General features: G+C 42.7%; 5 protein-coding genes and 1 pseudogene across 11 annotated transcripts; 2 read left to right on the top strand and 4 right to left on the bottom strand.

Annotated features, from left to right (window-relative positions):
* Window positions 1–6,069: 6,069 nt before the first annotated feature.
* On the bottom strand, window positions 6,070–45,508 carry LOC115179353 (dehydrogenase/reductase SDR family member on chromosome X-like). 2 transcript variants are annotated; one of them, XM_029740786.1, is made up of 7 exons: window positions 45,127–45,508; window positions 26,700–26,807; window positions 26,155–26,223; window positions 14,382–14,483; window positions 12,732–12,939; window positions 11,474–11,681; window positions 6,070–8,599 (listed from the first exon to the last, which is right to left on the bottom strand). In XM_029740786.1, exons 2-7 carry the CDS (start codon window positions 26,770–26,772, stop codon window positions 8,417–8,419), a joined length of 843 nt encoding a protein of 280 aa, XP_029596646.1. In that variant the 5' UTR covers window positions 26,773–26,807; window positions 45,127–45,508; the 3' UTR covers window positions 6,070–8,416. The 2 variants fall into 2 exon arrangements, with proteins under 2 accessions (XP_029596646.1, XP_029596647.1); XM_029740787.1 differs by lacking the exon at window positions 45,127–45,508 and adding an exon at window positions 31,724–31,886.
* On the bottom strand, window positions 27,569–30,388 carry LOC115179352 (zinc finger BED domain-containing protein 1-like; annotated as a pseudogene).
* A 771-nt stretch (window positions 45,509–46,279) lies between the features above and the next one.
* cd99 (CD99 molecule) lies at window positions 46,280–65,480 on the top strand. 6 transcript variants are annotated; one of them, XM_029741239.1, is made up of 15 exons: window positions 46,281–46,573; window positions 53,941–53,970; window positions 54,388–54,447; window positions 54,829–54,867; window positions 55,379–55,423; window positions 55,639–55,674; window positions 56,698–56,736; window positions 57,543–57,593; window positions 57,752–57,841; window positions 58,607–58,642; window positions 58,799–58,831; window positions 63,286–63,408; window positions 63,610–63,663; window positions 63,965–63,992; window positions 64,091–65,480. In XM_029741239.1, the coding sequence occupies exons 1-14, from the start codon at window positions 46,513–46,515 to the stop codon at window positions 63,967–63,969; spliced, it is 702 nt and encodes a 233-aa protein (XP_029597099.1). In that variant the 5' UTR covers window positions 46,281–46,512; the 3' UTR covers window positions 63,970–63,992; window positions 64,091–65,480. The 6 variants fall into 6 exon arrangements, with proteins under 6 accessions (XP_029597098.1, XP_029597099.1, XP_029597097.1 ...); XM_029741238.1 differs by lacking the exon at window positions 63,965–63,992 and having other exon boundaries at window positions 46,280–46,573; window positions 58,802–58,831; XM_029741237.1 differs by lacking the exon at window positions 63,965–63,992 and having other exon boundaries at window positions 46,283–46,573.
* Window positions 65,481–65,909: 429 nt separating this feature from the next.
* On the top strand, window positions 65,910–71,351 carry gyg2 (glycogenin 2). The gene is made up of 9 exons (XM_029740647.1): window positions 65,910–66,156; window positions 66,422–66,560; window positions 66,851–67,025; window positions 67,638–67,800; window positions 68,096–68,222; window positions 68,377–68,590; window positions 68,846–69,382; window positions 69,932–70,078; window positions 71,046–71,351. The coding sequence occupies exons 1-9, from the start codon at window positions 66,150–66,152 to the stop codon at window positions 71,172–71,174; spliced, it is 1,638 nt and encodes a 545-aa protein (XP_029596507.1). The 5' UTR covers window positions 65,910–66,149; the 3' UTR covers window positions 71,175–71,351.
* Window positions 71,352–73,320: 1,969 nt separating this feature from the next.
* c39h10orf53 (chromosome 39 C10orf53 homolog) lies at window positions 73,321–77,183 on the bottom strand. Its single transcript, XM_029741243.1, has 3 exons — window positions 77,032–77,183; window positions 76,743–76,862; window positions 73,321–73,532 (listed from the first exon to the last, which is right to left on the bottom strand). The coding sequence occupies exons 1-3, from the start codon at window positions 77,123–77,125 to the stop codon at window positions 73,468–73,470; spliced, it is 279 nt and encodes a 92-aa protein (XP_029597103.1). The 5' UTR covers window positions 77,126–77,183; the 3' UTR covers window positions 73,321–73,467.
* Window positions 77,184–88,770: 11,587 nt separating this feature from the next.
* On the bottom strand, window positions 88,771–105,593 carry mxra5a (matrix-remodelling associated 5a). Its single transcript, XM_029740709.1, has 11 exons — window positions 105,159–105,593; window positions 104,738–104,960; window positions 104,041–104,170; window positions 102,137–102,375; window positions 101,678–101,829; window positions 100,980–101,463; window positions 94,753–98,615; window positions 93,542–94,499; window positions 91,681–91,867; window positions 91,289–91,431; window positions 88,771–91,119 (listed from the first exon to the last, which is right to left on the bottom strand). Exons 2-11 carry the CDS (start codon window positions 104,929–104,931, stop codon window positions 89,526–89,528), a joined length of 7,944 nt encoding a protein of 2,647 aa, XP_029596569.1. The 5' UTR covers window positions 104,932–104,960; window positions 105,159–105,593; the 3' UTR covers window positions 88,771–89,525.
* Window positions 105,594–112,727: the final 7,134 nt, after the last annotated feature.

The raw sequence follows: 112,727 nt of genomic DNA, 5'->3' as shown, positions 1-112,727 counted from the left end.
TCGCTGGAGACGTGAAACCAGTCATATGGCAGCAAACTGAAGCATATCAACAACAAAAAATCTTTGTCCAGTTCCAGGTGAATAATCGCTGTTCTGACACCCAGAAGCTCTTTTCGGTCATAAGAGACAGTAGCAGTAACATTATGTATAAAATAAGTTACAATGCAAAAAAACGAACAAAATAGCACAGTTGGTTAGGAGCCTGTAAAACGGCAGCCATCCCCGCCGGCGCCATTGTGATATTAGCTACTATCAGTGTCAACTGTCAGTAGGCCTAATAACCAAACATATTCAACTGCCAATTTACTGTTAGTTCCCTTCAGTTGGTATAGCCTACATTCATTTTCTTCCTCTGTAAACGCTGTCACTGCCAGTGTGATTGTTGATGAGGATCATTAGTAAAAAGTTAATAGTATAAAACAAACAAAAAACATGTAGGCTTATGAAAATGAAGCCAAGCAATACTTGGCGGTGTCATCACACAGTTCCATGGTTAGTGCAGGCAATAGATGAGGGTATATTCTTGCTATTATAATTCTATCTATGTACACTAATCTTCCAACATTACCGTGGGTTGAAGAATTGAATGTGCCAATTTTCTGAATGAATCAATCCAACTTTTTCTTTATTTTGTGTGTAAAGGATCTTCTAACTTTTTTATGATTCTTAATTACTTTCCTAAACCTAAATAATATACATAAGAGTATTTTTTTTATCTACCAATTGGTGCTAAAACAGAGACGAATATGCATATATTTAGATGGATTTCTTTCATTGATCCCTAATTTTCGAAACCCATTCTCTCGATATATTCTAGTGAGTCTGTCAACAAAAATCTAGCTAAAAGCTACACCATATTTAAAGGGATGGCTTTGGATAAATGCACTGAAACCACTATTCAATGAAATCTGGAAAATCTGGAAAATCCTCCCAGAGTGCTAAGAGCCTTGGCGTGACCCTGGACAACACCCTGTCGTTCTCCGCTAACATCAAGGCGGTGACCCGATCCTGTAGGTTCATGCTCTACAACATTCGCAGAGTACGACCCTGCTTCCCACAGGAAGCGGCGCAGGTCCTAATCCAGGCACTTGTCATCTCCCGTCTGGATTACTGCAACTCGCTGTTGGCGGGGCTCCCTGCCTGTGCCATCAAACCCCTACAACTCATCCAGAACGCTGCAGCCCGTCTGGTGTTCAACCTTCCCAAGTTCTCTCACGTCACCCCGCTCCTCCGCACACTCCACTGGCTTCCAGTTGAAGCTCGCATCTGCTACAAGACCATGGTGCTTGCCTACGGAGCTGTGAGGGGAACGGCACCTCCGTACCTTCAGGCTCTGATCAGTCCCTACACCCAAAGAAGGGCACTGCGTTCATCCACCTCTGGCCTGCTCGCCTCCCTACCTCTGCGGAAGCACAGTTCCCGCTCAGCCCAGTCAAAACTGTTCTCTGCTCTGGCACCCCAATGGTGGAACAAGCTCCCTCACGACGCCAGGACAGCGGACTCAATCACCACCTTCCGGAGACACCTGAAACCCCACCTCTTTAAGGAATACCTGGAATAGGATAAAGTAATCCTTCTAACCCCCCCCACCCCAAAAATATATAGATGTACTATTGTAAAGTGGTTGTTCCACTGGATATCATAAGGTGAATGCACCAATTTGTAAGTCGCTCTGGATAAGAGTGTCTGCTAAATTACGTAAATGTAAATGTAAATGTTTTCAGCAGTTGAATTAAAATTATTCAGAGCACAAGGTAGCCACACCTGCAGAGCGTGTTACGTGGCTGAATACGGTAAGTCTGAATACCAAATACTGAGAAGGGCGTAGGAAAGGCGTACATTTCCTATATCTGAATTGCCCCTCTAGTGACAGACTGTTGGCAATTGGAAACAGGTCACTCATCATCACTGTCTATTAGCATTTGATCTGAGCTCCTCTCCCTCTTTTTTACAGAGAGGAGACAGCAAGAGAAGGAAAGAGAGAAAACGAGAGAGAGGACATGGAGGGGGGGGGAGCCCACCGTACAGACCACTCTATTGGTGGAATGAGATGAGATTAGATGAGATTAGTAATTGTTGCAATACTTTCTGATTGACCTTGAAAAGCCTTGTTGGATGTCATTGTCAACACCAGCGGGGAACATTATGGATGATAAACATTTTGAGGTCAGGGCTAAATTGTATGGCCTTGAAAATGTCATAAGGCCTACAAAGGTATATATATATATATATATATATATATATATATATATATATATATATATATATATACATACACCTACCTACCTACCTACCTACCTACCTACCTACCTACCTACCTACCGAAACAGCATTTGTCAACATCTAATAGACCACAGGGAGGAAGAGGGTTTTGGTACACTTCAGCTTCATGATTGTGGAATTCAGTATTCACAGCTTGTTCAAAAGGGCCTGTATTCTGTTCCCATGACTCTCCAACACAAGGATGTACTCAGTTGCCCTTTTTAAAAGGGAATTAATCGTAATATAGATAAATTAAAGGTTCAGTCCTCAATTGATTGTACCCGTGACTCACACTACGGGCCGGAATCAATCTGTATCGCGGAAGTAATGCGGAAGATCCGCATTACAATGTAAAGGTCATCTCCGATGCAACGTTTACTGTGCAGCATTTACCGTGAATGCAGTCCCCACTAACGCGGGATCATTGCCTTTAAATTTCAATCGAGCGATACTGATTGAATCCAGCCGTAAAACAAGTTAGGGTACTGCCAGCGATGCAGCTAGCAGATTGTGCATTCTCTTTTTAAATGATGGTTATTTGATTTGGTGTTTTTCCATGACAGAAAATAGAATCATTGAAGCTTTTAGCACGAGCTCGTTTGAATAATAATAACGGTAAGGTAGCTTCAAAACCCACAGGGATCTTTGTCCCAACTCTGCTTCATTTTAATCTCACTCTTGCACAAATATGAGGAACGAATCAATAAAATGCCTGAACGAATAACACAGGGTTTAATCAGCCCTATGCTCTCACTAGGGCTAAAATCCAGCCTTGCTCTTGCTGTTTTGTAATTAACAATGCTAATTGGAGCAAATCGCCAACATGGCAACATCCACTCATACACAACAGCCATATTAATAATCATTAAACCAACAGCCACACAATACATCAGTGTCCCTTTCCTGCAGTCAAATGATCTAGGGGCCTCATGGGTGGAATGTTTATATTTTTCATAATTTGATAATTAATAAACATTATAAAAAAATTAAAAAATTGCCAAAATCCTGTGTTTCTATGTCAAATGGTTTAATTATATTTCAGTCTTCTATGATGTGCATAAAGTGTAATATTGGGATGCAAACTCAAAATTAAATACCTTTCAATTCTATATCTGACATGACAACAGTGTCTTCTTTTATTAAAGCCCATAACCATGTGTGTGAGGTGTATACTTCTGTTTCACAGTAGATTTGTTTAAGACTACCAATAATCACTCTGTGACCCTGATTTACCCCACTGCAGTGAAAGGTTAACAGGTTGAGCAACTCATGATAAAGTCACTACACTCTTTGCAGGTAAATTCAACTTAAACCTTAACCCAACCCCAAATCTATCCCTTACCCTAATCTAGCCAAAGGATGAACAATGCATCTGGACTTTCCTTGAGCAAGAAACCTCACGGTTGAAGCACAGGGAAATGGAATCCCTCTCCTAACCTAACCCTATTCCTAGCTTCATGTCCACATCTTGGTTCAACCCTAACCCTAGCTTCATGTCCACATCCCGGTTCAACCCTAGCCCTAGCCTCAACCACAACACTAACCCTAGCTTCATGCCCACATCTTGGTTCAACCCTAACCCTAGCTTCATGTCCACATCCTGGTTCAACCCTAACCCTAGCCTCAACCACAACACTAACCCTAGCTTCATGCCCACATCTTGGTTCAACCCTAACCCTAGCTTCATGTCCACATCCTGGTTCAACCCTAACCCTAGCCTCAACCACAACACTAACCCTAGCTTCATGCCCACATCTTGGTTCAACCCTAACCCTAGCTTCATGTCCACATCCTGGTTCAACCCTAGCCCTAAACCTAGCTTCATGTCCACATCTTGGTTCAACCCTAACCCTAGCTTCATGTCCATGTCCATGTTCTGGTTCAACCCTAAACCTAGCTTCATGTCCACATCTCGGCTCAACCCTAACCCTAACCCTAGCTTCATGTCCACATCCTGGTTCAACCCTAACCCTAGCTTCATGTCCACATCTTGGTTCAACCCTAACCCTAGCTTCATGTCCACATCTTGGTTCAACCCTAACCCTAGCTTCATGTCCACATCCTGGTTCAAACCTAGCCCTAAACCTAGCTTCATGTCCACATCTCGGCTCAACCCTAACCCTAACCCTAGCTTCATGTCCACATCCTGGTTCAACCCTAACTCTAGCTTCATGTCCACATCCTGGTTCAACCCTAACCCTAGCTTCATGTCCACATCCCAGTTCAACCCTAACCCTAGCTTCATGTCCACATCCTGGTTCAACCCTAGCCCTAGCTTCATGTCCACATCTTGGTTCAACCCTAACCCTAGCTTCATGTCCACATCCTGGTTCAACCCTAACCCTAGCTTCATGTCCACATCCCAGTTCAACCCTAACCCTAGCTTCATGTCCACATCCTGGTTCAACCCTAACCCTAGCTTCATGTCCACATTTCGGTTTAACCCTAACCCTCAACCTTAACTCTAGCCCTACACCAAAAGTGAAATAAGAAAATAAGGACATTCTTAATAAGACATCCGTCTTTCCCCCGCATGATACTCTGGAGTTGGCAGCTATTTCAACCATGCTGTATGAGTGAAGCTGACAGAGCCAGATGTGCTTCCCTGTGGCTCCGGCTACATCGACTTGAACCCACAACCTTTGCGTTGCTAACGCCACACTCTAACTGAGCCCCGCGGGACCACATGGAGCTATTACCTAGCTGAGGTGCCCCAGGACCCGGTCTTATCTACGCTGACTAACAGGTCTGCTGGAACGACCGCAGGGAACAAGGCGATAAGTGCTAGTCTACAGCTCCCCTGCACCACCCTGTGACAGAACAAGAGGATGTCTTTTACATATATAATTAGAGATGGCTGACTTCCCCCAAAATCACTACAGTCAAGGAAATACTATTCAGTACTCACTATATATCACACAGCACCCATAAACATAGACACACATCTGAACACGGGGTTTGTGATCTTGTGTCTCTAAATCTTTAGCTACCTGTTTGAGACTGTAATACATTGTATTGATGCAAAATAAAAGCGATGGGAAAAGACGCAACCTGATGCAGAGGTAAGGTTCGAAGCGTTGTCTCCGTAACACATGCATGGGATCACAATGACTTCCTTTTTGCTCAGACCTGATGCAATTCTTTCTTCTTAAAAATAAAGAGAGGAAGAAAAAGACAAACACGAAGACCAAATAATGGACTCTTTATCCCCTGGCCATTGAGACATGGCTGTGCTGCTGAGGCCGGCCCAGGATAGTTTATAGATTCACACTGATATAAGACTCTCCTCTCTCAGCATGGATTTATAGAAGAGCCTTACCCAATCTCAGGAATAATATGGAAACAGAGACATGGTAAAAATGCTTGTGTAACTCGTGAATAAAACATTGGATTCCCCAATGTGTGTGTGTGTGTGTGGCCTACTCTAGTCATGGTGCCTGAAGAGCACAGTGTTCTAAGCCGTCCTCTTTGACACACATTAGGTATGACGCGCTAGCCTGAAGAATGACAGATTGGTTTGTCAGATGCTTCGAAAAGACTGATGCCCTGCTTGCAAGCTGTAGAGGTATTACTTCCACACAGTAACATAATAAATGTCATGGGGGGTGTGCGTGGTTATGAGAGTAACTGGATCCTTCTTACTTACCTAAACGTCTACACACAGAATGAATGTCCTTGAATGAATCAACTCCCATCATTCTGACAGTGACTGTGTTTGACTTGAGCAAGACCCCCCCCCCCCCACACACACACACACCCACACACACTATTGTCAATATGTTGAAAATGAAAAAGCTGGGATAGCAATTAATTTACAATAGGTTTTTATTTAGATTTGTGTCCAATGTGGACATCCTTCTCTATGCTATGAGGACAACACAGTCACATCTATGAATCACTCAATGACTTGAAACTCAAATGAATAACTACTTCATTAATTAGTACAGTACAGCTAAAGAAAACTTGGAAAACAAGGCATCGTTCACAGTGATTGTGGTAATATAATGAATAACCTACTTACTTCAGATGAAAATGTCCTACTGAAATGTTTACATCTTGGATGTATTATATCTAGTGTTTAGAGTGTTTATTATTTGTTATTCTACTCTTACTTTTTTGGTTTGTTGGTATTTTCTTAAAACTGCATTGTTGGTTAAGGGCTTGTAAGTAAGAATTTCACTGTAAGGTCCTGTTGTATTCGGCGCATGTGACAAATACAATTTGATTTGATTTTTATTTGGTGTCTCTTATGTCTGCCTTTATCCAGAATTCTACTCATAACACATTTTGTATTATAACAACAGCAGATGGAAGCTTGGAGGAGAGTCCTCTTCACTTCAACCTTCCTCATTAGTATTCTAAAGAGCATGTAAGTATTGGCACTGTTGTTATTGAATAACTGTCGTCTTAGGCATGCATACACATACAGTACTCTAACACAAAACACTTAAGACAAAACATTGACGATATCCTGTATGAGAATTTCGACACGCGTACTTAAACTGGACTGTAGACACCTAGAAGAAGGAGTTAGATCATGAAGATGTGCAGTCCCTATTAACCATCTTAATTAAAAAGATGTCACAGCAAGTGTTTGTAATTCAAGCAGCCATCGAACACGAGCACAAATTACAGGCAGCGCCCAAGTTAGAACTCTCCACACTAGAAACCTCTTATCATGAGAACCACTTACAGTAATTGAAAGATTCAGAATCTTCTAGTAAGACTGAAAATGGCGTGTCTGAAAATATGATCCACCAACCATTAACATGTTATTACTGTTTCTGAACATTTAAAGATAAGCATCATTTTGTTATCACAGTATGGCACAGAGACATCAAAAATCACGACAACATTTCACATCAGTCACAGTGAAGTGGAGATAGCAGGGCAGAACATCCCCTCTGGGCACAGTAAGTCAAACAAGGCAAAGGCATCTACTGTACTATGAGGAAGCTCGTTGTCAGTTTTTTTCCTGGATGACGACAACAACAAGGATTGGACACACGCATTAAATGAGGCAAGTGCAAATTAAGCGGGAATAAGGCTAACCAAGTTTGAGTCTCATGGTTGTCATTGTTAGCCCTTCACCAAAGCATATTTGATATGATATTTTTGATCACAGCTATGAGGCGGTACATCTACAGATATTTGGTCCAGTCCTTGATGGGACTAAGACCAGAAATGGCCTCTGGCATTATTCTAACACAACAGACATTTTCTTTCCTTTTCCTTGAGGCCCCCATTATTAGCCAGATAATGATAATTTTGTAAAAAAAAAAAGAAAAAAAAAAAGAGTTACACACTAGGATAAAAATGGACCAGCCCATCTGGCATTTATCCGAAATGCCAGATGGCCAGTCCGCCCCTGATGGGAGTCCAAGTACGAGAAAAAGAATGGGTCCAATTTTAGACAGAAAAAAAGATGGAGCTGTTTCGAAGAGATATTAGTAGCTCCGAGGCACTACTAGCGCCGATGTTGTTCCTTGTGTTCTTTAATGTTTTGTTATCTGCGATTCCAGAAGAGGGAGCTACAGTACACTTAACACATTTTGCAGCAGAACTTGTATTGCAAGATAAAAAACATCAATTCCATCACTCAATGTGCAGTTCAGCATGTGTTTAATAGAGCTTGTCGCATGGCAGAATGGATGTCTTCAGAACTGTCTTTGCGGAGGAGGAGATATGTTAGAAGATATTAAATGCTGAAGAGTCGATTCCATTGCTGATGTGTTACGCAGTACTATGAGGACAGAGGTCAAGAGAGGACAGTTACTGTAGAGGCAACAACCAAGGTTTGTGCTGTAGCTAGATGTTGCTAAGTAATCAGGAAGCCTAAGTCCACAGGCTGTCGCTGTATATAGTGCTGGCTGGGGCTGACTTGGGCTGGATCCCGATACTACTAAAATATGCACTTGTGCTCTCCTCCCCATGAATTTAAAAGCATTGGATTGGTGTCAGCCTAGGCTAGAGGGAGTTGCTACCATATTTCCTATATCAGTGCTTTTAAATCCATGAAGGGAACAAGTGCACACTTAGGGCCGAAGGGAAGGCTTGAGAATTGGGACGCAGCTTGGTTGTTGTTGACGCTGGAGGGAGGTGTCACGCCAATGATCGTGGCATACTTCTAAGATCATGGTTCCTGGTTCCTCCTCTAGGCCTCCCGAAGACCAACCAGCGCACAGCTCTGTTTCCACCGCTCAGCCCTCACGTTGTGATCGTAAGTAATGTCAGCGGATTCAGTTCTCTCCCCGTTATAGAAGTAGCAGCCTCCGACCCCCTCCAGCTGAGACGCAGTGGCAGCCAGGATAGCTGTGGACGCTCCCTCGGCTGGGATCTGGAGATGACACAGAAATAACACTTTAAAAAAAGAATGGACAGGCAGGGACAGGCATGCTCTTCAGAAACATAGTGGTCCTGTGTTCCATTTTCAAAATTGTAAACCGAAGCCCAGTTCTATCAATCATTCGAACCGGCAACATCAACGCTTTCATAAACAGGATGTAGTCCTCTGTTCCATTTTCAAAATGCAAAATACATTTCACAACTGAATTGCTAAGCAGCTTCAGTTAGTTACACCTTGTCGCCAGGCTCAATTGCTAGAGAGGCGGCTGGGCGGACGAGATAAGAATTAAGCTATTTAGATACATGACAAACAGTTGTTACAGCAATCTAAGGCGTCTGTGAGCTCTCAGGTGAACTAACACGTCTGTCTGGCAGCAGCAGCCTGTGGTAAGTGATGTGCAGCAGGCCGGGCAGCAGCAGGCAGGTTAAGTGGAAGAGGTTAGAGAGGAGGAAGCAGAGCTAGACTGATCTATTGCAGGCCATGCCTACTGCTCTGGAAAGCCTGGAGCTTATATAAGGCACATATGGCGGCTCCTAAATGGGCCCACTGCACTGGAGGAGAAACAAACGCCAACACAGAGCATTTAAACACTACACTCGCTGCCCGTGGGAATCTGAATTCACGTCCCTCGTTTAAACACACAAACACAATCAACAACACATAGAGTGTGAATGTCTTGCTGATGGGGACTTCGAAGAGTTAAGAAGAATTTGCTCCCCACAATATATTTGGACTAGAGGTGAGGTTTTCGTAATCCAAATTGTTGTATGGCCAAAAACAGAGTCAATCGGATGAACACTGAGGATGTTCCTTGAATGGAAAATGTGAATGAAGACACTGGCAGACAGGCCGGCTTGATTTCCAAACAGCAGATGTGAAATAGCCCCTAATGAAATCCGTCGACAGATGGGCCACAAGACAAGACCGCCAGTCCAGAAATGTGTATACACGTCTTAGACAGCACACGTACATGTCTCACTTATAAAATAAATACTTGTAGAGAAAGGAAAAGTGACGAACGTTGAACAAAACAATATTTCATGCAGGTCCATATTTCTTAGGGTGATCATCACTTGTAATATGGACAAAGGCTTGAGCAACCATCTGTGGCCAGTGGGCATCACATAGCTGCCCTCCATACTGCAGTTAGTTGGCAAAACAAGTGCTGCAATACAAATTGCTGCAAAACAAATGCTGCAATACTTGGCAATCCAAACCTCAGTGGATATGAGACATCTTTCCAAACACACAAAACCCGAACAATCAGACAGATAATGAAATACGAGTCAGCGCTAGACCCCAGTTCCAAGATAAAAGCCTCCAAAAGGAAATTATGACGGAGATAAATATCAATATCTGACGATATCAACTCACTATCTTTGTGGAATATGAGTATTGAGGAAATGAAATCCAGATGTTTTTCAGGCTATCTTTATATTGCCACCCTTGAAATACTGTATCATTTTTTTTAACTCTTAAAGCCCAACTAGGTAAGGCTTAATTTCCCAGCACATTTCTCTGTGTTAAAAAGGACAGTCATCTAAAACTACTCAGGCAAACAAGAAAATTGGCTACACTGTCAATGCCATAATACAGAATGAATCTGTGACCATGTAATGTGACGTTTTAGATGCAGATTCAAGGGTGATTGAAATAATTAAGAAATAAACAAATGTACCATTACTGCCACATGCATTTTGCGTGCAGCTAAATTGTTGTTTGCCGCTAAATTCTATAAGCAGGTTGACGTTTATTGGGACGAGTCTTGTCTTAAAAGGCAGAACTGAGCAATCTCCGTAAGATGGGCCAGTTGCAAAGCCAAAATTGGCTTTATTGTAAAAATTCATGAAAACAAAAAGTACATTTTGGTTCTTAATTTAAGGTTAGAGTTAGTCATTAGGTTTAGCAGTGTGGTTAAGGTTAGGCACTAGGTTTTAAATGATTTGATGATTTTGTGCCAGCCAGTGACCACCCTGCAGAGATGCTTCCAGAACAAGATTCATGCCAAAAAATGCTAACCTGCTAATTATAATGGGGATTATTTGCACAGGTTTCTCACAAATTGTGATGTAGTTTTCATGAATACACACACCCTCTAACCAGTGGAGGCTGCTGAGGGGGGGACAGCTCATAATAATGGCTGGAACAGAGTGAATGGAATGGCATCAAACACATGGCATTAAAAACACCCGGAAACCATGTTTGATGCATTTGATTACCATTCCACCTCTTCCGCTACCTACAGTCATTACCGCGAGCCCGTCCTCCTCAGTTACGGCGCCACCAACCTCCTGTGCCTCTCACTCACCTGTGGTTCTGAATAAATTGACCACCCCATTTAACACACCCTTTGATGCGACTATAATTCACATGCTTTTACTATCTCAGAACCCCAAGAATGCAATTATAATCCTTTTTAAAACACAGGGATTCCACGGCAATATGATCAACAGAAAAACTCATTATGAAGCCTGAAACAGTAAGAGGCTGGACGTTTCCACATGTGTTGCACCTTATTAGTATTCTCATCAATCACCGCTGTTAAGCTGTGGTCAAGCGTAGAAGCTTCACCTATTACCATATCTATCTTTGGTGCATTTTTTCCTCAAGTATGCCAAATTCCTAAGTAATTGTAAAGGTCATTTACCGTACCCTGAACAGTCTTACAGAACTGTCAGCATAGTTTAAGTTATCCTATAGTGAAGTACAAGACTGTTAGGTGAAATACTATGACACTATTGTTAGTTTTGAGAAGGAATGTGGCCCATATCTACAGTGTATTTGATGCATTTTTGTCTCAGGTTCCTAACCCTAAGGTGGCCTTTAAATATTCTAATGGTCATCTAGATTAAGATTCTACTTCACCCTAAACAGCATTTTGGCAACAGGTTTCTTGGCTGCCGGGGCTGGAATGCAGAGCTTGTTGTACAGGTCAGTGTCCACCATGACTGGGTCTACTGCTTTGGATGTTACTGGGAACCCTCCTGCTGTTAGCTTCTCCTGCAGATGGTATGTGAAGAGAACCACAGACAGTTTACTCTGAGAGTAGGCACCAAGCTCACTGTAGCAGGACCTGGAGGGAGGAAGAGAGAGAGATGGGGAAAGAGGGAGAGGACAAGAGAGACCGTTTAACTCGGGTTAAGCCATGCTTTATAATACGATAATTTGGCAGTTTAGTTTGTCCAAAAAAACCTAAGCTAATTAACATACATAACATACTTATTCAGTATGCTGTCTACAACCTTGTTGTTCCCAATCCAATGCCCCCTACTAAGCTATCTGCATGACTAAACCCAATGTCTATTATACAGTGTCTGTACTGTACTGAATAGATAGACTTATTGTTAACACCAGAAACACTGTCCAAAGCGAAGCAACTTTTCTGTACAAACGCACTGTGAAGGTCATAAGAGCATCAGACTGTGAAATACTCAATCTATAACGTGTCCCCCCCCCCCAGTTTCTTTTTCTTACAGCGTGAGATTGTTTCTAGGTGGCACCGTCGCAGCTAGCCCTTGTAGCCAGCAGCATTTCTCCCAGATGTGACGAAGCCATCTATCACATCTAAATTTGCAGGCGTGAAAGAGAGACACCGCTGTTCTGCCCTTGAGGCACGGAACCTCTCAATACAGACGGTATAATAATGGTTTATCACACAACACTATCTGTCATCAAAACTAATAATGTTGTCCTGGGAAGAACATTTTAGAAAATGTTAGTGTTTTTATTGAGGTAAAATATTTTACGAGTATCAAAAAAGGTTATGGGAAAAAAAGTTATGGGAATCAATAGGCTTTGTCGGTCAATGAGATTCATTGGATAAAGCTTGTATCTTGAATTGAGAATGACATTCACCCATAGCCAACAGATAAATACTACTACCACAGTGGTAATGGTTTTAAATGTGCTACTTGTTTGTCCATCAACCATGACTAATACCAAAGAGATGACAACACCACGTCGGGATTTTGATTTCAAGAGATTGATTCAATTTCAGCAATCAATTGGACACCTGAGAACAATGTTGGAAGCCACATACCAAATAATCTGGGTCTGTACTCATGAAGCATCTCAGGGTAGGAGTGCTGGGATCGTGAATACAGACGCAGGTCCTGGTCCCTACCTGCCATGTAGGTCTTCCATATTGAGTATTCCAACGTAGTGTGTGGCGGAGGACATGGTGACGACGCGGGAGCAGGCGTCGTGTCTCCCAGACCTCTTCAGTTTGTCCAGGAGGAGGTTTGTCAACAGGAAGTGTCCTAGATAGTTCAGACCAAAGTGCAGCTCGAAACTGTCCTCCGTCTTTCCCTCGGAAACCAGCATGATACAGGCTATGAAGGACAAGCAATATGACATTTCAATCAAAATGCTTTACAGATACCCAGCCTAAAACCCCAAAGAGCAAGCAATGCAGAGGCAGAAGCATAGCGGCTAGAAAAAAATACCCTAGAAATATTCCATCAATATGTCAACAAGATATAACAGCTGTCTATGCTGATATACAGTAACTGACACTTCTGTTGAGTGATTGTGAAAGGAGAAATACATGGTACTGCTAAGGTCGTGGGTTCGATTCTCGTAGAGATCACACTCGGTACACATGCTAAAAAAGTATGTACTCACTGTAAGACACAGTACAGGGAGTGCATACATTTTTTTATTTGTGTAGGCCTAAATTCCTCTGGATAGAACTGTCTGCTATGTGGCATATATTCTTATTAAGTTATTATTAAAAACACTCCCTCTATAGACACCTGACCTCTAGGTGTGCTATAACACTTACACACGATGGTCAACAAGACTTGTCTGCAGATCAGTCTATCAGTCTATGGTCTCTCAAGCACACACCTTCCCCTAATGCAGACTGAAACAGCTCATTACTCTAACTTAAACACCATTGACTACATGGTAATGGAGATTACAACGATTAGTTTGTCAATAACACTATTCGACATGCAATTAGATGTCTAAAGTGAAAGAGATACAAGGTGGCATTAGGCCTTGCTTAGCTTACTAAAGCATAGGGCATAGACAGAGAGAACTCACGGCGTGACGACAACTCTACCGACGGGGGGAATTCAGGGAAATCAGAATGCTATAGAGGCCTGCGTGCCAAACGGCACCCTATTCCGTATTTAGTGCAGAACTTTTGACCGGAGCCCTATGGGTCCTGGTCGAAAGTAGCACACTATATAGAGAATAGAGTGCCGTTTGGGACACATCCGGGGTCTGTGTAGCGATGACCTTTCCCTATCATTACTCTCTCAATGGGGTGGCACTAACGTCTGCACTACGTCCTTCCTTCGGCATCTACCATCCATTATCCATCAGCCGGGTGTGATAAGTGATGTTAGCTGCTGTTAGCATCTTGCAGACTGGTGAATTATTAATTCAGCCTGTTTGTGAGCAGAGAGTGGCTGACTGTTACCACAGCATGGGAGCCCCCCAAGCCAGACAGTACCGGAGTCTCCAAAGACCTTCTCTCAATAAAAGCTATTTTGTTCAAACAAACTGCCACAGAGGACTACACAACAGGGCTTCGCCTGAAATGGCACCATATTCCTATAGCATAGTGCTATGGTTAAAAGTAGTGCACTAAAGGGAATAGGGTGCCATTTCAGAGGCCTCCTAGGACCAGGAGGCACTGTATTTTCAAAGGTTGACGACAACCAGTGTTCGCTTGATTTTTCAGATGAAATAACTATGCTATGATTCTCTTTAAAGGTGAATACTGTGATATATTGAATAACGAGGTTGTTTGGTGTATAAGTACCATTGTTGACAGGGATGTGAAGTGTTAGAGCCCTGGCTTTAAACCTGTGGACAAACTGCCGTACCGACTTCAGAGAACACAGGCCAAGGAACAGAAACTCCACTGTGAACAGAACACAAAACATACAAACAACATTAACATTCTTCTATGCCTAAATACAGTTGAAGTCGGAAGATTACATACACTTAGGTTGGAGTCATTGAAACTCGTTTTTCAACAACTCCACAAATTTCTTGTTAACAAACTATAGTTTTGGCAAGTTGGTTAGGACATCTACTTTGTGCATGACACAAGTAATTTTTACAACAATTGTTTACAGACAGATTATTTCACTTATAATTCACTGTATCACAATTCCAGTGGGTCAGAAGTTTACATACACTAAGTTGACTGTGCCTTTAAACAGCTTGGAAAATTCCAGAAAATGATGTCATGGCTTCAGAAGCTTCTGATAGGTGAATTGACATCATTTGAGTCAATTGGAGGTGTACCTGTGGATGTATTTCAAGGCCTACCTTCAAACTCAGTGCCTCTTTGCTTGACATCATGGGAAAATCTAAAGAAATCAGTCAAGACCTCAGAAAAAGAATTGTAGACCTCCACAAGTCTGGTTCATCCTTGGGAGCAATTTCCAAACGCCTGAAGGTACCATGTTCATCTGTACCTACGCAAGAATAAACACCATGGTACGCAAGAATAAACACACCACGCAGCCGTCATACCGCTCTCCTAGAGATGAACGCGCTTTGGTGCGAAAAGTGCAAATCAATCCCAGAACAACAGCAAAGGACCTTGTCAGGATGCTGGAGGAAACAGGTACAAAGGTATCTATATCCACAGTAAAACAAGTCCTAAATTGACATAACCTGAAAGGCTGCTCAGCAAGGAAGAAGCCACAGCTACAAACGCGCCATAAAAAATCCAGACTACGGTTTGCAACTGCACATGGGGACAAAGATCGTACTTTTGGAGAAATGTCCTATGGTCTGATGAAACAAAAATAGAACTGTTTGGCCATAATGACCATCGTTATGTTTGGAGTAAAAAGGGGGAGGCTTGCAAGCCGAAGAACACCATCCCAACCGTGAAGCACAGGGGTGGCAGCATCATGTTGTGAGGGTGCTTTGCTGCAGGAGGGACTGGTGCACTTCACAAAATAGATGGCATCATGAGGATGGAAAATTATGTGGATGGAAAATTATGTGGATATATTGAAGCAACATCTCAAGACATCAGTTAGGAAGTTAAAGCTTGGTTGCAAATGGGTCTTCCAAATGGACAATGACCCCAAGCATACTTCCAAAGTTGTGGCAAAATGGCTTAAGGACAACAAAGTCAAGGTATTGGAGTGGCCATCACAAAGCCCTGACCTCAATCCTATAGAAATTTTGTGGGCAAAACTGAAAAAGCATGTGCGAGCAAGGAGGCCTACAAACCTGACTCAGTTTCACCAGCTCTGTCAGCAGGAACTGTCAGTGGGAAGCTTGTGGAAAGCTACCCAAAACATTTGACCCAAGTTAAACAATTTAAAGGCAATGCTACCAAATACTAATTGAGTGTATGTAAACTTCTGACCCACTGGGAATGTGATGAAATAAATAAAAGCTGAATTAAATTATTCTCTCTACTATTATTCTGACATTTCACATTGTTAAATAAAGTGGTGATCCTAACTGACCTAAGACAGGGAAATTTTTACAAGGATTAAATGTCAGGAATTGTGAAAAACTGAGTTTAAATGTATTTGGCTAAGGTGTATGTAAACTTCCGACTTCAACTGTATACAGGCATCAACAAATCACAAACAAACATTACACTTTTCCTATACTATAATACATTTAAAAATATATATATATTTCACCTTTATTTAACCAGGTAGGCCAGTCGAGAACAAGTTTTCATTTACAACTGCGACCTGGCCAGATAAAGCAAAGCAGTGAGACAAAAAACAACAACACAGAGTTACAGATGGGATAAACAATCGTACAGTCAATAACACAATAGAAAAATCTATATACAGTGTGTGCAAATGGAGTAAGGAGGTAAGGCAATAAATAGGCCAATAGTGGCGAACCAATTACAATTTAGCAATTAACACTGGAGTGATAGATGTGCAGATGATGATGTGCAAGTAGAAATACTGGTGTGCAAAAGAGCAAAAAAAGTAAACTAAAACAATATGGGGATGAGGTAGGTAGCTGGATGGGCTATTTACAGATGGGCTGTGTACAGCTGCAGCGATCGGTGAGCTGCTCAGATAGCTGATGTTTAAAGTTAGTGAGGGAGATACAACCCTAACCCTTTCCCCCCCCCCTTGTTTTTACCTTTATTTAACTAGGCAAGTCAGTTAAGAACAAATTCTTATTTCAATGACGGCCTAGGAACAGTGGGTTAACTGCCTTGTTCAGGGGCAGAATGACAGATTTTTACCTTGTCAGCTCAGGGATTCGATCTTAGAACCTTTCGGTTACTAGTCCAACGCTCTAACCACTATAGGCTACCTTCCACCCCAACCCTAACATAGATGTCTGCTTAGCTACAGTAGTACTAACACAGGTCAGGACAAGACATCGTCCTTTAATTTAGTTTTACATCAACCATTGACAGACAGTAAAGTGATCACACCAGTCCATAAAAGGCAAGACAGATTATTGCAAAGGCTTTCAATGAGTAGAAACTTCTAAGTAAATGTTATATGCATAAACTCCTCTCTCCTCATACGCATAAAGTCCCCTCCTTGCATTTAACATCTCAGGAATCCTAATTATGCAAATCCTAATCTTTTACTTCCTGTCCCCCTGAAGGATAAACAGCTGTATGATAAGCCATGGTCTCATTCAGTAGTACACTATATACCGTGAGACTAAAACTAAACACGAGGTAGATTACATTATGGCAATACACTCAGTGACCTGGCATGAATTAAACACGATCTCATCAGCAGCGTAATAAAAGAGCAGAAAGCACATGTAGATGTATATCTAATATTCCCTGGTATGGAAACTATAACCGACGAAACGTTACAAGAAAAGCTGGAGAGTTAATTGTGTATGCAGGAATCAATTCTTATGGGCCAAATGATAGCGCGTTTATTTCCATCACCACAGGAAGAGACAGAGTGGACAGAGTGCTTCACTGAACTTTACTCATCTGCATAACAGTGCAAGGCAAATAAATACAGTTTGTATCTTGATAACTGCTCCAACATAAAAAAAAGGGCCACATTCAATCCTAATTAAATGAAGTCAAAGCATTTTAAAAGTCAACGCTATAATGAGACAGGAACAACAACGTCATGACTGAAGCTCGCTCCGTGGCTAGGAATTCAGGGTTTTACACAATAGTATTGAGTAATGACATTAGCCCCACATACACGCACACACACACACGAATCAGAATGTCATATCTCTGAACCACTTGGTACAGCTTGTGGCGTCCCCGAACCAAGTGCTCAAGCACATAATTAAACAAATGATTGTCCCATAATTAGGTACATTACTCTGCATTACAATAATCCCGGGACTCTTCCCCACTGAGTGTAAAGAGTGAACAGTGTTTCAAGCATTGTTGAGCTGACGTATAAATGGCCCCATAATGTAAGAGTAGAGAAAGCTAGAGAAATCCACGATAAAAGTAGATGTTCTGTTGGGAATGAGTACTACAGATTAAAAGATATTCAGCAACTCTTGGTAGGAAAATGGAAGTTTGCTTCAAAAATCAACCTTTTATTGTTAAAACCTTTCTGTAAATGGCTTCATAAGGGTACTAGGAAAGACCCATAGGGGACGTGTGTGTGTGTATACTAACGACCCATAACTGTACTGAACAAATTTGTGTAAAGCGAGGGGTCAAAGAGGTCAATTGACAGCCATGTAGCTGTAGAGAGGAGGACAGAGGACATCTCTCTGTAATAATCAGTGAGTCACAGTGAGTCAACAAAGGCCTTGCTAGCTAACGATCTCGTATCTTAAGTGGGAGATAACAAAATATTCGCCCGGCTAATGGCTTGTATAAGGTCATCCCAAGAGACCGTGATTTACAAAGAGTAGAAATTGGAGAGAGGCTGTTCTTTGTCCCTTGTATGAGTAAGCTAACTATATGGCGGTTATACGGTTTACAAATCATTGCTGTGGAATTCATCTAATACCGTGCAAATAACCAAACGAACGCATAATTATTCTCTTTCTCCTCCTTCCTTTCTTCTTCTCCAACACTTAAACTCTCGTAAATATCAAGCTCTTAGGATTTTACTGGGCATTTATTCTCCAAAAATGAACATATCCATAAAAAAAAGTAATAACTCCACTGAGAATGTGTGATCCCCAATAAGCTCTCTCTATTCTAAATCACGGTCCAATATTGACCAATATTTACATAGATTACAATAATTAATTGGAAAAAATATCCACCCTGTAGTAAATATTCTTCCAGTTCATCTCTAGTGCCAGAGTTTTGTCACGGTGCCAGATCTGTCATGAAGGAATGAAGGGTATCCTCCAGACTAGTCACGGTGCCAAATAGCCAGCTGGAGGACACAGACTAGAAGGCGTCGTGCCATCTGGAAAATCAACAAAGATGTCTCATCCAAAGATGTGTTGAAATACTGAATTACATTCTCTCTCTGACCCGTTCTGACCGCTGCTGGACGTAGACAAACTGACCAGTTGCTGTCCAATAACAGGACAGAGGAAAGGCAACAGGCTGGCTGCTAGTTTGACCATCCAGCTGCAACTCGGATAAGACGTTGATCATCCACAATTTCTAGGAGCATTATAGGATAGATTGACGCTGCTCAGAAAAAGGAGAAGGCAGATTGGATGGCAAATCAGCAGGATGTCTATTGGCGTGAGATTCATCTCTCACTCTCCGTTGCAGAAAGGTGGTATGAAAGTCAGGAAGTCGTCAAAGGAGATGGATGCAGCCGCTGGTGTCGCAAACTAAAACGCTGGGCTTTCTGACACACAAAAAAAAGTCACCAACTTTAATTGCCGAGACACGGCAATTATCATAAAATACCAGCAGATGCTGTACGTTTCTAGATGACCGTAAATAACAGGTTGACTGTACAGTAGTACAGCGGTTGGGGTCCCACAGTACCACACCAAAATGTGTTGAATGGACAAAGGCTCAGACACGGCGACGACAAACAGCTAAAAGCAGCGGTGTCCGTCCAATCTTTTGGCCACGTCGCGGTGTGTTATAGCATTCACCTGCTGGGGTTTCAATGAGATTTGGCTGTTTTTGCTGTTTTGTAGAATCATCGGGGAATTGACTGTTGATATTCTGGTCAATGGCACGCGGCCGTCCATAGTTCTGGGCCCGGCTTCCCAAAACCATTTTGAGGTTAAATTCATCGTTAGAACTTTGTCGGATCATCGTTAAATCTCGGCACTGTTTTACAAAACCGTCGTCCCTACAGTTGCCCTTGAAAACGCTTGTTATTCAATGACTGCCTCAGACCATTCGCAGAACAGATAAGTACGTCGTTTTTTTGCCCATCCACGTCACTTTATAAACTGTTAGGGTTTGACCAACTATTTGTGTGCATATCCTATATAATATAACAATCTGTTTGCATAACCTATATAATATAACACAGATGCTATAATGATAAGTTTATTAACTATAAGATAATTGAATACTGCTATATGTTAGAGGAAGTGGCTCATGTGATGGTGGGTCATGTGGACAGAATGGTGATGCTTTAAAACAGGGTTTTGCAAGAGCTTTTCTGTAGAATAATAGCAATAACAGGATATGGGTGAAAGGTATATGCGGGGGGGTGTAAGGGTTTTAGAGAACTGTGCATTTTGCAGTCACAAGATGAGACATCCGCCAGAGACAACAGCTACGCCAGGAAACAGGAGTGCGTCTAGAGGTTGGGACCAACCTGCACGCCATCGATAGGCTGGAATAAGTCTAAACCATATTCTAGCCTCTACTATGACAGGCCCTCATGGAGAGGGAACTAAGTCTGTCCAGTATTTAAGGAAAAACATGTGATGTCATTACCAGTTCTCTGTCTGCCCTGCGAGGTGTTACAGAGAGCCACATATATATATATATATACGAGCCACATATTTACCATTCAAGTGTTTGCATTAATTAAAGTACAAAGAACTCAGAAGTTACTATGTGCTGATTGTTTTGTCCTGATACCAGATTCGAATTGACGCAACTTAACAAAACAGAAGATCTCAGCTAACACAAAATCAACTTGTTTATCTGTCTTTCTGTGACTGCAGATAACTTCAGAACCAATACAAAGTTGCCAATGTCTTTGCAATTGTTACAAACAAGCAAAGGATATTAAGATGCTTCAAATGAAAACCGAGATAACTGTATTACAATATCCATATAGTAGGCTATATATAGGCCTATATTAAAATGATATTGAACTTAATGTAATGTTCATTCAATTTAGTTTTATTTAGCTATTTGTAGGCTACGCTACTGTCTGTAATGTTTGCCTCAATATATTTACTAATGTGTAGCCTAACGTGTGCGCAATGATGTGCCAAATCTTGATTTAGTGTTATATTTAACTAGGCAAGTCAGTTAAGAACAAATTCGTATTTACAATGACGGCCTACCAAAAGGCAAAAGCCCTCCTGCGGGGACGGGAGCCTGCGTTTTAAAAGTACAAATAAATGAGATAAAAACAAAACACACATCACGACAAGAGAGACAACACTACATAAAGAGAGACCTAACACAACAACATAGCATGGCAGCAACACATGACAACACAGCATGGTAGCAAGACAACATGGTAGCAACACAACTTAGCAGCACAGCATGGTAGCAGCACAAAACAGGGTACAAACATTATTGGGCACAGACAACAGCACAAAGGGCAAGAAGGTAGAGACAACCATACATCACACAAAGCAGTCACAACTGTCAGTAAGAATGTCCATGATTGATTCTTTGAATTAAAAGATTGAGATATAACTGTCCAATTGAAGTGTTTGTTGCAACTCGTTCCAGTCAACAGCTGCAGGGAACTGAAAAGACGAGCGACCCAGGGATGTGTGTGCTTTGGGGACCTTGAACAGAATGTGACGGGGAGAACGGGTGTTGTATGTGGAGGATGAGGGCTGCAGTAGATAACTCAGATAGGGGGGAGTGAGGCCTAAGAGGGTTTTATGAATAAGCATCAACCAGTGGGTCTTGCGACGGGTACAGAGATGACCAGTTTACAGAGGAGCATAGAGTGCAGTGATGTGTCCAATAAGGAACATTGGCGGTAAATCTGATGGCCGAATGGTAAAGAACATCTTACCGCTCGAGAGCACCCTTACCTGCCGATCTATAAATTACGTCTCCGTAATCTAGCATGGGTAGGTAGGTCATCTGAATCAGGGTTTGGCAGCTGGGGTGAAAGAGGAGCGATTATGATAGAGGAAACCAAGTCTAGATTTAACCTTAGCCTGCAGCTGAGAGAAGGACAATGTAAAAACAATTTAAACTGAGCCATGTTGGTTTAAAAAGCTGACTCTTCCAAATGAAAAATGTATCATTAAAATTAAAATCCAGACGGAAAATATTTCCACAAGAAGCAACCTAATATCACACAGTCAAACTCTCATTTCATTTAGTAAGTTCAACATTCTGCCATTCTCACTGTTAAACATTGCACAGTGTTCAACACAACGGCTCTGTATGTCAATTAAAAAAAAAAAAAAGGTATTCTTCTCTATAGTACCTTCAAAAAAATACGAAACTTAACAAGAACAAAATCCTTATCTGTGATCAATTTTTCATTTGGAAGAGTCAGCTTTTTAAACCAACATGGCTCAGTTTAAATTGTTTTTACATTGTAGTAAAACAAAATCTCATTTGATATGCATTTTGACATACTCCCAAGTACTTGTATGAGGTGACTACCTCAAGCACTAAACCCTCAGAGGTAGTAATCACACCTGTGGGGAGAGCGGCATTCTTCCTACCAAACCACATGACCTTTGTTTTGGAGGTGTTAAGGGCAGAGATAGCTTTTTGAACAATAAGAAAGCTTTGATGTTGAACATTTAACACAAAATCCGGGGAGGGGCCAGCTGAGTATAAGACTATCATCTGCATATAAATGGATGAGAGAGCTTCCTACTGCCTGAGCTATGTTGTTGATGTAAATTGAGAAGAGCATGGGGCCTAGGATCGAGCCTTGGGCTACAGCCTTGGTGACAGGCAGTGGCTGAGACAGCAGATGTTCTGACTTTATACACTGCACTCTTTGAGAGAGGTAGTTAGCAAACCATGCCAAAGACCCCTCAGAGACATCAATACTCCTTAGCACACAAGAATGGAATAGTCTACCATATCAAAAGCTTTGGCCAAGTCAATGAAAATAGCAGCACAACATTGCTTAGAACCAAGGGCAATGGTGACATCATTGAGGACCTTTAAGGTTGCAGTGACACATCCATAACCTGAGCGGAAACCAGATTGCATACCAGAGAGAAAACTATAGACATCAAGAAAGCCAGTGAGATGATTATTGACAAGTTTTTCTAAGACTTTTGATAAACAGGGCAAAATAGAAATAGCCCTATAACAGTTAGGATCAGCTTGATATCCCCTTTAAATAAAGGACGAACCGTGGCTGCCTTCCAAGCAATGGGAACCTCCCCAGAGAGGAGAGACGGGTTAAAAAGGTCAGAGATAGGCTTGGCGATGATAGGGTCAGCAACTTTAAAGAAGAAAGGATCTAAACCATCTGACCCAGATGTTTTTTTTGTTTAAGTTTAAGGAGCTCTTTTAGCACCTTCAGACTCAATGATCGTCTGCAGGGAAACATTTTGCAGTGGGACAGGGGAAAAAGAGGGAGGAGCATCGGGGCTAGTCGCATTAGAAGGGGTGGAAGTTGAGGAAATGTTGGACGGTCAAGGATGCATGGTTGAGTCAAATAGGAATCCTGACTTAATGAAGTGGTGATTTAAAGAGCTCAGCTATGTGCTTCTTGTCAGTAACCACATCATCAACTTTAAGGGACACGGGCAGCTGTGAGGAAGAGTGTTTATTCTCCAGGTCTTTAACCGTTTTACAGAACTTCTTGGGGTTAGACCCACAGAGAGAGAACTGCCTCTTAAAGTAACTAACTTTGGCCCTCCGGATGGCCTGAGTGCACTTATTTCTCATTTGCCTGAACGAGAGGCAGTCAACCTGAGTATGCGTGTGCCGAGCCTTTCGCCAAATGCAATTCTTGAGGTGGAGTAACTCTGCATAGATTACATAGGGTAAGCATTAGAATAAGCCGGCTAAATATTTGTTGCTATAGGTCAGGGTTCAACTAGATTTTTTCTTGAGTGGATGGTCGTGGGCCAGAACATAATTACAAATAATTTGAAGGCTGCAAATTGACCACAAGAAGCCCAAACAGATATATTTGACTAAACATAATCATTTCAAACCTTGCTTACTGTCACGACTTCCGCCGAAGTCGGTCCCTCTCCTTGTTCGGGCGGCGTTCGGCGTTCGACGTCACCGGCCTTCTAGCCATCGCCGATCCACTTTTCATTTTCCATTTGTTTTGTCTTTGTCTTACACACCGGGTTTCAATTCCCCAATTACTTGTTCATTATTTAACCCTCTGTTCGCCCATGTTTGTTTGTGAGTAATTGTTTGTATGTTATACTGTTTGTTATGTGGGCTTGCTTTATTGTATTATATTTGTCTATTTGGAGTAAATTACGTTTATTTACTCATATCTGCTGTCCTGTGCCTGACTCCTCTACACAAGCTACACACAGACCACATTACACTTACATTTGTATACCATCATGTGTCTCTCTATTATGAATGGGAATACTTGGGAACAGATTTTCTAAATTAAAATCCCCTGGAGCTGATTTCCTGGTGTTTTTAGTCATTTATTTATTGGTTTGCTCAGAAAACTTGGGGTGCACAAATGAAAGCACCCTCTGTGCGAATGCCAGTTGGGGAACCCTGCTATAGGTTATATCTCATAGGCTGTGATCAATTGTCAGTATTGTAGAATAATTCTAAAGTTAAGGTAAGATTTGAAAGGGAGAAAGCTGATCCAAGAGCAGCGATGCCTTTCTTTGGATCCTATCATTATTGACCGTTCTCTCTGTGTGGGGTTTTGGGAAACGCATGTTACATCGAGTGGCGCAGCGGTCTAGGGCACTGCATCTCAGAGCTAGAGGCGTCACTACAGACACCCTGGTTTGAATCCAGGCTGTATCACAACCGGTCGTGATTGGGAGTCACATAGGGCGGCGCACAATTGGCCCAGCGTCGTCCAGGTTTGGCCGGGGTAGGCCGTCATTGTAAATAAGAATTTGTTCTTAACTGACTCGCCTAGTTAAATAAAAGTTAAATATGTTCCATCTGTATGGGAAACCAGGCCCTAGTGTGTTTCCCCTCTTATGTAGAGACGTCTCTAACGCGGACAGTCTTGAATAAGGAACAGGGTTAAACTGTGGAGGGGGGAAGAATGAATGAGGCTTAATAGGACCTGAAGCTACTGTCTCTAAGCATTGTCTTGCCTGGTTGGTGATTTAGCAAACACATTCTGACAACACACAAATCTGTTCTATTGTCTCCGTATGCTGCTGATGAAGCAAGGTTAGACATTCTAGCCCTACTAAGGTCAGAGGAGAATTCCTGGTGACATGCCACACAAACATTTCCTCAACCATCCAATCTTAGACCGCAAACAAACACAGTGATATGGAGTGATTATACGTTGGGTGACGAGGACAAACTCCGACATATAGAGCTAATACCAAACGTGCTCAGATATAGGAGAGGGCTTGAAATACACATACAAAAAATTTGCTCAGAAATGCATCTATGTGGCAGACATTGTTATTGGCTCTCAGGCCGACTAGTACACACTATATAAGACAACCAGATATCCCTGTTCATGTAGGAACTCTTATCGTTTTGCCTCCCACACAACTTGTTAGAGGCTTAATAAACACTGCTTGCCTGACAGTACATGCCAGGGCTGGGCGGAGAGGGGGAGAAGAGGGGGATTCCTGGCACCAGGGGGACATTTCTTGTTTTTAATACAAACAAACCCATTTCTCAATTCCACGTCTGTCATCATTACTCTGTGGGCACAGGGCGTACACGACAATGATGTTACCCTGGCTGACTGGAGCTGTGCTACGATCATTGTCATCTCAGCACCCGCGAGGAAGGGAAGAGAGAGAAGCTGCCCGCTTGGGATCAAAAGATGCCGTCTTCCCTTCTCCTTTCCAAACAGCCTCTTTAAATCACATCTGCATGACAATGAGACTGAGACTGGTTGGCAGCAGTTCGCTTTCCTCCTCGTACTCGTCAAACACAAGCACAGACAAACACATCTCCCTCGCCTTTCCCCTGCTCCCACTCGTGTGACACGGCTTTGCTTTTATCAAAATAAATGGAAAAAGTACATTTAAGGGAATTGTTAGAGAAAACCTGCAGCCTTTAGATAATTGCCTTTGGAATGGACTCTGGCGTCCAAGCCGCCTCTGACAAGGTGCAGGTGGACAGACATCCTCCCTCGGTTATAAAGCAGAAGACGTTTACTCTTACTAACATGCACCCACATTTTTACCCCGGGAAACACAGCTAAAAGCCAGGGCACTCATGTACATAGGCCTATGTCTGAATAGCTTTGCTGCCTGTGTATAGGAGCAAACCAATTTGAGAGGTAGCCTATTTATTCTGTAATGGCTGTGTGGAAACGATAGAGAGATAGAGGGAGAGAGACAGAGCGGGAGAGAGGCTATAAGGGAAATTGTTATGAGGAAATTACCTTTCCCCTCGCTGCCCTCTTCGTGGATCTTCTTCACAGCTTGCAGGCCTTCCTCTTCAGAGTTCCCAGCTGGAGGAGAGAGGAATGATGAGGGGGAAAAAAGAGGATGGATGGAGGGAGGGATGAATGAATGGGGGTACTCTGGAGCAGCAGGTATCCTCCCCTCATCGTAGAGACCAGGGAGAGCCAAGTGAAAGACTAAACCTACACTTCTGATTTGGGTTTCATTGATTAATTGAAGCAGTGACACTTACGTTAATAATGATTTCCTTGCAATACCCTATTAAATTTGATTGAAGAGTCAAATTTTATTAGGTTAGGAAATAACTGCCGTAGGCAGGGATGTGTTAGCAATGTATCAAATATTCCCTTAGATTCCCTCTGTACTGTAGTGAAAATCAGTGCAACAGCATTACTTAAGCTACAATTCAACAAAACATGAACCTAGGGATGTTAGCACACAGGCTTCAACTATGTTGGATTGGGCATTTTAGAATGATTTGGGAGATTACTGAGTCATGACCAAAAGGGTGTGTTTACAATACCTATAACCACATGCATGCCAAGGCTTGCCAGGTGTCTTGCAGTCTCGTAACCCATTCCTCGGGCACCCCCCATCACTATGGCAACCCTTCCATTTTGTGTGTGCAAAACTGCGTGAGGAAGAAAAAGAAAACTATGGTCCATAGGTTGCCATTACCTTGCAATACAATGGAAAATCTATGGGTTGATACAAACAGGCGTATTTATTCCATCCATCTGAGAACAACTCAATTACGAGCAATACAAAACATAATTCCGCTAACTGACTTCATTTTGTTTTGCCCATTATAAAAACACACAGTACTTCCATTCTGGGGCAATTTGTGTTGGGTCAGAGATTACATTGGGTTATAATCTGCAGTTGTTGAAGTGTACAGTGTGGAGTCGGACTGAAGTTGAGTGAGTCACAGGTAAATATGTCCGTAACGACCTCTAGTCCTGAAACACGCAGGGAGGTAGAGCCCTTCAATATCGATGCCAAATAGATCCATTTTGCTTGACAACAACAGTTCCTGCCCCTGAAGATAAAATGACCTTGCGCAACAAGCACACAAAGCACAGCCTGCAGCGGCCAGACAGTTTAGCATGACTAAAATTAGAGCCGCAGTGCGTATCTATGCACTGAGGGTAATCAGGATGGTTGAGATTTCAACTCTATTACATTTCTCCCCATCAGATTTGCATCACATTTTCAGTGGCGGCTGGTGGGTGGTTAAATGGGCAGTTCATTGCTGATTTCCTTTCCGAAACAACTGTAACACTGAGGAGAAGCCTATAAATGCAATTTGATACCTTAGTAGTCCCATCGGGACTCATCTGAGGAAATTGTATTGGACACATTGAACACAAAATGAACACGAGCAAGCAGAGATTCAAATTATATAGGATATACTTTATGTTCTTCTGAGAGTTCAGTACAGATAACAAAGCTTGGCACATCAAAGCTTATCTCAAACGTATTGTAAAGACATCTTAAACAGTCTAAGGACTTCAAAGAGCAAAGCAAACAATGACTCAGAAATGACTTGAACATTGAGACAATAAAAGACATTTAGCCCTACATCAAATAGTTAATCAAATAAAATTGCAGCATGATCAGAAATGGAAAATTCACCAGATGTTACACTCACATAAATCCTTTTTACTAGTAGATAACATAGGAATATATGCTGAGGACATTTAGTTAAGTATTTCCTTTAGGATTAGGGTATTGTAACTGTTTGGTAGTGGGCAGCGGCCTGCCCAGTTATTCCATGGCCTGACCCAGAGTCCTGCTCCTGTCCCAAGCCCCATTCCCCTGAGTCATCCTCAATAGGTTCAGCCTCATGGCAGCGCTGTGAGTTTTCATAGAGAAACACCTGTTGGTCTACATGTGCCGGGGTGAGGTAGTTCCTCTTACCACAGAAGAAAGTCCCTGAGGAGCTGAACAGTCTGTGGGAGGGGACACTAGCGGCGAGGACACACCAGTACTTCTGGAGCACCTTAGGGAGAGTAGGGAATAAGCCCATACGGTCCGACCACCAATGGAGAGGGTCTTCGTTGAGACGCAGGATCTTCTGGGATTTGAAGTTGCTCAGCTCTTCCACGACCTGAGCGTGTAGCTCCTCTTGGTTCTCGTCACTGCCTGACTGGCAAAATATCACAGCCAAAGGGTTGCCTGCATTGCTACATGAAGGAAACGGTTTGTCAAGAGTCTGTTTTTTGTTGGGTGGCTCATCAGAAAGAGGAGCCAATTCATCTGTGACCACATTCTCATTCCTCTGTTTCTCAAGAATGGCTTTGGCCTCCTCAATGATGTCACTCTCCACTTGGGAGCGGTCATGGGGGGACAGGAAAGGAAGCCTCTTGTAACGGGGATCCAGGAAAGTGGTGACGTTGCAATCTCAGACGTCTGCGTGTAGGTGCTGGACAACACCTTGGAGATTACCTCTTTGGCCATGCCAACCTCTTTTGTGGCCCCTTCTTTGGCCTTGAGGGTTGTGTTCAGCAGCATGTGAAGAACAGGCCTCACCATACTAATGGTCGAATATCTACAGTCTGTTATCATGTCAGCTACCAGTTTGAAAGGTTGCAGAACTCCAATCAAGCCCTCAACCATGTTCCATTCACTGTCATTGAAACTCAGCTGATGGTGATCACTGTCCTCCATGAGTACCACACTGACAATGGCCTGCAGCTCTTTCAAGCGCTGGAGCATTGTCAGCGTGGACACCCAGGATCGAACCCTGTCTCTGATGAGGACACACTGGGCTAGGCCTTGCTTCCTCTGCTTCTCTCGCAGCAGATACATAGCCATCACGGACTGTTGGAAATAATCAAAAAGTTAGCAGCAAAGTCCCAAAAAGCTGTCAACAGCTGAAAGGCCTCATCCATCCCTCGATTTATAGTGTGGCCAAAGCAAGGCATCTGCACGGATAGATCCAGAAGAGAGCAAGCTTTCACAATGTCCAATGAACCGTTAGTGGTGGCACCGTTGACTTTGTGAGTTATCCCCCATTCGACAAAGGTTTCGTACAATGCTCTGGTAATATTCTCAGCTGTATTGTCCTCTGGAACTTCAAATGTTTTCAGGCACCTGGAACTCATGGAGAAACCGGAACCTAGTCCGTTTTGTGCATGAACAGGGAGATGTAGGTCCTGTTCTGGGTTTGGCTTTGCCAAAGGTCAGTTGAGACACCGCAGTTCACCACCCCTGCCACCTCACCCAGCACTGCATCTCGGATCTGATTGTACCTCTGTGGTAGGGCCTTCATTGCCACGTCGATTCTGCTAGGGGGCAAGTACCTTGGATCTGCTGTCCTTAAAAGGGCCTGAAAGGTGGGTTCTTCCACCACAGACACAGGGTACATCCCTTCACAGACAAAGCTGATGATCGCAGACGTCAGATCATTATGCCGTCGGTTGATATATTCAAACGCTGGGCTCCACTTCCGGATGGCTCCCTGACATTGCTGCTGCATAGGTTCAGTTTTTATCTTGGAGTAGGCTGTTGCGACTGCCTCACGCATCTGCTCTGTGTTGCTCCTCACAAACTCAGCTGGGTGGTTCTTCTCCAGGTGGTACGAGAGATTGGGAGGTGTTGCCGGAATATGCTATTTGAGTCATACATATGCGACAGTAGATCCTCCTCCAGTGTAGTATACACCCGTCTGCATCGGTGTCAAAGCCAAAATACCTCCATACTTTACTTTTCGCCCTTGGATGTGCGACAAGGTGGAGATTAGATGAGGAAACACCTTTGGCCTCCATTTTGTTCCTTTGACAATTATCCTTTTAGGTGCCTTCACTAATTACTGAGTACCTAACAAAGGCAGTGAGATAAAGGTAGCGTGAGATAAAAGGTTAACAACCGGTTAACAATAGGAAAAGAAAATGTCAGACAGGGGCTTTTAACGCAGTAATTAATAGGCTATAACTACATTTTTTATTAGTTGTAATTCAACCTATTCTCTGAATAAAATATTCTAAGAGCCATTACAGAATGAGCTTGTCACGGTTGTCGTCGGTGAAGGAGGACCAATACGCAGCAGGTACGTGTATGCTCATTTTGACTTTTATTGACTATCAACAATGAACATACAAAAAAGAACAAAACCACGAGAACGAGCGAACAACCACAAACAGTCTGGCAAAGCCTAGGGCTGAACACAGAACAATCACCCACCAATCACAAACACACCCTTATATATGGGACTCTCAATCAAAGGCAGATAGACAACACCTGCCTTCAACTGAGAGTCCCAACCCCAATTAACCAACATAGAAACACACTCACCAGATTAGACATAGAAATACATAAACATAAACCAACACCCGGAATTACTAAAACAAACACCCTTTTAACAAAACACACCACCCTGAACCACATAAAACAAATACCCTCTGTCACGCCCTGACCAAACTACAAAACAATTAACCTTATATACTGGCCAAGACGTGACAGCTTGCCTCTCCCATGCTGTGGAGGACATTGTGTATAAATCTAGGGGACACAATGCAATCTGCTTTGAGTATTGACAATTGTGTTTATCCAATCATCTCTCTAATTACTAGCCGGTCTTATCTTGATTGGGATACCAAGAAATTGCCTGACCCTGTCTCTCACCATAAAGCATAGGGCCCAATTACACAAGCATATTTTGCCAAGGCTAAAACTAACTTCAGTACAGCTTAGGCTCTAAATGACGTCACTGAATTCTTTGCATGCTTAGGTATGTTTGAGGGGTGGAGGCTAACTGGTATTTTCTAGAACGAGACAGAATACAACACTGCTATTGTGTCAGCGCATAGGCTAGACTACAAGTTCACATGAGGATTTCGACATTCAGACGTGAGGTGAATAAGGGGAAATATGGGATAAAGGTAATTGATGAACCCCTATCCACCCAAAAGCACTATAGTTCACACAAGGCAATGAAGATATGTAGTGAGGTTATCATGACATGTGATTCACCTTACAGGGCATGGTATTATGGCATACTATGAATTCTGAAAATGTGCATAGGAATATATATTAAAAAAAAACATTCCCATTACAGACCTAGGCTGCTCTTTTTGTAGAATCAGTGAGCATACAAACACTATACTCAAATGTAGGGTTAAAGTAGCCTAGGTCTGGGTATGGGGTTGTGTGCATTTGTGAAATGGAATGCTGATAGTAATTCATATTTGTGCTTGAAAATACTGGTTATGGAAAACAGATCATATATCCTAACAACAACACAAATGCTATAGGTACAGTAGCAGTCAACTACCACATAACACTTGCAGCATGATTTAAGACAGCCCGTTATATTAATCCCTCGACAATTTGTTTAACAGTGGTTGCATTTGACATGAATTCGTTAGCTAGTCAATTTCTCAGTCAAATTGGCTATTGTTGTTGAAAGCCTTCATTAGCTAGCTATGTAGTTAACGTCAACAGGCAGCTCTAGCCAGCAGCTAACGTTATAGGCTAGGAGAAGTGATCACCACTCCTGCTGCATTCAATATCTTTAATGAATACGGGGATCAACAGAAGTCTAACCTGGTAACGTAAAAGACTTGTTGAACAGTTGATACAGAAGAACTTTAACTCCCACTACATACAACCTCAAAATTGGTCAAATGAAAGACAGTAGCCACATCTCTGTGCCAGGTCTCTCCGTGTTTCAGTCCTTGGATTCCGTGCTACTCTGCACACGTGTGCTTCGATAAGTTCCTCCTGCTCTGTGAGTGCGCCGAAGCGCGCTCCCCCTGAAATCTGTATCACGAGTAGGGCACGCAACTGGCTGGAGGCGTAGAGATGTGAGGAGAGAAAACAAAAAGGCCTAACGTTATCCTCATGAATCTCATCTCACCTCACGGTCTGTACAGTGCGTCAAATTATTATCCGTTTTTATTTACTAAGACTTCTTACTTCACAATTCCAGTTATAACATTTTAGCCAGATACATTTTATGAAATAATTTCAAATGAAGCATTGGCTTTGATTGTAAGGCTTTGACTAGTCGAAAATAGTTGAGGTTCACTTCTGTTATAGGGGAGAGTGGGGTAAGTTGAGCCAAAGGGGTAAGTTGAGCCACCCTTGTTTCTAGGAAACCATACACAACATTTATAATTTGACCAAATATTAAGGAAGAGGTCATCATTTCATAGAGTTTGCGAAGGAAGAAACCTCATTAAAAAAATATTTCCTCCAAGACAAATGAATGTATTGTGTTAGAGGTTTCATGATGCTTGTACTGTATCTAAACCAAATTAGATCATTTTAAAAGATTGTTCTATACATCAGGGGGTCTCTATAAGCTTCAATATGAGGTCCTAAACCTAGCATGAAAGTGCATCCTTGTAGCTGAGTGGGCTAATATATTCAAATTGAGCCAATGGTTGAGCCAATGGCAAGTTGAGCAAATTAAAGTGTTTTATTGTGAGGTAATAACAAGGCCTGGCCTAGGTTAAGTGTTTAAAAAAGTACAAAGTGTTTGTTAGGTGTTAAGCCAGTGTTAAAAAATTATTTAAATACTTAAAAGTTTAAAAAAGTGATTGTGATTGTGTTGAATTGTGTTTGGGAAATAAAGATAGACATGGTTTTAAAAAGGTAGTGGTAATATTTAATTCAGTAAAGAAATTTCTTTTTTTGTACAAGCTATGTTGTCAAAACTGTTGTGTTTACATGAATCCTGGTTATTTCCAGTGATACATAACATCCTGAAATATATGTAGATATTTTTATTGTTAGAAAGAATACTATATTTCCCTTGGCGGTGTGATGCTGATGTAACAGTTGTTAACCTCTCTAGGGTAGGGGGCAGTATTTGCACGGCCGGATAAAAAACGTACCCGATTTAATCTGGTTATTACTACTGCCCAGAAACTAGAATATGCATATAATTGGTAATTGGTTTGATTTGGATAGAAAACACCCTAAGGTTTCTAAAACTGTTTGAATGGTGTCTGTGAGTATAACAGAACTCATATGGCAGGCAAAAACCTGAGAAGATTCCTTACAGGAAGTGCCCTCTCTGACCATTTCTTGGCCTTCTACACTCTCTTTATTGAAAACTGAGGATCTCTGCTGTAACGTGACACTTCCTACGGCTCCCATAGGCTCTCAGAAGGCGGCAGAACGTGGAATGATGACTTTGCAGGCCATGGCTGAAAAACAGTAGCGCATTTTGTAAGTGGTCTATCAGAGAACAATGAGACTGGGGGCGCGTGCACGAGCCGACACCATGTTTTTATTTTTTCCTCTTTGAACGAAAACAACGACTCCCGGTCGGAATATTATCGTTTTTTTACGAGAAAAATCGCATAAAAATTGATTTTAAACAGCGGTTGACATGCTTCGAAGTACGGTAATGGAATATTTAGAAATGTTTTGTCATGAAACGCTTCGGGCGCGTAACCCTTCGTCACCCTTCGGATAGTGTCTTGAACGCACGAACAAAACAGAGGATATTTGAACATAACTATGGATTATTTTGAACCAAACCAACATTTGTTATTGAAGTAGAAGGCCTGGGAGTGCATTCTGACGAAGAACAGCAAAGGTAATCAAATTTTTCTAATAGTAAATCGGAGTTTGGTGAGGGCCAAACTTGGTGGGTGTCAAAATAGCTAGCCCGTGATGGCGAGCTATCTACTCAGAATATTGCAAAATGTGCTTTTGCTGAAAAGCTATTTTAAAATCGGACATAGCGATTGCATAAAGGAGTTCTGTATCTATAATTCTTCAAATAATTGTTGTGTTTTTTGTGAACGTTTATCGTGAGTAATTTAGTAAATTCACCGGAAGTTTGCGGTGGGTATGCTAGTTCTGAACATCACATGCTAATGTAAAAAGCTGGTTTTTGATATAAATATGAACTTGATTGGACAAAACATGCATGTATTGTATAACATAATGTCCTAGGAGTGTCATCTGAAGAAGATCATCAAAGGTTAGTGCTGCATTTAGCTGTGGTTTGGGTTTATGTGACATTATATGCTAGCTTGAAAAATGGGTGTCTGATTATTTCTGGCTGGGTACTTTGCTGACATAATTTAATGTTTTGCTTTCGTTGTAAAGCCTTTTTGAAATCGGACAGTGTCGTTAGATTAACGAGAGTCTTGTCTTTAAAATGGTGTAAAATAGTAATATGTTTGAGAAATTGAAGTAATAGCATTTCTAAGGTTTTTGAATATCGCGCCACGGGATTCCACTGGCTGTTGAGTAGGTGGGACGATTTCGTCCCACATACCCTAGAGAGGTTAAAGTACTATGTGAATTTCACCAGGTTCATATATTAATATGTCATGTTGATTTGTTATTATGCATGCCTACATCCTGGGAGTAGGGGGAGGTTTCATACTCTGATCAAACCCCTGTAAAGTGTGTAGGTGCAGGATGTTACCCCATGTTTTGCTCCACAAAAAATTTGGATGAAAGCCCTTCATCTAGTGTTAATCCAAATGCCCCTGTAGATGGTCTAGCTGAGCTGGTCACTCAGCTAGCCCGGGAAATAGGGAGCTCCATTAGGGAAGAACTACAGAGTGGCAGGTCCAGTACTTATGAGCCACCCGTAAGTACAGAGAAGATAAGTGATCATCATTCAGAGGATATGTCAGTAGGATATGTAGACCTCAGTAAAATTAAGTTCATCATGCAATCAGACATAAAGGAACCTCCTACATATAGAGGAGATGGTACAGATAAATGCTCCATTCATGAATGGGAGGAGTTGATGAGAATATACTTAAGGAGGAAGGGATGTCCTGTTGGGGAACAATCAGATGAGATGATTAGTCGATTATCTGGCAAAGCAAGAGACATGGTAAAGATAGATTTACGCAATGAGACAACTGTTGATCCTACAGAGAAGCCAGAGATTGTATTTGACATTCTGAAACAGAATTTCAGTGAATTGGTCTATTCATGCATGCCTTTGGCTGATTTTTACAATACTAAACCTGTACCCGGAGAGGCTGTTATGGAGTATTGGGTTCGATTGAACAAGGCCGTAGATGTCGCTGACGAGGGCCATAAGAGACAAGGTAAGAAGATTGACAGCTCCAACTCCGATGTCGTCAGGATGTTTGTAACATACTGCCCTGACCCCAAACTGGCAGCAGTATTCCAATACAAGTCTGCTGAGAAATGGACTGCGAGTGAAGTACAGGAGAGAATCTATGAACATGAACGCCGCAGGAAGGCCACCATGTGTCAATCTACCACTGTATCATCAAAGCAAATAACAGTACATCCCCAGTCAACTCCGTTTGAAGGCGGGGTAAATGCTGGTGCGTGCAGTGACACTTCTCTCACATCAAGCGCCAAACAAGATGGGCAGAGTGCAAGTATCGAGAGACTCATTCACCTGCTTGAACGTACCTTAGAGAAGAGCATCCCACCCGTTATGGTTTCACAGACACAGGCCAAGGCACCATCTTTCCCCGCCCAACCCTTCAGGCGTAGGGAATGCAGGGTTTGTGGCTCAACAGATCACTCCACTGTGATGCACTGTAGACATGAGAACCTGTGCCTCTGGTGCTTTTCCCCAGATCATTGGAAGTCAAATTGTCCAAAACAGGGGGAACGCTATGCCAATCCCGGTGGTGAGAGACACCCACCACAACAGCAGAGAAACTCACCACCACAGCAGCAACCGTTAAACTGACACGCCCACAGGTGAAGGGGGGATATGTGGGTGTTCCACTGTCTACCCCCAAGAAAGAATCTGATGATCTCGAGAAAACGTATGAGATTTTGTGCTCTGATGCGAAAGAAGGAAAGAAAATTGTTATGTTAGGTTCACAAGAGGTTGAGGATTTTTCAGATTTGTTTTACACCTCTGTGTCTGTACATGGGAAAGTGCAGCTTAAGGGCATGCTTGACACTAGGTCTATGGCCTGTACATTGAGTGAGCATGCGGAGCAGAGACTTTTGGAAGCAGGTGCCCTTCCTCAGCATTATCAGCCTCCTACAGAGTTAGTATTAGTGGGGTGTGGGGGGAAGCAGACCTCAACAAAGCATTTCTATGATTTGGAGATGCAAATCTACGGGATTGATGTTAAAGTGCCCACCCTAGTTGTTCCTGGACAGCGTGATGATCTTATCCTGGGATCGAATGTCATTAAGCATCTATTGCATGAGATGAAAGGCACTGACGAATACTGGAAGCTCGTCAACAACATGGATGGCAAGACCCACTCACCAGAGGGTGAGCAGTTTCTGCAGATGATGACAAGTGTCACAAGATGGAAGGGACAGCAAGTCGATGGCAAGATTGGGACAGTGAAGCTCACTCAAGCTGTGACTCTTTCGCCCAAGACTGAACACTTAGTTTGGGGTAAACTTCCTAAAAATTTGGCATTGTCTCCAGGCAGCACTGTAATAGTCGAGCCTGCGAGGTCAAAGGTCATGCCCAGAAACATACTCGTGGGTAGAGTTATTACACCCATGTGGGGAGATGGCTGGGTCCCTTTAAAGGTAGTAAACTGTTCTGACAAACATCTTACCCTAAGACGTAACATGAAGCTGGCCGATGTGTCTTCATGCTTGGCTGTTGAGGATGCAACAATCTTTCAGGGCCTTCATGAAGTGAGGAAAACCCCAATGGAACAGAAGCAGGATGACAATGGCTGCCACAATCTGAAACAAAGACTGTCTGATCTAGGATTAGTAGACATTGACATTGATGGATGCCAGGTAACTGACCAGTGGAAGGAGAAGCTTGTGAATACCATCACAAAATATGAAGACATCTTCTCAAGACATAATCTGGACTGCGGAGAAGCCAGGGGTTATGTTCACCGTATCCACCTGGTTGATGACAGACCCTTCCGGCTACCATACAGAAGAGTTCCGCCTGCTCATTACCTGAAGCTGAGGAAGGTATTGACAGATATGGAAGAAGTAGGTCTTATACGCAAGTCGGTTAGTGAGTATGCCTCCACTTTAGTCATGTTATGGAAGAAAGACGGGAGTCTGAGGTTATGCACTGACTTCAGGTGGATGAATGCACGAACGGTGAAGGACGCTCATCCCCTTCCTCATCAAGCAGATTGCATCGCAGCCCTTGGTGGCAGTGCATTTTTCAGCACCATGGACGTGACCTCAGGATTTTATAACATTCCAGTTCATGAAGAGGACAAGAAGTACACAGCCTTTACCACACCGATGGGACGTTATGAGTACAACTGCATGCCACAAGGTCTGTGTAACAGCCCGGCCCCTTTCATGAGAATGATGTTAAGTATATTTGGGGACCTAAATTTCTCAAATCTCCTTTGTTACCTAGATGACTTGTTGGTCTTTGCACCCACCGAGGAACAGGCTCTACTGCGACTTAAAGTTGTGTTTAGCCGCTAAGAGCTAACAATCTCAAACTAGCACCCAAGAAATGCCACTTCCTACGAAGAACAGTGAAATTCCTCGGACATATCATTAAAGAGGACGGTGTGTCAGTGGATCCTGAGAAGGTGGAGGCCATTACCAAGATGAGCCAAGCTCAGCTGATGGAGGCAGACAGATGCACTCCCTCTGCTCGGAGGCTGAAATCCTTCTTGGGTATGGTATTATATTACCAGCACTTCATTCCTGACTTTTCCGCCATAGCCAGACCTTTGTTTGCACTCACTGGGGGTCAAAAGAGAAGAGGAAGAGATGGGAAGAAGGGCAACAGTGGGAGTTTCCGGAAGCTGACGCTATCGGATTGGACTGAGGAGTGTGTCGTTGCATTCCAGAAGCTGGAGGATGCTCTTTTGAATTGTGTCGTGCTAGCTCACCCTGATTTCGAGAGGCCGTTCATTCTCGTCACTGACGCTTCCTTGGATGGTCTTGGGGCTGTGCTTTGGCAAGTGCCTGAAGGTTAAGATAAGGCAAGGCCCATAGCAATCCACAAACCCACACGTACATAATTCAAGACCGTTACGGCAGAGAGAAAGTGGTTCACAGGAATCTACTGCTGCAGGTGAATTTCCTGCCATTTGAAATTGATGATTCAGCGCACTTCAATGACAGTGATGCTGCAGGGCCTTCAATCAATGTAGATGCAGGAGAGGTCACCCACTCCGGCGATGGACTGGACAGGGAAGACATGGAGGACTCTGGGGAGGAAAGCGCATCTTGGCTGGCGGAGGATTCAAGCGATTACTCCGAGCTCTGGACATCGGATGGAAAGTCAGAACCAGAAGAACCTTGTTTGCTTGAGGAAAATGACCTGGGAAGCACCTCTGAGATCCTGGTGCTGATTCCTTCAAACCCTCCTCTGATCAATGATCTAAGGCCAGAGCCACTGTTAGTCACCATGGCCCCTAGCGCAGTGGCAGGTCGCACAAGGGCAGGAGACTCAAGAGAGTCAAGAGACTAATTGAGTCAATCCACCAGAAGGTGCAAGTAACATAGTACAGAGATATGATTTAGTACAAAATTACTGTTTTTTTAAGGCTAAGAAGGTAGGTATAGTGTAAGAGGCACTATGCATCTAGGGGCAGTTGAAGGCCTGACCAACTTTCACTTGCCCTGAACCCTATGGGTAGCTTTGAACTGAGTTCAGAATTATGCCTTGAGCTTGGTAGGTTATTTTGTTGTTTTACAAGGTTGGTGAAATTCAGGAGGGGTGAATGTAACAGTTGTTAAAGTACTATGTGAATTTCACCAGGTTCATATATTAATATGTCATGTTGATTTGTTATTATGCATGCCTGCATCCTGGGAGTAGGGGAGTGTGTACTTACGTTTTGCCCTGCGTGCTCGTGCTCAAATAATTTTGATGCACTATGAGAGGTAGGCACGCTTTTTCTGTCGTCTTCAGAAAAGTTTGATTCTTTTAAGCACAAAGTCATACGCACAGTGTTTTGTTCATGAATAATGTTGTATATTTAGAGGTTACTCATAAGTGGATGGTATTGTTAAGATGCACTTGTAATTGTACTTTTTAGGATGATGTCAACATTCTGAATTCAACATGTGGTTAATAGCTAACTAAGGTATTAGCAGGCTATTGTATGTGTGAACGATGGCTAGCTCCTCGAATGATCCCAGTCCCTTGTATTGTGCATCTGTTGTAGAAAGAGGCAACGATTCGCAGAACATATGTGCTCTTCAAATGTTTTATTTTCTTTTGGATGCAGGTATGTGGTTTTATCTATGTAAAATATGTTGATGCATAATAAGGAGAGGCTGTACTAATTTTTGTATTCTAAAATCATTTTGATGCACTACGAGAGAAAGAGGTGACGATTCGCAGAACATATGTGCTCTACAAATGTTTTCTTTTCTTTTGGATGCAGATGCAGGATGCAGAGAGCGAATTCTGCTTAATTAAAACTACCTGATCTCCAAAGTCCACATCTATAGTCTCAATCAACCACACACAACGCAGAGTTACAGCGGTGCAGTACAGCACCGGTTACACTGAGAAACAAAATTGCTGAACTTACTCACTATCATCTAAGGAAGGATGAATGTACATAATATTGCCTAAGGCCCAAGGGGTTGTGGCAACTCCAAGGTGTAGGCTTTCGCTCAGTGCAACAAAGTCTTGAGTGAAGCAAACGACCCGGACTGATAGACCCTGTCGGTTTGCCTACATTGGTGCCGTGATCACACAGGAGTCTATCAGTTTATCCCAGCTTTCCCAAACTAAGTGTCGCGACCTCATGTGGGGTTGCCTTATTTGAAAATGGGGTCGTGAGAGAAACTCTGAAATAAATGTTTTAAATATTGCGCATGGTTCATAGAACCGGGGTTACGTCAGTAACATCTGGTAGCCGTTAGATGCAGTTGTAATGAACAGAGCGGTTTCAGTTTTTTTGATACAAATGTGTCTCTATCTTATGTGTCTTCTGTTTCCCTCTACAATGCCCACAAGCCGAGCAGGACTCATTAGAACAGAGTGGACAAGACCAGGCACTAAATCAGACTGGGGGAAAAAGTACATTATCAATTAAAGCAGGAAGCACCAGTGACTCGGTCTATAAAAAAAGTGGTCAGATGAAGCAGATGCTAAACTACAGGACTGTTTTTCTAGCACAGACTGGAATATGTTCCGGGATTCTTCCGATGGCATTGAGGAGTACACCACATCAGTCACTGGCTTTATCAATAAGTGCATCGAGGACGTCATCTCCACAGTGACTGTACGTACATGCCCCAACCAGAAGCCATGGATTACAGGCAACATTCGCACTGAGCTAAAGGGTAGAGCTGCCGCTTTCAAGGAGCGGGACTCTAACCCGGAAGCTTATAAGAAATCCCGCTATGCCCTCTGACGAACAATCAAACAGGCAAAGCATCAATACAGGACTAAGATCGAATCGTACTACACCGACTCCGATGCTCGTTGGATGTGGCAGGGCTTGCAAACTATTACAGACTACAAAGGGAAGCACAGCTGAGAGCTGTCCAGTGACACGAGCCTACCGGATGAGCTAAATAACTTCTATGCTTGCTTTGAGGCAAGTAACACTGAAACATGAATGAGAGCATCAGCTGTTCCGGACGACGGTGTGATCACGCTCTCCGCAGCCAATGTAAGTAATAACTTTTAACAGGTCAACATTCACAAGGCCGCTGGGCCAGACGGATTACCAGGACGTGTACTCCGAGCATGCGCTCACCAACTGGCAAGTGTCTTCACTGACATTTTCAACCTCTCCCTGTCTGAGTCTGTAAAACCAACATGTTTCAAGCAGACCACCACAGTCCCTGTGCCCAGGAACACTAAGGTAACCTGCCTAAATGACTACCGACCCATAGCACTCATGTCTGTAGCCAGGAAATGCTTTGAAAGGCTGGTCATGGCTCACATCAACACCATTATCCCAGAAACCCTAGGCCCACACCAATTTGCATACCGTACCTACAGATCCACAGATGATGCTATCTCTATTGCACTCCACACTGCCCTTTCCCACCTGGACAAAAGGAACACCTATGTGAGAATGCTATTCATTGACAACAGCTCAGTGTTCAACACCAAAGTGCCCTCAAAGTTCATCACTAAGCTAAGGACCCTGGGACTAAACACCTCCCTCTGCAATTGGATTCTGGACTTCCTGACGGGCCGCCCACAGGTGGTAAGGGTAGGTAAGAACACATCCGCCATGCCCCTCAGGGGTGTGTGCTCAGTCCCCTCCTGTACTCCCTGTTCACTCATGACTGCACGGCCAGGCATGACTCCAACACCATCCTTAAGTTTGCTGATGACACAACAGTGGCAGGCCTGATCACCGACAACGATGAGACAGCCTATAGGGAGGAGGTCAGAAACCTGACCGTGTGGTGCAAGGACAACAACCTCTCCCTCAATGTGATCAAGACAAATGAGATGATTGTGGACTACAGGAAAAGGAGGACCGAGCACGCCCCCATTCTCATTGACGGGGCTGTAGTAGAGCAGGTTTAGAGCTTCAAGTTCCTTGGCGTCCACATCACCAACAAACTAACATGGTCCAAGCACACCAAGACATTCGTGAAGAGGGCACGACAAAACCTATTTCCCCTCTGGAGACTGAAAAGATTTGGCATGGGTCATCAGATCCTCAAAAGGTTGCATCACTGCCTGGTATGGCATCTGCTCGGCCTCCGACCGCAAGGCACTACAGAGGGTAGTGCGTACGGCCCAGTACATCACCGGGGCCAAGCTTCCTGCCATCCAGGACCTCTATACCAGGTGTTGTCAGAGGAAGGCCCTAAAAATCGTCAAATTATTCCAGCCACCCTAGGCAGTTAACCCACTGTTCCCCGGGCGCCATGGATGTTGATTATGGCAGCCCCCTGCACCTCTCTGATTCAGAGGAATTTGGTTAAATGCAGAAGACAGATTTCATTTGAATGCATTTTGTTGTACAGCTGACTAGGTATCCCCTTTTCCCAAATTGCATCCTATTCCCTACATAAAAACTCTGGTCAAAAGTAGTGCACTACATAGGGAATAGGGTGCCATTTCGGATGCTGTCAGTTCAGACTGCACTCTTAAAAATAAAGGTGCAACTTGGAACCAAATAAGGTCCTTGAGAGCGATGCCATAAGGAAAGCAGTTTAGGGTCTCTGAAGAACCATACATGAGATGGTTCTTTGAAAAGAAAATCGAAATGGCTTGACCCTCCAGGAACGGAATTGAATAGCCCTATTGTATGGTTTTAAGCCTGACCTGCATATTTCCCAGGGTGCCTTTCAAGTGATTCTTTTTGGCAAGTGACAGAGACAGAGGGATTGCATTCTTTCATATTAAGTCCTGTGGCCTTCATAAAGTGAAATCCTAAGTGAATATCTTGTCATTAAAATGAAATACTTTAAAGATGCGCAATGCAGAAATGGCCATTTCCTGATTGCTAAAATTCGAATAGGTTGCCTAATTTCAGTTTATGTGACAAAACAAGCAAGTATAGTGTAGAGAATCATTGTACCATCTGAATCGTTGTGAAATATATTTCCCACATCCAAAAATATTGTATTTTCAGCTGTTTGAAGCTGGTGTACAAAACCAAAAGTAAAATATGCAAAAACGAAACATAAATATGGGAAGCATAGAAATAGTGTACATAGAACAGATCAAACTGGAAGAACCATTTCAGTAACAGGTGTAATAAGTCCAAGTAACATATTAGAATAGTTTAGTGTATGTTATTTATATTTGAGTAGCATAAGAATAACTAGTTAATCAATGTACATGCAAGAACAGATATTGAAACAAAGAATTCTGAAACTCAACCAGCAATAGAGCATGCTGGGAAATACACTATATATGCAAAGTATGTTGACACCCCTTAAAATTAGTGAATTCGGCTATTTTAGCAACACCCGTTGCTGACACGTGTATAAAAATCGAGCACAAAGCCATGCGATCTCCATAGACAAACATTGGCAGTAGAACATCGTTGCTGAAGAGCTCAGTGACTTTCAAATTGGCACCATCAAAGGATGCCACCTTTTCAACAAGTCTGTTCGTCCAATTTCTGCACCACTAGAGCTACCCCAGTCAACTGTAAGTGCTGTTATTGTGACTTGGAAACATCTAGGAGCAACAACGGCTCAGCCACGAAGTGGTAGGCCACATAAACTCACAGAACGGGTCCGCCGAATGCAGAAGCGTGTAGCGTGCAAAAATCATCTGTCCTCGGTTGCAACACTGGAAGCAACGTCAGCACAATAACTGTTCGTCGCAAGCTTTATGAAATGGGTTTCTGTGGCCGAGCAGCCGCACACAAGCCTAAGATCACCATGCGCAATGTAAGTGGTGTAAAGCTTGCCACCATTGGACTCTGTGGCAGTGGAAAAGAGTTCTCTGGAGTGATGAATTACGTTTCACCATCTGGCAGTCCGACGGACAAATCTGGGTTTGGTGGATGCCAGGAGAACGCTACCTGCCCCAATGCATAGGGCCAACTGTAAAGTTTGGGGGAGGTGAAATAATGGTCTAGGCCCCTTAGTTCCAGTGAAATCGTAATGCTACAACATACATACATTCTCGGCGATACTGTGCTTCCAACTTTATGGCAACAGTTTGGGGAAGGCCCTTTCCTGTTTCAGCATAACAATGCCTCCGTGCATAAAGCGAGGTCCATACAGAAATGGTTTGTCGAGATCGACGTGGAAGAACTTGATTAGCTTGCACAGAGCCCTGACCTCCACCCAGTCGAACGCCTTTGGGATGAATTGGAATGCCAAGTGCAAGCCAGGCCTAATCGCCTAATGCTCTTGTGGCTGATTGGAAGCAAGCGTCCGCAGCAATGTTCCAACATCTAGTGGAAAGACTTCCCAGAAGAGTGGTGGCAGTTGTAGCAGCAAAGGGGGGGGGGGGCAACTCCATATTAATGCCCATGATTTTGGAATGAGATGTTCGACGAGAAGGTGTCCATATACTTTTGGTCCTGTAATGCATGGTTTTGGTTAAACTCGGGTTATTAACACCAACACTGGGGTTATTTTACACAACTGAGTGTTCATTTAACTCTTAATTTAAATGTATGCAGGCTTCCATTTATTTCAAGAAGCTTTTAGAATTCTGGAGAACAGTAGATCCACATCAAGAACCCCACACTTATGTCAATGTTTCTTTATCCAGGCAAGAGTTATCCAAGGAACCTTAAAAGCTGAGGAAGAACCATTTAAGAGCCTTATTCTTAAACGGTCCAGACTGAGTGGGATTGTTAAATAATCATTGTTATTTATTGTAGAATAGACTACTGGAGAAGTAGGCCTAAATTATAATCCAACAATATGAATAGGCTATATGCTGAGTGTCTGCATCAAAAAGCTTTCTCTTTGAGTTCAATTCAGATATTTATAGAGATGGTAGGATTTTGTTATAGCAATGTTATTACATCTAATGTTGAATACACAGGACACCGTATAAGGTCAAATAAACAAAAATATCAAATCAGAGCTGTTTTAAAAAGGTAAAAATGTACAGGAAATTCCGCAGAATTGAAATATTCATAGAATAAAATCAGTCCCAAAATCAGAATCAGAACCAGAATGATTCAATAGAATTTCAAATGTTATTGATGCTTCATCATGTCTCTGAATTGTCAACGGTGTTTTTTTGGATGACCAGTAACCGGACATTTGCGAGGGGTATAAGGGTGATACGGATGTTTCAAAAACGTGTAGCCTGAACCTCCTTCCCGCCTTTGTCACACTATAGCAGCTTTCCCATTAATATACGTTTTACTGAATTATAAAATATTATTATGACAATTGCCTGGAATGAATGCCAATAGAAATTAAGATAAACATTTATCCTGATTTGCAATAGCCTACCTCATGCTAACACGAATGTGGCGCAACACGTTGGAGATATAATTGAATAGGCTATTCAGCCTACACGATACACATAAAAGGAACTGCACATATTTTACTCAACATGAGCAACATACACAAACGAATCCCATGATACCGTTGGTTAAATGAAGCACCTTGAGCTCATGGTCAGAGCGGTCAAGACGCGCCGGTGGACTTACCAAAGGGTCACCCTGGCGCGTCTCCGTATAAACCAAAGTCAGGGTATCGTCTGCTTTTCTCACGACAAGCGTCAGATACCGTGGTCGCAATCCACGTCTCGGCATATATACCATAGTATTACATAAAGAATGAGTAAAATGGCAAAAATAAACAAAGCCACTAAGATCGCCTTGTTAAATGGAGACAAGAAAGACTGCATGTCAGCAGCGAAGCAAAAGAGGAGGAATAAGCGGGCTCTGTTGCTCCAGCTCTTATAAATGAAATGATGGACACGTTCTCTGCACTCTACAGCACCCGAACTAGTCCTCCTTGGCATCTGCATTGATGCGTGCCAACTTGAAGAGTCAGACTGGGTGGCATCCGCTGGCCTATACATTTGTCCTTAGAGACCTCAACATTCACTGAAGCAACACAAATATGATTATAGATCATTATAAATAGACTGCACTGTCCACGATTCCATTATCCTCAAAGGTCGATAAACAGAGACGATTTCAAATCACAGTTCATTTAAAAAAAATAATAAGGCAAAGATTATTTCAATATCGTGCTCTGTTATTCGATGTTGGTTATTTCCCTATTATAGACTATGCATGACATCGATTAGGCCATAGCCTACTATACACTCTTTTACAAGACGAGGGGTTGTAGTGTAGCTGCCAACTGCATTATTTCTCATGACCATTTTCACCATGGCCCAGCTGCCACATTTTCTTCGCTTTTACGCGCACCGCACAAAATGGAAAGGCACGTTACAAATTAAAGTGAAAACCATGACAACTCGCTAGATGGCACAATCGCCCAATTCAAATAGCCAACGTGTTATCGGAGTACCACACATTTAGATCTGCTGAGCAGTGTTTGGGAAATGATTAAACGTACGTGTGTGCAATTTTTTTTATTATATTACACCATAAACATGAAATTGATGCAAAATACTTTTGTGTAGCCTATTACGCATATGCTGATAAAATAACGATTTCCCTTGAATAGAGACCGTTCAGATAGCGATAATTACATTCATTTTCAATCAATTGGTGGGCGATAGGCAACAAGAGTAATGTAAATGTAGGCTTATGCCCCTCACTTCTCTCAGATTGTGACCTGATGCGCGGCCAGGGTTACGCCTTTGTTTTAGGACGTTACCACAGCACACCCACCCTGACTGCTCTTTCATTCTGTTGGAAAGTTGACTGCCAATCTGTAACTGGAGAACACTCGAGTGCTGGTAGGCAACGAGGGGACAGCACCGCACATTGACACACCCTAAAGTTACCGATTTATTTTGACAAAGAACTCCGAGCAAGGAATTAGTTAAAATAACCATATCGATCCAGCATCGGATAATTCAGGGAAACGGTTGTTTTCTTTCCTATTCAGCAGACATGAAATCTTGCTTATGGATTGCCTTGCTTGTAACTCTTGTTATAGGGACGAAAACACAAGGTAAGTTTTTTCCCCCACCAAAGATGCATAACTACGCCATTATTAGGCCTATTATGAATAGCTATTATGATAATGATGATCATTACTATTATTGTTGTTATTTACTTTTTTGTAACGTTTTTTTTTTTATATTGATGGCCTATTTAAAGTTATACGTCTTGCTTAGGCCTATCCTTTGGACAAGATACACACAAGATTGGCCTACAAGTTGTAGTAGATTTAGATAGATTTAGGCAAGAAAATAGACGGGGAAACTCCATGTCTGCGTCCCCCTCCCCCACGTTAAGAGTTATGTCTATTTGTGTTAGGGCACGTGCCTGTTGCATGCATTTGTTTTCCATCTCAGTCATTCGTGCAGTTTTTAGTTGCACAGTTGAGAATGATACGCAGTTACCTTAGCAGCAAGGCAGTATAACACTGTTACAAACTTGTAGGCTAATACAACACTTGTGTACTTCTTGTACAGTTTTATAATCACTGCTCTCAGAAGAGCTCTGACTCATCTTAGTGTGGTAGTATATGACTCAAGGGTGTGTCTAGTCTGCCCTTTATAATCAGGGTAGTGTCTTTGGCTCATAGGGAAGCACATGTGCATGCAATGCTAACTGGCACAACTGGGGACAACTTTGAAAAGCAAGTTTGAAAGGCACAGAGAGAGTGTTTTGTTTTCTCGCAGGTTTTAATTGCTGAAAGGTAAGGGGGGTTTGCAGAACACAGTTCCCTGTACTGCATACTAACAACTCTCACTGAAGTGTTTCTTTCAAGACACTTTCAAGCCAAGGCACCCTTTGCCATCCTTATTTTCTTTGTAGGCTCTCTGTACTTGTGTGTCAGTTGAAAAAGAATAGTTGCCAATACATTTGATAGTTGATAGATATTAGTTGATAGATACTATCAGATACTGTTGCCTCAACCCAATGTTTCAGATCCTCTTTCCCACAATGCAATTTTGAAAAAAATTACAATATAGGTTTAGGATCTTAATTAATCTGCAATGCAGGAAATGTTAAAATTGTAGTGTATTTGAGGTTTTAAAAGGCTTCTGAAGCTTGTAATTTCCACTTGAAATTTCAGACTTGATTTTCCTTTACAAAAAATATATCAACCCCTACAAAATGTCCATTAATTATAATCCACATAATAATTCACATTTCCTGTTGCTGCAGGATTATTTTCCTGTTGTAGAAAACTGGCTCAAATTAAGATCCTACATCTGTAGGCCTATAAGATATTGGACTTTGAAATATTTTCAGCCTTATAGCTCCTCTGTGAGTTATACTCAGCACCCAATGAACATAACATTCTAAATATATATCCCATCCTGTGAATGGCTGTGTCTCTTGGCTTCATATGTGAGGCTGCTCCAGGATTGGCTAGAGTTGACCACAGGCATGCAGCCCCAAACCCCTACCCAGATGGGCACGCTGTCTTCATGATGACACATGTGATGCCTAGATTTAAAAGCCAGACTGAACTGATGAAAGACTGTTTTATACTACCCCATCATTGCCTCAAGTGTCCAGTACACAGTGAAAATAATTAGTACGAGTGGGTTATATTTAGTTAGTTGATACAGTTAATAGTTTGTTGGTCTTTCTTCTGAAAGTACACTGTAAAACCATGAAACATGTTGTCACACGTTTGTAACCTAAATGTCAGTGTTAAAAACTTAAACATTAAGCATTTAGATTAGCCAATAAGAGTTCTCATGTTAAACAAAGGCATTTAGAATGCAAGATTAAACATGATAGTCAGCTTTTTCCAGTCAGTTTCCAACCAGGAGAACAGTTGAAGTCGGAAGTTTACATACACCTTAGCCAAATACATTTAAACTCAGTTTTTCACAATTTCTGACATTTAATCCTAGTAAACATTCCTTGTCTTAGGTCAGTTAGGATCACCACTTTATTTTAAGAATGTGAAATGTCAGAATAATAGTAGAGAGGATGATTTATTTCAGCTTTTATTTTTTTCATCACATTCCCAGTGGGTCAGAAGTTTACATATACTCAATTAGTATTTGGTAGCATTGCCTTTAAGTTGTTTAACTTGGGTCAAACGTTTCTGGTAGCCTTCCACAAGCTTCCCACAATAAGTTTGGTGAATTTTGGCCCATTCCTCCTGACAGAGCTGGTGTAACTGAGTCAGGTTTCTAGGCCTCCTTGCTCACACACGCTTTTTTAGTTCTGCAAAAAAAAATTCAAGAGGATTGAGGTCAGGGCTTTGTGATGGGCACTCCAATACCTTGACTTTGTTGTCCTTAAGCCATTTTGCCACAACTTTGGAAGTATGCTTGGGGTCATTGTCCATTTGGAAGACCCATTTGCGACCAAGCTTTAACTTCCTGACTGATGTCTTGAGATGTTGCTTCAATATATCCACATAAGTTTCTTCCCTCATGATGCCATCTATTTTGTGAAGTGCACCAGTCCCTCCTGTAGGAAAGCACCCCCACAACATGATGCTGCCACCCCTGTGCTTCACGTCTCTGGCGCATGTGGGACGAACTCGTCCCACCTACGTAACAGCCACTGAAATCCAGTGGCGCGATTTTTGAATCGTTAGAAATACTATTACTTCAATTTCTCAAACATATGACTATTTTACAGCTATTTAAAGACAAGAATCTCGTTATCTAACCCCACTGTCCGATTTCAAAAAGGCTTTACAACGAAAGCAAAACATTAGATTATGTCAGCAGAGTGCCCAGCCAGAAATAATCAGACACCCATTTTTCAAGCTAGCATATCATGTCACATAAACCCAAACCACAGCTAAATGCAGCACTAACCTTTTATGATCTTCATCAGATGACACACCTAGGACATTGTGTTATACAATACATGCATGTCTGTTCAATCAAGTTCAAATTTATATCAAAAAACAGCTTTTTACATTAGCATGTGACGTTCAGAAAAAGCATAACCCCTGCAAACTTCCGGGGAATTTACTAACAGTTTGCTAAATTACTCACGATAAACGTTCACAAAAAGCATAACAATTATTTTAAGAATTATAGATACATTACTCCTCTATGCACTCGATATGTCCGATTTTAAAATAGCTTTTCGGATGAAGCACATTTTGCAATAATCTAAGTACATAGCCCGGCATCACAGGGCTAGCTATTTAGACACCCACCCAGGTCAGCCTCCACCAAAATCACATTTCCTATAAGAAAAATGTTCTTACCTTGCTTGTTCTTCGTCAGAATACACTGCCAGGACTTCTACTTCAATAACAAATGTTGGTTTGGTCCCAAATAATCCATCGTTATATCCAAACAGCGACGTTTTGTTCGTGAGTTCTAGACACTATCAGAATGCAACATCACGGTCTCGCGCATGGCGCATTGGCGTGACAAAAAATTTCTAAATATTCCATTACCGTACTTCAAAGCATGTCAACCGCTGTTTAAAACCAATTTTTATGCCATTTATCTCGTAGAAAAGCGATAATATTCCCACCGGGAATATGCATTGAGCCTAAACAGCCGAATTAAATTTCTCCTCAGGAGCGAATCGTGCACGCGCCTCATTCAAAGGTCCTCTGATCCGCCACTTACCAAAGGCGATAATGTGTTTCAGCCTGAGGCTGCCTCGTCAACCTTCAGGTATTTCCCGGGTTCTGAGAGCCTATCGGAGCCCTGGGAATTGTCACGTTACAGCTAAGATCCTTATTTTTCAATAAACAGATGCAAGACGCACGACTCCTTGTCAGACAGGGTACTTCCTGCATGAAACCTTGTCAGGTTTTTGCCTGCCATAGGAGTTCTGTTATACTCACAGACACCATTCTAACAGTTTTAGAAAATTCAGAGTGTTTTCTATCCAAACCTGAACAATAATATGCATATTCTAGCTTCTGAGTTGGTGTAGGAGGCAGTTAAAAATTGGCACATATTTTTTCCAAAATTCTCAATACTGCCCCCTATCCCAAACAGGTTAAGCCATTTTGCCACAACTTTGGAAGTATGCTTGGGGTCATTGTCCATTTGGAAGACCCATTTGCGACCAAGCTTTAACTTCCTGACTGATGTCTTGAGATGTTGCTTCAATATATCCACATAAGTTTCTTCCCTCATGATGCCATCTATTTTGTGAAGTGCACCAGTCCCTCCTGTAGGAAAGCACCCCCACAACATGATGCTGCCACCCCTGTGCTTCACGGTTGGAATGGTGTTCTTTGGCTTGCAAGCCTCCCCCTTTTTCTTCAAAACATAACGAGTGTCATTATGGTCAAACAGTTCTATTTTTCTTTCATGAGAACAGAGGATATTTCTCCAAAAAGTACAATCTTTGTACCCATGTGCAGTTGCAAACCGTAGTCTGGCTTTTTTATGGCGGTTTTGGAGCAGTGGCTTCTTCCTTGCTGAGCAGCCTTTCAGGTTATGTCGATGTTGGACTTGTTTTACTGTGGATATAGATACTTTTGTACCTGTTTCCTCCAGCATCTTCACAAGGTCTTTTGCTGTTGTTCTGGGATTGATTTGCACTTTTCGCACCAAAGTATGTTCATCTCTAGGAGACAGAACGCGTCTCCTTCCTGATTGGTATGACGGCTGCCTGGTCCCATGGTGTTTATACTTGCATACTATTGTTTGTACTGATGAACGTGGTACCCTTATGCGTTTGGAAATTGCGCCCAAGGAATAACCAGACTTGTGGAGGTCTACAATTTTCTGAGGTCTTGGCTGATTTCTTTTGATTTTCCCATGATGTCAAGCGAAGAGGCACTGAGTTTGAAGGTAGGCCTTGAAGTACATCCACAGGTACACCTCCAATTGACTCAAATTATGTCAATTATGTCAGAAGCTTCTAAAGCCATGACATAATTTTCTGGAGTTTTCCAAGCTGTTTAAAGGCACAGTCAACTTAGTGTATGTAAACTTCTGACCCACTGGAATTGTGATACAGTGAATTATACGTGATATAATCTGACTGTCAACAATTGTTGGAAAAATTACTTGTGTCATGCACAATGTAGATGTCCTAACCGACTTGCCAAAACGATAGTTTGTTAACAAGAAATTTGTGGAGTGGTTGAAAAAACAGTTTTAATGACTCCAACCTAACTGTATGTAAACTTCCGACTTCAACTGTATATTTCTTATGTATTCAGATTTTGAACACTGTTGTTTACTTTCCCATGCATTTCGTCATTAGAAGTTGATGTGACTTTCCATGCCTTCTTCAGATTCTTCAGTAACTGCAAAAGGTTGGGAACCACTGACCTAAAACTCATTATCATATTTCCCAGCATGCTTTGTTGCAGGTTGATTCTTAGAATAGTTTGTTTTAAAATCTATACACATTGATTGATTAATTGATGTTATACTATTCAAAGATAAATAACTTAATTTAAAAAATAACTAATCTAATCTGTTTGGGGTTGGATTTATTGCACCCGTTACTGAGATGGTTGTTTTAGTTTAGATGGTTTAGGTCAGTGGTTCCCAACTTTTTGCAGTTAATGTACCACTGACAGAATTTGCTCTGCTGGAGTACTCCTGATTTACCCACTCAAGAGTATTTTACCAGTATGGGCACATGAGTCTTCTCAAGTCTCTTTGGATAGTCCAAGCATCCCCAGGGGTCCTCCTAGTACCCCTGGTTGGGAACCACTGGTTCAGGTTGTTTTGTTTATTAAGTCCTTTACCAGAGCAGTCATTCGGAGTGCAGGTTGTGGGTGATACAATTTTCAAATTCTTGGATATCCTCCCGCTGGCTGGATTCTGATGGGAATTACTATTCACAGCACAAACCAGCGTACTGTGACTTGCAGGTCTTATGTGGCACATAAGCCAAGATTTGCAGACTACAATGTAGAAGTTAACTAAGCCTTGTGAAACGTACACTGAGTGTACAAAACATTAGGAGCACCTTCGTATTATTGCTTTGCACCCCATTTTGCCCTCAGAACAGCCTCAATTCGTCGGGGCATGGACTCTACAAGGTCTCGAAAGCATTCTACAGGGATGCTGGCCTATGTTGACTCCAATGCTTCCCACAGTTGTGTCAAGTTGGCTGGATGTCCTGGACCATTCTTGATACACACAGGAAACTGTTAAGTGTCAAAAACCCAACAGCGTTGCAGTTCACCTACTATCATACCCCGTTCAAAGGCACTTTAATATTTTATCTTGCCCATTCAACCTCTGAATGGCACACAATCCATGTCTCAATTGTTTCAAGGCTTAAAAACCCTTCTTTAACTGTTCTCCTCCCCTTCATCTACACTGACTGAAGTGGATTTAACAAGTGACATCAATAAGGGATCATAGCTTTCACCTGGTCGGTCTATGTCATGGAAAGAACATGTGTTCCTAATGTTTTATACACTCAATGTATAGTATGTGATCATAAAGGGTTGAACTTTAATTGAAATACCTTCACTTAGGCAGTCACTAGGTGAACGTTTCAGAAAATGAATTTATTGCAACAACCATGTCTCTGTCACTAACAAACACTGTCATGGGTTGGCATTTCTCACGTTCACTCGAGAGGCATGCTTGGAAATATGCAAATACGGCTTTACTCCCTACAGTGTTAAAACAACAAACCCAGTGTTTAGAGTTTAAAACCTAAAGGCCTTTTGCGGAATAAACGTGCTCATGTGGTTAACAAGTGTTACAATGAATAAACATGCCCTGGTGTTTACAATCTAAACACTGTGATGTGTTTTCATCGAAATTCATCAATTCCTTAAAAAGTGTCTCAGAAAAGTGTTAGTTGTGTTATGTGTTCAGATCCTAAACACTTGGTTTTACAGTGTCAGAAGCAACTATCTGACTTTTCTGCTCAGTTTCACTTGAGACCTTATTCTTATACAGTCTAAGGTTCAGACGCAGTAAGCAAATGTATTCAAACTGGGAGGCCTCTATTTTAAGTGGGTTGGCTAATTAGGTAATTGGTTCATTAGTTAGTGTGCTAGTTCAGTCTTTGCTTGGTTAATTCACAAAGGTTTAACTACAGCCAAGGCAGAGTAGAGAAATAGAGTGCTCTAGGATACAGCTCTCTGGTTTCAGCTGCCTATGAGTCATTCAAACCTTCAAACCGCAACTGACAGAAGTGGCAACAGACAGACTGTATGCCTGGCAAGGCCAGTTCCCTCGTAACAAAACCACACCAGGCAACCAATACAGGATGTACTACCTGCTGTTAAGTTGCACAAACACTGTCACAATATCAAAGTCACGCACATAGCAACTGGTGGTTCCATGGAATGTTTTTAGCACACAGTTAAAAAAGCTAGTTTGGTTAGTTGAGTAGAAAGTGGTGCTAACTAAGATGCGTAGACAGCCAGTGTTGTGGGTGAGATGATGTTGTCGTGTGGCTGACCAATAGTGTTTCATCTTTGTCCCACAGACTTCGATCTTTCTGATGCCTTTGATCTTGGTAAGTTTCTTGATATTTTGTTGTTGTTGTTGATAAGTAAGCCTACTGTAGATGTAGTACATAATGATGAAGCAGGTGTAATGGCTGTTCCTCACAATATTCAGGTCTTCCTCCTCTGCCTATCTGTAGCACTGCTCACGACGCTGTCTGGCTCAGTTGAATGCATATTGCATAATGCAAATTGGTTAATTAGTTATTACTGAACAGGAATTCATGTCCAAATATAATTTAAGCCTTTTGAAAATATTTTATATAGGATTAGAAATGACCATTTTAATTCGTAATACTCATAACACATGATGATCCTGTTATTATAATACAGATTTTTTTATATATAATGTGACATCTCCAGCCTTATAGATTAAAATGTGATGAATGATTTTATGAAAGGCAAAAAAAAACCTCTTTTTTTTTTAGATGACCCTATAACTACTATTCCAAAACAGCCAAAGCAACCTACAAAGGATCCCAGTCCAGGTAGGGAAACCTGTCACATAATATTACACTGACTGTGGGATGAAACCAACTCTGGAAGTCAACAAGAAGCCACTAGCAAGGGAACATAGACAACTTATTAGTCACAACTCATATGACTCAACATGAACCACATCAATAACCACTTTAAAGAAACAGAATATGAGCCCAGCATGTGACTGCAGGGTGGCCCAGCCCCCGAAGGGACTCTTATCAACTCTATGCAAGGATTTCCTTTGTGTTGTCTTCCTCTGTGATCTCTCCGTCCGCATTCTGTCACGCTTCTTCAAATACCCTTCTACAATGACCAGATTCTTCTGTGTTGACAGTGTTATAATCATGCTATAAGCATAAATAAATGTCATTACATTTCTTCATCTCCAGGAGGTGGTTTTGATCTATTCGATGCTCTTGGTCCAGAAGGTAAAAGGACACAGTAATAGGTGTATATGGCTCCCTCTTTGTCTAAGCTGGTGTTGGTTTTGCTCTTGGAACCTTTCTATATATCAGACTTAGATTTGGTTACCCTTCTCAAATCAACAGATAGCTGTGTTGAAGCTCTCATCAGGTCGTTGGTGCTGGGATAATAAGATTGGATCGTTCCTTGTCTCGGATTTCTTTTTCACTGATTAGCTTTAAGGGTTCATCCAGTTTGCGATTTGGGTGATAGATTTATAACGGCATACAATTGTATAGTTATACTGTTGTGGTATTCAGTTATATTCAACCAGTAATAACTGGCTAAATTAAACACCCATCCCGTTCAGCAAATCGCAACATGGATCCCCTTATTCACTTATGCTATATTTCTAATTATAGTTTCCCTTTCCTGGCTTTAAAATGGTAAGACTCAAAGGTGAAAATCCTGGGAATTATGGTTTAAAGTTGAGGCTTTTTTAATCCATCTTCCTTGATTCACCTTTCCTCCCCTTAGAGCCTGAGAAACCAGCTGGGATCCCCCCTAAAGAAGGTGGAACTGGTAAGGCATCTATGGCCGACAAATGTCAAATGAAATGGATAGCTCACATGTATTTCAACGAAGATGTTATTTCTGTTCTCAGATTATTTAGATCTTCTGGATACGTCAATGTGTTTATTTACATCAATGTGTTCTTAACTAAATATGTTGTCCAATCATTTGCCCAACGTGAAATACAATGCTCTTATAGTTGATATATTTGATGCCCTTTCCAGATCCCAAACCTGTAGATCCCAAAAAAACAGCTGAGGGTAAGTAAATTAACTCAACCAGCTGAAGTAACTCGAATCACTTATAATTACAGTATCCATCCTATTTGATCAGGATTCTAGCGATCAGATTAAAGAACCCAGGAAGACATTCTGATCAGTGCATAAAATGAACATCCGCCAGATGCGTGTAGATTTAGGTATTGGCGGGTAGGAATGTCTATTTCACCAGCCACGGTGTTCAATTTGCAGGTCTCTACAGTGCGAGCATTACATTTGTGAATAAAATAGTCAAAAGTGTGAGTTGAAATTGATTGCAGAAAAGTGCTGCAGTAGCTGTTTTCAAAGTATTTCTGCTGTTTTGTTTCATAGCTCCTAATTGCACAATGAAATATGAATCCTATATCCCACCTCACGCAGCAACACTGCCTGGCAGGAGAGCTGTGCGCTCTGTGTGAAGTGCTGATAGATTCATTTTTGGAGGTGCTGCGCACAGGCATAAAAGTTGATCTAATTTACTCAAAAGTCTACAAAGTGAGACAGTGTCCTTGTGTTTCTTGGCTATTTACATTGTTTAGTTCAGAAGCTCAGTTGTTTTAAAACGTTAGTTTGAGGTTGCTGCTTCAAATGATAGCCCTAGTCAGATCGCAAATCTCACACACACACACAAAACACATGACACAACTCTGGTGTGGCATTTACCAAGGTAACCTCCCGCCCTTAAAGGGGCAGCTGAAAAATATGTCTCATCTGATATTTTGGTTACAAACATTTTGTGAAATTGAGCAATATACCACATTACTTCTTACTAATACATTTCTTGTTTTGGAAACATTACAAGGCATGGTCATCTGTTTTTTTGTTTTTATGTTAAATGTTTTGGCTGGTAAAAAATCTGAGAGGTGGGTACCTGCCACAGTGGCTGCAGACCAAACAGTCAATTTTAGGCCCTGGTTCTGATACCTAAAGCAAACCGAATATTGACCTCAAGATGGGAGATGTCACCCATTGTAAATGATACAGTCATAGAATCCATATGTTTTCTGTTATATTTTCTCTTCATAGATGGGATGGGTTTTGACCTGTCTGATGCCTTGGGTCCAGGTAAAGTCAGAGTTATTGTTAGGTGCTCAGTCTTGGGAAGAAGTCTTTCTATTTAGTGCAGGTCTATTTTGGGGATTCTCTCTTTGTCCCTACCTCCCTGTTTACTTAACCCAATCGATCAATTAATCAAACAAACAAACAATTAATAAATCATTCAAATCAAGCAATCAGCCGGGGTGCAGGTAGCCTAGTGGTTAGAACGTTGGACTAGTAACCGAAAGGTTGCAAGATTGAATCCCTGAGCTGACAAGGTAAAAATCTGTCGTTCTGCCCCTGAACAAGGCGGTTAACCCACTGTTCCTAGGTCGTCATTGAAAATAAGGATTTGTTCTTAACTGACTTGCCTAGTTAAATTAAGGTAAAAAATTTAAAAAACGGGCTTGTGATGAATCATACCCACTGCTATCCATGATTAATCTTTACCTCAACAGCCTTTACATACCCAGCAAGCACCTTTTGTCTTGAGACGTCTTGAGATGTCTTGAGACATGGTGATGGCTGGGTATGTAAAGGAGGTTCCCTTTGCTTTGCGTCCAGTGACTCTCACACTCTCACCTCTCTTAATAAGAAGCTTGGCCTCTTGAGCTTTCAAAACCTGCTAAACCAGACTTTCGCTTAAGAGCTTAAGTGATTGTAGGTGCTGATGTTTTCACATCTAATGTCGGAAGAAATGATATGAGGGACTAGTGGCATGCTTCCCAGTGTGAAAACATATTATAATGTTATTATAACGTGTTATAATGTAATTTAAATAATGGTCCTCTTCCCACTCCTCTCCCTTGTTCTCTAATGTCTATCATCCATAGATCCCGTACCGGGTAAACCAGCTGTTGTTCCACCTAAAGATGGAGGCACCGGTACTAAGCATTGGATATATCCCTTTATTTCCTCTGTTTGATGATCATATACTATGTGTGTGCTACTGTGAATTGTTATTATGGACTCCCAGGACTCTCTGGAAAGCAGTGGTAATTGTTACCAACTCACCTGTTGCTATACTGTTTTCATCTGGAAGGTGGCGGGTCCTTCGGAGACAATGACCTGTTTGATATAAGCGATAACGATAACTACAAGCCTGATCCCGGCAAGGGAGGTGGAGGAGGAGGTAGGACATTTAAGGCTTTTATTATTGAATAAGTTTAGAAGCAGTGTCACAAGCAAGACAAAGGGTGCTGTTCATACGAATTAGTTAATGGGTTTGACTTCCAACAGTAGGCCTGCAATCTTACTGTTGAGGGAGAGTAATTTCTACTTAGACTAGCATAAGTCAAAATACATACAATAGAGTATGTCGGGGAGGCTGGGGACCCGACAGAAATTGTCCATTGTTGCCATATTGAAGTTAATTGCAGTGCTAAATTCACTGTGGACTAAAACAGAACCGTTCTGTCTTAAAACTATATACACATTTCCTTTCTCTTTTTCCTCTTAGTCACTTAGAATGGAAGTAATTACTTGTTCTTTACAAAAGAGAGAAAAAAAGCAAAAATAGGGAAGGGAAAAACCCCTCATGGTTACCAATGTAATTAGTGCCATATGCCTGTTAGTCTGATGCTATCACTGCATGATACTGTGGAGAGTCCAGAGGAGCTGGAAACAAACTGAAATAACCTGTCATTAAACTCAGTGTAAGGGGACGGTTTCAGCCCTCACAGTTAAAGACGACATGTTTAAAAGGAATCTGGAAATATTTTGACCAACTCTATGAAGACTTTATACAATAAATCTCTGAAGTCTTCATGAACATTTGCACGTACATGTAAATAGAACACACAGACCTATCTAGCTACTTCTATGTACAGTATGTCTAGAAGTATATACCACAGAAGGAGTAGAAGTGTCTCACTTTGCTGTTTTTGTTTATATATAGCACGTGCAGCTGACCCAGCTCCCTCAGATCCCAATGGTACGACATTTATAGCACTTTCTGTTTGCCTGAAGTTTGTCTGAAGTTCTTGCTTGCTGCTAGTAAAACTGATTCAAAACAGTAATACTGCAAAATCAAAGTACACAAACTTATGGACTTATTGCTTACTTTCTCACTTTATTTTTCCCTCTTCAGGAGGAGGTGGTGCTCCTGCAGATCAACCTCAAGGTAAATCAATCCATTTATTTCTACAATAAATAATGTTAATTATCAAGCGTCTCAGGAGGAATTATATGGGGTGGCGTTTTGTCAAGTTGAACGGCTATTTCGCACCAGATTTAGGTGGAATCTTTAGTCTGTATTCGCCCACTGTACCCACACCAAGTCTTTTCATTTAACTCTCACCACTCATCTTTACCGTGATGTCAAAGGCCTGCAGTATGAAGAATCTCAGTGACAGTGAATTCTTCTCACACCTTTTGAGGGACTAAGCTCTGTGCTTTTATAGTCATATCTGTGTCTCCTGTCTCAGAGGAAGTTGGCTGATTGCCCTGGTTTTAGTGTGTGCTCCTCACGGTCGGATTATGTTGTTTTATACTTCCTGTTGCCAATCCAAACACAGCAAAGATTCTGAAAATGAATAATACAACTAATAAAAGGGCTGCGCTGAGAGGAGGTCTATCAAACTAAATGTGTTGAAACCTAACTTCGCTTTGAGGATTCCCTGATCAAATAGTGCAAGTGGAGGCTTGAGGATGGCCATTTCTTGTAGCAAGAAATATAGTTTAACTTTTGGGTAAACAAGTACAGTAAGCTTTATGGGAACATTGGGAACTATTGGTTTGGAATACAAAGGGGAATTAACTCTGATTGGCTTGAATGGGTGCACACTATTGGCCATATCCTTGAAACCCAGGGTACGATTCTGTGTAGTTGCCGATCTAGACCTACTGTGGGCCCAATTCCTGAAGATGCTAGATGCTAACATGCCAGAGGGCTTCCATGTTTGGATATCCACATAAAGCAAGCAGTGGTGCCTCTGTTAGAGAAGGCCATGGAGCTTTTGAATGTGGGCCAATGAAGGAGCCCCCAGTGACTTTCATGAATCAGGGAGACATCTATCCACCTATGTTCTGATTGGTGCTCAGATCTGAGGGAGTGTTCTGATTAGTTGTTTACATGGTGTTTGAGGTGCTTTAACCTCTCTTGGGCAGGTGGGACGCTACCGTCACACCCACGGTTCACACTATTCAACAGCCAGTGAAAAATCAGAGCGCCAAATTCAAACCACAAAATGTCATAATTCAAAATTCTCAAACATACAACTATTTTACACCATTTTAAAGATACACGTCTCCTTAATGTAACCACATTGTCCGATTTCAAAAAGGCTTTACGGCGAAAGCATAAAGTTAGATTATGTTAGGACAGTTCCAACACAAGGACAGGCGTCACAAATACCAGAAATTCAGCTAAAAGTATGCAGTAACCTTTGAAGATCTTCATCAGATGACACTCCTAGGACATCATGTAACACAATACATGCATTTTTTGTTCGATCAAGTTGATATTTATATCCAAAAACAGCATTTTACATTGGCGCGTGATGTTCGGAAAATATGTGTGAATCAGCACAACAATTTACAAAAATACTCATCATAAACATTGATAAAATATTAAACTGTTATTCAAAGAATTATAGATGAACATCTCCTTTATGCAACCACTGTGACAGATTTCAAAAAAGCTTCACGGGGAAAGCACACTTTGCAATAATCTGAGTACTGCGCTCAGAAAAAGACATCAAGCAATACAGATACCTGCCATTTTGGAGTCATCTATCATAAATAGCATTAAATATTCACTTACCGTTGATGATCTTCATCAGAAGGCACTTCCAGGAATCCCAGGTCCACAATAAATGTTGTTTGTTCGATAAAGTCTATAATTTATGTCTAAATACCTCCTTGTTGTTAGCGCGTTCAGTATGCTACTCCAAGTGTAGGAAGCGCGGCCAAAATGTCACGACGAAAAGTCCAAAAAAGTTATATTTACGTTCGTTCAAACATGTCAAACGTTGTATAGCATCAATCTTTAGGGCCTTTTTAACTTAGAACTTCAATAATATTCCAACGTCTTGGAAAAACGTTTTGGAACACAGCTAACTCTCACGTGAATGCGCGCCAATGAACTCATGTGCTTTCCTGAGTCAACAACTTCCAACTTCCTCTGTTCGCTCTCTGTTCATCATAGACGCCTCAAACAACTTTCTAAAGACTTGACATCTAGTGGAAGCCTTAGGAAGTGCAAAATGAACCCTAAGTCACTGTGTGTTCGATAGGCAATGACTTGAAAGGACTACAAGCACCAGATTTCCCACTTCCTGGTTAGATTTTTCTCAGGTTTTTGCCTGCCATATGAGTTCTGTTATACTCACAGACGTCATTCAAACAGTTTTAGAAACTTCAGAGTGTTTTCTATCCAAATCTACCAATAATATGCATATTCTAGTTCCTGGGCCCGAGTAGTAGGCCGTTTAATTTGGGTACGTTTTTCATCCGGCCGTGAAAATACTGCCCCCTACCCAAGAGAGGTTAAAACACCTATCAGGGCTGATCTTACAAAGCAATGATTTGTACGCTCTTAGAAAAAATGGTTCCAAAAGGTTTATTCGGCTGTCCCTATAGGATAACCCTTTTGGGTTCCATGCAGAACTCTCTTTGGTTCTACCTGGAACCAAACAGGATTCTCCTATAGGACAGCCGAATAACTCTTTTAGGTTCTGGAGAGATCCTTTTTTTCCTGAGTTTATGCTCCAGTTTTCACTGGGTTAAAGCTAAGGTTAGTACAAAGTTCAGAGGTTTTATCCCTTAAGGAGTGTGTTCTCATCCCCTCTGACACCCCACCCTTCTCTTTACTTTCTGAAGTCAGTTTCCGAATCATTCCTGTGTGTTGAGCTTATGGGATTCTGTTTTGTAAAATGTTACAGCTATAAGCCTAAAGATAGTGGTTACTGATATTATCAAGGTTATTTTTATTGTCCCCACCTGTTTTTGGGCTGCATATTTGGCCAGTATGGTTTTTGAGGCGTTCTTATGCATTGCATGTAGTTGTTTCATATGTGTGTTACTTCTTGTGTGATAGTCTTTCCAAATGACATGGCAATTCATGCAAAAATAATGATGATATAAAAAGGCTAGAGAAGCCCTCTATGTTTCCACATTTTGAGAATTATTGGTCATAGTCCAGATGTAAAATAGATGTCTGACACTCACGGAAGGTCTTTGTTTGAATTTCCTTCCTGTGTCACATCTTGTCATGACGTGCCCATCGTTACTGTACCCTAAGCCTGTTACTTTTGCAGCCTAGTCCTAACAGCCCCTCACAGAGGCCTAGTCAGAACACATTCCTAGCATAGCCAAACTTCACAGCACTCGGTTAAAACTCTTTTTTTTGTGCTAATGTGTTCTAAAACAACCTGACATGCAGTTCTCTCATATTCCAATATTGACTACGTTAATGACTTATTCGGAAACACTGAAGGATATATGTGCTAAGCCAGTAGGGCTTAACAAAAAAAATATATATATATTGTGCGTTTACAAATGATTTATGTATCGTGGTAAATGTTCCTGTAAGGTTGGAAGTTGTCTTTCATTGGGGTACGTTTCTTTGGCCACTTGCATTCAAATACAAAATCTTGTTTCCATTACAACGTGTCTTTCCATGTTAGAAGCATGCGGCTACTTCTTTTTCGTACGATGTGTGTGTTACAACAGAGAGGTTAGCTATCAACACATTGCTATTGTCGTCTCTTTGTCTGTTGTTGTATTCCTTCAGATGTTAATAAAGCCTGCTGAACGGTGTTCTGATTTATGGTGTTCTGCAGAGGACCTATAACACATAGTGTGCTTTCTGTTGATGGAATCCATGCAACCGGCTCTTGAAGAATGTAGCTTGCATGTGTGACTGTGAGCGAAGGTTATTGGACTGAACTGTACGATTGTAGCCACAGGCGGTAGGTTGCATTCTTCAGCAGTAAGTCACCGTTTGTTGGGGTTTCATCCAGTTTTTACCCTGGGCACCGCCCTGTTTCAATGCATGATACACTGTTACTCACAGTGGTTCTCTATGGGAAAATCCAGTTTTTACTTGTAAGGTTGATTCATCAAAATTCAAGTGTTTGTTCACTGTAATCCCATTGTGTATTTCTTTCTGTATCCTTGGGAGTTGGGTTTGTGTTATTCCTTCACTGTATCACTGGGTTGTGGCTTTCTCTGAGGTTTCATGGTTTCATGTCTTTTGTCGAGATAGTTTTAAGATGTTTTTAAATAGAAACTCTGGAATATTTCCGTTTCAGCCCCCATAGTATTCTGTTGTTGCACTATTTTCCACCCAGAAATACTTTGCCAGCACATTACAACCAGAGGCCGTCATAAAAACGCTCTCGACCACCACCTTGTGGAATTATGGTATAGTTCCAAAATGTTTTCCATTGGTGTGCAACTAGACTAGAGCCGTATGTTTTTGAAAAAAAAGGCACGTTATGCAACATGAATAATAGCCTCACTTACTCACACACACACTTTCTTTAATATATTTTTCTAAGAATCACTCAGAGAGAAAACATCTAGCGTAACCTTATCAACTAAACATCCACAATGGATCTTTTTGTTGTGTAGATGGAGAAGCTGGATCTGGTCAGATCGCTGGCATAGTGAGTGGAATAGGAGTGGCCCTCCTTGGTGCTGCCTCCAGCTACTTTGCCTACCAGAAGAAGAAACTGTGTTTCAAGGTTCAGGGAGGTGAGTGAATGGGACTGGGATACGTACAGTATGTGTAGTAGTGGATACAAGGTTGCCCTGGCTGTAGACGCCTGTAGGGCATCTAATAGAAGTCTACAGCCATGTCTCAGCCATCCAAAGGTCTAGAGGTCCCACTATGAAGTTGTCTGTGGCACATAACATGTTCTTAAATGCAAATGCTTATGTAATTTCTCCATTCAGGTGAAGACCCAGAAAGTGGAAAGAATGCACATGGAGCTCAGTCTGATCCCCAAGGTAAGCACTAGTTATTACACAATCTCATTAGTCTCTCTCTCTCTACTACTCCAATATACTACCTACTACTCCAATATACTACTCCAGTATTCTACCTACTACTCCAGTATACTACCTACCTACTACTCCAGTATTCTACCTACCTACTATTCCAGTATTCTACCAACACTACTACCTTACTATATACTGCCTACCTACTATCTCATTCTAGTATTCCTGTTCTGTTTTCCTGCCTTTTCACTGGGTGGGTCCTGCTTCTCTGTTTCTTTACTTCTCTCTGTCCTCCATTTCTTTCCTGCAGATTAGGGCAAGGGAACCCTTGGAAAAAGGTCTGCTGAGAAGGGTTTTAAGTTATTTTAAATTCCAATGCATTTTTTTTTTTATATTGTTAACATAACCATTATTTCTGTGCTTCCTCTGATTCCAGTGATGAGCAACTTGCTCAGGTCATCCTAACTTCGATCAGGTCATCATAGAGGAACCTCACCTTTAGCAAAGAAACACCTTCTTCCATCAGCAGGTATCAACTGTCTGCTGGGGACATCAGTGGGCAAAAAAATACAATAAAATATATAGATTTTTTTTCATTTGTCTTTCATTTGGAATTTAACTTTTGGAGAATGTTAGTTATTTGTTGTTGTTTTTTTGTTGCCTTATCTAGCTGTGTAAAGACACTTAGATTTACAACTTGAATACATGTTTTTTTTTTGCAGTGAAGATGTATTGATCATTTTCATTGTATGTTGTTAGGTACCAAACAATTGTCGTTCAACATGCTGATGTGATTTTTCATCAGTTGTCATTTCATTTTCATTTCATACTTTAGTAGGCCTAGCTAGTATCTATAACTGCATTGTACATTTGACCTTGTTTACAACTAAACAAGTGCTTACATTGCACATAGCTTTTGTTGTATTTGTTTTACTTTAACTGTCTCCACGTATATTCAATTCTGATTGGCAGTAGATCTCTCGTTTCATCAAATGTCAGCGCTTGTTTTAAAATATAACCCAGGCGAGTCTGTAGTTACACTAATCAAAACAAACCATGCACACAAAGGATGCTTTTATAACATGGCACACGCATGTTATTATTAATTGGATTCAAATTTAATAGAAGGATTTAGAACTTTTTGTATAGATGAAGGTATAATGAAAAAAAGTGCCTTAGAGAAAGGGATTATTTTGGTGGATATAAAAAGAATGTGTAGGGTACTATTTGGAGTGAGGAATGGTTTCAAGCTGAACTTTTAGCTGCATCACGTTTTGTCTTCTAGTAAGTTAATTGTTTGGGGTGCAAGCCACTCGTTAGTGTTTATGTGAGGAAAGATACCATAAATGCACATGGTAAATAGACATAAATGTTTAAAAAAAAATATTTGCAAAACAACATTTACACTGAGAAGTGGTTATTGTATGTTTTAAGTTATACTTGTTTAAGATTTGTATGTATGATTGCTTGATTCCTGATGCAATACAGATAAGAATAGAAATTGATAACTGGGGTTGATGCCAAACTAGTAAATCAGCATATTCTACCATGTCACTTGTGCTGTAAATACTAATGAAGAATGCGTATAAAAGCGCTGCTGCTTTTTTGCTGTGTGATATATGCCATTTTTGTTCTCCTTTAACTTTCAGTACATGTAATTAAAACCTTTTAAGTAACTGCAACTGAAGAAGTGTTACTGCTTGTTCTTTACAAATACAGGAAATCATTTGTTGGCTTAGTTGATCGTAGTTAGTTGTTTTGTGTGTTTTGAAGGCTGTCAGTAATGTACCTTATTGTTATCAATAAAGTTCACTTTTTACAATTGATTGGTATTTTTTTATTTAATGTATGTTTTCCATCAAGTTTAAACATCAGTGTTGTTGTCCATAGTAGCATTCATTTGCATATCATGAAGATTGACTAACGGGTCTACAGTGAATTGAATATATATGCACTTAGTTCCAGGGGTTGGACTACTGCAGACTATAGAGCACAGTTGTCGAAGGTCCTGCTTAAACTCTGCAAGTTTTCATTTTAGTTGAATGACCAGTGACACATGACCGAGAACTCAAACAGAGACTCTGATTTTGCTTTTGGACTAAAAACGGCAGATTTATTTGTATATCTACCAGCTTGAGGTTACACCCCCTGGCTTTAGATATAACCTCTCATAGTACATTTACAACTAATACTACTATAAGTTTCATAAAGGCAATCTAAATAGCTGTAAAAAAAAAAAAAAAAGATGACTTTATATTGATCATTCTGTATCTGTTGTTTGTGGGACAGTTACTATTGCTGGACTCGTTGGACTGTCGGACTGCACGATCAACATATTGGAGTTTCATTTTAGGGGAAACCAGTGCATTTTCTGCCAAGTCCTCTCTGCCAGTGGTGCGGGACCTGATCGATCACTTTGACACTTTTATTACCATCTATCACTTTTACCTCTGCCTCAAGTTGTTATTCATTTAGAGGAGTCGCTGTCACACACCATGCCAGGTAAGTTCTCATCATTATATCATAACCATTTTAATATAGCCTGTCAGTGTCAAGTTGATTGACATCACTCTCTTGCACTCTCTAACTTAAAGCAAGAGGAAAAGAGGAAGTGCTTGACTGGAGAAAAACTTGAGAAATTAACTACTTTTAACCCGTAAAGAACATAATGCTGATGGCACTGTAAAACTGCTAAAATCCCCTGCTGGGTGTTTGTAATCCATTTCTATAAAATAACACCACCCACTCTTCCTTCCTGTGCCACCAGCGAACCAGGCCTTTGTCACCCTGGCCACCACAGACAGCTACTGCATGGGGGCTCTGGTGGTAGGACGGTGTTTACGACGACACAGGACCACACGCCAGACTGTTGTGATGGTCTCCACTAATGTCTCTAGCCAGGCACGGTGAGAGAAGTCCCTGCATCTCGGACAGAAATATAATATCACCGAGTCAAGGAGAGTGATGCATGACCTATTAGAATGTGAATGAAAGTTATATTCGGTGACAGAGGTCCCTGAAAAAATAAAATCGGACAAATGAAGTATTTTGTCTCTCATCAGTTAAGGAGGTATTAGATTCACTGGATGGGGTCTTTTGCAGTCCTGGGTTCGCTGCGGACCTAGTGTATTTTTTGTGTATTGAAGTCGTAAAATCTGACTGTAGTTGTAGTAAATCCCGTGTTCTCTCCCCATAGAGCTGCCCTGGGCCATGTGTTTGACCAGGTCCTGGTAGTGGACGTGCTGGACAGCGGAGACCAAGCACATCTATCCTGGCTGGGACGACCAGAACTGGGGGTCACTTTCACCAAGCTCCACTGTTGGACCCTCACCCAATACAGCAAATGTGTGTTCCTGGATGCAGACACACTCGTGAGTGTACTGAAATCTCCCAAGACACCACTTGTCTCTAATGTATACACCCACTCAATAATCAATTTGTTTTAAAACCAAGGAACCAAATCTTACAATGTCAAAGCTTGATCTTTACCAGCAAATCAATTTGAATGTTTTGAGTTGTGCAATATGTGTCTGTAACTAACATGGACCCAAACATAGTTATTGAAAGGTAAATCAGTACCTAACATGAATGTTATAATCGCCATGGGACAAACCGTCATTTTTTTGCTCTGTAAAGACAAGTACAGAGCGCTTTTTACGTGCTGCAGATATGGGCGTGTTTGGTTTGAGTGTCAAGACCAAGCAAATAGAGCCCCGACTGGTCAGAGGGCTATGTAGGAAGTTCAGCTGAAAATGAAAACAGAATGAGCACATCCAGTACCATACAATAAATCTGAACTCTCATTATAGAAAACATCCACAAGTATGTGCAGTAGCTACAAACGGCATCATGACACTTGATCCGGATCTTGACTTTAATAAAATCGGTGTTCATGTCGCAGAAAATGTCCAATATATGTACTCTGTACCACTGGCATTAGAAACTAACTTCCTCTTGTTTCCTGTTGACTCCCTGGCCTGTAGGTGCTGTGTAACGTGGACGACCTGTTTGAGCGTGAGGAGCTGTCTGCGGCCCCTGACCCTGGCTGGCCGGACTGTTTTAACTCAGGGGTGTTTGTGTTCAGGCCCTCTCTGATCACCCACGGCAGGCTGTTGGAGCACGCACGACAACACGGCAGCTTCGACGGTCAGTCAGAACCCTTACTCTTGCTTCAAGTCCACATCCCAGTTCATCCCTGACCCTAGCACTTTAACTGTCTCTTCTTGCAAAACATTTGGAAAACACACCTTGATGTTCATTTAGGAAATTACAGAGCTCTACCAGCAGTTGAGAATACTAGCAATGCCATATTAGAATTGTCAATTTGCATAGCAATTTTACTTATCTCAACAATATTACATAAATTACTTTACTTCTTCATTGGCTCTTCCTTATGATCTGAGCTGACAGTAACTCTACTGTATGCCCTCTCTGTTTTCAGGTGGGGACCAGGGCCTCTTGAACACATTTTTCAGTGACTGGGCAGTTAGAGATATCAGTAAACACCTGCCTTTTGTGTACAACCTCAGTGCCATCACAGTCTACACCTATCTGCCTGCTTATCAAGAGTGAGTAATATTTAACTTCAAATGGATCATTTCAGTAAATATGACATTCCCATGATTGAAAAGCATATTTTGACCACAAGCCTGACCCCACCCCTGCTACTGTTTTTTTTGCCTGATGTTGACCATATTGTACTGTTATCCTGGTCCCACATAGATATGGTCACAATGCTAAGATTGTCCACTTCCTGGGTTCGGTCAAGCCATGGAATCTACGTTCTAACTCACAGACCAATCAGCACACCAACAGCCACCTGGAAGAGTTTGTTTACCAGTGGTGGATGGAGTACTCCTACTTACATCTCCTTATAAAGACAATGTCCCATCAAGAACCTGCTGTGCCAATCCAGCATGCTGGGCCAAAGCAACATGTAAGACGCTGTAGAATTGACTCATGTATTTTTCTCATACTGTATATGCACTTTATGACATAACCACATGCAAAACAAAGTGAAAATGTCATAAAATTGCAGTTTTATGTACTGCATACTGCGTCACAGCAGTGCATATACAACATTTGAACATTTAGGTAAATATTTGCATTTGATAGACTGCGTAATTGGACTACAAGGTACATCCCATAGAGAACATGTGTGTTTTCTCCTATGTCTGTTGTTCTTACGCAGAAGTACCACAGAGAGAGATCAGAGTCCAGCACTATTGCCCCCTACTCTTCTCCACTCTACACACCTATCTCAACAGTACAGACCATCACACTTCTTTCACAGAGCCAGGGACGAGAAGAAGAGAAGCCAAAGGCGAGAGAAGAAGAGAAGCCAAAGGCGAGAGAAGAAGAGAAGTCAAAGGCGAGAGAAGAAGAGAAGCAAAAGGCGAGAGAAGAGAAGCCAAAGGCGAGACAAGAAGAGAAGCCAAAGGCGAGAGAAGAAGAGAAGCCAGAGGCGAGACAAGAAGAGAAGCCAGAGGCGAGAGAAGAAGAGAAGCCAAAGGCAAGAGAAGAAGAGAAGCCAAAGGCAAGAGAAGAAGATAAGCCAAAGGCAAGAGAAGACGATAAGCCTAAGGGGAGAGAAGAAGTTAAGCCAAAGGGGAGAGGAGCAACAGTGTCGTTGATAGAGGACCTCACAGAATCATTACTCCGAAAAGTCACTCTGCTCACAGAGGAGAGGAAGAAGAGGCTTGATTCACCCACGCAGCCTGGAGAAATGGTTAGTCTTTTTTCAAAAGATGATATCGAGCTTTTGCCTCTGCATTATGATTATTAATTAGGTATGACTTAAGTGTCTGAGGGATTTTGGAAGTAGTAAGTATTAGTTGTTCATTCTGATAGCTCTTTAACCCGGTTACGAATTCTGATCACATTGAGGGATTTTGCACAACGAGTAAGAATTTAAGGTTATCGCAGTGGCCCCCCTAAGGTTGTGATTCTAGAGGCTGTGCACACCCTGCCAATCTCAATGTGTCATAGGAAGGAACAGTGTGAGAAAGTGACTGAAATGATTTCTCAACACCTATTGAAATCGGACTCACGGACCTATATGATTGAAGCCATTGCTGTCAATACTTGCAACCTGGTGTAAACAAATCAGTGGGTACTAATTACCCACACTAATAGTAAATATATATAATTTATATATAACAAATATTAAAGTGGATGCTTGTCAAATGCTTACAATTTTAGTTGGGTTTCTCCAGCTGTATGTTGTTGTGGAACGACCTATAACTAACTCCATGTGTGACTGGTCCCTGTCCTACAGCGTACCCAACGTCAGGATGTATCCACGGGGAAGGAGGGAGGAACTGGAGACAGAACAGCCAACCAGGACCCACCTGGACCCAGTGGGGAAGGGTCAGAGGTCACTGACACGGCCTTCAACCCCATGGAGGATCCTGCCACTGAACCTGTACGCCACCTGTCTACACTAATATACACTGAGTGTACAAAACATTAGGAACACCTGCTCTTGACATAGATTGACCAGGTCAAACCACGTGAAAGCTATGATCCCTTATTGATGTCACTTGTTAAATCCACTTCAATCAGTGATGATGGGGAGGAGACAGGTTAAAGACAATTGAGACATGGATTGTGTATGTGTGCCACTCAGAGGGTGAATGGGCAAGACAAAATATTTAAGGGCCTTTGAACGGGGTATGGTAGTAGGTGTCAGGCGAACCGGTTTGAGTGTGTCAAGAACTGCAACGCTGCTGGGTTTTTCACACTCAACAGTTTCCAGTGTGTATCAAGAATGGTCCACCACCCAGAGGACATCCAGCCAACTTGACACAACTGTGGGAAGCATTGGAGTCAGCATCCCTGTGGAACGCTTCAACACCTTGTAGAGTCAATGCCCCCGACGAATTGAGGCTGTTCTTGCAACTCTATATTAGGAAGGTGTTCCAAAAGTTTTGTACACTCAGTGTATATTTAAAGCCTACTATTAGGAACTGATTTAAGAAATTATCGATATATCATTCCATGTTTAAATGATCAACATTACATAAATTGTTGGCAAAATACAAATTCCTACTGTAGTAACACCCTCTGCTGGTGCACAACAGTATTAACATATTTGACCTTAACAACAAAATATCACACTTCGTATTGCTTCAAGGCCTCCCGGTAACCATTCCTTAGTGATTTATTTTAATGTTCCTCATGTCTCCGTCTGTCATTTTTCATTACTCTTCTGACTGATGGTGAATGGAATGGCTGCCTAATCAATTGTTTTTTTATCATCTTGGTTATTACTAATATAATGTATCATCTTGGTTCCTAATCTATTATATAATCTTGGCTATTTTGAATCTCTTTTATCATCTTGGTTATTGCCAATGTATTTTTTGAACATCTCGGTTTTTTCCTTGTAGACTGCTGCAAAGACAGAGGAGGATGATCTGGAGCAGCGCAGGCTGTGGGAGGAGGGCCAGGCTGACTACCTGGGCAAAGACGCCTTCGACAACATCCAGAAAAAACTGGACCGATTCTTATATTTGTAGCTTGTTTTGTGTGGCAAGATACTGTAGCAATAGTACTGTATACTCATGTTCATGTTTTAGTGTGTTATGTCTAGTGTAGGCCACCACTCTAATAGGGGTTTCTGTGTCCCTTTGCTGTAAAAATATATATATAAACTTGATTCCAATTTCATAAAGAAATGTGGTCATAGAATTCAAGTTGAGATGCATTCCTTATTTTGATGTTATGCTGGAAATATCTGGAATTTTTAAAATTGTCTTTATGTTGCCACAAGAGGGTACTGTGGCTTTTTAGATAAAGCACTTTTCCTGGTCAGTTACACTCAACTCCAACAGCCCAATAGGGGTCATGATAGTCTTGCATAGACTCCAGAGACTAGGGAAACTAGGGAAAGAATAAGTAATATTGGCCTCAGGGATCCTATTCATATATGTTGTTGGAGCAATATTAATCTATAGGCTTGTACACCACTATTGTCCTAGGAGAGAATGGTAGCCCTCACTGTGAGGGTCTGGGAAGGGCTGTGTAGGAATACCAAGGCTAAGGAGATATAAGGTCAGTACAGAACTGTTAACGCTATCCTGAAAGACTAAATACAAACTCAAACTGAATAGAATAATAACTTATTCCAAAACGTATAGGCTACTTACAGTAACAAGCCCACCTTCCCATTCCACCTTCCATCTCACTATCTCTCTAGTCCAGTCCGTTCCAGTCCTTCATCTTCCCATTTGGAGAACAGCAGCAGCCTTAAGTAACTTAAGGCTGCACTTAAATTGACTAATCAGCCACACCTTTAATCAGGCAAGTGGGGCCAGCTGGCTGTATTCTCTACCAGTTATTCAATAGCATTGACATCACAATAACCCTCCTAAAGGATTTCACTACTGCCTGAGTCTATTTGCTTTGACAATTGCTTTTATTTGACACCCAGATGTTTTCTCTGAATTCCATAGCTTCGCTGTCAGGTACATTAACTGTGCTATCCACCTAGCCAGGTTGAAAATCTAGCAAACTGCATGAGCTGTTAAAAACAGGAGCTTTAGGCAATAGTTTAAGAGGGTGGAGGCGCGAGGAGAGAAACAGAGTATATTTCAGTTTGTTTCTTTTTGTTTACTCCCCCTTAAATATGTTTCAGTGCTAGACATTGCGTCCCGAATGGGACCCTATTCCCTATATAGTGCACTACTTCTACTTGTTCTGGTAAAAAGTAGTGCACTATATATGGAATAGGGTGACATTTGGGATGTATACACTGATGCCGCACAGGAAGAAACGGAGGTAATCATCTCGGCTTTCTGAAGATGGGGGACAAGGTTTTCTTTTGGTTGTCTGATATTCTCCCAAAAAGAAAGTCCTCCAAGCTGGCTGCTTTTAGTAATAAAGCGTTAATAACGTTTCGAGGACAATCCCGTAGGAGGCGTACTGTATTTATATGTGTGTGTGTGTGTGTGGGGGGGGGGGGGCTTGATTGCATTGAAATGAAATGTGGTAAGTGCCATGAACCCCTATAAGCACCTCCATATGTTTTTGGTTAACTTTGAAGCTGACATTGAGCCTAGCCTCAGACGCAGCGTCCCAAATGGCACCCTATTCCCTTAAGAGTGCACTACTTTTGACCAGGGCTCTGGTCAAAAGTAGTGCACCGCATGGAGAATAGGGTGCCATTTGGGACGCGCCCAGACTGTGACTGTGTGGCAGTGTTTGCATGACTGTTTGGATTTTGCTTGCAGTGCAAATTTGGTCTGCTAATTTGGTCTGTGGTTTGACCGATGGGGTATGATTCTATTAGTGCACAATCCCTCCCATAAGGCTAATTGAGAATGGATTGCAGAAGTAATCATATTCAGATGAGGAGAGAGACCACAGGAAGCAGATCTAAGAATGGTTGTATGCCAAAGGTTAAGGGAATTATTTGGATTTTGTAATGTATGTTTTCCGACAGGGACCAGACACAAAATTGTCTGAGGCAATATCGACAATGATAGAGTGACTATAGCACAGTCAATCACCACAAAATAAAAATCATAAGAAACTATAATGACTACATTTCGCAATTAGCATGTTGCAGTCTCTCACGACAGACTGTTGAGATGACCAGCATACACGGCACATTTGATTCTGGGTCTCCGAGATTATGTAGCAATAAATACAACAACACTTGACTTAATGCTGGAGAATACTATTGTATGGTACTATAATGCTTGTCATAAAAAAAATACAAAAAGTGTCTGTTGCTGTGTTTCTCTTCAGGTTTACTATTAGATTAGATTAATCCCCTTGACCAATCTCCTGGTAGAGTGAGGGTGTATCTCAGTACGCATTCTGCACAGCACTGACGGCCTCCTTGCATAGGGGGTCCAGTTTCCCATCTCCTCCTGTGGAAGGCAGAATAAAGGACTGTTACTCTATAAACACAATGTACTCAATGCTATTGTGACTTCATAATCAGTGACTTTGACAATCTGATAAATCAGAACACTCTATGAAGATGGCTTCATATAGATGGCTCTAGAAGAGGGGTTTTCAATCTTTTCTTGCCCAGAGACCCCCTCCCAGGCAAATTGGCGACCCAGGGATCCCCATCATACGTTAGCAAAAATGTTTTGTCACGTCTTGTTAGGTGAATGATAATGTAAAGGACAAGTAATCAACATTTTAAAATTAATAGATTTGGTAGATAGTTTTTCATTATTTTGAAGTATGAGGATACCCCTTCAAATTAGTGGCTTCGGCTATTTCAGCCACACTGTATAAAATTGAGCACACGGCCATGCAATCTCCATAGACAAACATTGACAGTAGAATGGCCTTACTGAAAAGCTCTGACTTTCAACGTGCCACCTTTCCAACAAGTCAGTTTGTCAAATGTCTGCCCTGGTAGACCTGCCCCGGTCAACTGTAAGTGCTGTTATTGTGAATTGGAAACGTCTAGGAACAACAATGGCTCAGCTGCGAAGTGGTAGGCCACACAAGCTTACAGAACAGGACAGCTGAGTGCTGAAGCGCATAGCATGTAAAAATTGCCTGTCCTCGGTTGCAACACTCACTGAGTTCTAAACTGCCTCTGGAAGCAACGTCAGCACAAGAACTGAAATGGGTTTCCATTGTCGAGCAGCCGCACACAGGCCTAAGATCACCATGCGCAATGCCAAGCATCGGCTGGAGTGGTGTAAAGCTTGCCGCCATTGGACTCTTGAGCAGTGGAAACACGTTCTCTGGAGTGATTAATCACGCTTCACCATCTGGCAGTCCGACGGGAAAAAAATCTGGGTTTGGCGGATGCCAGGAGAATGCTACCTGCCCCAATGCATAGTGCCAACTGTAAAGTTTGGTGGAGGAATAATTGTCTGGGGTTGTTTGTCATGGTTCGGGCTAGGCCCCTTAGTTCCAGTGAACAGAAATCATAACGCTACAGCATACAATGACATTCTAAACGATTCTGTGCTTCCAACGTTGTGGCAACAGTTTGGGGAAGGCCCTTTCCTGTGTCAGCATGAAAATGCCCCCATGCACAAAGCGAGGTCCATACAGAAATAGTTTGTTGAGATCGGTGTGGAAGAACTTGACTGGCCTGCACAGAGCCCTGACCTCAACCCCATCGAACACCTTTGGGATGAATTGGAATGCTGACTGCGAGCCAGGCCTAATCGCCCAACATCAGTGCTGTAACGATGTGCGCTGAGAGTCAGGAGGGAAATTCAGGGAGTGAGTGTTTTAATAAATTAACACAACACAAAAATAAGAAACACGAACAATGTACAGAACTGACACAGGAACAGAAACAATAACGCATGGGGAAGGACCCAAGGGAGAGACATATATAGGGAAGGTAATCAGGGAGGTGATGGAGACCAGGTGAGTATGATGACGCGCAGGTGCACGTAACGATTGTGACAGGTGTGCGCCATAACGAGCAGCCTGGTGATCTACAGACAGGAGAGGGAGCACACGTGACAAGTGCCCAACCTCACTAATACTTTTATGACTGAATGAAAGGAAGTCCACACAGCAATGTTTCAACATCTAGTGGAAAGCCTTCCCAGAGGAGTAGAGACTGTTATAGCAGCAAAGGGGGGGCCAACTCCATATTAATGCCCATGATTATGGAATGAGATGTTCGACGAGCAGGTGTCCACATACTTTTGGTCATGTAGTGTATGTCATTTTCTTAACCCATCTAGTGACTAAATTAACAGCATTGGTTTCAAGTATCATGCTAGCTAGTCTTGGGTGTATGCCTAGGAGAAGTTACAGGAGAGACGGGTGGGACGAAAGTAACACAATGTAAACTGATGACCTGGAATACAATAAAATAACTTTAAGCACAGGTCATTGTCTCCTCCAGCTCATATTGCTTTTATAATGTTAGCAAAATGTCAACTAGTGACTGAATGTTTGAAAATGATATATGACATCATTAGAATTATGCCTTAATCAATTGGCTTGGTGGATCAGCTTCTCACATAAGCTTTTATCGACAGGTTAGTGGTTAAAAATATATATCTTTATGATTCTGGAGGTCAATAACCTTGTATCAAGCCATGGAAATGTGATAAGCATGATGATTTTGCCTTTTTAGAAGAGAATAAAGACGTTGATTCTATCAAGGCACGAGGAGCGCGCAAGACAAGGACAACTGGAGCATAGCATGACTAGTAATTGAAAATCATCTACTACATTCTCATTAAAGTTAGATTAGACAATTATGCTTAATATAGCTATTATGTGATCCAATTCAGTCTGATTAATATTGTAAGGCAAACAATTGTGGTTTCGCAACATTGCGATGTTGACGCATGGTTCGTTTTCCTAAATGTCGAACCTATATAGCATTACTTACTCAAATCGGCACACACATGAACTTATGGCTGGTAGTACATTGGTAGAAATTAACGAGCGTTACAACCCAGAAACATGGAGACGAGAAAAATATTGTGCACTCCTCGCCAGCTGTTACTTCTGTCCCAAGGCTGTGTTACTCCCGTCCCGCAGGCAAGTACAAAAGTAACATTGCGGTCGTTCTGTTCTCAGTTTGTTTAATTTCAACTCATTTACCATAGAAATGAAATGACAGTTGCTAATGGTAGAGGACACATAAGTTGTTTGTCGTACAATATGGTGTCTCTAGCTCTATCGATCTCTGAGTAATTAGAAACAAAAACAAAAACCGTTACTTTCGTCACAGTTCTCCCCTATGTGTAATTGGCAGTTGAGAAATAAAGTCGACATCATTAGAAATAAGATATTGTCCTATTTCCTACTGTAGGTATGTAATTCAAAATGTGTGTATTTTGTTGTTGCTAGCAATATTCAGAAAAAAAATGTAGCTACTTTTTTGTTGCTGTATTGATATATTTTCGCGGACCCCTAGAGGGGTGGCAGACTCTAGGTTGAATACCCCTGCTCTAGAATGAGGTTTTTCACAGATGAGGTCACAATCAGAGAGTGGATAAGGGTTAAATCCATGTGCATTCGGTTACAGTATGCTTACCTCACTCTATGAAAACGATACATGTCACAATTGACCACAGGTAAGACTCTGTACAATTTGACAGAGTAATCTACAGTATCTACATTTAATTTACCAAACTCCAGCTGTTTTATGCTGCATGTATAGACACATTCTCCATTGACCACAAGTTCCACCTTGTTCCAATCGGACATTTTCTCCAAGACACTTTGATGTCCATTCTCTTTCAATGCAGCTAGGAAAGTCAGAATACATGGATGAGTGATATTATCAGGAAAACTAAATGGTAGGCTACTAACTACTCCCTTATATAAAACTAAAACGCACTTTAAAGATGCACACAAGCCACTTTATGACGCTGCAATAGGCACACTTATTTGAATGTAGCCAAGGATTATATCTACCTTGGAGGCCAATCAGACGGAACGTTCTGTGATCCACGATGCCACATGATTTATAAGGGCCGTAGCGCACGATAACTACTGCATTTTGAGGCATTGGCACTATTGCTGATAACGCCTATTACCAACTAAACCTCTTCTATGTCCTGGATTAATTGCCGGCCTGTGTTACGCACAGCAGTGTCCCTAACGACGGGACGCGACCGTCATCTCCAAGGAAGTCATTTGCTGGTTTGGTGTGACGTCACTGTGAAGCCCTTTTGTAGAGAAGTCACCGCTCAATGTAATGCCGCGTTTATTAACTAGTTAAAACTAGGAAACTCTGAAATGTCAGACTTGCAAACTGTTTGCAGTTATACACATGCCGCAGTCATTCAGTTAGCAAGGCGGAAATGTACGAGTTTCCTAGATAAGACTAGCACATGAACGCGGCATAACACATGCTGCCTGCAAGTTACAGTATGAGTTATAAAATCATAGTTTAATTTACGCGCAGACCGCAGAGTTTAACGCATTTATGACAGCATAGTGGCTGTACGTCATAATCAACAACGTTATCAGCATATGGATGTTGCAGTCCTCTTTTGAAATACCCTTTACTGAGTCTTTGGTTAAACATTTGAATTTGGTTAAATTACCTTATGTCATGTTATGTATGGTAAAGTGATTACATTTTACACTGAAGAGGTTTGTGTGTTTACAGGTGCTACATTACCCTGTGGTACTAAAGTAATCTATAGGCCATATGTTATCCTGCAAGCTAAGACACTTAAGTTAAAAAGGTGCTCTGGTCACACCTCAACGGAACACACCACACTCCCAAACACCTCCTGCTCTAGCCATAGGAGCAAATGACATCACCGCCCAGGCAGTCTTTTGAGTTGACTTTGGGTTTGTCTGTGGGTGAGGCAGGCAACTGCATCATGAGAACACTTTTGAGGGATGCCGCTTGTCCTGAGATTGAATTGATTGAATACCATGTAATTGGAGACCTTTGGCTCAATTTCATGAATAAGCAAAGTCACGCAGTGACTAAACACACTGAGGCATAAATCTTACACACATATGCCTATATGAATCACACACAACCCCCATGTGCATGATCATCACATACACACACACAGGCAGACACACACACACGCAGGCACACACACACACACGCAGGCACACACACACACACACACACACACACACACACACACACACACACACACAGAGAGCAGCATTTGTCAACATCTAAGAGACCAAGGGGAGGAAGAGGGTTTTAGTACACTCCAGCTTTCATCAATGTGGAATTTAGCATTCACGGCCTGTTCCAAAGGGCCTGTATTCTGTTCCCATGACTCTAGAACACATGACACTGAGGGTGATTGTCTCCTGTGATTAGATTTGTTCTGAACACAGACGATCACTTGGATTCTCTTTGAAATGAAGTCACATTTATGATTCTACAATCACAACACAGCAAAACGATCTCATTTTGTAAATATGTTGCTGATTTTGTTTTTCAGATTGAGGAACCTCTAACGCTAGTCTTCCCTATTCATTCTCTAAAATCATTTGTATCTAATAAAATATTTCATTGATAAGCATAGGGAAGTGCAGGTAAACAAACCTATTAAAATTGACACGTCATTTCCTTACTCAACCCAGTTAATCTCTAAAATCTTTTCACAATGTGCTCCACATCTTTAGCGTTTAATCAGATCATGGAAAGACCTTCCTAAATCACTATCCACTTGATTCTGTAGCATCAACATAATCTGGGTAAAAGCTGCCTCTGGAAATACCAATGATCTGTCTAGATTCTCTCCCTCCTCTCTCTCCTCTCTCTGTCTTTGTCTTCTCTCTGCCCTCTCTCTCTCTCTCCGCACTCTCGCTCTGCCCTCTCTCTCTCTCTCTCTCTCTCTCTCTCTCACTCTCTCTAAGGGCTTTATTGGCATGGGAAACATGCTTACATTGCCAAAGCAAGATAAATAGATAAAACAAAAGTTAAATAAACAATTAAAAATGAACTGTAAACATTACATTAACAAAAGTTCCAAAGAATAAAGACATTTCAAATGTCATATTATATATGTATATACAGTGTTGTAATGATGTGCAAATAGCTAAAGTACAAAAGGGAAAATAAATAAACATAAATATAGGTTGTATTTACAATGGTGTTTGTTCTTCACTGGTTTCCCTTTTCTCGTGGCAACAGGTTACAAATCTTGCTGCTGTGATTCACACTGTGGTATTTCACCCAATAGATATGTTTATCAAAAATGGATTTGTTTTCGAATTCTTTCATACATTTGGCAAGAGGCTAGGAAGTGCAGCTCAGTTTCAACCTCATTTTGTTGGCAGTGTGCAAATAGCCTGTCTTTTCTTGAGAGCCAGGCCTGTCTTTGGCTGCCTTTCTCAATAGCAAGGCTATGCTCACTGAGTCTGTACATAGTCAAATATTTCCTTAATTTTGGGTCAATCATAGTGGTCAGGTCAATTCTTTCCAATGTGTCAAGTAATTGTCTTTTTGTTTTCTCATGATTTGGTCGGGTCTAATTGTGTTGCTGTCCTGGGGCTCTGTGGGTTCTGTTTGTGTTTGTGAACAGAGCCCCAGGACCAGCTTGCTTAGGGGGCTCTTCTCCTTGTTAATTTCTCTGTAGGTAATGGATTTGTTATGGAAGGTTTGGGAATCCTTTCCTTTTAGGTGGTTGTAGAATTTAACATCTCTTTTTGGATTTTGAAAATGAGCGGGCTATCGGCCTAATTCTGCCCTGTATGCATTATTTGGTGTTTTACGTTGTACACAGAGGATAGTTTTGCAGAATTCTGCATGCAGTCTCAATTTGGTGTTTGTCCAATTTTGTGAATATCTTGGTTGGTGAATGGACCCCAGACCTCACAACCATAAAGGGCAATGGGTTCTATAACTGATTCAAGTATTTTTAGCCAGATCCTAATTGGTATGCCAAATTATATGTTTCTTTTGATGGCATACAAGGCCCTTCTTGGGTCGTCTCTTAGATCATTCACAGCTTTTGTGTAAGTTACCTGTGGCGCTGATGTTTAGGCAGAGGTATGCATAGTTTTTTGTGTGCTCTAGGGCAACTGTGTCTAGATGGAATTTATATTCGTGGTCCTGGCAACTGGACCTTTTTTGGAACACCATTATTTTTATCTTACTGACATTTACTGTCAGAGCCCAGGTCTGACAGAATCTGTGCAGAAGATCTAAGTGTTGCTGTAGGCCCTCCATGGTTGGGGACAGAAGCACCAGATCATCAGCAAACATTTTACTTCAGATTCTAGTACGGTGAGGCCGGGTGCTGCAGACTGTTCTTGTGCCCTCGCCAATTTGTTGATATATATGTTGAAGAAGGGTGGGGCTTAAGCTGCATCCCTGTCTCACCCCCCGGCCCTGTGGAAAGAAATGTGTGTGTTTTTTGCCAATTTTAACCACACACTTTTTTTGTTGTTTGTGTACATGGATTTTATAATGTCGTATGTTTTCCCCCAACACCACTTTCCATCAATGTGTATAGCAGACTGCCATGCCAAATTGAGTCGAAAGCTTTTTTGAAAACAACAAAGCATGAGAAGACTTTGCCTTTGTTTTGGTTTGTTTGTTAATTAGGGTGTGCAGGGTGAGTACGTGGTCTGTCATACGGTAATTTGGTAAAAAGCCAATTTGACATTTGCTCAGTACATTATTTTCGCTGAGGAAACGTACGAGTCTGCTGTTAATGATAATGCAGAGGATTTTTCCAATGTTGCTGTTGACACATATCCCACTGTAATTATTGGGGTGAAATTAGTCTCCACTTTTGTGGATTGGGGTGATCAGTCCTTGTTTCCAAATATTGGGGAAGATGCCAGAGCTGAGGATGATGTTAAAGAGTTTAAGTATAGCCAATTGGAATTTGTGGTCTCTATATTTGATCATTTAATTTAGGATACCATCAACGCCATAGGCCTTTTTAGGTTGTATTTTGTCCTGTAGTTCATTCAATGTAATTGGAGAATCTAGAGGGTTCTGGTAGTCTTTGATAGTTGATTCTAATATTTGTATTTGATCATGTACATGTTTTTGCTGTTTGTTCTTTATTATAGAGCCAAAAAGATTGGAGAAGTGGTTTATCGATACATCTCCATTTTGGATCGATATCTCTTCGTGTTGTTGTTGTTTGTTTAGAGTTCTCCAATTTTCCTAGAAGTGGTTAGATTTGATGGAGTCTTCAATTACATTGAGCTGATTTCTGACGTGCTGTTCCTTCTTTTTCCGTATTGTATTTCTGTATTGTTTTAGTGATTCACCATAGTGAAAGTGTAGGCTCAGGTTTCCTGGGTCTTTATGTATTGGGTTGGATAGGTTTCTCAATTTCTTTCTTAGGTTTTTGCATTCTTTATTGTTATTCATTTTCTTAGGTTGTCTGCTTGACATTTTTAGATTTGATAGGGAAGCTGAGAGGTCAAATATACTGTTTAGGTTTTCTACTGCCAAGTTTACACCTTCACTGTTATACTGAAACATTTTGTCCAGGAAATTGTCTAGAAAGGATTGGATTTGTTGTTGCCTAATTGTTTTTTGGTAGATTTCCACACTACTTTCCTTCCATCTATAGTATTTCTTAATATTATTCAGTTCCTTTGGCTTTGATGACTCATGACTGAGCATAGCTCTGTTCAAGTAGAGTGTGCTTTTGCTGTGATCTGATAGGGGTGTCAGTGGACTGACTGTGAATGCTCTAAGAGACTCTGGGTTGAGGTCAGTGATAAAGAAGTTTACAGTACTACTGCCAAGAGATGAGCTATATATGTACCTACCATAGGAGTCCCGTCAGCCTACCATTAACTATGTACATACCCAGAGTCCAACAGAGCTGCAGGAGTTGTGACCCATTTTTGTTGGTTATGTTGTCGTAGCTGTGTCTAGGTGGGCATATGGGGGAGCGAATGCTGTCACCTCCAGGTAGGCGTTCGTCCCCCTGTGTGCTGAGGGTGTCAGGTTCTTGTCCAGTTCTGGCATTTATGTTGCCACAGACTAGTACATGTCCCTGGGCCTGGAAATTGTTGATCTCCCCCTCTATGATGGAGAAGCTGTCATCGTTAAAGTATGGCGATTCTATTGGGGGGATATAGGTAGCACACATGAGGACATTTTTCTCTGTAGAGATAATTTCCTTATTAATTTCTAGCCAGATGTAAAATGTTCCTGTTTTTATTAATTTAATAGAGTGGGTTAGGTCTGCACTATACTAAACAGCATACCCCATGAGTCCGTCTCCTTTATGCCATGTTTCTTGTACGATGACAATGTCTGTATTTTCAATTTCTTTGATGAAGTCTAGGTTCCTTCTCTTTAGGCCAAAGGCAGATGACCTCAGACATTGTATATTCCAGGATGAGATAGTAAAAGCTTTGTGTTCCATAGTGTCTAGTGTTGTTTTTGTGTGGTTTAGGCCCGGACCATCACAGTAGGTGTGAGCAGAGCATGTTGAGCATCTGATACATACCTCTTAGGTCGCAGGATGGAGCTTGGGTGGGTGTAATAGTGGGGGTTGGGCCTGTTGCTCTGCTCACGGCCTGGGCATATATCCTGCTGTTATGTTGAGGTTCTTGCCGCAGGGGCGGGGGGGCATGGGGTGGGCAGAAGGGGCTTAGGTCTGATATGTGGGGGCCTACAGTTGAAGTCGGAAGTTTACATCAATCAATCAATCAAATTTATTTATAAAGCCCTTCTTACATCAGCTGATGTCACAAAGTGCTGTACAGAAACCCAGCCTAAAACCCCAAACAGCAAGCAATGTAGATGTAGAAGCACAGTGGCTAGGAAAAACTCCCTAGAAAGGCCAGAACCTAGGAAGAAACCTAGAGAGGAACCAGGCTATGAGGGGTGGCCAGTTCTCTTCTGGCTGTGCCAGGTGGAGATTATAACAGAACATGGCCAAGATGTTCAAATGTTCATAGATGACTAGCAGGGACAAATAACAATAATCACAGTGGTTGTTGAGGGTGCAACAGGTCAGCACCTCAGGAGTAAATGTCAGTTGGCTTTTCATAGCCGATCATTCAGAGTATCTCTACTGCTCCTGCTGTCTCTAGAGAGTTGAAAACAGCAGGTCTGGGACAGGTAGCATGTCCGGTGAACAGGTCAGGGTCCATAGCCGCAGGCAGAACAGTTGAAACTGGAGCAGCAGCATGGCCAGGTGGACTGGGGACAGCAAGGAGTCATCAGGCCAGGTAGTCCTGAGGCATGGTCCTAGGGCTCAGGTCCTCCAAGAGAGAGAAAGAAAGAAAGAAAGAGAGAAAGAGAGAAAGAGAATTAGAGAGAGCATACCGTAATTTCCGGACTATTAAGCTCACCTGAATATAAGCCGCACCCACTGAATTTTAAAAAAAGTATTATTTTGAACATAAATAAGCCACACATGGCTATAAGCCGCAGGTGCCTACCGGTACATTGAAACAAATGAACTTTACACAGGCTTTAACGAAACACGGCATGTAACAAAAATAAATAGGCTTTAACGAAACACGGCTTGTAACAAAAATAAATAGGCTTTAACGAAACATGGCTTGTAACAAAAATGTAAAATTAGCAGTAAGTTTTAGTTGTCTTTTTGCACTGAGTCAATTCCTCACGCTGCTGTTTCCAACGTCTTATCATCGACTCATTAAGACCAAGCTCCCGTGCAGCAGCTCTATTTCCTTTTCCAACAGCCAGATCAATCGCCTTCAACTTGAAAGCTGCATCATATGCATTTCTCAGTGTCTTTGCCATGATGAGGGTGACAAAATGACTACCATAATTAGAATGATGGGAAGTTTGAGAGCGCTCGATTTAATCTAAACAGGAAACAAAAAAGTTGTTTGACCTTAACCCGTTCGGCAATTTCATTGGTCTAATGAAAGCTTCATGCCGGCAAAAAACTGAGCACGTCACAGAATGTGTTTTTTTGGAAGAAAAAAGATTGAAAGCGGGAAAAATCCATATATTAGCCGCGTCATTGTTTAAGCCGCGAGGTTCAAAGCTGGGAAAAAAGTTGCGGCTTATAGTCCGGAATTTACGGTACTTAAATTCACACAGGACACTTGTGTACTATTGCTTGTACAGATGAACGTCGTACCTTCAGGCATTTGGAAATTGCTCCCAAGGATGAACCAGACTTGTGGAGGTCTACCATTTTTTTTCTGTGGTCTTGGCTGATTTCTTTTGATTTTCCCATGATGTCAAGCAAAGAGGCACTGAGTTTGAAGGTAGGCCTTGAAATACATCCACAGGTACACCTCCAATTGACTCAAATTATGTCAATTTGCCTATCAGAAGCTTCTAAAGCCTTGACATAATTTTCTGGACTTTTCCAAACTGTTTAAAGGCACAGTCATTTTAGTGTATGTAAACTTCTTACCCACTGGAATGGTGATACAGTGAATTATAAGTGAAATAATCTGTCTGTAAACAATTGTTGGAAAATCACTTGTGTCATGCACACAGTAGAAATGTGTGGAGTGGTTGAAAAACCAGATTTAATGACTCCAACCTAAGTGTATGTATGTTATATCCTGCCTGTTTGGCCCTGTCCGGGCATATCAATGGATGGGGCCACAGTGTCTTCTGACCCCTCCTTTCTCAGCCTACAGTATTTATGCTGTAGTAGTTTATGTGTCGGGGGGCTAGGGTCAGTCTGTTATATGAAGGAGACGCATTCTGTCTCCTAGAGATGAACGTACTTTGGTGCGAAAAGTGTAAATCAATCCCAGAACAACAGCAAAGGACCTTGTGAAGAAGATGGAGGAAACAGGTACAAAGGTATCTATATCCACAGTAAAACGAGTCCTATATCGACATAACCCGAAAGGCCGCTCAGCAAGGAAGAAGCCACTGGTCCAAAACTGCAATAAAAAAGCCAGACTACGGTTTGCAACTGCACATGGGGACAAAGATCGTACTTTTTGGAGAAATATCCTCTGGTCTGATGAAACAAAAATAGAACTGTTTGGCCATAATGACCATCGTTATGTTTGGAGGAAAAAGGGGGAGGCTTGCAAGCCAAAGAACACCATCCCAACTGTGAAGCACGGGGGTGGCAGCATCATGTTATGGGGTGCTTTGCTGCCGAAGGGACTGGTGCACTTCACAAATAGATGGCATCATGAGGTAGGAAAATTATGTGGCTTATTGTAGCAACATCTCAAGACATCAGTCAAGAAGTTAAAACTTGTTCGTACATGGGTCTTCCAACTGGACAATGACCCCAAGCATACTTCCAAAGTTGTGGCAAAATGGCTTAAGGACAACAAAGTCAAGGTATTGGAGTGGCCATCACAAAGCCCTTACCTCAATCCCATAGAAAATTTGTGGGCAGAACTGAAAAAGCATGTGGGATCAAGGAGGCCTACAAACCTGGCTCAGTTACACCAGCACTGTCAGGAGGAATGGGCCAAAATTCACCCAACTTATTGTGGGAAGCTTATGGAAGGCTATCCAACACGTTTGACCGAAGTTAAACAATTTAAAGGCAATGCTACCAAATACCTATTGAGTGTATGTAAACTTCTGACCCACTGGGAATGTGATGAAAGAATTAAAAGCTTAAATAAATCATTCTCTCTACTATTATTCTGACATTTCACATTCTTAAAAAAAAGTGGTGATCCTAACTGACCTAAGACAGGGAATTTTTACTAGGATTAAATGTCAGGAATTGTGAAAAACTGAGTTTAAATTTATTTGGCTAAGGTGTATGTAAACTTCCGACTTCAACTGTATATAGGGTGTGGCCAGGGTTTGCTTGGGGTTGTCTTGGGTGTGGCTGGCGATGCTGTGGCCTCTGTGCAGGTCCTTCAGGAGGGGGTCTTGCAGGTCTGGGATGGTGTCTCGCTGGTCTGGGAGGTTTGTCTGTTGCTCTGTTGCTCCTTTCTGAGGTGCTGGGGCTATGGTTGAGGGTGACGTCCTTCACGGTCCTGGCAAAAGTTGGGATTGCTGCCTTGTAGAGGTGGACCTGGTCATAAAGGCTGTTAAAATACAGGGTGGAGTGGTGGGCCAGGTAGATTAGGTTTTGAGGCACAGTCTCACGAAATTCATGCATTCACCCGCTGTATGGTGGCAGGGTGAAAGTATTTTCGTGGTAGCAGGGTGGAAATAACCACTTGTTCAATTACTCCCTTGAGTGCTGTGGCCACCCTTTCATGCTGGGCCCTCAGGTAATTTATGCCTGTGTGAATTATGATGTGGCTGGGGGACCCTAGTCTGTCCTCTGACAACAGCTCCAGGGCATGCCTAGTGTTTGGGCATCAGAGTTTAGCCACTTTGTGTTTGGGAAAAAGTTGATCCTCTTGAATGTATTTGCCATTTGAGTCAATGAGGTTTAGATGCACTATTGTAAAGTGTTTGTTCTACTGGATATTATAGGTGAATGCACCAATTTGTAAGTCGCTCTGGATAAGAGCGTCTGCTAAATGACTTAAATGTAATGTAAATGTAATGAGGAGCACATTCTCTGGCTTTTGTGTGTCCTCAGTGGATGTGTGGGTGTTGTCAAGAGAGCTATCAGGGGAGCTGACAGGGGGCCTGTTAGGAGGGTGTGGGGTCTGTAGGGTTGGTGGGTCCTGTGTTTTCTGTCCCATTGTGGTGTTGAGGTTGTGGTCTGGGTCTGAGGTGGGCTGTTCTGCTGGCTGTGAATGTCTCCTGCCATTGTTAAGTGCTAATTGAAGTTGCCAGGTCAGTTTTGTCTTTGCAGTTTGGTAGCTTATGTAACCAATGTGAAATGGCTAGCTAGTTAGCGGGGTGCGCGCTAATAGTGTTTCAATCGGTGACGTCACTCGCTCTGAGACCTTGAAGTATTTGTTCCCCTTGATCTGCAAGGGCCGCCCGCGGCTTTTGTGGAGCGATGGGCAACGATGCTTCGAGGGTGACTGTTGTCTGTGTGCAGAGGGTCCCTGGTTCGAGCCCAGGTATGGGCGAGGAGAGGGACAGAAGCTATACTGTTACATTGATGCTGTTGACCCGGATCACTGGTTGCTGCGGAAAAGGAGGAGGTCAAAAGGGGGGTGAGTGTAAGTGATGTGAAATGGCTAGCTAGTTAGCGGGGTGCGCGCGAATTGTGTTTCAATCGATGACGTCACTCGCTCTGAGACCTTGAAGTAGTTGTTCCCCTTGCTCTGCAAGGGTGGTGGCTTTTGTGGAGCAATAACGATGCCTCGAGGGTGGCTGTTGTCTGTGTGCAGAGGGTCCCTGGTTCGAGCCCAGGTAGGGGCGAGGAGAGGGACAGAAGCTATAATGTTACACTTATTAGCCTTATTTATTAAGATTTATATAACAAAATGAGCTAGAGATTATAGTCTTTGAATTTTTTGGCTTCAGAAGTAGGTTCAGACTGAACATTACTCACTCAGTTTTGTTTTGGATGGTATTTCCAGGTTCCACTGTGTTTCTTCTGCAGGTTTTGGTTTGTTCAAATTTGATTTGCCACATGCGCCGAATACAACAGGTGTAGACCTTACCGTGAAATGCTTACTACAAGCCCTTAACCAACAATGCAGTTCAATAAATAGAATTAAGAAAATATTTACTAAATAAACTGGTGAATTTAAAAAAAGAATAATCAAAAAGTAACAAGAAAATTACATAACAATAATGCGGCTATATACAGGGGGTACTGGTACCGAGTCAAAGTCCTTTGTAGTAATAGTTCATTCAGGTAATTTTGTCCAAAATCAAGGTTTTAGGTATGGAATTTTGATTTGGATTGAAGGTTTTGATGTTGAGGTTAGTATCCTGTATAAGTCCTTGCAAACAAATTCAAGTTTATCTACATTAATCCAACTCTATTTCTATCTTTTTGCAGAACTCAGGAGCCCATGAGCTCACTACCTCTCTCTCTTTCTCTCATCCCCTCTCTCTGTCTTTCTCTCTCTCTCCTATGATGTCATCAGTCTCACTATCTGCATAATAGGGTATTACGTTAACTATGTTAAAGACAGAGCAGAGTGGAGGTGGAAATAGAAAGAAATAGTTAATATAAACACAGCAAGACCGCAGTACTTAGTGCTGATGACAATATGGTACTGTAATGGCAAAAGGACAACTTCATTTCTATAGTACTGGGACAGACAGGACCACAGGTGTGTACAAGATGTGAGCAGCGGCCCTGGGTGGTTTCTGCTTTGTGTTTGACCTGGGCCTGGGTCAGTGAGAGACAGCTAAAGCCTTTATTTCTTCGATTATCTGAAACAAAAGAGAGAAGATTTATTCGGGCCATTTACTGAAGAGCAGGTCCATCAATAGTCAAAGAAACACATGTTCTATGTCATCCCTCTTGCAGCGGTACTGCACCACTTCAAGTTGTGAGTGGATTTCATAAATCATGAAAGCTGATTACAATGAAGTCTGTATAGTTAAAGTGGGAATTCTTTCAGAGGGAAACCAGTGAAGTAACAGGGGATTTCCCCCCACACAACCAGATGGTTCTCCTTTTAGCAAGAGAGGGACCATGACTGTATAATAATTCCCAGAGCTACGTTTGAAAATGTTTACTCTTGGAAGACAGATCCCTAATCTGTCCTGACCTAGTTCTAAATTCTTACCCCCTTCCCAAATTGCACCCTATTCCCTTTGTAGTGCACTACTTTCGACCAGGGCCCATAAACTAGGGTTGTTTCCTAAATCACACCCTATTTCCTATATAGTGCATTATTTGGGATGCATTCATAGTCTTGTCTCAAACTTATAAGTAATATTCTACAAGATTACGATGGATTTTGAGCTTCTCTTTATTAAAAACGTGTAAAATTCCTATACATCAGAGTCTTTTAAAGACAAATAATTTAATAATGAGGGCATGTAGAAACATAATAGTATTATTTTATGTGCTGATGTTGACACCTATGAGGGTTGCAAGCAGATCTAAACCATATTGCATGTACAATCATCACAGTAGCGGTAATGTGTGAGTCTCTCCTGTAAATAGCAGGGTTACAAGTCCTTAAAAATACTTTTGGTTAAGATAGTAAAATGATATGGATGGTTGTGAAGCAGTTATTCAAACACCAGCCATTGTTGCTTAGGCCTCTAAAATCGTCCTCATTTCAGCAATATTGGTTATTTTCTGTATCATTTAGGATATTTTCATTAATCGAACATAAGAAGATATTTAGCTATGCTTATCAAAATAGTTTGACATAAATTGTCATTGTCAGCGCAGAACATTTTAAGTCCTTCATAGCAAAGTGTTTTTTGATGAGTGAAAAATGGCTTTTGTCACAAAATGGTTGTTGAAATGCAGCTGAAACATGGCCTTGAATGATGTCACAGGACAGATACAGAGCAGCTACTGCATACACAGTAGCTTGTTTGTTTAGCTACCGATTGGAAAATGTATCTTTACTTTGCATTGACAGTGATTCAAAGGCTCTCCAACATCATGTGGATGGATGATTAGCATTGGCTGTGTTCAGCTCCTTTGGCAGTTTCTTGGGCATTTGACGAAAACCTATTTGTCTAAGGCTAATCAGAACACATGTAGATAGGTGCCTTTAGTATCGACCCCTATCACGTTCCTGGCGGTGCATTTGTAGAAGCCCTGGTCTCTCTGTGTGGGGTTCTGGATGATGAGAGAGCCTTGTGGGTGGAGGTACTTGTTGCCAAAGAGGCGTGGCTGGGCACTGACCACTAGCCGCGTCCTATCCGGCGTCTCCCAGGCAATCTCAGCTCGGGGGATCCCCGTGGCAACACAGTTCAGCTGGACCGCCACGCCTTGGCGAGCGTACATCACGGGAGGCGGGCCATTGGTGATGCGAGGCAGGTACGCGATGACGATGATGGGCACGGAGAGTAGGGCGCTGCCGTACTCGTTGGCCGCTCGGCAGACGTAGGAGCCGCGGTCGTAGACGGACGCCTGCTGGATGGCGAGCGTCCCATTGGCTAGGACGGCATAGCGACCGGCTCTCTGTGGCCGCCCCAGGACCACCCCACTGGGCAGGGTCCACGTCAGCCGGAGGGGGTCCCCCGTGGAGAGACAGTGGAGTTGGAGGCTCTCCCCATTCATAATACTGATGGGGGAGTTGTAGCGGTTCTTGATCTCTGGTTTCCTCTCCGGGGCTAAAGTAATAGTACGTTCCACTAGCCCGGCTACATTCCTCGCCAGGCAGCGGTACATACCACTCTCAGAGACAGAGGGGTTAGTGATGACCAAGGAGCCGTCAGGTCGGTGGAAGAACTTGGAGAACTGGGCACCGCTCATGAGGGGGGAACCATTAGGGAGGATCCAGGTTACCGTTGGGGGTGCTGGGCCTCCTTCAAAGGAGCAGTTCAGGGTCATGGTACCGCCTACCGTTAGAGAGAGGCTCTCTGTTTTGGGCCCTCTGAGCTGCGGCCTCTCTACCATCTCTCTAACCTCCAGGTGGACCATCAGCCTGGCCTCCCCGCCCTCGTTGCGTGCGATGCAGGCCAGCTGAGCCGAGTCGGTCCCCTTCGGCGAACGTATATCCAACGTACCGTTTCGATGCACCGTCATTCTGCTGCCGTAGTATGGCGCCGGGAGGATGACGTTCTCCGGTAACACCCACATGACCTGGGGGATGGGTGTCCCCATGGCCTCGCAGGCCAGCATGGTGCGCTGGTCCCTTATAGCCGTCACTCTGATAGTGTTGACCATACCTCTCAGTCCGTTGATGGTCGGCGGCGTCACAAGGACGTCCACCCTGGTGACTTTGCTGTCCTGGCCTGCACTGTTCCTAGCTGTGCAGGTGTAGTTACCAGCATCAAAGCGTTGTGCCTTCTGGACCACTAACGTACCATCATTATGTACCTGGTACTTATCAGAGGAGGAGGCAATGGCCTGGTTAGTGGAGGAGAGCCACGTGATGACTGGGGTCGGCTCTCCCTTGGCGCTGCACTTCAGCGACACGGTCTCCCCATAAAGAACCCTGATGACTTCAGGGCTTTGAGTTTTGTCTCTGATGACCGGAGGGTCTGCCACCACCTTGACATGAACCTTCATCTCATCCTTCCCTATCTGGTTCTCAGCGTAGCAGGTGTAGTGTCCTTCCTCTCTCATCCCCACGTCGTTGGCGTACAACGTCCCGTTGTCGAACACCACGTATCTGGGGGGTGGGAGGGGTTGGGTGATTGTTTGAAAATTGTACTGTGATCCTTATCGACTATGCAGTTAATGTGATTCAATAACAGATTGTGTGTACATACTGTATTACGTGATTCAATAACATATTACGGTATGTGTGAAGTTGATGTGGTTCAACAAACACCAAGTACCTGCGGGTGCGCCCACCTCTAGCCCTACTATCCGTCTGTTTCAGTGTGTTGATCATGGTGCCGTCCGGCAGAGCCCAGCGGATCTCAGGGTTGGGGAGGCCAGACGCTACACAGTCCACCTTCAGGTCTCCTCCATACATCACCTTCAGATCCAAAAAGATTTATTGTCTATCCAATCGTACATTAGACAGAAAATCAACCGAAATATTTGCATGACACTCACATGCAACACATTCAAATATCACATTAAGAACACCAAGGTTCCTGCCCCATATGGCACCCTAACCCCTATATAGTGCACTCTTTTTCACTAAGGCCCATAGGGCCATTTGGGGGGTGCCATTTGGGATGTGCCCCATTATTTACATAGAAACCTAAGACAAAAGACAGACCTTCTGACTGGCCAGCAGCTGCTTCTGCTCAATCTTGGGCGGCTTGGTCAGCACGTTAACCCTCAGAAGCATGTAGTCGTCCCCCATCTTGTTTCGGGCCACACACAGGTAGTCCCCATCATCTTTCTCTGTCATGGCCTGGATGGCCAAAGAACCGTTGGTGAACACCTTTATTCTGGGATCGAAGCTGAACCCCCCCCAACATAAACAAGTTGTTATTGTTTGTGAATAACAGTATATCCTGCTGTTAATAGCAACCATTTTAGGTCTTTTTTTAATGGTTTTTCAGCTAACCTTTAGGGAATAGAAAATGTGCCTGTGTGATTTCACAGTAAACCTTCTCATTCATGATAACATCTGATGATGATAGTGTACATACAGTGCCTTCAGAAAGTATTCATACCCTTGACTTATTCCACATTTTGTTGTGTTACAGCCTGAATTCAAAATGGATAAAATATTTTTTTTTAATTCACTCATCTACACACAATACCCCATAATGACAAAGTGTAAACATGTTTTAGAAATTTTTGCTAATATATTGAAAATAAAATACACACATTGAAAATACATAAGTATTCACACCCTTGAGTCAATACATGTTAGAATCACCTTTGGCAGTGATTACAGCTGTGAGTCTTTCTGGGTAAGTCTCTAAGAGCTTTGCACACCTGGATTATACAATATTTGCACATTATTATTTAAATAATTCTTCAAGCTTTATTAAATTGGTTGTTGATCATTTCTAGACAGCCATTTTCAGGTTTTGCCATACATTTTCAAGCCGATTTATGTCTAAACTGTAACTAGACCACTCAGGAACATTCAATGCCGTCTTAGTAAGCAACTCTAGTGTATATTTGGCTTTGTGTTTTAGGTTATTGTCCGGCTGAAAGGAGAATTTGTCTCCCAGTGTCTGTTGGATAGCAGACTGAACCAGGCTTTCCTCTAGGATTTTGCCTGTGGTTAGCTCTATTTCCATCTCTTTCTATCATAACTTGAAAATATGATGAGTGGTACTCAGTGATGTGTTGTGTTGGATTTTCCCCAAACATAACGCTTTGTATTCTGGACATAAAGTGAATTTCTTTGCCACATTTTTTTGCAAACAGGATGCATATTTTGGAACATTTTAATTCTGAACAGGCTTCCTTCTTTTCACTCTGTAATTTAGGTTAGTATTGTGGAGTAACTACAATGTTGTTGATCCATCTTCAGTTTTCTCCTATCACAGTCACCATTGGCCTCATGGTGAAATTCCTGAGCGGTTTCCTTCCTCTCTGGCAGGAAGGACGCCTCTAACTTTGTAGTGACTGGGTGTATTGATACACCATCCAAAGTGTAATTAATAACTTCACCATGCTCAAAGGGATATTCAAGGTCTGCTTTTTAAATGTTTACTAATCTACTAATAGGTGCCCTTCTTTGCAAAGCATTGGAAAACCTCCCTGGTCTTTGTGATTGAATCGGTGTTTGAATTTATTGCTCGACTGAGGGACTTTATAGATAACGGTATGTGTGGGATACAGAGATGTGGCAGTCATTCACAAATCACGCTAAACACTGTTTTTGCACACAGACCATGCAACTTATTAAGTGACTTTTTCCTGCCATAACAAATGGGTTGAACACTTTTCATTTTTAATGAATTTGTAAAAATGTCTTTAAACATAATTCCACGCTGACATTATGGGATATTGTGTGTAGGCCAGTGACATAAAATCTCAATTTAATCCATTTTAAATTCAGGCTGTAACAAAACAAAATGTGGGAAAAGTACTGTACAAAGCACTGTACATACAGACAATGGCCTGAAGGGCATATTAGACAGTGAGTGAACAAGATGCCAGAAGATGCATACCTGTACTGGGAATCCACTAGTTTCTTAGAGGGAGTCCTCCAGACAATCCTGGGCTCTGGTTTTCCTGTGGCAATGCAGTCTAGCCTCAGCAGCCCCCCGTAGACCACGTCAGTCCTCTGGGGAGACGAAGAGGTAATCCTGGCCTTGGTGGAGGATGGGAGTCTCAGTACTGTCAGTATGCTGGTTCTCCTGGAGGCTCCTACCGCATTACTGGCCACACACTCATATCTCCCCGCATCGCCTTGGCCGAGCCCACGGACGTACAGGGTCCCGTTGGGGAAGACAAAGAGATTACGGCCGTTGACGAACTGCGAGGTGAGGAGCTGGACTCCGTCGGGCGTGGTCCAGCGGGTGATGGGCGTAGGGGCTCCTTTGGCGGTGCAGTGGATGTAGGCCGTGCTGCCCTCGGGGAGGGACATGTTCTCATAGCGAGGTTGTTGGATGACTGGAGCCAAGGCTGCCACATGGAGACGGACAGAGACTGTATCGGCTCCCGCCACACTGCTGCCGATACATTTATAGATCCCTCTGTCTGTGTAGCTGGCCTGGGTTATCCGGAGAGTACCGTTACCGAGGAGGTCCACGCGATTGAGGCCAGACTGAGGGCCGGGCTGGGGGCCACTGGCTGGGTTGTCAGGGCCCGGAGCTGGGGGGGCAGTGAGGTGGACCCTGTCAGGCAGCACCCAGGTGACCCGGGGAATGGGATGTCCCTGTACCTGGCACTCCAGATCGATACCGTCCCCGTGGTACACGGTAGCATCGCGGTAGCGCGGCTGGAGCACTCTGGGATGCTGGGCCAGGACCATCAGGGAGACCACCATCTTGTCCACACCATACTGGTTCTGGACCATACAGAGGTACTGGCCTCGGTCCTGGGGCTGGCTGTTACGAATGATAAACGTGCCGTTGGGATGGACCTCGAACCTCTGGACCTGAGTGTTCTGGGCTACTGTCGCTCCTGCATGAATGAAAATAACATATGTTGAAAGACATCGAGTAGATTAAAACAATGCCGATAAAGGATTATTTCTACAACATGTTGTCTGTTGAAACACATAAGAATAGAGCATAGCTTATATCATTACAAATAGGGTTCTCCTTTTTTGTTACATTAACAGGCTTACATAGAGCTGTGTAATTTTGTAACAGAGAGTGAAGGAGGATGTTCAATGAATAGGGGAGAACAGAAAAGGAAGAACTGTTATACATACCAGTGGAGACTCTCGTCCAAGAGAGGAAAGGCTTGGGCTCCCCTACAGCCACACAGGGCAGCTGTGCATCCATCTCTGCATTCACTGTCACTGTCCGCACATCCACATTGGTGATCCGGGGCTTCCCTCTTACAACAGGTCCTGCTACGGAGGGTCTCTGACCACCTCCCGACACCCCACCTGATAACTCCTGTGTCTGGGTAGGAGTCTCCGTCCTCTGGCCCTCACTAGATGGACTCTGAGGCTTCGATGAAGACACTGATGAAGTCTGAGAAACGCTCATTGTGGGAGTGAGAGTGGTTGTAGAGGTCGTCTGTTTGACCATCTGGGTGTTTGTGACTGTCCTGTGCCTGTGGGGTGTTCTGGGTTCTGTGGTGGTTGGTTTAACACCGGTGACTGGGTCAGGTCTGATGTCAGTTGACTCTAGTTTAGTAGTGGTGTGGGAGTCGGCTGGTGGTGGTTGTCTGTTGGGGTCCGATCTGGTGATTAGGATGGAGTCTCCTCTGTTGAGGATCGGGTTGTTCCTCTGGTCGGGTTGAGAGATGAGGACTCTCTCTCTGTGACTGTCTGGGATGTGGTTTGAGTTGGAGGGAGCCTGCACTGTTCCGGATGAAGGTTGGATCCTGACCCTAGTGGATGGAGTGTTTAGTACAGGGATCTGAGGCTTCACCTTAGAGGGGATCACTATGGATTTCCTAACTGATGTGTAGGTGACAGGTGACATAGTTGGAGTAACATCCTTTGTTGTAGTAGCAGCAACAGAAACGGAAACATATTCCAATGGCGTTAGGCCTTTGCCTGTGGTGGAAGTGCTTTCTCTGATGTTATAGTGCCCATCAAAGGTTGTTCCGGGGTTAACAGTGACTGTTTTAGCGGGATCAGATCCGTGATAAGAGCTTTCAGATGTCAACGGCATTTCAGTGGTACTAACCCGAGCCTTCTCATGTTCTGCCTCTTCATGAAAGGGCTCTTTTGTTGAGGCCCCCGGGGCGTGTGTTGTGCCGTGTGCACTTGTTATTTCATGCCGGATAGATGGGGACACGCTGTCAATCTCTTTGACCGGCACCTTTTTAACCTGAGTCGTACCTGTTGTATATCGATTGTCTGGTGTGTTGAGCTGTCCATCTGGTAGCACTCCCGGGCGAGTGTTGCGATTCTCCGGGGACTTGTCAGGACTTGGAACGGGGTGAAGGTCTACAGTAACGCTGCCTCCCCTTTGTGTTGTCTCGGTTGGTTTAACTGCAGGAAGGGGGATGCTTGTAAATTTCCCCTGACTGGCTGTCGTGTGCACATCCAAGTGCTCTGGGACTGGGCTCTGAGTGTTCGGAGTCTGAGAGGCTCTTTCTGGGGCTGTTCTGTGATGGCTACTCTGGGATGAATGTTTATATGTTTCTGTTAAAGAGGTTGTGGGAGACGCCGGTGGGGCTGTTGTGCCCCTGAACAGTGGTTTGGCTTGTGGTGAAAGGGTGCCCTTTCGAGTTGTAGGCTTCACTGTAGGGTCAATCCTGTCTTGGTATAAAGAGACTCCTGTGTTCTCTTCGTGACTCACTCTGCCTGATGACGTTGCTTGGCTGCCCGTCGATGGAACTGCGGTATTAAACCCGTCTGTCATGCTTTTGGCCTTGTCGAACGCTTCTATTTTAATCCATGTGGCAGTGGTTGCCTTGGTAGTTGCTGGGAGCGCGTCCTTAGGTGTGGCTGCGTTTGCAAAATCACTTCTCAACGGATTATTAGGCTTTGGCTTCTTTCTACCCGTATTGGGCCATCTTCTCCTGCCCCCACCCCCATTCCTCCTCCTGGAGTTCTGGTTTCTGAGTCGAGTAGCCACCTCACCTGGAGTTTCCTTCCTTATATTCACAGCTGAAGTGAGCTCGGTTCTGGGAGAGGGTGTGGTGAGCGGAAGATGGGTTGTATTCGACGTTGTATGCTGCTTTAGCCTTGTGCGCGTTTCTAGTTTAGCAGTTGTGCTCTGAGTCTCAGTGAGAGAGTGATCAAATTCATCGCTCTCTGTCTCCGATTCGGAGTACCCTCTAACTGTGGCGGTGGTGAGTGACGGGTCAAGTTCAGCTCTGTCTAAATATGCCTCGCCTCCTTCATTATAGCTGTTAACAACACTGGGTTCGTTAGCGTCTTCCGCCCCCTGATTGCCCTCAGACGGGGGTGAGATATCAGACTCTGTAACCGCGTCACCGTCTGTAGCCGAAGGGGTGGGGGTGGTGCTTTGATTTTCTCCTTGTAAAGAATCGTGGTATGAAGAACTGGTCCAGACGTTCAGACGCAGCTGGCCCAGGGTCTGGGAGTGTGTGGGTGTGACTACGTGCCTGCCTTGCATCTTTGTGTGTGTGACAGTGTTACTGAGCTGCTGGGGAACAAATGTGACAGACTCTGTGACTGGCTGCGTGAAACGTGCATGATTTGTGCCTGTATCCGCATCGGAGTCTGTGGTGTAAGTAGTGTGTTGAGTGGGTGTATGTGGAATAATAGTGGGTGTGTATAGCTCTTTCTCCTCTTCCTCGTGGAGGTCGTCTATTAATCCCTCTATGTTGTCCGGAGACTCTGTCTGCTTACCGCTGGCTGTTGTCGTTGACTCCTGATTCTTCTTTGTGGTGAGGTGACTTGAGCTGGGTGTTATGATAGTGTTACCCTGTCCGTTCTTGTCACGGATTTTGGCCAAAATGTTCGCCCACTTCTCTGGGTCTATATTTTTGTTTGCCACGTTAATCCTCCTCCTCGTCTCCACTGTGTTTTTCTTGTCTTCATCATTTGTCCCTGTCGTGGTTGGTTTTCTAGGTACAGCAGGTCGCCTCCATGTGTTTCTAAATGGATGTCCACCACCCCTGTTTGAACTTTGACCTCTCCGCCGATTCATTAGCTCCACACGGCTCGGGGATGAGGATGAGGAGGAAGAGGAGGAAGACGAGGAGGGGACTTCCTCCTGTGTGTCCTCATTGTCCCCTGATGCCTCTTCAGTGTCCTCCATGGGGGCTTTGACCCTGGTATTGACCCCTGAAGCGGACTGTGGCCTCATTCTCCTCAGTGGTCGCATCTCTGCTCCTAACTGTCTGGTAAGACTCACCTTAGTAACCAGGGAATACACACCATGCTGGTTCATCGCCACACACTTATAATATCCACTGTCTGTCAGTCGACTCTCTGGGACTCTCAGAGTTCCATTGGAATACACCAGCGCTCTAGAAGAGTTGGCTCTGTGACTCACTATGTTGCTGTCAGGAAGGATCCAGTTAATCTCAGGGTCAGGAGAGCCAGACACGACACAGTTCAGAGTGAGAGGGACACCGGTGAACCCCTCTACGAGGGTAGGCGGCGTTTCATCCCCTCCAAGAGGAGGAGGACTGGAGGACTCCTCGACCGTCAGGCGGAATGGGAGGACACTGAGGTCGTCAGAGACCTGGGCGATACAGTAATATATCCCTGAGTCTGAGTGTCCTACAGCTTTAATATCCAACCTGCCGGTGCTCGACACTGACACCCTATTGTCTGGGTTGCTGTACGGTGCCTCCAGCTGGGTCCCGTCTGGCAGCATCCAGCGAACCACCGTGTCTCCTGAGCTCAACACGTTACAGTCTATCACAGCAGGGCTGCCCACTACAACACTCAGCGCCGTCCTGGTAGTGTTTTTGTTCTCTATCATGACCCATGTCCTGCGGTGTCTGCGCTCCAGCTCAGGCTCCACAGTCTGTGTGAGGTGGGTGCTGAGGATCAGCTTGACACTCTTCCCAGTGGACTGGGGCCTGTTCAGCTGCAGGTCCACAGAGCTCTGCATCAGCCAGGATGGTTGAGCTACCATGTTAGCCTTAACCCCTGTGTAATACAACGTGTCTCTCTCCTTGTCCTGCCTGTACCTGGCGATCAAGAAGTTTGAGTTTATTAGAAAAAAAACACACAACATAGCAGTATGAAATTAGATACTCTATATCACGTATTGAACTCAAGGCCCATTCAATCCGGCCTGCGGGTGGTTTGATTATTCTTAATAAATACAGTACCAGTCAAAAGTTTGGACACACCTACTAATTTCTCTTTATTTTTACTATTTTCTTCACTGTAGAATAATAGTGAAGATATCAAAATGATTAAATAACACATATGGAATCATGTAGTAACCAAAAAAGTGTTAAATCAAAATACATTTTATATTTGAGATTCTTCAAAGTAGCCATCCTTTGCCTCGATGACAGCTTTGCACACTCTTGGCATTCTCTCAACCAGCTTCACCTGGAATGCTTTTCCAACAGTCTTGAAGGAGTTCCCACATATGCTGAGCACTTGCTGGCTGCTTTTCCTTCACTCTGCAGTCCAACTTATCCCAAACTATCTCAATTTGGTTGAGGTCGGGTGATTGTGGAGGCCAGGTCATCTGATGCAGCACTCCATCACTCTCCTTCTTGGTCAAATAGCCCTTACACAGCCTGGAGGTGTGTTTTGGGTAATTGTCCTGTTGAAAAACAAATGATAGTCCCACTAAGTGCAAACCAGATGGGATGGCGTATCACTGCAGAATGCTTTGGTAGCCATGCTGGTTAAGTGTGCCTTGAATTCTAAATCACTTCCTCCTCCATGCTTCACGGTGGGAACCACACATGCGAAATCATCCGTTCACCTACTCTGCGTCTCACAAAGACACAATGGTTGGAACCAAAAATCTCAAATTTGGACTCATCAGACCAAAGGACAGATTTCCACTGGTCTAATGTCCATTGCTCGTGTTTCTTGGCCCAAGAAAGTCTCTTCTTATTACTGGTGTCCTTTAGTAGTGGTTTCTTTGCAGCAATTTGACCATGAAGGCTTGATTCACGCAGTCTCATCTGAACAGTTGATGTTGAGATGTCTGTTACTTGAACTCTGTGAAGCATTTATTTGGGCTGCAATTTCTGAGGCTGGTAACTCTAATGAACTTATCCTCTGCAGCAGAGGTAACTTTGGGTCTTCCTTTCCTGTGGCGGTCCTCATGAGAGCCAGTTTCATCATAGTGCTTTATATGGTTTTTGCGACTGCAGTTGAAGAAACTTTCAAAGTTCTTGAAATTTTCCAAACTGATTGGCTCAAACGCATTAAAAAGGAAAGAAATTCCACAAATCAACTTTTAACAAGGCACACCTGTTAATTGAAATGCATTCCAGGTGACTAACTCATGAAGCTGGTTGAGAGAATGCCAAGAGTGTGCAAAGCTGTCATCAAGGCAAAGGGTGGCTACTTTAAAGAATCTCAAATATAAAATATATTTTGATTTGTTTAACACGTTTTTGGTTACTACATGATTCCATATGTGTTATTTCATAGTTTTGATGTCTTCACTATTATTCTACAATGTAGAAAATAGTAAAAAATAAAGAAAAACCCTGGAATGAGTAGGTGTGTCCAAACTTATGACTGGTACTGTATATTTATTCATTTTTGTAATGGACCTACATTTACAGTCTCTTCACTCTGTCCAGCTAGCTAACAGTCATCGAAACGAAAGCTAGACAGTCAGGGAGCATCGAAAAATTGAGGACAATTTTTTTCACATTTTGATGGCAAGGAAATACAATACATTTTAAGTGTGGCTGTCACGTTCCTCGTCTTCTGACGATATCGCGAAATCACTGTCGGAGAACGTGGAGCAATACGCAGCAGGTTGTGTGCTCAACATCATGTTTATTAAACACGTTGATCACGAAAAAACAACAAATGCAGACAACACGACAGGAGACAGTTTCGCAGGCTATAACTAGCAGTGCAAAAAACAACTACCCACGAAACACAAAGACAAACACACCCTACTATATAGGACTCCCAATCAAAGGCAACTCAACACACCTGCCTTCAATTGAGAGTCCAACCCCAATTAACTAGACATAGAAACACAGACATAGACCAGTGACAAACCCCATAAACATACATCAACTGCCCTCTGCCACATCCTGACCAAACTACAATAACCAAATATACTCTATACTGGTCAGGACGTGACAGTGGCCCTCTGGACCTCAGTGAAGACTGAATGCAGCCCTTGGGGAAAATTAGTTTGACACCTGTGCTCTGTATTGAGGACCACTCTGAAATGAACAAATAAAATCACAATCACATATGGGCAAATCCTAACTTCTACAAACGTTCACGTGCATTGATCTCAATGCATGACTAAGTCAAAATGTTACTCAAGTAGAAGTTGGAATTTGGCCCATAATGGATCAGATAAAAAGCGGTTTCTTAATCCAGCCTACCTGTAGCTGGGCACCGGCTCCTTAGTCAGCATGATCTCTCTCTGCAGGTGAGCGGGCGTGTCGCTATAGTAGGCGATCAGCCTCCAGAGTTTCTCATAACTGTCCCTGTTGATGGGACACTCCAGATCCACGGAGATACTCACATTAGAGACCAGCTGCTTTGGGTTGACCTGTTCCCAGCTGACCTTAGACGGCTCTCTGCGGGGCTCTCCGACGCTGCACTCCAGATCCACTTTGTTCCCATGTTCGTCCGTCAGGCCTAAGGTAATGTTGCCAAATGGCCCCTTGAACTCCTCCAGGGTCATGACCTCTGTCTCTGTGTCCCCTGGGGTCGTAGGTTGATCAGGGGAGGTGATAACAGGGCTGGAGCAGCCCAGTGTGTCCAGGCCCAGGACTTCTTTCATTCGTAAGTTCTTTGGGGAGTAACACATAAGGCAGAGCTGACCTCCTGGGTAGGCCCTGTCCTTTTTACACTTCAGCACACCTATGAAGAAAGGAAGACGAGAGGGAACATTAACATCATTATTCGATGTTTAGAATTCCGAGTGTGAAGTTTGATTAGGTTTTGGACATACATTTTCAAGGCACAAATGTGTAAAATGACAGCTACATTATGCTTTGAGCATTGATCCAATTGTATCTGCCATCACTGACAAATGCGTACATTCACTGAGTAGCTGGTAAATAAAATACAAAACCTGGTGAGTTTCTGTCCCAGTCGGGGAACCACTTCATCCTGCAGTCACATGTCCAGGGGTTCCCATGCAGGAAGAGATTCTCTAGCTGGGGCATTCCTCCCAGCAGCTTCTGGGGCAGCGAGGTAAGGCTGTTCTCTGACAGGTACAGGTGCCTGATGTATCGATAAGGCGACAGGAGGGACATTATAACGTTAGCTTCAGGAACATCTTGGCTCCATCTCAATTCCTCTTTCCGTGATTCCTCACATCCTATTTCCTTGCCTCATTTTCAACTGCATTAGAGAAGGTACAAGGTCCCGCCCCTCTGACCTTCTCCTACAATGGGTTTTGAGAAGGCGGTGAGGAGAGAGGACGCAAAGAATCGAGGAAAGATGAATTGAGAAAGTGCCCGATACTAAGATAAAACCAAATATTGTCCAGAGGATTATGGGTACTGTAGTTCATCACGCTCGGCTTCACCTGAGGGTGGAGACGTGGAAGTGTCCCATTGTGGAGAAGGTGGAAAAGGTAGAGGGGTGGAGCTGCTGCAGTCTGTTCCCCTCCAGCTGTAGGAGACGTAGGGAGGTGAGGCCCTGGAAGGTGTCTGGGTGAATGAACTCCAGACGGTTGTGGTCCAGGTGGAGTCTGGTCAGAGACCACAGACCCTGGAGAGTGCGTCTGTTGATCTCCTTCAGTTTGTTATAGCTCATCTTCAGCATCTGAGGGGAAGAAAGGCAGAGGTTAGTGAGTTATCAACCTAATAGAATAGAGCAGGGTTTCACAAACTTCAAATAACCAACTCATCATCAAGCTTTGATTATTTGAAATCAGCTGTGTAGTTCTAGGTAAAAAAAAACTAGACGTGCACCCCAGGATGCAGGACCGAGTTTGGGTAACTCTGGAATAGATTATAGTAGAATAGAGTAGAATATAATAATAGAATGGAACAATTGCCTGGTACTATACTGTATAACCTACTTTACAGTACTGAGGGGATATTTCATGTTAATCAAATATCTCCATAGCCGATGTGAGTAAGACCTTTAAACAGGTCAACATTCACAGACGTAGTACCAGGACGTGTACTCCAAGCTTTCGCTGACCAACTGGCAAGTGTCTTCAATGACATTTTGACTACCGACCTGTACCACTCACATCTGTAGCCATGAAGTGCTTAATAAGGCTGGTAATGGCTCACATCTACACCATTATCCCAGAAACCCTAGACCCACCATAATTTGCATACCGCCCCAACAGATCAACAGATGATGCAATCTCTATTGCACTCCACACTGCCCTTTCCCACCTGGACAAAACTACAACTGTTTAACAACATAGTACCCTCAAAGCTCATCACTAAGCTAAGGAACCTGGGACTAAACACCTCCCTCTGCAACTGGATAATGGACTTCCCGACGGCCGCCCCCAGGTGGTAAGGGTAGGTAACAATACATCTGCCACGCAGATCCTTAACACGGGGTCCCCTCAGGGATCCATGCTCAGTCCCCTCCTGTACTCCCTGTTCACTCATGACTGCATGGCCAGGCACGACTCCAACACCATCATTAAGTTTGCTGACAACGATGAGATAGCCTATACAGAGGAGGTCAGAGACCTGGCCGTGTGGTGCCAGGATAACAACCTCTCCCTCAACGTGATCAAGACAAAGGAGATGATTTGGACTACAGGAAAAGGAGAACCAAGCACACCCCCATTCTCATCGACGGGGCTGTAGTGGAGCAGGTTGAGAGCTTCAAGTTCCTTGGTGTCCACATCACCAACAAACTATCATGGTCCAAACACACCAAGACAGTTGTGAAGAGGGCATGACAAAGCCTATTGCCCCTCAGGAGACTGAAAAGACTTGGCAGATCCTCAAAAAGTTCTACAGCTGCACCATCAAGAGCATCCTGACTGGTTGCACCACTGCCTGGTTTGGAAACTGCTCAGCCTCCGACCGCAAGGCACTACAGATGGTAGTGCGTACGGCCCAGTAAGACTCCTGAACAGGTAATCAAATGGCTACCCGGACTATTTGCAGTGTGTGCCCCCCCCCACCCCCTCTTTCACGCTGCTGCTACTCTCTGTTTATTATCTATGCATAGTAACTTTAACTCTACCTACAAGTACATATTACCTCAATTACCTGGACTAACCTGTGCCCCCAAACATTGACTCTGTCCCGGTACCCCCTGTATATAGACTCGCTATTGTTATTTTACTGCTGCTCTTTAATTATTTTTTTTATTTTATTTTTTACTTAACTTATTTTTCTTAAAACTGCATTGTTGGTTAAGGGCTTGTAAGTAAGCATTTCACTGTAAGGCATAATGCTGTATTCAGCGCATGTGACACATAAACATTGGATTTGATTTGATTTGTACCTGTAAGGACATAAGATCCCTAAAGGCCCCGCTGGGAACGCCGTGGATATCATTCCCATGCATCATCAGAAGCTCCAGCTTCCTCAACCCAGCCAGAGAGGTCTGAGTCACATGGTTTATGGTGTTAAACCTACAGGAAACAACAACGACACAAGCGATTCATGACTGACTATTAACTTACTTGACTTGTTCTTTGTGGAGCAAAGTGCCTTCGTTTCTGACTGTATAAGAAGAAATGGCTAAAGACCTGACTGAACTTATTAAGACCTCGGGATCAAAACATTGTCAATAAAGGTGGCAGTTGGGAACATATACAGTGGGTGGGCCTTTCTGTTATTTCTAATGGCTAAAGCTCATATGTAAAATGACTCAGTAAAAAGCATGGGGTATATAATAAGCATATAATAAGATGAAATAAGACTTCACTTAGGCATATTGCATTATGCACATTTACTTGTGAGATGCAGAGAGATTCATTTCAGGCACGTGCTCAGCACATGTACTTAACTGTAAACAATTCTAAAGGCCTCTAATGAAAAGGGAATGTACATGCATAAATGCAAATCGTATACTTTATGCACTTCACATTTTACACATACTGCACGTCTATAGGGATAAGTTATTGTGCATGACGCTTGTTTTTTAGGCCTATGGTCTCATTGCGGGTCATTGAATAAAGTCAATCCACCAGGCTTACCCCAGGTTCATGCGCTCCACTTGTCTGGGTATGCCGGCGGGCACCGCGAGCAGGGAACGGAACGTGCAGTGCACCTCTGTGGCCTGAGGGCACGTGCACTGGCGCGGGCAGGGGAGACTTGTAACTGGCATCATCAGCACAGACAGTATCAATATGAATGCGGCGGGACTGTCCATCTTCAGCTGCGCATCCATCCACCACAAAGTGTTCCTACCTCCTATCACTGGAGGGTTACAGATTCATTATAGGCTCATTTCAGTAGTACCCAAACACAAATGAAAATACGAGCTCTGACAAAACACTTCACTGTAGAGAAAATCGTTGGACTATGCGCGAAATTAGTGACATCTGTATGAACGCATCTTTACGCACGTCAAACATGGTATGACCTGAACCGAAAGGAAAATGTTAAACATCTCACCTTAGATTTTTTTTATAAACTTTTATTTAGATCCAGACTCACTGTATCCCATTTTACCATGGCTTTGGTGTCTCCTCAACGCCACTCCTCACGAAGCGCATAACTCCATAGTTATACAGTCCTATAATGACAAACTCCCCAAAGAATAAAATAGTTACAAGAAATTCCGATGTAATATCCGTAGACACAAATGCACACAGGGCTTCGATAGACTGTTTGAAGCATTCGTTTTGTTTCGTGTGTAGCCCCTTGAGAAACTTTGCAAATAAAATGTAACTTCTGCCCAAAACTGTACAGTGCAGGATGCGCCTTCCACCGACAGCGAGCGAGGGGTGAGTGAATGGCTACAGTTAGTCTTGAGAAGCAGAAGGACCCAAGGAGGGGTAATAAAGTGAGAGAGAGGTAAGAGACGGCAACTGCTGAAATCGGCTACAGTAGGTCGTTACAATAAGGATATCGTTTTTCCATTCAACTACGTGCATAATCATTGTGTCATCACATTGACACTTGGCCACTTCCAGGAATCGCTGCTTTGAGACTTTATCTTCATTAAATTCATGAATTCATTTATAAAAAATGAAGGGAGATACCACAGGCTACTTATTTTCTCTGTTGTACTTCTCTGCTGTAGACCATCATGTGAGGTAACCTACTAAGTGAAGGGAGCAGACAGACCAAGGTAAAGTTTATGTTGGTTTTACAGCCCTGTCATTTAACATCTCCCCCTCAATCACACAACACACACAGTACTGTATCAGCAAGCACATGTGTCATTTGCAAGCATTCCAGGAACCACAAACAGTATGTCACACTGGCCAATCTATCCCCATATCCCCTTAGTTGATTTGGTGTTAATAGGACAGCCTTTTAGAACATGTCAATCAGATCAAGTGTGTGTGTGTGTGTGTGTGTGTGCGTGCTTGTAGGGTGAGGTCTATATAAAAGTTCAGAAAACCTGATCCCTGGGGACTGACCTCACAATAATCCTTTAACCCACCAGTGGGAAGCCTTGTGGCTGAGGGAGGCAGCAGACCCTATTGACCTGCTGTGTGTGATCATGTCAACCTTGAGGAGCGAAGAGTTCAAAGTTTCCCAGGGGGTCAGGGAGCTTGAGAAGCCTGTGTGTTTATTTCAATTATACCTTCCCCTCATAGAAAAATTACTGGTCCATACCCTTTGCCAAGAGTGGAAAGATATCATTGTGAATTATGGCTATACACTTGCATTACTTTGCCTTAGGCAAGTTAATACGAAATGTTATCTCTTAACATGCCATTAATATTATTTGTGGCTTTCTAGTGTAGAGGCAGATACAGCATAATTAAAACTTATAACTTGTATTTGGCATTTTCATTTTATGATGCAGTGCTATGCAGAAGGCGGGGGAAATACACTATTTACGATACAGAAAGAAATCTCCTGCAGGAAGGTATTTTGCTTGTTTAATTAAAATAATAGTGTTTATTTAAGAAACCCCAAGTGGGTTAATTGTGTTTACAGTGTTTAATCTTTGAAACGGGACTTGTTCCTTAGTCTCTCTCTCCCGCGCGCTCTCGTGGGCGCTCGCTCTCGTGCTAAAGCATCGACCACAACAGGCATTCAGTTAGCTGAGTAAACAACATCAACATCTACCCTGAGACAGAATCCATGAACCCCTACGGAAAGCTTTAATGATGGTTAATTATAGAATAACTAAGATGTTATTAAGGAGAGGGAAAATCTTTAACTTGTTGAAGAAGAAAACCCAGTAGCAAACAGAAAGGCCTTTATATCCTATCATTAAGCACAGTGGGATAATTAGCATTATAGCATTATAATGAATAAATCAAGCTTACAAAACCGGATCCCTGGGGACTAACTTCACAATAATCCTTTAACCCACCAGTGGGAAGCCTTGTGGCTGAGGGAGGCAGCGGACCCTGTTGACCTGCTGTGTGTGATCATGTCAACCTTGAGGAGCGAAGAGTTCAAAGTTTCCCAGGGGGTCAGAGAGCTTGAGAAGCCTGTGTGTTCGACCAACCGCCTGAGATATATGTCAGACCGTGATCCTGTCCTGACATCCATCATCATGCCACTTCAACAGCCAATAGCGCACAGCTGCACCAAAGCCACATGTAGACACGGCCAATATCAAAGTGCCAAGAGGGGGACCTAAAGTACAGTGTCAACTCGGTCAAGTACCACACACATTGCGTCATCTTGACAAGTTGGCCCGAAAGTCAGACAGCTTGTGCAAGATAATCTCTAAAGAGCATGCATACACAGATTCCATTTGATGAGGGTTAAAGTTCTGGGATTTCCGCTCTGGAGATCTGTAAAACAAGATGAGAAATGTATCATGAAATTAATATTGGAAATACTTCATTGATGGCGATTGTGCCTGCCACCAAAATTATACCTTCCCCTCATAGAATAATTACTGGTCCATACCCTTTGCCAAGAGTGGAAAGATATTATTGTGAATTATGGCTATACACTTGCATTACTTTGCCTTATGCAAGTTAATACAAAATGTTATCTCTTAACATGCCATTAATATTATTTGTGGCTTTCTAGTGTAGAGGCAGATACAGCATAATTAAAACTCATAACTTGTATTTGGCATTTTCATTTTATGATGCAGTGCTATGCAGAAGGCAGGGGAAATACACTGTATTTATGATAAACAAAGAAATCTCCTGCAGGAAGGTATTTTGCTTGTTTAATTAAAATAATAGTGTTTATTTAAGAAACCCCAAGTGGGTTAATTGTGTTTACAGTGTTTAATCTTTGAAACAGGACTTGTTCCTTAGTCTCTCTCTCCCGCGCGCTCTCGTGGGCGCTCGCTCTCGCGCTAAAGCATCGACCACAACAGGCATTCAGTTAGCTGAGTAAACAACATCAACATCTACCCTGAGACAGAATCCATGAACCCCTACGGAAAGCTTTAATGATGGTTAATTATAGAATAACTAAGATGTTATTAAGGAGAGGGGAAATCTATAGCTTTGTTGAAGAAGAAAACCCAGTAGCAAACGTAAAGGCCTTTATATCCTATCATTAAGCACAGTGGGATAATTAGCATTATAGCATTATAATGAATAAATCAAGCGTACAAATCGAGGCAGATTGGCAACAAGTAAGTTATTGTCCATGCCATATTTGACATGACAATACAGTAGTGTGCCAGGCACGTGAAGGGGTTCTCATGTATGTTCTGCTGTCTTGGTTTGGAATTGTTCACTTCCTGATTTGACTGAATTAAAATCAGTCTACCCTGGTATTTAGTCTTCATCTTTGTCCACATATCACTGAGCCAGCAATAGGTAAAAAAAACTCCATCCATACGATGGCCATTAAAAAAGTAAGGGAATTATATCTCTCACCCTGGTAGATACCCATAGGGGCGTAGAGGTCAACTGAGCTAGACCAGTCATACACCATGACTGTGTTTGTGTGTTGAATAGACTCACAGAGAGAGTTAGGATCCGATGGACGCCAGACTATTCTAGTTCCTCGTACCTCGCCATGGCAGCAGTGTGGATGGATACACAGAGGTACAGTGAATGAGCGGGCGTACTGTACCCAACAAGTCACCATGACGAACGATCCAGAACATAAAACAAGGGGGAGTGTCTTTTTCACCGGGACATATGGCTCTCGTATGTGTCCTAGTTACAGTACTCAGAAATAAGGCTATCTTTGTGTCTCACTGGCTGCGTGTCTGAAATGGCACTATATTCCCTATATTGTGCACTTATTTTGGCCAGAGCAGTGCAGATCTTTTGGCCAGAGCCTAGGCCTTAGGAATAGGGTGATGTTTTGACACTGTCAACGCATGGAAAAAGCCTGTTAGAACTAGAAGTCTTTCATAGGCACTGGCCAAATGCAGCGCACTATACTGTAGGTAATAGGGTGAGATTTTGTCTTGTTAGAGCAGAATAATTCTCTTAGAGGCTACTGAATGTTTGGATTGAGTTCGGACATTACACAAACACCAGGGGAGAGGGGTGTATGGTTGAAACCGGGTCCAGGCAAGACCTTGGTTCAACACTGTATAGCTGTGCTTGATTGATCTTGCCTGGTTCAATGAAAACAATAGAACATTTGCTAAAGCAAACGCTGAAAGTATTTGAAAGATTTCAAATAATATTTGAACCCAGGTCTGACCGGGGCAGGTCCTTCCATGAGTTAAGTTGACTTTAACAAAGGGCACCATTCTTCAGACACTCAAACCTTTATATAAGTCAGAGCCCGTCTGCAGAGCCCGTCTGCAAGTCTGAGTACGCAAGAGCGATGTGATTTTTGTGAAGAAGCACAAGTAGCTACAGAAGCCAAGGTAAACTCTCCGTAAACCTGCCATGTAGTAGAAACAGCCTTTGAATCATGGAGATAACAGAACCATATAGATCAGTGGAAAACTCTTGCTGACCTCCTCACGTTTCAGGAAGACTTTCGTCATAAACGTTCACCTGCTCAACATGTGTTCTACCTCATCCAGAAAGGTCCAGAAACATCCCAGGACTGATTCAATTTCTCACTTCTTTCCTGTTTGGGGGTTATGACGGTTGTGACCTCATGTAGAGAGGTAAACCTTTACCAACCACCCAACGACGTCCAGGTGTAATGGGGTTTGACAGGTGTCATTCAGAACAGGGAGCTGCTTTGTGTTACCTGGCTGCACTAAATTGACTGAGAGGATTTCCATTTGACATGCTACTTAGCTAGCACGCACCTCAGTATGTTCAACAACAACCATTCCACATGACTTTAGTTAAAACTACTTCTAACCCGGTTGGTGAGCAAATATAATTAACTAAATAAAGAAGCAATCTACAATAGTGAAATGCTCTTGCTTTTTTTTTTAATGTAACACAATGTAGACCTAATTTTGAGTATATTTGTTGAATAAAACTTACTGGATGGGAAACTATTTCTATCACATTTTAATTAGCACTACTCCTTATTTAATCTAATGCATTCACGGTATTCAGTGACTAATTCGATTTCCTGCACACACAGTGTCTCTAAAAACCCTTCAACGTGTTTCTCGTTCCCCCCCTTCTTTTGTCAGACAATGGTAAAGTTTCCACACAACAGGCAGGGTTCTATGACTGCTCTATGAGCTGGAAGACCTGGGTTCAAATAGTATTTGTTTTCTTTCAAGGTTTAAGCTACACTTGATTGAGCTGGCGTGGCGCAATTGAACCAACGGGGTAGTTCCAAACGTGTAAAACTCGTCTGTCTGACACTCCGGACAGGCTCGATCAAACGCTCAAAGCATTTGACAAAAAACAAATACTGCTTGAACCAAGGTCTGAGCCAGACCTAGACCCAGACTTTCAACCACTTAACTCATGCTATGCTCTCCCTCAGGGGAGACATCTTCTGCCATGATCTGACCCACCAACCACACGGCTCAGAAATAATAAACACCATCCATTCTCCAATAATATACAACCGAAGATTATTGCAGCTATTCACTCAAGCCGTTACTGTATGCTTTTCTTGCACACATGACATAATGCACCTAGTGTTGTGTCTCGATTCATATGCAGATTATTATTACCAGTGCTATAATAACTAATAAACAGATGAAAATTATTTGTGGTGGATATTTCTTGTGGAGAGAAGACAGACAGGTTTGTAGGTCAGTCATTCCATAGCTCTGAGTCAGTGTGCATCCCAAATGGCACCCTATTCCCTATATAGTGCACTACTTTCGACCAGTGCCTGTAGAGGGGATAGGGGCCATTTGGGACACACCCTTAGACTGAACTACTGCCTCTTTCCTTTTTGTCTACTCCTACTGGCCCAGAGCCCTGCTTACTTCACATGGCTGTCGGCCGGGACCACTCAGCAGTAACAACAGCCTGTTGGGCTGCAGCTGTGCTCTCCTCGGCTCAAGACGGGATGGGCGGATACGCCACCTGAGGCTGGGGATGAGGTATAAAGTCGAGGATGTAGCTGGGAGGATAGACTAGGGCTGAAGCTGGAGCTGGGCTGGGGTTGAGGTAGAGGCTGGGCCTGAGGGGGTTGAGGAAGAGGCTGAAGCCCAGGCTGAGGCTGGGGGCCAGTCTCAGCTCCAGCTGAGGTTGAGGCAGCGTCCACCCCACTAGCTGCCAGGTATGGGAGCCAGTTACATGTCAGTAGTCTCCCTTCACCAGGGGATCTATGAATCATATGTGCAGGGAGCCATCCCACCCACAGCTGTCAGTCGTTCCAATACAGAGCCACACACAGGGGACAATAGTGATAATGCCTATCCATCATTATCATGGAGATAAATCATTATTTATATTTATGTTGGGAAATTATATCATACATCAAGTAACAAGTGAGTTCGAAGTCTAAATTAATTGTTGCTCCCTATGTTACACTAAAAAACAGGGAACCATCTGTGTGTGTGTGTGTGTGTGCATGTGAGTACAGTATGTCCTACATTTTAACAGGTTCAACTACAGTTGAAATGTCCTACATCCAAACTAGAGTTACAATTTCATTTAATTTATTTTCTGCAGTCAAATCTCACATTTCCCTTTCTACACACAGTCATTTTGCATCTCAATACCACGGATGGATAAGTTCAGAGTGACACAGATTCCCCCTAGACTTTACCCTGTTAATAATTCTAGTTCCCTCAGAGCAGACAGTCTATAGCTTTGAGTTTCTATATCCATCTATCGTCCCCAGTGTACCAGCGCCTCTATTCCCCTCACTATGGATGGGAAACCTCTAAAGGCTGATTTGTCTGCATCACAGACTGATTCCCCTCTGGAGACTAACCCTCAACGTTCTATCATAGCTCAGGGACGACAGTTTCACTTAACCGTGTACCGCTCGAGGCTTACAGTAATAGGTGCCTGTTTTCAAAGCTTATGATTTAACTATTGGTTTTCAGGCTCGCAGAAGGATGTAATCATTCTATGTGGCGCGCAATACAGAACACAGTATGTGGCGCGGCGGTCTGGTTTTCCGTCGCGTGATTAAGGTTGTACCTCGCAAGCTTTAACCTGTCGTCGCCCGAGGTAATCGGTTCTGTTGTTTTGAGAATAGAGGGTCGTCAAACGACCTTTGGTGGTTCAAAGAGGCAGGGCATATCAAGCCTCATCCTCCAGCCCCTAGTCAGATTAAGTTCCACCTTTGTGTATGCGTGTGTGTGTGTGTGTGTGTGTGTGACCGACCATGTGGGTCTGCCTACGATCATTTTTTTTTACTGCTAATGAACTGGCCTGGGGAGGTGGGAGCCACACCTGAGATAATGAAAAACACAACACGATGAGGACCATCTGTGGAATGGCGGTTTGATGCATCACTCCCATTCCATCTCTGCCTAGTAAAGGAGGTTAGCAGCAAGAGCCTCGTTAATGAAAGCTTTTAAGGAGAAAGAAAACAAAAATATCAGCGTTCTTAAAGCAAACTGGTTGAGTCAGGTTGGTCGGCCAGGGAAAATGTTTAATAGTGAAGGAACTGAAGCTGCTGAACTGATACTGTTCAGAGTAATGGCTGTGAAAACCTTCGGGCTTTGGGGTAGGTGACCTGAGGTCAGGGAGAGAGGACTAGAGAGAGGGGGCGAGAGATGAAAATAAA

The sequence above is a fragment of the Salmo trutta genome, chromosome 39 (genome assembly GCF_901001165.1).
Source record: "Salmo trutta chromosome 39, fSalTru1.1, whole genome shotgun sequence".
Classification (NCBI taxonomy): domain Eukaryota; kingdom Metazoa; phylum Chordata; class Actinopteri; order Salmoniformes; family Salmonidae; genus Salmo; species Salmo trutta.
The sequence above is the reverse complement of the archived record's forward strand: the minus strand, read 5'-3'. Positions and strand labels throughout refer to the sequence as shown.

What these genes read in the sequence shown, in the direction of transcription:
- LOC115179353 (XM_029740786.1), bottom strand. Translation starts at nt 26,772, where the DNA reads ATGGGGGGTGCCCGAGGAATGGGTTACGAGACTGCAAGACACCTGGCA. An exon ending in TGGCATGCATGTGGTTATAG is followed by an intron (nt 26,224 to 26,699) that starts GTATTGTAAACA and finishes TCTCTCCTCCAG; the next exon opens with CTGGGAACTCTGAAGAGGAA. An exon ending in TCACATCCCTGTCAACAATG is followed by an intron (nt 12,940 to 14,381) that starts GTACTTATACAC and finishes TGTCCTTCATAG; the next exon opens with CCTGTATCATGCTGGTTTCC.
- cd99 (XM_029741237.1), top strand. Translation starts at nt 46,513, where the DNA reads ATGAAATCTTGCTTATGGATTGCCTTGCTTGTAACTCTTGTTATAGGG. An exon ending in ACCTAAAGATGGAGGCACCG is followed by an intron (nt 57,594 to 57,751) that starts GTACTAAGCATT and finishes TTCATCTGGAAG; the next exon opens with GTGGCGGGTCCTTCGGAGAC. An exon ending in AGCTCAGTCTGATCCCCAAG is followed by an intron (nt 63,664 to 64,090) that starts GTAAGCACTAGT and finishes CTCTGATTCCAG; the next exon opens with TGATGAGCAACTTGCTCAGG.
- gyg2 (XM_029740647.1), top strand. An exon ending in TATCTGCCTGCTTATCAAGA is followed by an intron (nt 68,223 to 68,376) that starts GTGAGTAATATT and finishes GGTCCCACATAG; the next exon opens with ATATGGTCACAATGCTAAGA. An exon ending in AGGATCCTGCCACTGAACCT is followed by an intron (nt 70,079 to 71,045) that starts GTACGCCACCTG and finishes TTTTCCTTGTAG; the next exon opens with ACTGCTGCAAAGACAGAGGA.
- c39h10orf53 (XM_029741243.1), bottom strand. Translation starts at nt 77,125, where the DNA reads ATGCCTCAAAATGCAGTAGTTATCGTGCGCTACGGCCCTTATAAATCA. An exon ending in CCGTCTGATTGGCCTCCAAG is followed by an intron (nt 76,863 to 77,031) that starts GTAGATATAATC and finishes TGACTTTCCTAG; the next exon opens with CTGCATTGAAAGAGAATGGA. An exon ending in CATAAAACAGCTGGAGTTTG is followed by an intron (nt 73,533 to 76,742) that starts GTAAATTAAATG and finishes TGCCTTCCACAG; the next exon opens with GAGGAGATGGGAAACTGGAC.
- mxra5a (XM_029740709.1), bottom strand. Translation starts at nt 104,931, where the DNA reads ATGGATGCGCAGCTGAAGATGGACAGTCCCGCCGCATTCATATTGATA. An exon ending in GTGGAGCGCATGAACCTGGG is followed by an intron (nt 104,171 to 104,737) that starts GTAAGCCTGGTG and finishes TGTTTCCTGTAG; the next exon opens with GTTTAACACCATAAACCATG. An exon ending in TTGGACGAGAGTCTCCACTG is followed by an intron (nt 94,500 to 94,752) that starts GTATGTATAACA and finishes TCATTCATGCAG; the next exon opens with GAGCGACAGTAGCCCAGAAC.